Below are 132,389 nucleotides of genomic sequence, written 5' to 3'. Positions count from 1 at the left end.
CATAAATATCTTGCTTAGTCCGTCTGAATTTTCTCCAGCAGGAAGACGTTGATTCGAGAGCCTGGCAGACTCTACCTGCAAAGGCGCTGTGTGCTCTTCCGCCCTCCTTCTCCGTCCTTCTGCGCCTCTGCGCTCCCGCACGTGGGGGCAGGACTGGGCCGCGACCCCGGGCGCCCGGGAGCGCGCCCTGGTCAGCCCCCGGCTCGCACGCCAGCGGTGACCCGGTTCTCTGTGCGTGCGGAGCCCGGAGGAGGGACTTAGGTTCTCGTCCGCCCCTGAGTTGCAGTATCCAGAGCATCATCTGGTTTCCAACTCGCTTTCTTCTCCGCACTACCTGGGAAGCCTTGGGATGCGCCGGGTGTCGGGCGTCCTGCATCCCAAGGGTCGCTAGCTGCCACCAGAGCGCATCTGGGCTGGGACTTCGTGCCCCCACTGACACACGTGCCTGAGGAGGCTCCGCCGTGGGAGGAGCCCGCCCCGGGTGTCCCCAAAGCCAGAAACTGCTCCCCCCCCCCCCCCCCCCCCCCCCCGCCCTTCTCACCTGGTGCTTTGTGACCTTGAAGCTGCTCTCCCCTGTGACTGAAAACGAAACGCCCAAGGCCCTGAGATACAAGCGCCCTGCACTCCGGTCCTTCCTCCACGCTGACCCTTGCAGCAGCTAGGGACCCCTCCTAAGAAAGGAACGAGTGTGTGGATGAGAAAAGAAATCAGCCCGTGTGACTTACCTGGCGCCATTGAGAGTCCTGTCCTCTTGTAACCGGCAGCATCAGCAAGGCCACTGCCTAATTCAAGAAAACTAACCACTGGTGATTTGTTTCTGGGGGAGCCGGTGTTGTAGGGAATCCTTCATTATTACCCTTACCTGTTGAACTGGACTTTCTAACCAGCAAAGGAGGGGCAGGCCCAGAACCTCAGGAATGTAGGGCTGTCCCTACAGTGCTGGGATGAACCAGACTGAACTCAGCAGGCCCCAAAGGGACGGGCAGCCTGGGTTCTGTACCCACAAGCGCAGTGCTGTAGCTTCGCTCCTACAGCGGGTTGTAAACAAAACTTCTGTCCAGAGCGTCTCTGAGCAAGAGAAGGTAATAGGGGGGAAATCAGGGCATTGAAACATCCAGAAAACAGACAGCTTTGGAAGAGGGTGACTCACCTCCCTTGTGCCTCTTGCCCAGGGGCGGGCGTGGTCACCTTGCATCTTCTGGGACCACTGGTGACTTCACAGCCCGCCGTCTCAGGGCTTCATCCAGGGTGAACTTCCCGTGAGGACACCCTCCATCAGGCAGGTGTCCGCCCCCCTACTGCTCCCTCAGGGCATTCTCCAGCCCTGCCTTTCCCAGTGAACTCCTCCACAGATTACTCCCATGTCAAAATTCCGTGTTTGATCCTGTGGGGTTCCTTGCACACGCGCCATGACCAACCTCCTACGTTCCCAAGGCTCAGATCATCAGGAGGCTTCTAAACCTGCCCCCAGACCCACAGCTCACTCCACAGTTCCTACGGATCCTCCCTGCTCACTGGGTCCTCCCCATGAATGAGTCCCTCACAGAGCTCTTCCAGTTCCCTCTCCAGGCCACAGCCTAGGCCGCTATGCTACCCTCCTCCTCCTCTCCCTCCTCCTCCCTCCTCCTTTCCCTCCTCTCCCTCCTCCTCCCCCTCCCTCCTCCTTCCCCTCTTGCACCTCCTGCTCCTCCCCATCCCCCCTTCTCTCCTTCTACCTTCCCTTCTTCCTCCCCCTCCCCTTCCTCCTCCCCCGCCCCCCCCTCCTTCTCTACCTCTCCCTCCTCCTCCTCCTCCTCCTTCTCCTCCTCCTCCTCCTCCCCCTCCTCTTCCTCCTCCACAGGCTTGGTCTCTGTGCCCACAGCTACAGCTCCTGCTTGGCCTTGTTTGCAGCAGCCTCCTGACTGATTACTGGGCCCCAGTTTTTCCAGGGACTTCCAGGATGCTTATTCTCAAAACCCTCTGCAATTGTAACTCCTGTGCTGGACGGCCTCTCCCGGGTTCCTCGTTGCCTACACTACAGAGCGTGGCCCACAGCAGCTCTGTCTCAGCTGGCTTGCCTTCCACTCTTCTCCAGCCGCGCTGAATTCCCCACACTGCTCCCTGTGTGTGCAAGGCTTACCCTGGGCTGTGCAGGGCCTCCCTGCTCCCCGCCAGCAAAGCTCCCCACTGTGCTTGGTCCTTTCTGGGAAGCTTTCCTGAGCTCTCCCAGAACTGGTTGCTTGAGAACACCGTGCAGAATCAAAACTCAGCAAAGATGCACTGAGCTAACACATACACGAGGTCAGCCCTGGTGCGTGTGGTGAGAGCCTGGCACTGAGGTGTCCCCCCAGGGGGCTAGTCAGTGAGTTTGCATACCCCGCGGTCACTCGCACCCCAAGCTGTCCCTGCTCAGGCTCCAGGATCTCGGATTCACAAGCCGCAAGGACTCGTGCTCTGTGGTGGCTGGCATTGACCCCATGGAGGAGACAGGGCACCCAGCTCGGGGCTGCAGTGCCCAGCCCCACCGCTCGGGTCAGGGCACAGCAGCAGCAGGTGGGGAAACCCCACCACAGTGGGTCCCATGGGAATTTATCTCCGTGCTGAAGGTCATGGGCAGAGCACAGCTCCTGGTGCCCTCAGTCAGGAGAGCTGTGCGGGGGACACCTCTCAGCAGTCATGCCTGTCCCCCAGAGCAGCTGGGCCTGGGAAGGCCGCAAAGGCACCATGGGGCAAGGTTGACCCGATACGGAGAAGATGTTTATGGATCTGACGGTGGCATCATGCGTAAGGGTGCTTTGGGAGAGAGGAAACAAACACGTGGTCCGTGCGTCCCCTTCCAGTGAGGACAGGGGGCCCTGAGTGGGCTGCGGGCAGGAGCCGGGCCCGGGACAGGCATGCTGGGGTGGCCACAGGCCGTTGTCGCTGGCACCGACCTTGGTTAGGTGTTAGAGTATGCACTTGTTTTTCTCTTTGATTTATGTACCTACATGGAATTCACTTGTGTTAAACATATAGTTCAGTGAATTGTAGAAACCAGAGCTGTGGGACGCCTGGGGGGGCTCAGTCGGTTGAGTGTCCGACTCTTGGCATCAGGTCAGGTCATGATCTCTCTGTTCCTGATTTCCAGCCCCATGCTGCAGGCAGAGCCTGCTTGGGATTTTCTTCCTCCCTCTCTCTCTGTCCTTCCCCTGCTCCGCCTGCTTGCGTGCTCTCTCTCTTTCTCTCTCTCAAAATAAATAAATAAAAAAAAGAGAGAAATCAGAGCTGTGCAGATCCCGCCACAATCTAAGATTAGAACTTTCTCTTGGCTCCAAAAAGGACCTTGTGCCTGTTTTTAGTAACTCCCTGTTCCCGTCCCAAAACTGCATTTTCAAATGTGAAGTTAAAAATTGACTGAGGGGCACCTGGGTGGCTCAGTTGGTTAAGAGTCAGACTTTGGCTCGGGTCATGATCTCATGGTTCATGGGTTCAAGCCCCACATCAGGCTCTGTGCTGACAGTGTGGAGCCCACTTTGGATCCTCTGTCCCCTTCTCTCTGCCCCTCCCCTGCGTGCTCTCTCTGTCTCTGTGTCCAAAAAAAAAAAAAAAAAAACACATTAAAAAAAGGAAATATTTGAAAATTATTAAAAACAAGTTAAATCTGCTATACTCACAAAGATACTAACATGGTTTCTAAGCTAAAGAGTTATGTTTTAAAATGACAACTTTTTTTTTTTTTAATTTTTTTTTCAACGTTTTTATTTATTTTTGGGACAGACAGAGACAGAGCATGAACGGGGGAGGGGCAGAGAGAGAGGGAGACACAGAATCGGAAACAGGCTCCAAGCCATCAGCCCAGAGACTGACGCGGGGCTCCGAACTCACGGGACCGTGAGATCGTGACCTGGCTGAAGTCGGACGCTTAACCGACTGCGCCACCCAGGCGCCCCTAAATGACAACTTTAATAAATGAGATATCAGCTGTAAGGTAAAACAAAATAACCCCGAGTCCTTTTCCTACATAAAGAAGCCCCAAGGTCCCAAATCGCCAGACAGGGGCCCCGGGGACTCTGCTCTTCCCGTCCCTTCAGGCTCAGGCCAGTCACCTCAGGGGCCTCTCCGCAGCCCCCAAGTTCACGTTCTTCATCGACTGCCTGCCGGAAGACTAGGAAGGGGAGAGAAGGAAGAGGCCAGAAGGCTGGGAGTGACGACCCACCAGTCAGGCTGTTCTCGGCGGCTTCCCCAGGAGCCCGCCCAGCTGCTTGCACCCTGGTGCAGGAATCCGGGAAGATGAATGTGTGGGTCCGGGCACGCTGCCACCCCTCCCCCCCCCCCCCCCCCCCGCCTCCTGCTGGTGAGGAGGGAGCAGGAGCAACGCTTTGGGTAGCTGGCCGGCCGGCGGCAGAAGGGGACACAGGCCGGGAAGTAGCAGGCTATCAGAGCCGGGAAAGCAGCACCCGCCGCTGGGGGAGACGCCCCAGCCCATGACCGCCCCGGCGGGAGGTGGGGCGGGGCGGGGGTGGGGGGGGTGTGGGGGGGTGGGGAATGCAGCTGCTGCCTCCGCCTCCAGAATCGTCAACACGATGGCGGGGCGGGGGCGGTCCATCTGCCAGTGGAGCCCGGATCACGCAGATCTCTGGAGGCTGCTGCTGTCTGGAGTGTGCACACAGCCTCCCCTGGGACTCGCCAGGTGGGAAATGTCCCCGGCACAGAAAGGGGCGCAGTACCTGAAGCAGGGCAACGAGGCCCAGTTCCTTCAGAATTCTGGGGACTGTCAGGGCCCCCCAGCCCCGTGAAGCTGCTGTTTTCCCCAAGGGCAGAGAAAGCTCAGGGAGGATGAGAAATTTCCTGAAGACTGCAGAGCCAGCCAAAGATAGAGCCAGGGTGGACGCCCATTCTCCCTGACTCTCTGCTCGGTGCTCATCAGCAGGGCTTGGCTTGAAATTAAAACAAACAAAAAAACCGTGGTGGGGCGTCTGGGTGGCTCAGTAGGTTAAGAGACTTCAGCTCGGGTCATAATCTCCCAGTTCAGGAGTTCGAGCCCCGTGTCAGGTTCTGTGCTGACAGCTCGGAGCCTGGAGCTGCTTCAGATTCTGTGTCTCCCTCTCTGTCTCTGTCCTTCCATCGCTCACACTGTCTCTCTCAAAAGTAAATAAACATTACAAAAAAAATTTTTTTTAATAAATACAATTAAAAAAATTTATCAAGGATTTCGAGACAGGGACAGCAGAGTGTTAAAGCAAATGCAAGTCCTCTCTGAGAACCCCTGGGCCACACACACTGGCACTGCCTTTGGCGACAACCTGTCAGTCCCCGGGGGGGGGGCTCCAGACACACATAGCTCAGCTCTCTTCCAAGAGCCGTCACTAAGTACTCATAAGGAAGACGGTGGGGGGTCCAGGGGACCAAGGAGCTCCCTGAGGCACCGGTGCTCAGGGCCTGCCAGAGTCTGAGGGAAGACCCGGGCCCTGAGAGACCCTCCAGGACAGGGGCTTCCCAGTAAGATCCCAGGAGTGACCGTGCATCTGCTGCGGGGAGCCGTGAGTGGGGCCCCGGCCTGAGGCTACCAGAGCCTGAGACTGGAGCAGGAGGCCTGGCAGAAACCAGCCAGGCGGGCCTCACACCAGGTAGCACCTGGGATTCGACCGAGAGCCAAGTCCACGCAGAAGCTCAGGTCCCAGATACTCGTGGTGCTCTGGGGGCAGGGGGGCACCAAGGGAAACATGGGGTGTGTCGATTGCCAGCTGGTGGCCCTCTACCATTCGGGGAGATGAAAGAGAACAGAGGGCCACCGGCCAGCACAGGGCCACCTGGCCTGCTGCAGCAGACCCCGACCCACTCAGATGCCACCCTGCCCCACTCCACCCAGAGGAAGGTATGATCCTTCTGCCCGCAGGCCACACAGCCGAGCCCAGAACCAACAGCCAGCACCGGAAGGGGCAGGCTGTCCTGGGCACATGGCCGCTGACCTGTCACACAATGCCTGGCATTCAGTCACGAATCTGTCCCACCTTCCTCCTGCCTCCTGCCTGGAACTTACCCCATCACTTGTCCCGGGGCCCTGGCTGCCAGTTCACCTTGCAGACCTTGGGATGTGTCAGCCTCTGTATTCATGCGAGTTAATTCCTTGTGATAAATATCTTTATATTAATTCTATTAATTCCTTTATGTGTGTGTGTCTTTTATTGGCTCTATTTCTTTGGAGAACTTTAATACAGACACCCCAAAAAAGCAAGCTGATGTGGCCCATCGTCCAGGGAGGCGACAGTCGATAGAAGCAGACCCAGGCATGGCCTGCAGCAGTATGGGAAGACAGTCTTTAATCCCGGGGAGCATGTGATAGGGTGTAGTGCTAAGGGTGGACAGCATGCGTGAAGACATGGGGGTTTCAGCGGAAAGAGAGAACAATAAAGAAGACCTGAGCAGAGCTGCCGCAAAGGGAAATTATGAAATTAGAAGGAAATAGGACATTGGAGATGAAGGCCTCTTGTAAGGACAGAGAGTGGACTGGACTCACAGAGGGAGGTCCTGGCGGGTTTGAGGGCAGCTGTGGACTGGACGTCTGTCCCTCTCAACAAGTCATGTGTTGAAGCCCTTAGCCCCAGGGTGACTCTGTTGGAGATGGGGTCTCCACGGAAGTAACTCAGGTTGAATGAGGTCACGAGGGCAGGCCCCGATCACATAGGACTATGCCCTCCTCACGTCTGGCTCTCCCTCGCTCAGCGCACACACGAAGGAAAGACTGCGGGACCGAGAAGGAAGCTTCCTGAGGGTCAAGAAGAGAGGCCTCACCAGAAAGCAGATCAGCCGGAAGCTCGACCTTGGACGTCCAGCCTCCAGAACCATGAGAAAATACACATTTGCTGTTGAACCACCCAAATTGTGATGTTTTGTTGTGGATGCCCAAGTCGACTAAGACAACAGGGCAAAAGAAATGATCCAATCAGATATATGAAGATAAAGAAAAATCAGGAGAAATAAAGCAGCAGCCAGCACTGCAGATGTGTGAGACGGTGTCTGACTGTGCGACCTGCCTGCAACTAGCATTTCCTGAAGGTCAACTGATCCCAGAAATCCCAAAATGGATTTAAAAACAAACAAAGAGGGGCGTCTGGGTGGCTCAGTCAGCTGGGTATCTGACTTCTGCTCAGGTCATGATTTCACGGTTTGTGAGTTCAAGCCCCACGTCAGGCTCTGCGCTGACAGCTCAGAGCCCAGAGCCTGCTTTGCATTCTGTGGCTCCCTCTCTCTGCACCTCCCCTGCACACTCTCTCTCTCTCTCTCTCTCTCTCTCTTTCTCAGAAATAAATAAATGTTAAAAGACATGCATTAAAAATTTTTTTTTGAAATGGTCAGTAAAACCCGTGAATGGCCTTAAAATTCTGAATACTATTAAAAAAATAAGACATTTAAAAGAACCAGATATAAAGTATGAGGTGTTATTTTTTATAATCTCGGAGAAGAGAGGCGGCCAGGAGACGCGGACTAGATTCATAGGTCAGTAATAATAAAATTAAAAACTACTCCAGCCAAAGGCTATAAACAAGGTTAAGATAAGCAAGATTCAGGCACAGACAGAAGGTCAATATCTGTAATATTTGAAGTGTTCTTTTAACTAGAAAAAGACACTAGAGAAGAAAACCAAAAAAGGAACATTTGGAATGAAAAACGGGATGCGGCCCACCGATCATCAAAGAAACATAAAGCATGACATAAGACCGTCCATGGTGTCTGCTCTGGCAGAGATGGAAAAGGAAATTATGCCAGGCTTCTCTCTAGGCTTGAGTTGGACACACGGAATACGCAGCTGTTTGTACGTCATACCTCAGTAGAGTGCCTTAATAAAAGAGAGAGAGAAAGAACGAGAGGGAGGAAGAAGGACAGGAAGACAGCCTGGGTCTGGCAGGGAAGTGGTGGGGGAGAGCGTGGGGAGGCGGGAAGGTCATCCCATCGCTAGACCTGTGGCCCGGCCCGTGTCCAAGCCCCAGGCAAGGCGGGTGGGCCTGGACAGCTCATCCGGGGCCGCAGCTGCTGGGACGCAGTTGGGGGGGTGGGGGGCACAGGCATGGGAGGCCTCCTCCGACCGTGAGGTCGCCAGGGAGCCACGTTCCATCAGAGTCGAGCTGCTGGCTTGTGTGGACAGTGGACGGCTGTGCCGGGTGAGCACCCGCTCCCGTCAGTGCCCCGACGCCCTCGGGGGCCCCCTCACCGCACTGCCCGTGCCAGGAAATGTGATGGCATTTGGTTTAGACCAAATTTGGTTTAGGCCCGGCCAGCATGGGCCTCCCCAGAGCTTTCCCACGGACATGGGGTTGGAGGCTCCCTTTCTGGCAGCCGTGCTGGGAGGCAGCCCTCACTCCTCCCTTCGCGGGGGCGTCCATGGGCCGTGTCCCTGCCCCAGGACCACTTTTCAAGTCTTGGCTCAGCACCCCCTCCCCCAGCAGCTGTCCCTCTGGCCCCTCGTCTTGCTCTGGCTCTGCCGGGACTTCATACACAAACTCTGGAGCCCAGGACAAAATGAATACTTGGGGCCGCTTCTTGTGAAGTTATGAAGAGTTTCAAGACAGGGACGGTGCTTCTGAGCACAGGTCTTGTGTGACTCTGCAGTGGCCTGACCTGAAGCCACCACTCGCCATGCAAGTGCAGCTAGAGGTGCAGCCAAGACCCAGTGGGGCCATCGGAGTCCCCGAGCTGCCTCTCTGCAGGGTCCTCTCTCGACCTGACCCCAGGCCCTGCTGCTGGGGCAGGGTTTCCTCAGTCCCGGGGCCCTGCTCTCTGTGGGTCTGCTTTCCTGGCCTGGTCTGGCTGGTGCCACGGGGAATGTGGGACGTGCCCCAGGCCCCTTGCTTCTCCCAGAGACCACGGCCCGACTGTCTGGCGGCTGAGAGCTGTTGTCTCTTGCGTCCAGTGCTGATGCTGACGGGATGGGGTGAGGGGAGTGAGTTCTTCTGCGGTGACTAAACCAGAAGTCCAAGGTTGTTTTTTAAAGATGTGTGTATCTGGGTGCCTGGGTGGCTCAGCGGGTTAAGCATCCAACTCTTGATGTCAGCTCAGGTCATGATCTCACAGTTCATGGGTTTGAGCCCTGTGTTGGGCTCTTTGCTGACAGTGTGGAGCCTGCTTGGGATTCTCTATCTCTTTCTGCCCCCCCCCCCCAATAAATGAATAGACTTAAAAAAAATAAATGAATAAACTTAAAAAATATGTATCAACCAGCCAAAAATCGTGTGCCTATCAGCAGAAACCAGTCCCGGCTGAGTTAGGCCGATCTGGTCACGCTCATGCACAGTGGAGGGCTGGGGCCACAGGCTCAGAAAACGGGCAGGAACTAGGAGCCTACATGGCCCCAGCATCCGGAAGGATGCTGCCCAGTGCCTTGGTGCTCCAACTGGCCCTGCGGCTGTGGCAGCCCAGGCCTCACCCGCTGGGGGACCTGTGTGGGCAGGGCATACATGTGCTTACAGGAGTCCTGCCTGCTTCCCACCCATTTAGGCCATTTTGTTTGTTTTAAAGTCAACGACGGGGTGCCTGGGTGGCTCAGTCAGTTAAGCGTCTGACTTCAGCTCAGGTCATGGTCTCGCAGTTTGTGGGTTCAAGCCCCGTGTGGGGCTCTATGCTGACAGCTCAGAGCCTGGAGGCTGCTTCAGATTCTGTGTCTCCCTCTCTCTCTGCCCCTCCCTTGCTCATGCTCTGTCAAAAATGAATAAATGTTAAAAAAAAATAAAAATAAAGTCAATGACAATGATTAAGAATTTGTATCTGATATTTAAAAAAAATTTTTTTTTTCAACGTTTATTTATTTTTGGGACAGAGAGAGACAGAGCATGAACAGGGGAGGGGCAGAGAGAGAGGGAGACACAGAATCGGAAACAGGCTCCAGGCTCTGAGCCATCAGCCCAGAGCCTGTGACGCGGGGCTCGAACTCACGGACCGCGAGATCGTGACCTGGCTGAAGTCGGACGCTTAACCGACTGCGCCACCCAGGCGCCCCTGTATCTGATATTTAAAAATAATACATAAAACACCAAATTTTTAACAGACTTTGTGAATAGACATTTTTAGAACGGTTGTAGGTTTACAGCAAAACTGAGTGGAAGCTTCGTACAGAGATTTCCCCCCACGTCCCCCACATCCCCCCACCATCACCACCCCCACAATTCGGTGTCCTGGTTACAACCGACAAGCCCACGCTGATGCGTCATCACCCGAAGTCCACGTTTGATGTGAGGACTCCCTCCTGCTGTTGGGCATTCTCCGGGTTTGGACAAGTGTCCCGCATGTACCCACTGTTGTCGTGTCACACGGGGCTAAACCCTGCACTCTGCCTGTTCATTGCTCCCCGCAAAACCCTGGCAACCAGCAACCTCCGTACTGTCTCCGTACTTGTGTCTTTTCCGGAAGGTCAGAGAATTGGGACCAGTGTGTAGCCCTGGCTTCCTTCACTGGGCAATAAGGTTTACGTTTCCTCCGCATCTCTCCATGGCTCAAAGGCTCATTTCTTTCTAGCGCCGAGTAATACTCCACTGTGTGACTGGACCGCTGTGTAGTATCCGTTCACCTGCTGAGGGACACTCCTCAGCAATCCTGGTTGCTCCCAGGTCGTGGCAGCTATGAGTGAGGCTGCTGTGACACCGGTGTGTGGGCTTCTGTGTGGACACAAGTTTTGAGCTCCTTTGGGGAAAATACCAAGGAGCTCGCTAGCCGGACTGTATGGTGAGAATATGTTCAGTTTTACAACACCCCCCCCCCAACTGTCCTGCAAAGCGGCTGCACCATTTTGTATTCCCACCACCACTGGGTGAGCCCTCCGGCTGCTCTATTATTTCTTTCACCACGCGTGTGTGTTTGCAGCACAGAAGCAGCCTTTCCTGCCCACGCAGGGAGCTCTGGGGACTATGGCCCCCGTGGCTGACCGCCGGCTCTTCTTACTTTGGGCTCCCATGGGGAGGGTCAAAGGGCACAGAGGCGGATGGCCAGTCGCTGGCGAGATGGCTGGAAACCAGGGGCCTCCGGCTCTGTGGTCTTGGGCAGCCTCGGTCAGGATAAGGTTTGGCTTTGAGACAGAAGCCACCACAAGCCAGGCTCAGACTGCACGGCTGCCAACCTGCGCACACGAGTGAAGGCCCCGGGGTCTGGGTGCCGCGTCCTGCCCGCTCAGGAGAGAGGAGCAGCGTCCTGCAGGCCGGGTGTGGGAAGCTGGTTCAGTCCAGCCGGAGAGCAGAGCGGCTGCTCCTGAGGCGGGGGGAGGTACCCCCATCACGTTGTTGGAGGGGCTCCTAGCGTAGGCCTGTGCTGGGACCCCGGCCATCAGGGCTCACCCTGCCCTCAATCCTCATCGGAGCACATGCTCGCTGGACACCTGCCGGCCAGCCCACAGTGCACCTGCAGGGCACAGGGCCTCAGCCGGGACAGCGGCAGGCTGGTTGGAGAGACGCAAGCGGGCGACAGTAGGGGTGCTGGGTGCTTAGCCGGCCATGGGGTGGGGGGGCTCGTTCCGGGCACCGGGGCCTCGTCCCTGCTTAATCTCTCGGACAAACATTGCTGGCTTGAGGATAAATCGCGACACAGAAGTTGGTCCTCGCCCCCATGGAGCTCACGGTCTGGAGGGTGGACACTTAAAAACCAAGGCTTGTCTGACCAGGAGCATTCAGGCAAGCTCTAGACGTCCCTTCTAGGGGACAGGACACACAGGGCAAAGCACTGAGTGTTGCCAGGACCATATGTACAGGTGAACGTGGGGCTTTCTGTGAGGCAACTGGCCCAAATTGTTCAGAAAATCAGCGTGAGGGAAAAAAGCCAAGGGCTCTTCTCTCTTAGAGGGAGCAGAGACACAGCCACCAGTCGCAAAATGTGAGCCTTGACAGAGTCTTGGTTGGTAAAAGTTATAAAAGGCATTGGGACACTGAAATGTGATGGAGGACGCGGTGGGACTGGATGTGCTCAAGTAAGGGAACATTTTTGTTTCTCCAAGATGCAAGCTGAGGTGTTTAGAGACCAAAGGTCCATCTGCAACTGACTTTCCAAAGTTGGCAACAACTGTGTGCACATAAAAAACACAGCTACACGAAAAGATGGTGGGAGGAAAGAGGCGGCAAAATGCTCAGTCCGCAAACCCGAGGGTTGTGCAGACGCTCCCTGTGCTGTTTAACTTTGCAAAGATGGAAGTGTTTTTGAATAAAACATCAGGGGGCGTCTGGGGTGCTCAGTCGGTTAAAGCATCTGACTTTGGCTCAGGTCATGATCTTGTGGTTCATGGGTTCGAGCCCCACGTCGGGCTCTGTGCTGACAGCTCAGAGCCTGGGGTCTGCTTCTGGTTCTGCGTCTCCCTCTCTCTGCCCCTCCCCTGCTCACTCTCTCTCTCATTCTCAAAAATAAATAAATAAAATAAAGTAAAATAAATTAAAAAAATTTGTGAATAAAACATGTGGGAATGATCACTACCAAGTTGTCTGTGATCAGCTGCACGGAGGCCACGGAAGCAGCCATGGAGAGAGCAGTGGCCACAGCAGGCGCCCCGACTTGTTCTGGAGGAGGGCCCCCTGGGGCAGGGGCAGGTCAGGCGAAGCCTGGATTTGGGAGGAGAAGCCTGTGTGTCTCTGGCAGGTGGCCTGTGACAGGTCAGCAGGGGCCGTGGTACTTCTGGTACCTGTTCCCTGTGGTGGGGAGCACTCCTGACCCTACCCTGGCCTCGACCCCTAGCCAGCCAGCCAGAGCCCCCCCACTGCAAAGCAGGTGGCTGAAGCCTTGGTGGGGTGTCGGCGAGAGCAGGCAGGGCTTGGAAAGGCAGGTCTCTTGCTCCCTGGCAGCCGCTGCTCTGGAGAATGAGGCCCTCAACGGGGGCAGGCCGTTCCGGGGCTGTGCCTGCCAGAGTCCGGCTGTCCCCAAGGCACTGGGTGGCCCTTTCAGGATGGCTAGCTTCCATCCTTCCCTTCCAAGCTGGTCCCAGTCACTCGCAGCCTGAGCCGTGGCGAACGTATACGGAAAGGGCACAAGTGGAGGGGGCCTGGCTGGAGGTGTGGAGGCGGGAGTGGTGTCAGCTCGTCCCCCACACCCGTCACAGACAAGGAGGTGCCAGCCTGGGTGGCCAGCAGCTAATGAGGGGGCGCAGCCCCGTGATCCCACTGACAGGCTCAAGACCATGCTAAGTCATTGTCTGCTGACAGACGCAGAGTAGTGGTGGGTGGCCGCACAACAGGGACAGTGACGGTGCGTCACCTCACATGAGCCCACTGCACTTAGCATCTGGGCAATTCATAGACACCAACTTTAAAAACTGGATTGGGAAAAAAAAACAAAACAAAACTGGATTGGGCAAGTGGCCAGTGATTCCTAACCTCAAATGTAAACTAAAACAAGTGATCCTGTCCAGGGACCCTCCCTCCAAAAGGGGCCTGGTGTCCCGGCTTGTGTCATGATGCCCATCCTGGTCCCCGTGGCTGGCCCAGCTTGGGAGGGGGTGAGGCAGGGGCCGTGCTGCAGGGAAGGGGCTCCTGAGGCTAAAGATGGGGGATTCCTCGATGTCAGGTAAACGAACCCGAGCTGCATGGGGTCCCAGCTTGTGTGTGTGTGCTTGGAGGGCAGGTTGACCAGGGGCTCCGCGACCATGCTAGAGTGTGCACTCTGTGGTCCCCTCGCCTCCCGGGACCTGCACACTGGGTTGTCTGTCTTCTCTCTGTGACGGTGGCCCCAGTTTCTGGCCCTATTGCTGACCTTAGTCACTCGGTCAGACTCCAGGTCGGATCATTCTGTCGCTTCTTAGAGATGTGCGTTTACCTGGTCTCCTCTGCATGGGCCTTGATTTCCTCCTCTCTGCGGCTTTGGACTGTTTCCCTAGTTCCTTCAGGTGCAGAGTTGGGGTGTTGAGAGCTGTTGGCAGCTAGAAAATTCCCTCCTGTCGCTGCTTTCACTGTTGCCTCTTAATGCCTGCTTGGCTGCAAAGTATCTTGTAATTCGGCTCCGTACTCCTCTGCGCCTTGGACCGTAGCGGTTGTTTGACCTCCACGCTCGTTACTGTTCCATAGGTTACGGTGTCCCACCTGAATGCTGTTGGTAACACGCAGCCTTGTCCCGCTGGGCTCAGAGAAGGTACCTCGTAGGATTTCTGTCTCTTTAATTTATGGAGACTTGTCCCGTGGCCTCAGGCAAGGGGTGTCCCCCCGGGCATTTGAGAAGAGCTGGTGGGTGGTGGTCAGTGCTCTGAGTCCCGCCGGCTTGTTTTCATATTGCACACATGGCAGACATGAGGACATGATGAAGCACGAGGACAGCTGCCACTCACCTGGAGGTCATCTCCGGTACCCCCCATGGTGAAGCACGTCGGTGTGCCCTCGCTGTCCCCCGGAACTATAGCGCATACATAGGAATCCCGTGAAAGGTAGATTTGGTGTTGTGCTTTACTAAAATGGCACGTCCTATGTGAATGATCGCACTTTGCTGTCACCCCACGTTGTTCGAGAGGAGTCCCCACGTGGCCCCGCCCATCCCTTGGGAGGACTGCCTCAGCTCAGGTCTAGGGTTCTCCGTTCCACCTAGAAGCACCCAGAACACGCTGACGGTGCACGGATGTCCAGCGAGACCACACCCCACATGGCACCCTGCTCTGCCCCCCCTCCCCCAGGGGAACAGCACTCTGGACGGGCCCCTCGTCCCCTGCCATGCTGGGTGGCACTTCCCATTCCCTCAGCAAGGAACAGGCTGCAGGCAGACACTAAGGCTCACACCTGGGGTCCCGAGATGTCAACGGCTAAAGCCACCTGGGGCTGGGACACCTTCCACCCGAGCTTTCAGCACCCCACCACAGGGTTCAGACCTGCTGTACAGGAAGACCCTCGGGGCCAGGAGGAAAGGGCCACCCACAGCTGGCAGACGGAGGGCCTGCAGGACCCGGGAGCCCAGGACCACCCTCCATGAGCCGCCTGGGGCTGGTGTCTAAGGCCCCTCCCGAGGCCCCTGGCTCCCTACCCCAGGCACGTCCACGCACAGTGACATGGTGGCAGATGTGTCTCCTGGCCCTGGTGACACCTCACAAAATAGTTCTCCAGCTGAGGCCAACTTGGAAAATTCCAGAGACCAGGAAATTTACCGTGAGGCAGGAACAGCCGGGTCTTGGCTTGGAATGGAGCCCTGCCCATGTGAGGAACACGGGCAGGGCACAAAGGAGGGACTGGCCAGGCCCACCTTGAAGGAGTCCTTTAATAGAGACTGGCAGACAGGGGACACGACTGGCCCCCCTCCCCCACCCGGCCTGGCCCTGGGGTGGACGTGGGAGAGGCAGTTTTAAAAAACACAGCGGGACCAATTCTTCACGTTCACGGAAAAGGGGTACTCGGGCAGCCCGCTGGAGTCTGTACACAGAGCTGGGTCTGGGCACCCACCCCCGGGAGACCGAAGCTCACGGCCATCTGCCCCGCTGTCTGCACCCAGGAGGGGCAGGAGCCCGCGGGGTCCCCGGCTGCTTGCCCAGAGCTCTTAGTGTTTCTACACTATGTACATTGTTGTGCTTTGGACCTCCTACCCCATGGCCCTGGAACTGAGGCTTCGGGTGGGAAGACGGACCCGCTCCCACTGCGAGCTCAGGCTCAGGACAGGGCTGCCCTGCTCCTCGCCAGGGAGCCACAGGGTCACTGCAACAGAAGGGTCAACGCTGGACAAGATGCAGGCTGGTGGGAGCAGGCAGGGTTGGGTCCGGGGGCGAGGTTGGGGACACAGGTGTGTATGGACGGGGCCCAGCTGGGGTCGGGGGCAGCAGGTGGTGGATGGGGTGGGGCTGAGCTGGGCGGGGGCGGGGTGTCTGAGGTCCCCTCCCACCCAGCGCAGCTGCCTCCACGGTCCGAGGGGGGTGGTGGGCAGGTGGCTGGGGCAGGGTGTGGTGGCATCTGCGGGTGTGTCCCCGCCAGCTGGGCGGGGGCGACAGGATCAGTTGTTCTCGAAGAGAGAGAGAAGGTCGTCATTGCTGTTTGTGGGGAGGTCAGGTGGGCCAAGGTAGGACAGCAGTTCTTCGGGGTTGGTCAGTTCTGGGAGCAGCTGGGGACAAAGCAAAGCCATCAGCAGCTTTGGCCTCAGGCCCACCACACCCCTGCAGGGGACCCTGTGCCTGAGCCCCTCAGCCTGCACGGGCCTCTCCCTGCCGAAGGCTGCTCTTTGACCAGGAATCACTCCATACAAGTTGTCCAAGGACAACCTGGGACACAGAGTGTCTGCCCCAGGGGGCATGCATGGGGCCATGTGGGGACCCCGATGTGAACAGAGCAAATGCAAGAAGTGGGGTTTCCAGTGTCTGGGATATTCTGCTTTGAGCTGCTCTAATTTTCTCCCACTGAACTTCAGAGTGTTCGGTTTATTAGAGAGAAAGACCGTTACCTGCAGTGCACGCACTGAGTTTGGCTCACGCGACACCTGTGGGTCAGCTCAAACCACACCGAGGCCAGTGTGGTCCTCTGCAAGCCCAATCTTCTTGGGGACTCTACACAGGTTCCTGTAGCCAACTGCCTGGACAGAGTCATCCCGCGGCTACTCAGGTACCTGACACTCATCATCAAAAGAGCTGACGCTATCTGACCAGCTGTCCTGGCTTCGAGGTCACTAGGGCGTCAGTGTCCTCCCTTCTATGAAGCATGTGGACCCTGGGGACGACGGACACACCGTCCCCAGCCCCAGCTCCCATGCGCTCCCTGGCATGGGCCTGTACTCACGTCCGGGCTGGTTCCGGGGCCTCCCCCCCCCGCCCCAGAACATGGGGGGCCCCATCACGCCTGTGGCAGTGCTGAAGGCCAACTCGCCGATGGGGCCTGAGCTCACTGGGCCCAGGGGCTGCCGGGATGCTGGGGGAGGGTTTGGATGGTGCAGCTGGGGCCCTGGGGCACCTCCAAGGCTGGGGGCGAGCAGCCCTGGAGCCCCTGGGTTGTGTGCAGGGTCCAGGTGACCCGCTGGCGGCATCTGGAGAAGGAGAGAAGAACCAGGTAGAACAGCTCCTGGCCCCCTGGAGCTGGCCCTCCGCCCCACAGCTTGCACTGACCTGGCCTGGGAGGCAGGGAACAGACTTCTCAGGTGTCAGGAGGCTGCTAGGAATGTCGGACTGGTAGGAGCTGGGGGGTGGCCCTGGGGTGAACTCAGGAAGGGCCGGGGTGCTGGGCGTGGCAGGCGGGAAGGACTCAGGGAAGGTCCCGGGTCCCAGGAAGCTGGAACCTGAGAGCAGAGCCCATGTTGGGTGAGGCCTGGGAGCTGGCACTGGGGAGAAGCCGGGGGTTGAGGGGGGCTGGCGGTCCAGGCTCCCAGTGCTTTCCGCAGGTAGCTCTGGGTTTTACAGAAAAGAGCATTTCCTTTCATCACAGGGGAGCGGGCCTCACCCAGCCACACCCACACATGGGGTCAGGTGGGGCCGGGCCCCCAGCTGGCCAGCAGAGAGCCTCCGTTCCCAAATGCCGGGTCCCCCTGCCCGTCCCCATGGCGTGGCCACACCTACCCCACCAGGTCCCCAGGAGGCCCCCCCAGGCACAGGGCCCGCAGCAGACTGGTCTGGAGAGAGCAAATCACTGGCCCGTGGCACTCACCCTGGCCGGGGTAGTCACCAGGGGCTGGGGCCGGGGCCGAGGGGGGCTGCAGGGGGGCGAAGGGGGCGGCGGCGGGGCCCAGGGCTGCTATCATCTCCATCACGCTGGGCATGAGCATGTGTGCGGGGCTCACGGTGCGACAGCGCTTCAGCACTGGCCCATCCGGCTCTTCCTTGACGTGAACGTCGGGCTTTACGGGCACCGGCTTCCAGCTGCACGTGGGGTCGATGGTGATCTCCTCGTAGTCAGAACTGGGCAGGGACACGTGGCTGGTCACCAGCTGTCCTTGCCGTCTCTCTCGGCCCCTGGCCCGCTTCTAAGCAGACCTCCACTCCAATGCCTGTAGCCGCACGGCCCATCACACAGGCCCCGTGGGCGGCCGGGCCCGGTTGGATGTGGGTTCCATCTGCGGCCGGAATCAGCCCGCCCCGTGGCCGAGCTGTCATAGGGCCACCGGCGGCGGAACGGCACGAAGACACTTACTTCTGAATGTGAACGAGGACGCCCAGCACATACTGGTCCACCTGCAGGCCCTCCAGCAGCGCTGTCTTGCTGTAGGAAACCAAAGGCATGTGGCTCAGGGGCCTAGCCCGACCTCGCCCCGGCACACTTCTCGGCTCTCTCACCCTGCTTGAGGCCACATGGCATGAAGTGACCCCGCATGCGATGACCCCGTGTACACGGACCCCACGTAAAGCTATTCTATGAGATGATCTCAGAGATGACCTCGCACAAAGCGACTGTGTGCGTGAGACTTGTGCCCTGAGCCGCACTGTCCTCGTCTGCTCTGTGACCCCCTAAACCTGGGGTTTTGTTGGTCCCCATGCCTGGGATCCCAGGAGGACTGTCTGGGAGACACTCACTTGCACACAGGGCACCGCCAGGTCCCCCGCTCACAGTTGAGCTGCAGGTAGGACTCCAGGTCGAAACACTGCGGGGAGCAGGAGAGATGGCTTCTCACGCGGGTGCCGGGGGCAACCGGGCCGCACTTTGCGATTGAGCCTTGTGGTTTCGGGCTGAGTTACGTGAATGTTGAGAAGCCACGTGGGCCAGGCTTGCCCGGGGCACCATGCTAAGTGCTTGGCCCTGGGGGCAGCCGGGAGAGCACAGCCCTTATGGGACTAGAATGCCTTGTGGCCAAAGAATAGGGTATCTGTGCTGGCAAAGACCCGCCTCCGGGACACGGTGCTGAAGGGAAACTAGGGCCGGGGTCTGTGCATGCTGCTCCTGGCCAGGGCAGGAAGACCCCACCCGCCACCCTGACGCCTCTTGAGATGTGACACGAGAACGCAGGAAACCATGGGGTGCGCTCCAAGAAACCAATGCCTGGTCTGGGGAGCACGTGGGGGACGGTCTGGTGAGTGTGTGGGGGCTGGTCTGGGAAGCACGTGGGGGAGCCGGCTACCCGCCTGCTGGCTGGTCACCTGCTGGTGGAGGGTCCGCGGGAAACCGCTGCACGTCACAAGTTCTGGACCACCCACCTGTATGTGGCGACAGTCATGGCCTCGGGCGGGGAGCTGGATCCTGCGGAATGTGATGGGGCACCTGAGGGACACCTTGATGGCTGTCTGCTCCACCCCGTCCTCACCGTTGGGCCCAGGGGTGCCGGGGACGGTGCCGCTGCTGAAGTTGCGTTTTACTGGCGTGCATGGGGAGAGGACTCGAGTGAGGGGCCGCCAGCTGGGCCGGCCGCTGCCCCTACCCCCCGAGTCCCCAGCCCCGGCAGATGTGGGGGTGTGCCATGTGGTGGCTGGTCACCGGGCGGCCACTCACTCTTGGTGATACAGTGCTCCGCGGGCAGGAGGCGCTTCCTGAGGAGGCCCTGCAGCACCGAGCGGACGGACGGCCGGTGCACCAGCTGCAGCACGAACAGGTGGGACTGCGGGAGGTGAGGAGGGTCAGGGGCGCGGCCCACACCCCCACATCCCGCACTAGCTGTCTGTCTGCGGCCTGTCAGAGCACCAACCCCCAAGAGCCCCCCTGCATGCCCTGCAAACTGCACCTCGGTGTCTGTGCAGGGCCTGGGCCTGCCTGGAGTCCCCAGCCGGGGAGGGTTCAGGTCAGCCTCCCCCTGGGGAAGGACAGGCCGCCGTCTTGTAGGAGTAAGCGATGAGCGCCAGGCCCCGGTGAGCAGGCCTCACCAGGGAGGGAGGGAGGTCCCCTCTCTCGGCAGGGGCTGGGGTCGGGGGCAAGCCACAGCCAGGCCCCTGCAGGCCCAGGAGGCACTCACGCAGCAGCAGGCTGTGACTGTGATCTGGATGGTGTTGCGGCCCGGCTGGCCACACGTGCTTCAGGTACAGCGGCTTGTGGGAAGTCTTGTTGTCGCCGCGCTCGATGGTGAGCGGGGTGGCGTTGACGCTGACCTGCACCGACGCGGCCAGTGGTGTGGTCTGCCGGTCCTCATGGTGATAGCACTTGAACTGCAGCTCCAGGTCTGGCCTGCGAGGGGTGGGCCGCTGAGCAGGGGATGCAGGGCGGGGCTCGGTACAGAGCCACAGTGGGGATGGGGCAAGAGGGCGGGGCCCTAGAAAGGGGCCGTTGGGTGGGACCACTGAGAAGCCTCAGGAAGCCGGAGGGGGCTGCGCGCAGCTAGGCAGGGCCACAGGGCGGGGCGGGACCTCTGGGAAGGGGGCTGCAGGGCGGGGTCACACTGTGTGGCGGAGCCGGGCTCCAGGCCGCTGAGATGTGGCTGAGGCGCAGGGTTTCATGGAGTGGGGCGTGGGTGGGAGGGAATATCTTGGGGTGGGACCTCACCGTGGGGCGGAGGCACTGAACAGGGGTCTCTAGGCGGGGCCACACTGGGGGCGGGGCCTCCGGAGGGGTGGGGCCTCTGAGAAGGGTCAGGCGCTGGAGGGGGCTGCGCAGCTAGGCGGGGCCGCAGGGCCCGCTCACCTCAGCATCAAGGTCTTGTAGACAGAGTCCCGGAGCTGGAACGCGTGGTTGCTCACAGCCAGGTTGTGCTGCAGGCGGAAGGGCTCCAGCACTACCCCGTCCCGCACCGGGAAGGTCAGCCGCAGCTCGTCACCCGGGCCGCTGCCTGCGACACGCTGCTATGAGCCGGCCACCCCTGTGGCAGGGCCCCGGGTTGGGGGGGGGGGGGGGGGGGGGCAGGTCCCCTCATCCTCCTGCTCCGGCTGGTGTGGGCAGCATCTCCCCCGGGGTCCTGGGCCCGGCCATCACCCCCAACGGGAATAGGATCTTGGTTCTGTCCTGGTTCTCCCGCTGTTCTGTCCTGCCTCAGTCACCTGGCCCCATGTCCCCTAAGTTATGACTAGAGAACGTGCCCCAAACCCAGAAAAGAGGGTGCTCCTGTGCTTTCAGAAGGGGTGCGAGGCTAAGAAAGTGTGAACGGACCCACCTGCCATCATCCTAGCGCTTGAGCTAGGGTTCTAGGACCCCAGCTTCTGTGTGGTGGTCTCCCCAGAGTATGGGTCTCTTAACCAGGAGTGGACCCTCAGGAGGCCCATAAATCCCCTGAAATTATACACAGAACTTGTGTGGGGGGGGTATTTTCTAGGGAGGAGATCAACACCTTGAACGGATGTGCAGAGTTCTAGGAGCACAAAATGAAACTGAGGGCCCCCCACCCCCACATTCCCTGCAGAACTCTGGGGTCCTGGGACCCCCGCCCAACCGTCTTAAGAGCAGGTGACACTCACTAGGGGGTGATGGGTGCAAGGAGCTCACGCTGGGCTTGAGGTCCGGCAGGAAAGGCGATTTGACCTCCTGGCTGGTGGACATGTAGGGGACGCTGCTGCCGGGGGTCATGGGTGGCGTGGGGCTCCCAGGCAGTGGGGAGCTGGGGTAGCCAGGGATGGAACGGGTGGGCTGTGGGGTTGAGCAAACAGTCAAGGTGGGATGGTGGGGGGTGGAGTTTGTTCTCGAAGCACCCGCTGGGACCAGTCACAACAGAAACGGGCAGGGGTATCCGGCTGGCCACCCGCACTTCCTCCTGCTTGGGTGCCCTCTGTCCACGTGCCCACCCTGAGAGCCGCCCACCCATGTGCCCGTACCCCACTCAGGCCGGGCTGGCTGTAGCTGATGCTTCCCCCGTTGAAGTTGGCACCCTGCCCGTTGAACTGCTCTGTGGGCTGTAGGGAAAACACGGTGTGCGCCCGGGGCCCCAGCCTGCCCACCGCCGGGCCCCTGAACCTGACTCAAGGAGTGGGCTGGGGGCAGGGAGCCCACCACACACATGGCACTAGCCTGTCTTCTCTGTACACTTTTGAAGTTTACCATGTGATCTGCAGGGAGCACATATCGTTGTGTAATTAAAAAAAAATTGCTACTATAGAGAACAAGATGACCCCATGTGTCAGAGGGGTTTTGGGAGAGCCACAGAGAGGCTGAAAAAACCCCCCCCCCCCCCCCAGGCCTTGCTGGGCTTCTCCATGGTGAGTGGAGGGAGTGGAGACACTTTTCCACAATGAAATTCAAGTGACTTGGGGGCCTGCCTACTGCTCCCTACACCCAATTTCCAACAAGATACATGAATTTCAGAGGGTTCTTTCAGAGCTGGATCCCTGCCCTGGTCAGGAACCCTGTGAAGCTCCTGGCTTCTTGGTCACCCTGAGTGCACAGGGCCCAGCAGGAGGAGGCCCGGAGGAGCCATGCCTACCTTGTAGTGCAGTCCTGCTGGGCCAGAGGCGGACAGGGACTGGCCCACACCCTGCTGAAGGGGCAGCCGGTGCCCAGGGTAGGAGGACGGGGCAGGGGGTGGCCCGGCACCGGACGTGTACTGGGTGGCACTGGGTCCGTACTGGCTTCCTGGCAGGTACTGCTGTCCTGGATAAACCTGAAAGAGGCACCATGCCAGGGGAACAGGTGTCAGGGAAGCCAGGTCCCAGGGAGGATGTGGTGCCCGCTCCATGAGGCGTGGCCGCTTCTCTCACACAGATGCCCAACCTCACCATGGGTCTGGGTGGAGCTCAGGATGAGGGAGGAATGGACACTCACCTCGCTGGAGTAGGCTCTCTTGACCCCCTGTCGGGGCAGTGGCTGGGCCTGGGGAGGCCAGGGTACCCGTGCTGGGGCAGGCGCTGCCCTGCATAGAGGGGTGCCATGCCTGCTGCCCGGGTGGGGTTCATGCCCATGGGGTTCATGCCAGAGGGGCCCAGCAGCCCTCCCACGCTGGTGGGGTTCATGCTGCCAGGGACACTGGGCCCCCGGGGACCTCCGTGCTGCAGGAACTGGCTGTTAAAGCCTGCCCGGCCCCCATCTGGGAGAAAAGAGAGGAGCCATTCAGTACCCCCACCACTGTGGGTGCTGCCCAGTTGCCCCCTGCACCCCCTCAACCCCCCTCGTCTCTCTGTGTGCACATCCCCAGTCCCCAACCCCAGCTGCCCGACTGGTCCCTGCCTTCCAGACCAGCACATGTGGGCTGCACAGGAGGAGCGGCTGGGCCTCACCGCTCCGTACTGGCTCAGCTCCTGGCTCTGCTTCTCCTGGAGGGCAGCCACGGTGGCCGTGGCGGTGGCCGTGGCGGTGGCCGCAGCAGCAGCCACTGCAGCTGCTGCTGCCGCCTGAGTAAAATCGGTGGAGGGTCGTGTGGCATGTGAGGGCAGACCCAGGCCCCCTGGCCCCCCCGGGCCGCCCGCATACCTGTGAGAGACACAGATGGCTTGGCTCAGAAGTGCTTCCCTGCCTGTCGCCCGGGGGGCCACATAGCACCTGCCGGGGCCCCCCTTCTTGTCTAGATGCTCCAGCGTCAGCCGTGGGAGCCCGCAAGAGCATCACACTCACAACAGTCAACAGACTGGTTCACATGGTCCCAGGCACCTGCCAAACCAGAAGCTTTGCACCTGGAGGACTCCCAGCACACCTCACAGGTCAGGGGTCCTGCTTACCCAGCCGTGAAGCCAGGGCCCCCTGGGTAGCCCCCGCGGCCATACACTCCTTGCTGCACGAAGCCCTTGTTGGCAGCGCCCTCGCCAAACGCCTGCTGTCCGAGGCACTGTGCAGAGTTCAGGGCAGGGCCACCACCTGCCACACCAGGCATTACAGAGCTGCCGGGGGGGCTCCCTGCAGGGCCCATGGGGTTCCCCAAAACCTGCGAGGAAGCAAGAATTGCCAATGGGAATCATCCAAACAACTCACTTCCTGCAGTTGCTCTAAAGGGCTACAAAGGAGAGGCCTGCCAGTGAGGGGCTGGGGGCAGAGGTGAGGGAGGAAGGAGGGGAAGAGAGGAGGGGTGCAGAGGCCCAAAGACGGGGGAAGAAGTCTCACACAACATGTGGTGGGGGGACTCGTCTACAAGGATGGGGCAGACTCGGGGAGCCCAACCCCATTTCTGTCTAAGGTCTAGGGGGGCCCTGGCAGCTCTCGGGGGTGGTCCCACTGCAGGCTCACCTGACTCTGTGCCGCGTTGCCGACGCCCCACACGGTCGTGACGACAGACAGCGACCCTGCTGGCTGAGTGGCGCTCTGCTGCCAAGGCACCGGCTCATAAGCAAATGGACCATCACTGCAAGTAGACAGGTGGGTGGGGAGGCCCAGGTCAGGAGGCCACGGGTGTCGAGACCCCTGGCTGGGGAGGCTGGCAACTGGGGGCGGAGAGGTCCTGCCCTGCCACCCCGCCCGTAACCGAGGCCTGAGAAGGGAGGGCGGCAGGAGACCCACTCACCCGTGCGGTGTGGGGGGCAGGGCGGGTTTTACGGGGTGCATGGGGTTCATTGGCCTCGGGCAGCCTAAAGGCCGGGTCTGCGGGTGGCAGGAAGTAGTCCTCACAGCTGTTTACGTGGGACTCGGCTGGTCTGGCTGTGGGGACAGAGGAGGACGTCAGTGGAGATGCAGTGGCCGGGGGCTGTCGGTGGGGTGCCGGGAACCCCCAGCACCAGGCCCCCTTGCTCTGCTCTGACTGATGGAGGGCCGGGCAACAGCGGGGTCTGAGGGCCACTGTGGGGGTGGGGGCAGCCTCAGCCTGAATTGCCCACCCTGACAAACCTCTGTCCTCTGCACCCCTAAAGCCAGCCTGGAAGCCAGCATTAACCCTTTCAGGCCAGGCCCTGCTACTCACAGACCCTGAAATAGAGCAGGCTTTCTGACCCAGATCCTTTTCACACGCCCCTCCCTCAAGAAGGCCTGGATATCCATTAAAGTCAGGGAACTCCCAGGACCCAAGTGCCAGAATCCCCCAGGTAGGCCCCAGGGTGGAGGCCAAGGCCAGAGCCAGCAGAGAAGAACAGAGGAGGACCAGCTGCTGGCCACCTTCTGCTCAGGCTCTGAGACTTGCCCACTCTGGGGAGAGGGCTCTGCTAAACAGGGCTGAGCAAGGTCAGCCAGCTGCCGGCTTCACCCTGGCCTGGGGAAGGGAGTACAGGTCACCTGCGTGCTCCTGGCTGACAGCCCCTCGAGGGCTGACGTGGGCACAGGGCCAGGCGGACCTGACCCCCCACGGGCCACGGTGACACCCACTGAGAGGTCCCGAAAGGGGAGGGACGCACACACGGAGCAATGGGCAGGGGGTTGGTGCGAGCCCAAGGGCATGTCAAGGGGCCAAGGGGAACACGGCGGCAGTGGCTGGCAAACTTTCTTGGCACCCATGTGCCCATGCAGGGGGCGTCCTCCTACTGTGTGAGGCTCACCGCCCCCTCCAACTGCTGTCTCAGAAAAATGAGGGAGGGAGGGCCAGGCACTCACATCCTCCAACACCCCCAAAAGCAAGCCCAAGCCCTTGTTGGCACCCCCAGGGGCATGCTGCACACCTACGTCTGCCTGACCCAGCCACAGAGGCGCACTGGCTGTGGTTCTCAGGGGTCCCTGGGAATCTCGGGTGGGGGGACTCTGCCCTCCTGGTGTCCAGGTTCTGTCCTGGAGCACCAGTGCCTTTTAGGGGCTGCAAGCCCCCCCCCCCCCCAACATGCACACGTGCCACCCTGGACAAGCTAATGTGTGGTGGCTCAACCCAGACACCCCAGCACTCACAGCACCTCCCTCTAGCCTAGGAGTGAGAAAGTTGCCCCAGAACCCACCCAAGCCCGTGACTCACATTCCTGAGTGCTGACCAGGGACCTCAAAGTTACCATGTCGTCTGTAAATAGTCCTGGAGGTGCGTGTGGGGGGACCCTCATCAGGGACCCAGAGCAGGGAAGGGGTACAGTGGGAACTGTGACACGGGTGGTTCTGCCTTTGGCCCTTCGTGCCACTGAGCACTGAGGTAAGTGGGTCCCGGAGCCGCAGCAGAGCCGGGGCTGGGGCAGAACAGTTGGCAGGTCTGCCTCCTACCTGGCTCTGCTCCCCCTCTGAACGCTGTTCTCCCTTCCCACCCAGACCAGGTCCCACTCTGGAAACAGAGGCCAGAAAATGCAGAAGTCAGTGGGTCCAGAAGGCTGTGGCCCCAGGAATCTGGGTAGACACAGGCCTGCGAGCCAGGATCACCCAGCCAGGCTGGTGTCCTCGGTCCCTACCGTCCAACTCCAGGACGGTGATGCGGCCACCGTGGATATGGATGGGTGGACCTGCCAACCAATGGACCAGACCGCAGAGGGCACAGACCAGGCACCGGAGGAAACCAGCATTGCAACGCGGGGCTCCCACAAGCGAAACCAAAAGTTCTAAACTTCACATCTTGTGCAAAAATTAACTTGAAATGGGCCATGGATGTAAATGAACAACAGAAAATGACAAAACCTTTGGAGAAACTCTTCGGGACCTGGAACCAAGAAAAGAGCCCTTAGATGTGACACCAGTGCAGTCCTCACAAGGGAGAGGGGGAGTCATCTCAGAAAGGCCCTGCTGATGTAGAGCGACAGGTATGCCCGCAAGTCGCATCTCTGACGAAGGACTAGTATCTAGGATATATAAAGAATTCTCAAAACTCAAAAGAAAATAAACACCCCAGATAGAAAATGGGCAGAGGACACAAAGAGACATTTTAGCGAGGAGGTCGTCCGGACGGCATGCCGGCTCAGGAAGAGACAGACATCCGACGTCATGGCCACCGGGGACGTGCAAACTAACACCACACGGAGGCATCGCTATGCACCTATCAGAGTGGCTACAACAGTGACACCACCAAGTGCTGGGGCTGGGGGGACTGGATCTCCTACCCACGGCGGGTAGGACTGGAAAATGGCGCGGCCACTCTGGAAAACAGTCTGGCAGTGTCTTGTGAAAGTCGGCACACAGCTACCGGGCAACTGGGCAACCGCACTCCTCTTCGAGACATGCAAGCTGAGGTTCACAGAAAACTATGCGCGTGTCTACACCAGCTTCCTCCTAGCAGCTCAAGAACGGCCACCCAGACGCCCTTCGGGTGAAGTTAGCCAGCCGTGGGGCGTCCACAGCCCACGGGCATGAAAAGGAAGAGCGAGCAGGAATCCCCAGAGGATCGAGCCGTGGAAAAAGCCAGTCCCCGAAGGTTACACGCGGTATGATTCCCTTTATGTAACGTTCCTGAAATGATGAAATCACAGAAGCGAGGAGCAGAGCCCAGCTGCCAGGTGGGGAGGAGGGAAGCAGGTGCGAACAGAAGAAGGTGCGGAAGGAGAGATGTGCATCTGGCCCGTATTCCCGGAGCATCCCGGTGTGACGTGCCCGTCGTCTGGTGAGACGTCACCGCCAGGGGAGCCGGGAAAAGGATACAAGAGTGATTTCTCACAGCTGCACGTGAATCCGGAATTCTCTCAGAATACAAGTTGACTTGAAAAACCACCACCACCACCCGTGGTCTCCACAGAGAAGCCCCCGGCAATGCTCCCTTAGCCTAGGCTGGTTGGGCTGGCCGGGCCCACTCAGCTGTCCCAGAAGCAGGGGGGAGACCAGCCCCCTGCCCGGTGCAGAGCCCCAAGACTGCAAGTGCTCCACTCTGCTCTGGGCCTCCTGTCTGGCACATCACACTCACCTGGAGGGCGGGGGCCGGAAGACTCCTGTTTCTAAAGAGCTTGTGGGTCAGGGTCAGGCTGCTGCTGACGCAGGGACCCCAGTCTGAGAGCCCCGGAGATCCGGGAAGGAGGGGGCAGGGCAGGGGCCCCAGGAGGCCTCCTACATCACCCCCGAGACTTCTCTGCCACGGAGGAGACCACAGACGGTTCCAGTTCCCCCTAAGCCTCCTGCACGCCTGGGTGCTTGGGTGTATGTGTGACTTCCTGCCAAACTGAGTCTGCTCTCCTCCCTGAGAAGACCCAGACTCTCCGAGTAGGGCACCCCACAACCCGCTGCTCCCCACAAATGGACAGGTGCCCTCTGAGTGCAGACCCTCCTCCCACTTCCTGGCCTTGAAGGCAGAGCCAGGAAAACCGGTGCGGGCCCATGGGGCTTGTGCCCCAGTGCCAGCTGGAAGCCGGGACCCCTTGGCAGAACTGCCCTGGTTCTGGTTCTGTGCCCCATCTTTCTCCAGAAAACTCACCACTCAGGCCCCCTGCCCCAGGGCCTCAGAGCAGCTGCGCCCAGGCTCCTGCGTGCCAACCAAAGGCAGACGTTAATGTGGGTCAACCTCTTCCACTCCACCCTGTCCAGGCCGCCTGGTCACCCAGGGGCAGCACGCCCCATGACAAGCCACCTGACCCTAGGAGGACAGGCCTACTCCACGGTCACAGAGCAGGGAGCCCATGGTTCTAGGGCGAGTCCCCAACCGGAGGGACACCAGGGTCAAATGGGCTCAGAGGAGGTAGAAATGACGGCTCCAGTGAGCGCGACGGCACAAGGTGGGGACTCAGGTGTTCTGGTGTCTGCAGGTCCTACCGCTCTACATGTGAGGCCCCAACACTGACCAGCTAACTAGAGTCGTCCGAACACCCAGGAAGGAGCATTTGTGAATGGCCCAGACACCGGACACATCAGAGACCAGCTACAGGGTTTCACTACTCTGAGCCTCGGTTTACAATGTGTAAAATGGGTATGTGGTAGCCACCCCAGGACTGAGGAAAGAGGAAGACACATGACTGCATTTATGCCAGCAGCCCTGACTGCTGTAGTGGAGGCAGCCACCAGTGGACACGCCATGGGGAAGCCTGGCTGCCCTTGGAGTCCTCCCCAGGCACACCCTGCCTGTCCTTCATCATCTCCTCCTCCTCCTCCTCCTCCTCCTCCCTCCCCCCCCCCCCCCCCGACTTCTATTCCCAGCCAGTAACCAGCCCCTGGGCATGGCAGGTCCTCAAGGCCAGTATCCCACCAGGTGAGGCTAAGACCCCGCACGGATCCTGGCACCTCCCTTGAGCCTGGAGAGGCCCCCGCTGCTAGCAAGCCAGGGTCTGGTTGGTGAGTCTGTGCTCACTCTCTACATCCACCACCGGCTTACAGATCAAGTCACGTGTTCTGTGTAGGTCCCTGCGAAATCTTGAGATAAAACAAACGACTTACAGACGTGGCCATAGATGTTCTGCAACTATCAGGAAGAGAACAGGGCAGGGAGGAAGCAAGTGTGGGGGGGTAGGAGGGAGTAAAGGGGAGCAGGGCTGTGGGGAAGGGGACCGGGGCAGGGAGGAAGCAGGTCATGAGGGGGAGAAAGGAGGATGGCTGGGAGCAGCTCAGAGGGGGAAAGCGGAGGAGGAAGGGAGCAGGTCGGGGGAGCAATACACCCTCCCGCCTCAGCTTCGTGCGTCCCGTTTGGAAAGGGGTGTCCCCACGGAAGCCGCGGCCGGAGGCTGAAAGGTCGGCCAGTGTCGCCGGCCCGAAGCAGACCTGCGTGGGTCCCACGTCGCTGGACGGTGGGCGCGCACGGCCCAAGACAAGCCCGGAAGGCGAGCCCGCCGGCCAGAGCGCGGGGCGGAGGCGGCGGAGCCAGGTGGGGCGAGGGCCGGGGGTCACCCTCCCCGCTCAGGAGGTCGCCGGGGCCGCGCACACCCGTCGGGCGCTCGGCCGGCTACCAGCCCCAACAAAGGCTCAGGTGAGGGTCTCCCGGCGCGCACGGGGTCGCTGGGCCCAAAACCGCGACGCGCACCCGGCAGGTGCGGCAGGTGGGCGCCGGGGCCGCCCCCAGCGCGGCCGGAGCCCCGGGGCAGAGGCTACGCAGCGCCGGGCCCGGGGCGCCGCACCTGCCCACCGCGCGCACCTGCCGCACCTGCCGCCCCCGCCGCCCGCACCTGCCCGCCCGGCCCGCTCACCTCCGCCCGGCCCGGCCCGGCCCCTCGCCGCCGCGGCCCCCGGCCCGCGCCGCTCCATGCGCTCAGCCCGCCCTCCGCGCCGCCCGCCGCCCCGGGGCCGCGGCCGCCACCACCCGCGCCATCGCGCCGCCGCCCGCTCCGAGGGCACAATGGAGCCGCCGCGCCGCTCATGCATATGCATGACGCCGCGCGCCGGCCCCGCCCCCCCAGGCCAGAGCAGTGGAGCCCCGAGCCGGCGCTCGGGCGGGGCTGCCGCGGGCCTGCGCGGGCCGAGGTGGCTGACCGAGTCGGGCCCAGCCGGGAGCGGGCGGGCAGCGCGGGCGGCGGGGGACCACGACCGGCGACCCGCGCTCCCTCCACACCTTTCCGAACGCCGCGCCTGCGGAGCCTCCAAAGCTTCCTGCTCGCTGTCCGCCGGGGCGTGGCCAGATGGAGGGGCGGGGCCTGATGGAGTGGATGGGCCCCGGCGGCGGCGGGGACGCCTGATGGGCGGGGCCTGTCAGGGGGGTGTCAGAGCCTGGCTAGGGGGCGGGGCCTGGTGGAGGTGGCCCGGCGGAGGGGCGGGGTCCAGCCGGAGGGGCGGGGCCTTGCAGAGTGAAGTGTCAGAACCAGACTGGAGGGCGGGGCCTGGTGGAGAGGGCACAGCGGAATGGAGAGCGCTGCCGATAGGCGGGGCCTGTCAGAGGGGAGGGGTCCGGCAGGGGAGGCGGGGCCTGGTAGAGGGGGTTCAGAACCGGGCTGGGGTCGGGGCCTTGCTGAGAGCCGGGCCAGTCAGATGGGGGGGCAGGGCTGAGGGCGGGGCCTGGGCCTGTCAGAAGCGGGGTATCATAGCCTGGCTAGGGGGCGGGGCCTGGTGGAGGGGGCCGGTGGAGGGGCGGGGCCTGGCTGGGGGCAGGGCCTGTCTTGAAGGGCGGAGGCGGGAGGTGAACGGGGTCTCTTCAGGGGCGGGGCCTGGAGGGAAAGAGGGCCCGCCCACGCTGGACGGGTCGCTGTAGCGCTTTAGCCAATGAAGCGCCTTCTCTGATCTGCCTCTGATCTGATCTGATCTACCTTCCAAGTACTGTTCTCACTCTTTCAGTTGTCCGCTTTTTCCTATCCTTGCTTTAGGGACACCTCGTTCTCCTGAGTACTCATAATTAATCTTTTTTTATCGGGGGAGGGCCAGAGAGAGAGGGAGACACGGAATCCGAAGCAGGCTCCACGCTCCGAGCTGTCAGCACAGAGCCCGACGCGGGGCTCGAACTGCCACACCGCAAGATCATGACCTGAGCCAAAGCCGAACACTCAACCGACTGAGCCACCCAGGTGCCCCTCATCTTAGCTATTTTAAAAAGTATTTTTGAACAATTACTATGCACTGGGCAGTTCTTTATTTTAAAGTTTTAATTTATTTTGAGAGAGAGAGGAGCACAAGCAGAGAGGGGCAGAGAAGGAGGGAGAGAGAGAGTCTCAAGCAGGCTCTGCACTCCCAGCCAGAGCCTGTCATGGGTGGGGCTCGAACTCACAAACCGTGAGATCATGACCTGAGCCAAAACCAACAGTCAGATGCTTAACTAACTTATCCAGTCGGGTGCCCCAGAATTTCCTTCCTCTTTAAGACTGATAATATTTCATTGTATGGATGTTTGGCAATTTGTTTATTCATCCTTTGGTGGATGTACCATGGCTTTTAACGTTCTTCCTTCTAGACTGTCTGAACCCTGTGCTGTTTTTCTTCTTCTATTTATTTAAAAACAATTTTTTTTGTTAACGTTTATTCATTTTTGAGAGAGAGACAGAGTGCGAGTGGGAGAGGGGCAGAGAGAGAGGGAGACACAGAACCAAAAGCAGGCCCCCCCCTGGTGTGGGGTTCGAACCCACGAGCCATGAGATCATGATCCGAGCCGAAGTCAGACGCTCAACTGACTGAGCCATCCAGGCGCCCCTTTCTTCTTCTTCTTTTAAATGTTTATTTGTTTTGAGAGAGAGAGAGAGTGTGGGCCAGCAGGTGAGGGGCAAAGAGAGAGGGACAGAGAAAGAACCCCACGTGGACTCCGTGCTGTCAGCACAGAGCTGGGTGTGGGGCTCGATCTCAAGAACATGAAGTCATGACCTGAGCCCAAATCAAGAGTAAGATGCCCGACCACCTGAGCTGCCCAGGCACCCTGGTGCTCTGTTTCTTCAGAGAACCATTTGTCAAATGGTGGATCTATTTTGTGCCAGGCACTCATCTGGGCTCTGAACACTGGTCTGTCGACAGTGACCATGACAGCAAGGACTCTCCAGCCCCAATAGAGGGGACAAAAAGAAGCAGGTGACTCACCAAGTAACAATGTGTCCTTCAGGGAGAGAGGAAGAAAAATAAGGCCAGAGCAGGGGATGGGGAGTGCGATAGAATGGGGGAAGATTCTATGGAGAGTTGGCCCACATGAAGGGGGAGGCAGGCGCCAAGGGACCTGACCCTCTTCTGCCTCCAGGAGGCCATGGGTTTGGGGGAGCTGCAGGCAGGTGTCTGGAGGAGGCCAGAAGGGCTGTACCAGGCCTCTGGGGCTGAGACTGGCATCTCTGTCATCTCCCCAGGGCAACAGCCGCCCCCCTCATCCTGGGAGATGCCATTTGGTGGCCACTCCCTTCTACATCGTGTTTTCATCTCTGACCATATGAACTGTTAAAAGAGTCTTCCTTATTTGCTGGGAAAAATATACCCTCCCCAAACTTTTCTTCTGTGACTGCATAAAATGACAGTCCTCACTTTGGTATGTGACAGCTCTTCAGGGATTAGAAGAAACTTCTCATTGCCCCTGAATCTTGGGCTGGAGGACACATGTAACAGATCCCTTAAGTGTTTCAGAGCCAATACAACAGGCCACTCCCTCCAGGCCACGCCCTCCCTCCACTCCCTCCACTGGGCAATGCCCTTTTTAAATGTGACACCAAGTGGGGGACACAATACTCTAAGTGTGGCCTAAAGCTACATTTGCTTTTTAACTTGGGCCCTCGGTCTTTATGAATGGCTGCTAAACACACATAGCTTCACCTGTTCTTGACTTGCAAAACTGACTTTGAAAAGAAAAAACCTACCACTTCTTTGCATACGAGTATTTTATTCTGATTGTAGAAAATACAGAGGAACTTTTTTTTTAATGTTTATTTTTGAGAGACAGAGCGCAAACGGGGGAGGGGCAGAGAGAGAGGGAGACAGAATCCGAAGCAGGTTCCAGGCTCTGAGCTGTCAGCACAGAGCCTGACGTGGGGCTCGAACTCACAGAGCGTGAGATCATGACCTGAGCCCAAGTCAGACACTTAACCAATTGAGCCACTCAGGTGCTCCTAGAGGAACTTTCATAATAAATCGAAACCTTTCACCATCCAAATGTTCAGCGTTAATCCCTGTTGATTTTTTGGTCTATTTTCTCTCAGATGGTTCTCCACATATCTGAGCACACGTGTGACTTTGCAGCCTTATTTTTCACTCCATCAACAGAAATGTTTCCCTTCTATAAATGTTTGAGCCTCCTAAAATTAATGCGAAGGTTTGTGCGCGAGGATGTTGCACACAGGCAATTCCTGTAATATTGGACAACTGGATTCAAGCTGAGTTCGACCTTTCAAAACTTTTTACTGAGCTCCTGCTACTTGCCAGACATTGTTCTCAGCTGAAAATACATCAGCAAGCGAGCCCAGGAAAACGTGCGGTGGCCAAGCGTCCATCTGTAAGCCTGGAGTCATGCTCATTAAGTACAGTACCCCCGCAGGCTGCAATTTAGGGAGCGCCCAAATCAGCTGTTGGAGCTGTTTAATTGTATGAGAAGACATTCACAATTCAATCTGCTAAGTAAAAAACCAGGATACATGGGGCGCCTGGGTGGCGCAGTCGGTTAAGCGTCCGACTTCAGCCAGGTCACGATCTCGCGGTCCGTGAGTTCGAGCCCCGCGTCGGGCTCTGGCCTGATGGCTCCGAGCCTGGAGCCTGTTTCCGATTCTGTGTCTCCCTCTCTCTCTGCCCCTCCCCCGTTCATGCTCTGTCTCTCTCTGTCCCAAAATAAATAAAAAACGTTGAAAAAAAAATTAAAAAAAAAAAAACAAAACCAGGATACAAAGTTGTGTATGATGACAGCATAGTTTCTTAAAACCGTTCATGGAGCAGAAGATCTTCCCCAGGTGTAGAAAAGTACTTTGCAATAAAGATGTGGCTCAAACACCCCCTTAACCAAATGAGTGACCAAGTCCGCAAGGCTGGGCGCGGGGCCGCTGACATCCGTGTGACTCGCGACCAGAAATGTTTAACCTGAACCTAATCATGACAAGGCCACGCAGGGGTCAGCCCCCAGCGCTGGTCTGACTAGGAAAACTCCAGAAAATCGGCCTGGGGAAATGGCCGGCAGAGGCCCCGGGGCCGGGACCCTCGCCGCGACCTTGGGTGGGTGGGGAAGGCATGCGGTGACGCTGGGGCTCCCTGGGCGCGGGCTACAGGCGGGAAGGAAGGGGCTTGGCTGAGGACGGCCCTGGGGGACCCCGGCGGGACCTGGGGACCGGAGGCCGGCCTAGAGGCCCCGGTGAGACCCGCCGAGAGGTGTGCAGCCGGAAGTGGAGGCACGTGGCAGAACCGTGGCGGGGCGCGGGGGCAGGAGAGACACAGGCAGGAAGTGGATGGAGGGCGTGTTTGTAAGTGGTGCGCGCACTCCTCAAACCGCGGATGCTGTAGCTGGCTGCCTCCGCCCAGGGCAGGGAACCCAGAGCCTCGGGGCACGCTGGGCCGCGCACAGCGGCTTCCGGGAGTCCCGGCAGACCGGTGGGGTGACGGCAGGGGCTGCCGAGGTGGGCGGTGGCGCAGGACGGCGGTGTCTCCCAGGGACTCGGAGACGGGGACAGGGGACCGAACTTTTTCTCAAGGGTGTCCTTGGCCGCTGGCGAGGAGCTGCAGGCCATGCTGGGTGACCGGTCCTGGCGCCGGCACGGCAGGGTCACTGCGACGCGGCAGGTCGGCGCTCAGGGACTGCTCCCGGGGCACCGTCCTGTTTTCTTCTTGCAAGGGGTGCTGGCGAGGAAACCCGCCCAGGCCCCACCCAGGCCTCCCGGCCCCCATCCCCAGACCCTGCCCACCCCACACCCCGTTCCACTCCACCCAGACCCCGCCTGACCTCGGACCCGGCCCAGGCCCCACCCCAGGCATCCCCAGACCCCACCCCACCCAGACCCCACCCAATCCCCAGGCCCTACCCCACCCCAGAGCTCACCTCACTCCAGACCCCATCCAAGCCTCACCCCAGGCCTCAGGGTCCCCGCCCCAGACCCCGCCCCACCCCGCCCCTGCTCCACCCCACCCAGACCCCGCCCCACCCAGGCCTCACCCCGGGCCTCGGGGTTGGGCCCCCATCCCGACTCCACCCCACCCCAGACTCCACCCCAGCCTCAGGCCCCGCCCCACCCGAGGCACCCTGGCCTCACCCCAGACCCCACCCCCAGGCTTAGCAAATTGTATTAGTTTTTAAATTTTTTGTCATAAAAGTAATACATATTCATGTAAAAATTAAAAATAAGCAAATAGAATAAATTTTACTGCAACTTCGTCTCCCCGAACAAAAATTATTTTTGGTGTACCTCCTTCCTGTATTCCATGTGTAAACTCTCTCGGGCAGCAGCAGAGACCACACGCACTTGTTCCCTACCCAGAGCTGGGCCTGACTCCGCCTCCTCCTGGGTCCCTGGGGTCACCCGCCTCCACCTCCACCTACCTGCCCCAGCGTTCCTGTGTCTCAGCGGGGGCTGCCCCGTTGGCACAGGCAGGGTCTCCTGGGGGCTCCTGTGACCCATGACCAGCAAGACTCTCACTGTTACTGTTTGCTTCCCAAGCCCCTGACCCTTGGGGTCCGGCAAGGGGTGGACATCTGGAAGGTGAGGACAAAAGTCAGCTGCGTCCCTGTCTCTGCCGGCCACGGAGGCTCCCACGCCCACAGGGCAACACTCCAGCCCTGAGCCTCAGTGGGGGCGGGTGGGCAGCAGAGAGAAGGGCAGTGTCCACACTGTGTCCCCCAAGAGCCTGTGACACAGGACGCACCCCCACCAAGGTAACACCTCTGGTGGCATCCACATCCTCCCGAAGCGTCTGCTCCTGGGCTCTTCAAACCTGTCTCCATTCGCACATGCAGCCTGGCACCCGCCCCCTCTGCCTCTGTTTTCCTTCCCCACCATTGTCTACAGTGTACCTGTTCTTGGTCAATTCACCCAGCTCTGCCAGACATAGACCACTGTCCCCAGCTTCCTGCACGCTCTCCAGAGGGCCTGCTCGGGATTTCAGGAGCTAATCGAACTAACAGGGGACACAACCCGCGTCCCTGTCCAGCTGCACCTGCTACTGACCCAGTCCTCTCTTCCCTGGGGGTTGCTGCTTGCAGTGGGCAGATTAGTGGTCCCCAAAGACATGTCCATGTCCTCATCCCCAGAGTTTGTGGACATCACTTCTTAGGACAAGAGGTGTGACCAAGGACTGGGAAAGGATTAGCCAGGTGGTCCTGAGAGGGTCAGGGAGAGACAAGGCGACTTTAGAGACAGACCCACAAACGGCGATGCAGCCATGGGCAGAGACGGGAGGTATGCGGCCAGCAGCCAAGGAAGTTGGAGGTTCCAGGAAGGGTGCTACCCCAGAGCTCCAGAGGGAGTGTGGCCCCGCACACTCTGATTTCAGACTTCGGCCTCCAGACTGGGGAGAATGAACTGCTGTGATTTGGGGCCCCTGGTTTGTGGTCCTCTGTTAGGGTGTCTGCGGGGCCCGCTTCCTCTGTCTCCTCCCCTGCATCAGGTCCCTCAGCGCCTCCCACCAAAAACCGGGGACTGCCAGCCCTCGGGGACCTGTCTCCCTGCAGCCACCCCACTTTCTCCAGACTTGCTGTCCCCCACCGTCCCCGGGCAGTGGCAAGCCTGGGCTCAGTCCTCAGGGCTGCCCTCTTCGGTGACATGTGTGGCCCTGGAGCTTTGTCTTTCACGAATCTCCTGCCACCCTCGTTTGTCTCTTTTTGATTCCGGCCTCGGCATGTGCACAGGTGGTACTCCGGATCCTGCCCCAGGCCCACTGATCCCACTCCTCTGGCAGGTCCTCCCCCACAGCCACCACCGTCCAAACTCCAGTTCTCAACATCATTTTAGTGGAGATACTGTTCAGCCACTTGAAGTATACAATTTGGTGGCACTATGTGTATTCGGAATAGTGCCGCCATCGGCACAAGTTGAGGACATCTGCATCCTCCGGGGAGAAATCCCGCTCCCGGGCGCTCACTCCCCAAGCCTCCCCCAGCCGTCTACTTTCTGTTCCCTTGAATTTGACTGCTCTGGACATTTCCTACCTACGGTATCACATGGCATGCGGTCTTTCCTATCTGGCCGCCTCACTTACTGTTCCTGGGTTCGGCCGCGCTGTTGCAAGACCGCACTCCTGTTTGAGGCCGAGGACTGCTTGTCACGTGGATGGACAGGCCTTTGTACCCATCAGTTAAGGGGCATTTGGATTGTTTCTGCCTTTTGGCTATTATGAGTAATGCATATACACGTTTCTGTGTGGACATGTTGTGGGTCATACGAGAACTCTAGGTTTAGCACCTGAGGCGCCACTGGATTGTCTTCCACAGTATCTTACGTTCCCACCAGTGCACGAGGGGTCCAGTTTTTCCACATCCTGTGTCTTACTCACTATAGTCATACTAGTGAATGTGAAGTGGCATCTCATTGTGTTTTTTTTTCTTTGTAATTTTTTTAAATGTTTTATTTATTTTTGAGAGAGAGAGAGAGAGAGAGAGAGAGAGAGAGAGAGAGAGACAGAGCATGAGTGGGGGAGGAACAGAGAGAGAGGGAGACACAGAATCTGAAACAGGCTCCAGGCTCTGAGCTGTCAGCACAGAGCCCGACGCAGGGCTCAAACTCAGACCATGAGCTCATGAACTAAGCTGAAGCTGGACGCTCAACCGACTGAGCCACCCAGGCGCCCCTCATTGTGTGTATGTGTGTGTTTTTTTAAAATAACCTCTATGCCCAATATGGGGCTCAAACTCATGACCCCTGAGACCAAGAGTCACAAGCTCTTCCAACGGTGCCAGCCAGGCGCCCCCTATTGTGGTTTTGACTTGCGTTTCCCTGATGACTAATGATGTTGAACATCTTTAATGTGCCCATTACCTATTTCTATACTTTAATTAGTTGCCTTATCGAGTTGTAGGAATACTTTATATATTCTAGACACAAGTCCTTTATCAGATAGATGATGTGTAAATATTTTCTTTCACTCTGAGTTGCCTTTTTACTTTCTTGATGGTGTCTATTGACTTACAATTTTTAACGTTTATTTATTTATTTTTTTGGGGGGACAGAGAGAGAGCATGAACGGGGGAGGGGCAGAGAGAGAGGGAGACACAGAATCGGAAACAGGCTCCAGGCTCTGAGCCATCAGCCCAGAGCCTGACGCGGGGCTCGAACTCACGGACCGCGAGATCGTGACCTGGCTGAAGTCGGACGCTTAACCGACTGCGCCACCCAGGCGCCCCGACTTACAATTTTTAAAATGATGTCTAATATATATTTGTTATTTATGCTTTTTGTATCATATATAAAAAACCCATTGCCTACTTCAGGGTCACAAAGGTTTATACTAACGTTTTCTTCTAACAGTTGATAACTTTAGCTCTTACATTTATGTCTCTTTTTTTAAAAAATATTCACTTACTGGGGCGCCTGGGTGGCTCAGTCGGTTAAGCGTCCGACTTCGGCTCAGGTCATGATCTTACGGTCTGTGAGTTCAAGCCCCATGTCGGGCTCTGTGCTGACAGCTTGGAGCCTGGAGCCTGCTTCGGATTCTGTGTCTCCCTCTCTCTGCCCCTCCCCTGCTCATGCTCTGTCTCTCTCTGTCTCAAAAATAAATAAAAAAAAAAACATAAAAAAAATTAAAAATATTTAGTTATTTATTTATTTAGAGAATGAGCAGGGCGGGGGCGGGGGGCAGAGAGAGAGGGAGACAGAGAGAATCTCAAGCAGGATCCACACTGTCAGCTCGATGCAGAGCTGGAACTCACAAACCATGAGATCATGACATGACCTGAGCTGAAGTCGGATGCTTAACCAACTGAGCCACCCAGGCGCCCTGGTTGTTTATTTACTTTTGAGAGAGAGAGAGGGAGACCGTGAGCAGGGGAGGGGCAGAGAGAGAGGGGAGCAGAGGATCTAAAGTGGGCTCTGCACTGATAGAGAGCCTGATGTGGGGCTCGGTCTCATGAACTTCATATTTAAGAAGACAATAGATGCTAACGCCAAAGTGAAAGAAATGTTAGAATTATCTAACAGAGATTTTAAAGCCTCTGTCATGAACATGCTTCAACACACACTTATGAACACTCTTAGAACAAATTTAAGAAACAGCCTCAATAAATAGAAAGTATGAAGAAGAGCCAAGTGGAAAATTTACAAGTACAAACACCATAACTGAAATTTAAAAACTCAATGGGTGGGCTTGCCGGCAGAATGGAGAGGGCAGAGGATGGCACAGCTGGAAGGAAGAACAACAGAAATGAACCCAGTCTGAACAACAGAGAGAAACTGACTGGAAAAACGAAACAAAACCGAGCTCAGGGACTTGTGGGACAAGAACAAAGGATCTAACGTTTGTTTTTATCAGCGTCCTGGAAGGAGAGGAGAAAGAGGGCAGCTGGAAGAGCACCTAAAGAAATAGTGTCTGAAAACACTCCAAATATGACGAAAGGCAAACACATACAGCTTCGAGAAGGTGAGCAAGTCCTAGAGTGGATAAACCCAAAGAGACCTATGCTGAGATATATCATAAGCAAACTTCTAAAAACTAAAGACTGAGAAACACTGTTCCATGCAGCAGGACAATTAATGTGACAGGATTTCTCATTGGAAACCAGGGAAGCCAGAAGGAAGTGACACATTTCCAAACACTAAAAGAAAAGAACTGCAAAAGCAGCAAAAATATCCTCAAGGAATGAAGAGGCAGCCAATACATTCTCAGATGTAGGGAAAGTAAGAGATTTATCAGCGGCAGACCTACCCTAAAAGAATAGCTGAAACACGTTCTCTAAACAGAAGGGAAATGATAAAAGAAAGCACGTCTGACCATCAGAAAGGAAAAAACAACACAGAGAGCAAACCATGTTTTTAAGTAAAATAGAACTAGGTCTTCTAAATTGTGTTTGGTGGTTGAAGCGGAACTTATAACACTGTCTGATGTGGTTCTAAATGTACACAAAGGAAATATTTAGGGCGATTATATTTTAAGTGGAAAGGGTAAAGGGATGTACAGGGAACTACATTTTCTAAAAAAAAATTTTTTTACCATTTTAATTTATTTTTGAGAGAGAGAGAGAGAGCACAAGTGGGGGAGGGACAGAGAGAGAGAGAGGAAGACACAGAATCCAAAGCAGGCTCCAGGCTCTGAGCTGTCAGCACAGAGCTCGACGTGGGGCTCGAACCCACAAACTGTGAGATCATGACCTGAGCTGAAGTCGGACGCTCAACCGACTAGCCACCCAGGCACCCCGGGAAATACATTTTCTGCACTTTACTTGAACTGTTAAAATGATGACTCCAATAGACTGTGACAAGTAATGTACACATTATGTCATACCTACAGCAACCACTAAGAAGCTATACCATAGACAAATATCAGTGGTCAAAAACACCACAGATAAATAAAAATGGAATTATAAAAAACATGGTAGTTCACAGAAAGGCAAGAAAAAAAGGATAGAAATTAAAAACAGGAAGAACAAACAGAAATTAAAAATAACATGGCATACTTAAGCTCTGACATAGTAACAATTACACTAAATGTAAATGGTCTGAATATACCAATTAAAAGATAAAGATTGGAAGAATGGATAAATATTACATGCTGTCTACCAGACTCTCACTTAAAAAATAACTTATAAGCAGGTTGAAAGTAAAAGAATGGAAAAAGATAAAGATATGCATATAACTGGAGATATTAAGCAAAGAAAAGCAGAGGTGGCTCTATTATCATCAGATAAAGTAGACTTCAGAGTAGAGAGAATTAATGGAGTCATAATGAAAAAAGGGCCAATCTACCGAGAAGACACAGCAATCCTAAATATCCATGTACCAAACAACAAAGCTACAAAATAAGTGAACAAAAAACTAAGAACGAAAGAAGAAAATGAGAAACCACAGCTGTACTTGAAGATTTCACCATCTCTCTCTCAACAACTATGGAAAACTAGAGAGAAAATCCATCATGATGTAGAAGGAGTCAACAACCATCAACCAACAGGATCTAATAGACATTGACGAGACACTTTGCCCAATGCACATTCTTTCCAAGTGCCAATGGAACACACACCAAGATGGACCATATCATGGGCCATAAAACAAATCTCAGTGAATTTGACACAACTGAAGTCATATAGAGTGCCTTTCTCTAGGGACAATGGAATCAACGCAATCAATAACAGAAAGAGAACAGGAAGCAACACATGTTTTAGAGAGGGAGTCTCAAGGGAAAACTTTTTCAATGTACCAAATTCAATGAAAATGAAAAAATACAACATATCAAAATTTGCGAGCCACAGCTAACAGCAGTGCTGACAGGGAAATCTATGGAAGTAAATGCATTAATTAGAGATGAAGAAAAGTCTCAATTTAATAACCTACACTCTCACCCAAGAACCTAGAAAAAGAAGAGCAAGATAAACCCAAAGCAAGTAGAGGAATAAATAATAAAGACTATAAATCAGTGAACCAGAAACAGAAAAGCTAAGCAGAGAAAATTAATGAAACAAAAATCTGGTTTCTTGAAAAGATCAATAATGTTGACCAATCCCTAGCAAGACTGGTAAAGAACGCAGAACACACTCAAAGAAGCTATAGATTGATAGCTGCATAGAGAATAGAATCCTCATGGAAGAGCGTCCGTAACAAAATATTATCAATGTATAAAAGACATCACACATCGTGACCAAGCAGAGGTTCATCCAGGGATCCAAGGACAGTTCAATGTTCAAAAACCAACCAACATGACAGACTAATGAAGGAAAATCACATGATTGTGACCATCACTGTCGGTAAAGCATTTGACAGAATTCAACACCATTTAGGATAAAAACTCCCAGAAAAATAAAAACAGAGGGGAACTTCCTAACCAGATAAAGAAGTCTACAAAGCACCTGTGGCTAAGATCATACTTAATGCTGAAAGACTGAGCTCTTTCTCCCTGACTGAAAGCAAAGCAAGCCATCTGCCGTCACGGCCCTCGTCCAGCATGGTGACGTGACTCCGGCCTGTGCGACAAGGCAAGAAAAGGGAATAAAAACCACGTCTATTGGAAAGGAAGAAATAAATGTCCCTATTTGGGGCTGCCAAACCCCATTCTTAAGGCTAATCGTGATCTGGAGCCAAGGAGGCAGCAGGAAATCTGAACCCCCTCGTACCCAAGGCGAAGAAGGTCCCAGCGCGGAGGGGAGAGCACAGCCCTAGAGACTCCCTCAGGTGGCCACAGCCGACCAGGGAGACGGCAGGAACACCCTGGGGCCGTGTGTCCAAGCCAAGGGCCACCAAAGGCAGGGGGACCCTGGGCTGGGGAGACGGGGCCTCTGCCTGCCCATCTGACCCCAGCAGACGGGGGGACGGGGAGAGGGAGGGCTTGAGGCCGGGTGGTTATCCCAGGCACACAGGGGCTAACACGCTGGGGCAGTGAAAGGGGGGCCCTGGGCGCAGCGGGTCACAAGGGACACATTTCCTTACACTGTGAGCGAGCTCTGGGGTACAGCGCGCAGCACAGTGGTTGTAGTTAATGCGTATTTCAAAGTTTCTAAGGGAGTAAGTTTGAAAAGTTCTCGTCGTAAGAAAAACTAATTGTAAGTATGTATGGTACAGATGCTAGTAACATGGAACCACGTTATACACCTGGACTATAACAGCATGTATCAATTACCTCTCAATTAAGAAAAGGGCCCTGATGGGGCGCCTGGGGGGCTCAGTCAGTTGAGTGTCCAACTTCAGCTCAGGTCATGATCTTGTGATTTGTGGGTTTGAGCCCCGCGTGAGGCTCTGTGCTGACAGCTCGGAGCCTGGAGCCTGCTTCCGATTCTGTGTCTCCCTCTCGTTCTCCTTTCCCGCTCACACTGTCTCTTGCTTTCTCAAAAGTAAATAAACATTAAAAGAAAGAAAAGGAAAAGGACCCTGAGGTGATGAAGTCGTCAGGGCTGGGAGATGGGGGGTTATGTGACATGGGCTCTGAAGGGACAGTGGGAGCTTGAGGTGGGGGTGTGGGCAGTGTGGCCCCAGACCATTTTCTATCGTTCTGCTGGGTCTGGGCCCAACTGAATACTAGCTGACGGTGGGGGGTGGGGGAGGGCGGAGCTCACTGCCCCACCTAATTTAGGGCAGAAATAGGTTCCACATTGATTCCAATTCCCTCTATTTCCACTGGAGAAGTTGGGTGGGCACCTCACCCCATACCTGCCTAAGATCGGTCAGGCGTCAGCCGCACCTGGGCCACCCCCCCCCCCCCCCAACCTCCTCCTTGCCCAGGTCACCTGTCCTGGGGCTGCAGCCCCCTCGGGTCCAGGCCCCCCAGCACAGCAAGGTTTCAAGCTGGTGCGGGTGTCCGAAGGGCCTCTCTGTCCAGAAACACCCCTCAGCAGGTGCATGCTCACACTCGCCCTCCCCAAAGCCCTGTCGGAGCAGGCAGGATGCTCTTCTTTCGCGCAGAGGTAGGGGCGACCGAAGGGTGAGCAGACAGCTGCCCAGCGAGGTCTAAGCAGCGCCTTGTCAAAGCGCCCCCCAGCGGCTCTCGCTCTACGCGCCAACCACAAGGTGGTGGCATCGAGAGGCGACATTCCTTCACCGCAGGCCTCCCAGGCTGCAGCAAGTGGAGAGGGGACCCCAGGGAAGGGAAGGGGCTCCTGCCTCTCATTTTTTGCCTCCTTTAACCCTGATCCACCCTGCCGACTCCATCAGATGCAGCGCCCTGCTGGTCCTGTTGTCCTGACCCCACACCCAGCTCTGCCTGTGTGTGGCCAGTCACACCAGGGCTGGAGGACCCACGGCCAAGCCACAAGGAGCACACGGGACAACACGAAGAGATTCCAAGAGGCTTCAAGAACAAGGGACCCAAGTGTGTCCTAGAAGATGGGGTGGCCATTAGCCCGTGTCCACACTCAGGCCTTTCCCTCAGCTCGCTCAGTGCTGGAACCTGCTGACCCCCCAGGAGGCAGAGGATGGTGTGCTGTGAGCCCAAGATGGTGGGGCTCTTGTCAAGAGGGGACACCAGGCCCCGGGCGTTCTGCACGCGTGGCTGGTTCCCCTGCAGAGGTTGTCCAGGGGCACAAACTCGTCGGGGAGCAGGCTGACCAGCCCGGGGTCTAAGGAGGGACCACTGGGCACAATCTGTACCTGTGACACAGGGCCATGCAGTGAGAGGCTGCTTCTGTGGCAGGATGGGGGTGGGGGGGGTGGGTGGGTAACAGAACCACACACAGACGGCCTGAGGGTAACTTCGTTTATGGGTCAAGCCAAATGCAATGCAAAGTTGGTTTTGTTTTTGTTTTTTTAACCAAAATAAATAAATCAGATTTGTCCCTGTGATGGGTGAGGGGAGCCGCCCCTGGCCCCGGACCTCCTGTACCCCCTGACCGGCTACGGCATGGCCCAGACAAGACCGCTTCCGTCTCCACAGCATTAGTGTCGGGAGAAGCGGGACACGAGGGTGGGCTGAGGGGGCGGGTGTGTGTGCAGGGGGCAGGCAGTGGCCACGCCCTGGCCTGGCCCTGAGCCCCACATCCTGTGGCCTGGGAGTGGCCTGGCCCCAGGTGGGTGCAGTGTGCACAGGCCCCACGAGTGGCCCAGGCCCCTCTCGAGGGCCAGAAGTGGATGCCGCAGAGAGCGGACCCGCCCTCTCTGTGCCAGGCCAGATGCAGGCCACCTCCCGCCCGCAGCCCCACCCAGCGCCTCGGTTCACCACGCAGTGGGGGCCCCAGTGGAGCCTGCCCTCTCCCGCCGCTCTGGGGGTTGGGGTGGGTGGTGTGAGGCTGGGCCTGCAGTGCGAGAGGGCCGGGGCACGGCAGACCCTCCTGGGACATCCGCAAGGGCCCCTCTCCACGTGGGATGCTCAGCCGGACAGAAGTCATGGTGCCTGGGGGCATCTGGCCTGGGGGGTGGCCAAGCACTGGGGGGTATAGCAGCCTAATGTTAAGCGGGACAGGGTGTGCGGTGCGGTGGACAGCAGAGGTGCGGACAGCGCTGAGGCACTATTCTTTAGTGGAGAAGCGAGGGGCGGCCATGGTGTGGAGGGTGGCGGCTCAGGCGGCCTGAGCAGCGTCTACGAGAAGTTCTTGAAGGCGTCCAGGTCGAAGGCCGTGTCCAGGAGGCGCTGCAGCTCTGTCAGGTGGGTCTTCTTGTTGCCAGTGGCTGGAGCCGCGGCTGGATCCCGGCCAGCGTACCTGCGGGGGGGAGGGGGGGTACCGTGGGGGCACAGTGAGCCCAGAGCCTCAGCCCCCGCTGAGCCAGCTCCCAGGCCCCGCCCCCATTGCCCCCAAGGCAGTCAGTTTCCAGGGCCGCCCCCAGCCCCTGCTCACCACACTGGCTTGGCACGGCTGATGGTGGTGCGCAGCCGCGGCTTCACGTAGTCGTAGTAGCCCTGGTTCTTGTGCTCCTCCTGGCACCAGGCCAGCTCAGCGTTGGGGTACTTGCGCACCTCCTGCAGCAGCAGGTCGAAGGGGAACGGGGACAACTGTGGAATGAGGGGTTCCCGTCAGAGGGGATGGGGCCTCGGGCAAGGAGGGATGCTGGCCCCCACCGCAGTGCCATCTGCCCCCACCTGTTCAATCCTGGTGATGGCCACCTGCTCGGCCATGCCCCGGGCCTTCCGCTCGCGGGTGAGGTCATAGTACACCTTGCCGGTGCAGAAGAGAAGTCTCCGGACGTTTGCTGGGTTCTGAGCCGCCAGGCCGTCTTCTGGGATCACCCGCTGGAAGTGGGTTCCTACAAGAGAATCCCCACGGCCGGGGGTCCTCTCAGGACCTGGCTGAGGGCACCCAGGGCCCGCTGCTGCTGCTCGTGCAGGAGCCGGGCCCCCGGGGCAGCCACGCGAGAACACCAGCTCTGAACACCAGCTCTGAACGAGCACCAGCCTGGGGGAGGGGGCCCTGGAATCCCTCCGGACCCAGAGCGCCTTGAGAAGCACATCGTGTGCAGTGCATAGTAGGCAAGGCCAGACCCAGACAGCAAGCAACACCGGTTCCTTCCTCCCAACAGGAGGGCAACGAACTCTGCTCACTCGGCTCAGATTCCCCACGAGGTACAAACACCGAACCTTCTGCATAGCTGGAACACATACTCAGCTTTCCAGCGCTGGCCCGGCCAGGAGAACCAGACTGCCCTCTGGAAGGGGCATCCAGAAAAGGGTCTTACTTAGTGATACACACATGACACATGCACAATCGTGCTACAGGAGCTTTGCCTGTGGAATATAGGCCAGATACAAAAAGCCCACCACGAGCACCAGACTTGGGGGTGACAGAGCTCTTCCTCTAAGATCAGGAAGAAGACAGGGACGCCCACGGCCACCACTCCTGCCCAACCTCATGCTGGAAGTCTCAGCCAGACCAGTGAGGGGAGAAAGGAAAATGAGAGGCCTCTGAACTGGGAAAGGAAAAGGTAAAACAATCGGTGTGTAGATGGCCAAAACCCTAGAGATTAGAATAAACCAGCCCAGCAAAGTTGCAGGATAAAAACGTCCATACTCAGTGCTCAGTTGCATTTCTGCAGACTAACAACGACTAATCCAAACATGAACCAGAAAGCCCATGTGCACCAGCATCGACGGGATAACCGGAGACGGTGAGGACTTGGGATAAAAACTGTAAGGTGCTGCTGAAAAGCACTGAAGACACAAGTGAACAAAGACGCGTGTCCTGGGGGGTCAGGCTTATTGCTATTCCGTAGTGACGTACCTGATGCTGGATTAGTAACCTCCACACACCAAGAACCACAATTCAAGAAGGCAAACAGCCTAACTCAAACTCAGGTGAAACCACACACAGATGCTTGTCCAAAGCGGACGCCCAGATAGCCAGCAGATGTGCGTGAGGGGGCTCAGCATCACTGTCACACAAGTGTAGAGACGAGCTCTGGCGGGCTGAACGTGAGATGGCGTGGCCGCCGTGGACAACAGTTCCTCAAAATCCCACGAACAGAATTACGTGGGTCCCCGCCTCAGGGATGCGCCCGAGTGAGTGGAAAGCAGACTCCAGAAGAGGCGTCTGTACACCCACGTCCACGGAAGTGTCACTCTCAACTGCTCGAACGTGGGAGCAACACCATGTGCACCAAAGGATGAACAGTCCACTTGAGCGGACCGCCCAGACAGGGTAGGTCAACAGCCACAGGGCGGAAACGGTCCCAGCACCTGCTCTGTGACGCCTGTGGGGCAGGACGGGAGCACAAATGGCCAGACACAGGAGGACATGAGCTGCACGGCTGCACCTGCGTGCAGGGCCCCTACCGGGTGACCCAGGCACAGCAGCAGGGTGGTAGCCACTGGGTCTGGGGGTTCAAACAGACTGGGGAGGCTTCACCTCGACTGAAGATGAAGGCAGCTGCCCGGCCCAGGGGCCTGGGGTCTCTGTGGGTCTCATGGCAGGCCCCCCTCCTCAGAGTGGGGGAGATCTTAGCTGACTTGCTCTGCCACCTCTGAAGGAGGCCTGGGGCGCCCAGGCAAAGGCTGCAGACGGGGGCGGGGGCACAACACCCAAGCGCAAACTCTGGCTTCTGGGCCGTCGCGTTCACTGGTGTGTGTGCAACGACCGCAGGAGACCATCACCACCCTACCCCCGGCACACCCACCTGAGAGCATCTCGTCGAAGCTGGTTCTGGCCTCGGGATGCCGCAGCAGGGACTTGGGGGTAAAGATGATGAGCTGGAATGGAGGAGCACAGGCCCATGATGGGTCAGGCCCCATGGGGTCCAGAGGGAGGCCCACTGTGTGGCCAGGAGCCCCGCATCCACTCTCCCAGCTGCGCTGAGTGCCGGCACCCTGGCCCTGGGCCCCCAGCCTCTCCCCGGGGTCCCCACCCACAGCCAGGCTCTGTGGACTGTGGGTCCTTCACACCCACTTCCCCTTTAACGCCCCGCACAGGAGCCCGCTCACTGGGACCCTGCCTGGTGTAGCACCCACTATCCCCCACCCACAGGTCCATCCCCCTGCTGGGCAGGGGCCCTGGACTCCTGAGGCCCGGCCTCTGGACAGGGATGCCCTGACTGACCGGCTTCCGGAAGGGCAGGAGGATCTGCCGCCGCAGCACATGGAAGAAGTTGCCGGGCGTGGAGCAGTTGACGACGATCCAGTTGCAGTCGTACAGCTGGTTTATGTCGAAGTTGGCCTCCTCCAGGTTCTGCAGCATGAAGGAGAGGCCCCAGCCCTGCCTCAGGCACCATGGCTGCCCTGGGAGGGTGCGCGCACAAGGGGACCCCACCAGGAGCTCTGGCAGCAGCCACACGCTCTCGTTGAGGTTCTGTGTCCTGTTCCCTCCCTCCCTCCCTCCGTCAGTCCTGAAATTGCCAGAACTTTCCTCTACAGCATCTGCCTGAACCCATCTGTGCACAGCTGCTCCTTGCAGGCCCCCGAGGCAGCACCCACAGCAGCAGGACAGAGCCTCTCACTCCGGGGTGGGGGTGGGGGGAGGGTGCTCTACTCACTGGTAGGACGTCCGGGTCGTCATTGCACATCTGCAGGAACCGCTCTGGCCGGGCAGAGGAATGTTCTGGACCCTGGAACCAGACACACAAGTTACAGGCAGAAGGTGTATTTGCAATGTCTCTTCCTTAACGGACTTGGGTCATTTCTGGTCTGAAAAACACCAACTTCCATCGACCTGCTGGCATTTCGACCCCTTTCCTGCCCCCAGAGCATGGAGGGGTGCTTCTGTGTCAGGACAGGGCCCACAGCCTGGCTCCACACGGCTCCTCCCGTGGGGCCTCGGCAGTGAGGACAGTCCTAGGCGCAGGGCGGGGACAGGGAGGTGGCAGGGCGTTTGAGCCGGTGTGACCCGCATTGGCACCCCTGCTTCCCTCCAGAGGTGGAGTGGGACCTACCACCTGCCCTGGGGGGCGGGGGGAAGCAGACCGCACCCTGGGCGGGACTCACCATGCCCTCCATGCCGTGGGGCAGCAGCAGCACGATGCCGTTCTGCCGCACCCACTTGGCCTGTCCTGGGCAGATGAACTGGTCGATGATGCACTGGGCTGTGTTGTGGAAGTCACCAAACTGTGCCTCCCAGAGGACCAGGGCGTTGGGACTGGCCATGGCAAAACCCAGCTCGAAGCCTGCAGAGCGCGGAGGAGGAGGGTGGAGGGAGGAGAGTGGACCTGAGCCTACAGGCAGGCGGGCAGGGGCAGCAAGGGCTGGGCCTGACGGACGTGGCACTCACCCAGGACCCCGTACTCAGACAGCGAGCTGTTGCACACGGTGTAGGGAGCCTGGTTGGGCCAGAGGTGGTTCATGGGGATGCAGGTCTTCTTGTCCACGTTCTGGTCATGGAGCACGTGGTGGCGGTGGCTGGGGTAGAACAGCACAGGGTAGACGAGGGAGTTGCAGGGCGTTGGACCGACGAGGAGACCCAGGCAGTAACCCGTTCTCAGCCGAAGTGCCCCCATCGGAGCAGGGAAGGGGTGTGTCTGGGCCAACAACGGGACTGCATGGCTGCTTCCCAGCAGTGATTTTCTTCTCAGGATAAACGCCAGGGCCCTCCCCTTCTGTCCCCTGCACTTCACTGGGGCCACGAGATCACGCAGTTACCTAAAGGTGCCTCGCTCCACATCCTGGCCGCTCAGTCGGATGTGGATACCCTCCTTCAGGAGGGAGCCGAAAGCCATGTACTCCGCCAGGGCCCAGTCCACGGTCCTGTTCTTCACCAGCTCCCCGCGTGTCTTCAGGATGCGGCTCAGCCCTGTAGAGACGAGGCTCACCAGCTGCCCGTCACACCCCCTCGTGATGAGAGCCTGTGGTGTCTCCTCTGGCCCAGCCCCTGGGGTCCTGACTCCCCTCCCGGGGGCAGAGGCTTCCTCACCTCCATGAATGGTGAAGTTCTCCACGGGCACGGAACTGGCCACGTTCCCGATATGCGTCAGAATGTCCTCTGTCAGGCCCGTGGGCGGGCAGGTCATGCTCCTCGGCTGCCCGTCCAGGGTGAAGAAGCCTATGATGGGAGGCCCAGCTGACGCACAGCCACCACCGTCCCGGAACCAAACTGTGGGCCCTGGGGGCGCTGTGGGGGTGGGTGAGGGGCGCATGGTGACGTCCCCGCTGCTCACCAGGCCAGGGGGAGTCCAGCCAGTGCTTGATGTGCAGGATCTTCTCGTCCTTGGACCTGGTGAAGGCCTCCTCGCAGATCTTGTCGTACTTGGAGATCTCCTCCTGGAGGGCGGGGCACAGCACAGCTGTTGGGGGCGCTGCGCAACAGGCTCCAGGGTCCCCGTGTGCACAACCACTCAGAGACCAGCGAGGAGCTGCCGTCCTTTTCTATGCCCAGCACCTTCTTCTCCAAGTCTGGGGAGCCCCCACCCCCACCCCACTGGCTTCCTTGCAAACTGGCTCAGTTCATAGGACTCCTAGCACCACTGGGAGAGGGGAGGCCTGCAGCACCACCCCATCGCCAGCCCTGACCTCCACACGGCCACCAAGGCCAGCCCTTCCTGCCTCTGTGCCCTGAGCATAGGCACGGGCCCCTCTTAACCTGTCAGGAGTGACCAGATCCACAACAGGCCCTTTACCTGCCCCCGCCCGCCCCTGGGCTCTTAGGACCCACCTCTTTTGTGAGCTCCCTGCAGCCGCAGGACAGTCAAGAAGTGACAGTTGTAAATATTGCACACGCTCTCACTTGGGGCCTCTGGCTGGCCGCACCTCATACTCACCTCGTACTCAGGCTGGTTGACCACGCCCTGGGACACCAGCAACTCCGCGTACTTCTGCAGCACTGGTTTCTGCTTGCGGATCTGCTTGTACATGAGCGGCTGCGTGAACATGGGCTCGTCCATCTCGTTGTGGCCATTGCGCCGGTAGCACACCTGGACACAGCCCAAGATGCCAGCGTCAGAGACACACAAGCACCTGCCCCCAACTCCTGTGTGATGCCTCAGTGCACCTCCTCTAGAATTAGGGTCTATGTCTCCTTCACACCAGAGTTGCTCTGTCACAGGAGATGGAACAAGAGCGACCTGGGGACACCCTGGGATGAGACCCCAGCTACTTTCTTTCCTGGGCATGGCTCACCCAGACTGGAGCCTCGGGAGCTCTGGGGAGGGGCAGCAAGGCGAATCTGCGCCAGGGAGCCTGGCCCTTCTCTCCCTGGCGCAGACGGGGGTGGCTCACCAGGTCCACCACCACGTCCTTGTGGAATGTGCTCCTCCACTCGGCTGCCACCTTGCACACGTACATGACGGCCTCTGGGTCGTCCGCGTTCACGTGGAAAATGGGGGCATTCACGACGCGGGCCACGTCAGTGGGGTAGGGTGAGGAGCGGGCCATGCGCGGGTCTGTGGTGAAGCCGATCTGCAAGGGACACCCAGGCAGGGTGGGCAGAGCGCCACCAGCTGGCGGCCACCCGGCTGCACCAGCCCCACCAGGTCCCCAAGTACCTGTTTAGGGTTACTTATTTATTTGTAAATTTACATCATTATTTTTTTAATGTTTACTCATTTCTGAGAGAGAGAGAGAGAGAGAGAGAGAGCGAGCATGCGCGCGCGAGGGAGCGGGGGAGGGGCAGAGAGACAGGGAGATACAGAATCCGAAGCAGGATCCAGGCTCCGAGTTGTCAGCACAGAGCCCGACCTGGAGCTCAAACTCACAAGCTGTGAGATCATGACCTGAGCCGAAGTCAGACACTCAACTGACTGAGCCCCCCAGGTGCCCCTAGGTCTTTAAAAAATTTTTTTGTTTCTTATTCTATGAACAAAATTAATACATGTTCAATATACAGAGTTTGGAAAACAGTATAAAAAAATGAAAAGTTAAACAAAGTTGTGTATCTTTCCACCAGCCAGTGGAAATATCTTGATGTTTTTCTTTGCATATGTACACATGTAACCTATGTTTAAAATTCTGAATGCTATTCTCTAACAGCCTATAATAACTAACCCTAACCATACCGTAACCCCCACTTTTCCTCCTGAAGCATTCAGGGTTGAGTTGTAGAATCCCCATTTCCTAAAACAGGGACATGCCCTCACTAGCCTGAGCAGTTCCATGTCCCAAATACGTAACCTGACCCACGGTGTCCACACACACTGTGCCTGATGACCCACCTTTCTGCCCCTGGTCCAGCGTCCAATCCAGCACATCACCCCGTGCCAGTCTTGTCTCCCTTCATCTGGAAGGCTCCCCACCTCCTCGGTTTTCCAAGGCACTGGCATTTGTCTATGTTGGTGGCCTGTGGTCAATCCGCTGTTGCTGGACACATTCTTACACAGGGTTGGTCCAGCAACATGGACTTCATGTGCGAACTCTCCCAGCAGGGAGAACTGAGGCACAGGGCGAGCACTGTGGACATTTCCGAACAGCAGTAAACTGCTCTTCAAAAGTGTGAGCATGCGTGTCTGTGCCCCATGCTCCTGCCAGCACAAACAAGTGCCCTGTGCTTCCTCTCACTGCACAGGGACTCTTTCTCTAAGACATCAGATGTTCTAACGTTTATACGGCACTGCCTCCTATGGCTCTGCCAAAAGTTATGCAAAGGCTTCTATCGTCAGGCATATAGCTTATTTCGCACTCTTGTACCAACATGGTTTTGACACACACAGAAAAATATTTAGCTCCCGAAGGCTTCCTCAGGAGAGAATTTTAGAAGGTTGAACCTGAGGCACGTTCTTAGCAAGACAAGGGCCAGGACGGCAGCCACTTCTCCTGCTACAGATCTTACCGACCCCATGCACGCCATCAACTGTGGCATCAGAATCAGTGAAGAGATTAAAGAAAACCCTTGCTAAACTGAATAGTGATCACAGCATGCGTGCCGTCTCTAGCGCCTCACAGGAAGGAAACTGCTCTGGAAGGTTAAGACCTCAGGCCCTCGGCTGCCCCCCACCCCAATGTCCGCCAGTTACCAGCTTCTGTGTCTTTAAGCACATACGGATGTGGGCACACACACGTGTGTGTGGAGACGGTGTGCTCTGTGGGTGTGCACGCACACAGACGTAGGGAGATAGGTGTTTACACACAATATCTTTCTGCACGTAACAGATCTTGTAGGTCATTTCAACAGTGTATGAAACGGTTGAAACAGTTTCACTGCGTGGTATTAATCACTTCGATAACTTAGGTCAGTGCTTATTCGTGGGCCAGGCACTATTCTGAGCATTTCATGTATATTAATTTTCATGCGTTCATTCACGTAAGCCATATGACACACATGTGGGTACACCATAAATTATGTAACCAGCTCCCCATTGATCTAGGGATGGAAATTTTCATGTCTGGTCTTGTTGCATTAGCGATGTCTTTAAAGACATCGTGAGGGCACCAGTGGGAAGATCCCACTGACTGGAACTGCTGGTGTGAGAGCCAGAGACCCTGAGGTCAGCCCTGGCTGGAGCCCTGTCTCCCTCAGCCCTGCGGCTGGTCCCCAGCTGGAACAGAGCTGGTTGCTGAAGTTCTTCCTGTCACTCCACCGAGACCTGATTTCTGGTTGTTAGCACCCATGGTGCCGACTCTGCTGTCACATTCTTTCTGTGTGAATCATTCGCTCACAGGAAGGGAGCCCTCATGCTTCCTGGGCCTTCTATCTTCTGGGCTACACGGGCCCAGCTTCCTGGGAGGGTAGTTTCCAGACACCACCATCCTAGGACACTCTCCCCTGGATCCGGCCTCAGGCAGGTGCAACCAGGATGCTTAGCTTTCTGTCACAAGAAGTCTGACACACCAAAGGCCTACCTGTACCGTTTTTGTGTAACGTGATTCTTAAATCGGAATGTTATTAAATGTTTCTATTGCAGAGAAGGAGGGTTTCACCCCAGTGATTTAAGAAACCAGGAAGAGAGGCTACATTAAATCCAAAGCAAATAGAAGGAAAGGAACAACAAAGAGCAGAAATCAATGAACTAGAAAAACAGGAAAACACAGAAAATGCAATGAAGCCAAAGCTGTCCCTTTGGAAACAACAACCAATCTACAGCCACAGCAATTGAAAACAAAAAGAGAAAAGACACGAATTATCAATATCAGGAATGAGATAAGGGATTCCAGGACAGATGCTAATAACAGAACATCACAAACTCTAAGGACACAAATTGTAATTGTACGACTTACATGAAAGAAATTACCATAGCTCACTCAAGAACAAACAGACCTGAAGAGTCTTATGTATACTAAAGAAACGGAATTTATACTTAAAAGAAATGTTCTCATAGGGACTTGCACTTCTGGAAGATGAAGGAGGTGAACCTTTCCCTATTCTTCCTACCAAGGACAACGAAAGCCCCAGGACATTATCTGTAGAGTAAACATAAAACTCTGAAGGTAGACAGAAGTCAGACTAGCCAGGGACCATAGGGCCTGAGGAGTGACTCAGTGACAGGTCCCAGGACGTCTCCTCCTATACCCTGGGCTGGGTGCTGGAGCAGGTTGCTCGGCAACGCCAGCAGGGGGCGCCTGGGTGGCTCAGTTGGGTAAGTGTCAGCCTTCTTGGTTTTGGCTCAGGTATGATCTGACGGTTCATGGGTTCGAGCCCCTCGCTGGGCTCTGTGTTGGCAGTGCAGAGCGTGCTTGGGATCCTCTCTCTCTTTCACTCTCTGCTCCTCCCTTGCTTGTACGGTCTCTTGTCTCTCAAAATAAATAAACTAACACCAGCAGGCACAGGCAGGAAAGCCAGAGGACCAAGACACTATTAGACAATCATCACCCTGCTGCAGCCAGCCCACAGAAAACACCGTGGCCCTTCCCCACCACCACCCAAGATGCCTAGGAGGTGAGCCTCACAGAAGATTTAAGTAAGATCGGAGTCTCACAACACAATGCTCAAAACATCCCAATGTCATTTGAAAACCAGTGGAATGTTACACCAACACCTGGGAAAACCTCATGGAGTGAGAGAAAGCAATCGGCAGTCAGCACCACAATGACACACGTTAGAATCACCTCACAAAGACATCACAAAAGATGTCAGGAAAACACTTTGATGAAATTACGAACATGCCTGGCACGCGTGAAAAAAATAAAAGCTCTCAGCAAAGACACAGGAGACATAAAGAGAACTAAGTGGAAGTTTAGAACTGAAAAGTAAAGGAAATTGGGGGAAAACACTGAATGGAGGTCTGTATAGTGGAACAGGGCAGAGAGGAAAGAATCAGTGACCTTGGGATCACCCCAAATCTCAAGAAATAGAGACTGAAGGGCACCATGAACAAAGCCTCAGGAAATGTGGGGTCTAACAACGTGTCTGACGTTGGTGCCGCTGGAGACCCAGAAAGAAGGGGTGGGGCTTAATAAATGTCTGAAGTAAGAGACACTGTCTGCAGAAATAAATATAAAAGAGGGGGTAAGAGAGATCTGTCCTCTGGAAACTGAGGACATTCTGATGAAAGAAACTGATTACGACACAAATAGATATACCATGCTCATGGATTGGCAAAATAAATATTAAAATGCCCAAACTGCCCAAAGCCACCTACAAATTTAATTCAATCCCTATAGAAATACCAGTGGCATTTTTCACAGAAATAGAGCAACCAATCTTAAAATTTATATGGAACTACAAGACCACGAAGAGCCAAAACAGTACTGAGAAGGAAGAACCAAGCTAGAGGTGCCACATTTCCTGATTTCAAATGATACTACAAAGTGTAATGATCAAAACAGTGGTCCTGTCATAAAAACAGACACATAGACCAATGACAGAATGGAGAGCCCAGAAATAAACCCACACCTCTATGGTCAATTAAGTTATGACAAAGGAGCCAAAAATATACAATGAGGAAAGGACAGTCTTTTTAACAAACGGCATTGGGAAAACTGGACGGCTACACGCAAAAGAATGAAACCAGACCACATTCTTCCATCACACACAAAATAAACTCAAAACAAAGACTTGAATGTAAGGCCTGAAAACCATAAAACTCCTGGAAGAAAACATAGGCTGCAAGCTCTTGGATGTTAGTCTTAGTGACTTTTTGGAAATGACACCAAAAGCAAAGAAAACAAAAGCAAAAATCAACAAGTGGGGCTCTATCAAACTAAAAGTTTCTGCACAGCGAAGGAAACCATTACCACAATGAGAAGGCAGCCATGGAATGGGAGAAAATATTTGCAAACTGTATATCAAATTGTATATATGGGATTCATACTCCAAATACATTAAGAACTGATACAACTCAGCAAAAAACAATCCAATTAAAAAACAGGCAGAAGATCTAAACAGATATTTCCCCAAAGAAGACATCCAGATGCCAACAGACACATGAAAACATGCTCCATATCACTCATCATCAGGGAAATACAAATCAAAACCACAATGAGATACCACCTCACACCTGTCTGAATGGCGAAAATCAACAACTCAGGAAGCAACAGGTGTTGGCGAGGATGCAGAGAAAGGGGAGCCCTCATTCACTGCTGGTGGGAACGCAGACTGGTGCAGTCACTCCGGAAAACAGTACAGAGGTTCCTCAGAAAGTTAACAATGGAACTACCTTATGACCCAGTAATTCCACTTCTGGGTATTTATCTGAAGAAAACAAAATCACTAATTCAAAAAGATACATGCACCCCTATGTTTACTGCAGATTTATTTACAATAGCCAAGACACATAAATAATCCAGGTAGCCATCAACGGATGAATGGATAAAGAAGATATAATATATATACAATGGAAAATTATTAGGAAATCAAAGAAGGAGGGGCGCCTGGGTGGCTCTGTCGGTTAAGCGTCCCACTTTGGCTCAGGTCATGATCTCGAGGTTCATGAATTTGAGCTCTGCATCAGGCTCTGTGCTGTCAGCACAGAGCCTGCTTCCTATCCTCTGATCCTCTGCCCATCCTCGTCTCTCTGCCCTTCCCCTCCTTCTCTCAAAAATAAATAAACATAAAAAAAAAACCCAAAAACAAATCAAAGAAAGAAATCTTGTCATCTGTGACAACACGCATGGACCTTGAGGGCATTTCGCTAAGTGAAATAAGTTGAAGGCAAATACTGTATGAACTCCTTTGTATGCGAAATTTAAAACCAAACCCAAACTCATAGAGAACGTTTTGGTGGTTGCCAGACGTGGGAGTGGGGAGGAGCATGGGTAAAAGGAGTGAAGGTGGTTTGGAAAAAAAGATACAATGTTTGAAAATTCCCCAAATTTGTCAAAAGATACAAATCTACAGATTCAAGCAGCTGAATGATGCCAAGTCACGTGGGTGGGGGAAAGACGGTCTTCTTCACAGGTGGTGAGGTGTAAGGCAAGCCCCCCCTCCTTGCCTCACACCCAAAAGTTAACTCCAGGGGGTCACAGACATAAGAGCTTAGAGGGAAACAAAGGAGGAAAAGTACAAAACGTTTGTTCGGGCTTCAAAAAACAACTCAAGAAAGTGAAAAAGCCATAAAGAGGAAACATTTGCAAATCATTTATCTGATAAAGGGCTTGTATCCACAATATATGAAGAATTCTCACAACTCATAACAAAGAATCCAATTTACAAATGGGCAGAAAATCTTTGTGGATATTTCTCCAAAGATCTACAAATGGCCAATAAACACATGTGAAAATGCTCAACATCGTCAGTCATTAGGGAAATGCAAAAACCAGTTCACACCCTCTTTGATGGCTGAGACAGAAGGGAGACAGTAAGAAGTGTGAGAGAAGACCCGGGAAAGTGGGAGCCCTCAGACACTGCAGACATGGGGGGAATGGCGGCCTCCTGGGAAAACAGTCTGTGGGGTCCTCCAGAGGGTACTCAGAGCTACCATGTGACCCCACAACCCCGCTCCTGGTACGCACCACACAGAAGCCTGCACCCAGAGCAGCGTTATGTGTATCAGCCAGGAGGTACGAACGGTCCAAATGTCCGTCAACAGACACGTGGGTGGACAGCACTTGACAAAGCCACAGGATAGCCATCCATGGCCATCACAAGGATGAAGTCCTGACTATGATGTGGCTAATGGCTGTGTAGGCCTGGGGAGCACGGGGGGCAAGCATGTGACAGCTAAGAGACACAGAGTTTCTTCAGACGACGTGATGCTCTACAAGAGTGAGGACACCAGAAGCCACTGTCCGTTGTGGGGATCCCAGCTCAGTAAAGCTGCTGAGACAGAGAAAACGTGGAGCAAAGCCCCAACAGGGTAGACGGGAAGAAATCAGGTGCCATGCAATCAAGCCCTGAACGCAAAGACAAGGGAAAGGCCTTCCCATGGCCAACACTCCGGGCCACCAAGCCTCCTGCCGGCAAATTCCACTCAGTGTTTACAGAGGAAGTTAACACCCACTCTACACAGGCTTTTCCAGAAAACAGAAGACGAGGGAGAAGTTCCCAGCTTACTTTATGAGGCCAGTGCTACCCTGGACAGCCAGACCAGGCTGACACGGCCAGAACACCACAGAGCCACGTGGTGTGTGAGCGGACACAAGAGTCCCACGCTCAGAGTGGATTCACTGTCTGCAAACCAGTTGACCATCTTCAGAGACGCAGAAAAGCATCTGCTAAGAAACACCAGCCCCTTGTGATAAATACTGCCTACAAACTGGGAACTGCCTGCAAAGGCACGGACAGAAAACCTACTGCAAGCACCACACTTAGCGGCCAAGACTGAGCACTTTTGTCCTAAATGGGGAACAAGGAAGGGACGTCTTCCCTCCCCCCTCCATGCTCTGCTTACATCCTGGCCGCACAACAGGAAAGAGAAACACGAGGTGTTTATGTATGTAGGTTGGACATGAAGAAACAAAACTGTCGCCAAGACAGGACTGTTAATACAGAAATTCCAAACTATCACAAAAAAATTAGTAAAAGCGAGTTTAATAAAGTTGTGGGATAAAAAACGCAAAACTGAACTCTATTTCTATATCCTAGTAACACCTGGATATTAAAGTGTTTAAAAAGTACCTTTTATGATAGCCCCCAAACAGTGAAATATTTAGGTGTCTCACAAAACACGTGCAGGATCTATACTTGGAGGATTACAAAATACCTAGGCAGAAATTAAAAAGAATCAAAATAATGGAGAGATTTACGTATTCTTAGATCAGAAGGCTCAATGTTGTTGCAGCTGTGGCCCCTCCCTAGCGGACATACCTGCCAGCGCACTTCTAATCACAATAACAGAGCTTTGTGGAAACCGACAAGCCGCTTCTACAGTTTGGATGAAAAGGCTACCAACTTAGAAAAGCCAGAACAATGTGAAGAAGGAAGAAATCCGGAGGACTCCCACGGCGGCCTCCAGACACACAGCAGAGCTACGTCATCAACGCGGTGTCAGCAGAAGGGACACATGCACATCAGTAGAAAAGAACAGAGGCAGAACACACCTGCAGTCACGTGGTCAATTCATTTGACAGTCCTTTCCACAGACTGTACCGGAACAAGTGGATATCTACACCCACCTTGAAACTCCAAATACATCACAGACTACACCCTATAGAAAAGATGAAACTGTAAAACTTCCAGATGGGGGAAAATCTTCGTGACCTCGGCAAGGCAAAGTTTCTTTAGATCTGACATCAAAAACATGATCCAGGGGCGCCTGGGTGGCTCAGTCAGTTGAGCGTCGGACTTTGGCTCAGGTCATGCTTTCACAGTTCATGGATTTGAGCCCAGCGTCAGCTCTGTGCTTTTGGTGCAGGGTCCTTGGTCCCCCCTCCCCTTCCCCTGCTTGCGCCCTCTCTCTCAAAAGTAAACAAACATTAAAAAAAAAAAAAAAAAAGAAAAAAGACAATGCATTGTCCACATTCTTATAAAAAGACATGTATTTTTATAATCAGAAAAGAGCAACTATGCTAAAAAACTGACACACGCCACCCTAGGTAAGACTAATATGAGCACAAGGGCCCTTGGGAGGGTCTGACCACAAACCCGATGCTGTGGCCTCAGTGGTCTCTGCCACCAAGATGCAGAGGCTGCCTGGAGCCCGGGTTACCTGGTTGTTGACGACCACGTGGACGGTGCCGTGAGTTGTGTAGGACGGCAGGTCGCTCAGATGGAAGGTCTCATACACGATGCCCTGGCCGGCGAAGGCAGCATCTCCATGCAGAAGGATGGACATGACCTATACACGTGCAGAGAACACCCCAAATCTGACAGAGCCCCGACCACCATGTCCACAAGGCACCCCAGAGACAGTCACTTGTCTGCTTTCCCAAAAATAATGTTTTAAAAAAAAAATTTTTTTAAACGTTTATTTTCGAGAGACAGAGACAGAGCCTGAGCACGGGAGGGGCAGAAAGAGAGAAGGAGACACAGAATCCAAAGCAGGCACCAGGCTCTGAGCTGTCAGCACAGAGCCTGACGTGGGGCTGGAACTCACGAACCGAACCGTGAGATCATGACCTTAGCCAGTCAGTGGCTCAAATGACTGAGCCACCCAGGCACTCCTCAAAGTAACGTGTTTTGAGACCATTTCAGACTTAGAAGAAGTGGCAGAACACAAGATCCCCTAGACTCCTGCCAGTGTGTCTGCCCTGCATCTGCATACCTGTCACAGAGCCCACGGACCCCATGCTGAGCACAGCAGGTGGGACCCTCCACCAGGGCAGCAATGCAGGCCAGGCCTCGACCAGGAGCAGCCCATTGCCCCTCCTGTGTCCACAGCCCAGACAGGCCCGGGGTTCTGGGGTGCTTCATGAACAGGCTCAGGAATGGCGCCCTCTGTGCCAGGACACCTCAGCTGTGTCCCCCATTCACCCAGCCGTGTCCCCCGTTCATCCAACTGTGTCCCCCATTCACTCAGCATTTACCCTGTGTTGTGAGAACGGCCTCTGTGAGGACCTCAGTACCCCGCTCCTCATCAAACTCTGCCCGGCTGTGGTCACTCCAGCATGTGTTTGCTGGGGTTCCAGAAGAGCCTTCCCTTCTCACCCTTTACGTGTGCTACTGCAGGTTCAGGAAGCCCTAGTCCGTCTGGGAAGCACCATGGGCTCACAGAGCCCTAGTCTGTCCAGGAGACTGTAAATGATTAGTGTGATAGTGACTCCGTGGCGCACACCATCCCAGATTTGGCATGGGAGCCCTGTGCCGTCTGGATGGGCTCTGTGGCTCCCGCGCCTCCTGCTCTCTGGCCGGGCGAGGTTCAGCCTCACGCTGCGTGGCCCCCGCACAGCCTGGAACCACATTTCTCTGGGAGCCCGCGTCCTTGAGCAAAGCACGGGATCCAAGATTAGTATTTGCGCACAAGGGTGTCTCCTGGTGTCCGTGTCTCTGGCAGGATGGCAACACTGCCCCGCGCCCTCCTCCCTGCATGTCTGTGAGCACCTCTTGCACCATGAGACACTGTTCCTGCCGCCTCGACATATCCCCAGCGCCCCTGCTCCTGACAACCTCCCGTGTGTCTGTCCTCAGTGGCAGGAAGGGAAGGTCTGCGACGTCCTTCTTGGGGACGAAATCTAGATCTATTAAACAGAACCCTGCGTGTCCTGCCTCCGGATGCTCACGAGGACAGGGGAATGGCGGACATGGTGCTAGGTTTGTGCAGGGGCCTGCTTGGTGCAGCTGGGGGGAAGGTCATGGGAGCCCTCCTCCCGTTGTGCTGTCTCCCCTGAACTGGTAAAGCCACACGGCTGTCCCAGAGGCTCCTTCGGCGTGGTGCTGCTTGCTGACGCCACAGGTGCCCAGCGTTCCTGGTGCCTGACAGCCCCCGGTGTCCCACACGGACCCTGACAGGAGCGGGTCTCAGGGCAGCCACCCCTTTACACCAGGGGCCGCTTTCCCACAAACACCTAAAGGGCCAATAGGGCCAGACTCTGCCTTGGTCACGCCTACAGAGGTTACATGACTGTTCCTAAACGCCGAGTGACGTGGTGTAACAGACCCCAGCCCGGCATCCTCAGTGGAACAGAAACTGCAGACGGTGGGGTCTAGGTTCACGGCTGAGGCGGGTGCGGGCTCACTCCTGGGCAGCAGCGCTCCCCAAGACCGGAGCCTCTCCTGGCCGCACATTGCACGGCAGGACCTATCAGTGCCGTCGCCTGGAGCACGTTAGCTGTGCCTGACAGCTTTTGCCGGTTTCCTCCCTCTCTAGGATGCTCCCAGCACTCCCACTGAGTGCTGCTTTGGGGACAAACGAGGACACCACATGGAGCTTCCTGCCATCTCGCTCCCTGCTCGGCTCCCAACGCCCCAGCGAGTGTCCTAGTCCAGGACAACGGAAATGCTGGAGGCAATGGTCATGCTGGCCTCCTCCCCATCCCTCCCCGGCCACCCTGTTCTTGCCGGTCCCAGGGGCTGCATGGGGTCCCTTTCCACCTGGAGTGTGTACGGCACCGCCCAGGCCCCTAAGCCCCTGGGTGTGGCCTTCACATCCTGCCCCTTGTCTGCAGGGCATCCGTCAGCGCAGGAACCACTTTCTGTTGCCAATGCCTGGCCCAGACCCATCGCTGCTAACAGTGTCTCTTGTCACCCTCTGCGTGTGGTACTAGTGAACCTATGGGATTTTGAATCACGAAACCCGGTAAACGAATGCTCGGCTCCACCTGTAATGAGCTTGACTCGTGCAAAGGTTGCCCTGGGCCAGCGGCCCCCTCTGCCCTCAGTGCCCTCGACAGGCCTCTACCCTAGCCCGTCTTCATCTCCAGAGAAGGTCCTTTTTTGGAAGACCAGCTTCACCACAGATGTGATGGCAGCAGCGGCCCCTCCAGCCCAGCCCTGTGCTCACCACCTGGGAGGGAGCACTCTGAAGGCAGGCCTGGGTCACCATATACAGGTCCCTTGAGGTCCACCCAGAATACTTTGTTAAATGCCAGAAACTCGAGGTCTGAGATACGACTGGGCCTGTGAGCCCGTCCTGGCCGGCCCCCCATGGCCTTACCTTCTTGCCCTCTGTGTCCCCACAGTAAAACTGCTCGGCCTTGGTCTTGCCCATCACCACGGGGTCTGCGGCCTCGAGGTGGGAGGGGTTGGCCACCAGTGACAGGGTGATGTTCCTGTCGGTCACGCGGTTGATGCGCCGGTGGTACATGCCCAGATGGTACTTCACGTCCCCGGAACCCTGACACACAAACAGCAGTCTTGGCTCTTGGAGGGAGGGGCTCAGGCTGCTGTGCTACATCCAGTCCTAGGACTCCCAACCTGCAAAGGTTCTTCCCAGGACGGCTCCCGCCCACGGCACCGGGAGGAGGTCCCCTGCCAAGGGGCACATCCTGGACCCCCAGCAGGAGGCCTGGGGGTTGTTGCTGGGCCTCTGACCTGTGGCCGTCCCTCTTTTCTCAGAGAGGACGGCCCCGGGCACATCCTCTGTGAGTGGGGTGGAGTGGGGTGGAGCCCCCACCCCTGGAGGCCGTCCTGAGAAACACATGGAGCGGGGATCCCATGTGGGCTGAGCTGCGCCAGACGTTTCTGGGAGAAAGTGGGGGCCTCACCTCATCGGCAGCCTCCAGCTTTGAATCGAACTGGCAGAAGATCTGCTCCAGCTCCTTCCTGATGACATTGGCAAGCACGTTCAGCCGCCCCCTGGGACACAGAGACCGGTGAGCAGGGATCAGCTGCTCTGGGCACCTCAGGCCACGGTGTGGCAGGAGGCAGGAAGGCGGAAAACAGGCCGCTGCCCATGGGGAACGCTCCACTAGCCCCTTCGGCTGCGGCCCCACATGGTCGGGGATGGGGGAGGCTCATGGGGACGGTCACCGGGGCGGGCACCTGTGGGGCATCCCCATGATCACGTAGTCCACTCCATTCTCACTGGACTTGTCGATGATGGTCTTGAGTGCAGGAATCAGCACCTCGCACCCCTCCAGACCAAAGCGCTTCTCGGACGACCACTTTCGCTGCAGGAAATCCTCAAACCTGGACAGGGACCGAGTCACCCCGAAGAGCCAGGTCACCTGGGCCAGTGCGGCTCGCAGGGCCTGCAGCCCCGCCTCCTGCAGCGACCCCCTGCCCTGAGCGCAGCCCCCACCTGGTAGACCGCACGAGCCTGGCCAGCAAGGTCCGCTTCTCCTCGTTGGTGAACTGCATGATCCCCGGTGTCTCAAACTTCTGCCGGATCCACTGGCACTGCTCCAGGTCATTGATGAACATGAACTCCACCCCGATGTGCTGACAGTACGCCATCTGCTTCACACACACAGATCCCATCAAGGCTGCTTGCCCAGGGCCGTTGGCCGCCCACCCAGCCAGGAGGCCAGAACAGATGCAGCAGAGCCGGCTGTGACCCAGGGCAGAGACCAGGGTGGCGCCAGGCCTGGGTCCACGGCCCCCTCTCGCTGCCAGTGTGGCCGCGAGGTGCTTCCTTGGGGTCATGCTGTGCCCACTAAGCAGGGAGGGGCAGCGAGAACCATGGGGCCACAGTGCTTCCCTTTGTGGCAGGAGGACGGAGGCACCTGCCAGGGGACCGGACGACTCTGGGAAGATAGCCTCCCTGAGCCCAAGGTCAGACTGTGCCTGGTGCCAAAAGAAAGAAGGGACCACACTGTTGGTAGGTGATGGAGCTCAATGGCCACCTAAGATTTGCAGGTGCTTAGGTTTTAAATTCAACTTTTAATGACTGCCTCCTCCTGGGAAGGCCGGGTCCTACAGCAGCGTGCTTGCACACATTGCAAAGCAAAGGGCCCTGAACAGAGCGAATGCATCCCATCCACGGTGCAGATGTTGCCAATGGGAGGGAGGCCGTGTGTCCTGTGGGAAGCATGGGCTCCCTGGACAGGAAATGGTGGGGGGACACAGGAAGGCCAGGAGGGCCCAGCCTCAGGGTGGGGGGCCTGGGCCCGGGCCCGTCTGTATCCTCCACCAGTTCAGGGTGAGAGCAAACCCCAAATCAACACGTGAGCTAAGAAGAAAGCACCTGGTGTGGCAACAGGGCGATTTTATGAACCCCAAAACGTCTCCAACAGCCACACCGTCCAAGCACTCAGTACCAGGTTCTGTCTGTGCCCCATCGGTTTTTACAACAGATACGGAGCCTACTGGCACAGGGCAGGGCGGGGACATGCCCCAGGCCCTTTGATCCTGTCATCTGGAAGAGTGGGCATCTCTGCACACCGCTCCATGATTGTGAAACAAAGGAAGGTTTGCCCTGAACTCAAAATAACAGCCAAGCACTACAACACGCCATCATGCTAGCCAGGGAGAGGACGACCTGTCTGGGGATGAAGAGAAGCGAGCTGGGGAGGGCCTTGGTGCTTCGGATCGGTTCATCAGCCAGGTCAATGAGGGTGTCTCAGTGATAACAGAGGGTGCAAGAAGTCCGGGGCTGGGGCTGCTGGGCCGCCCTCCTGACTGCACGTTAGCACTGAGCTTCACGGTGCCCAGGCTGACCCACAGAACATGTAACACAGCCCAGAGTGCCTCTGAACATGAACCCTCCTCCCTCAGCCTCAAAAAGGTCTTCCTGGGGTCTCAATACAATCTTCAAGGCCCAGAGAGAGGGGGAGTGAGATGGAGGGGAGGTCAGGAGTTAAGAAGGGGGGGAAGGGGAGAACAGGAAGGGAAAGGGGAAGGAAGGAGGGAAAGGGGAAGAGGAAAGATGGAGAGGAAAGCAGAAGGGGGAAAGGGGACAGGAGAGGGAAGAGGGAGGGAAGTCTTTTCCTCCTCTGCCTTCTTGTCCTTTTTCTCTTCTTTCCCTCCTCTCCTTTGAGGAGCTTGGGGAGAGAGGAAGGAAGAACGAGGGCTAGAGGGTAAAGGAGGGAGAACAAAGGCTAAGAACGAGGGCACCAGGGAAGAGGAGGGGACGAGGTGAGGCATGAGAGGAGGACGAGGGTCAAGAAGGGGGCCGGGAGAGGAGAAGGGAGGAGAAGGAAGACGGGGGCAGGGGAGGGGAGGGGGAAGGAGGAGGCAGGGAAGCTCTGGGCACAGGTGGGAAGAGGGCAATGACAGGTGCCCCTGACACCTGCTCACACCTGGGGCATAATTTCCCTGATGGGAACACTTAAAGATCAAAGGAAGATTCAGGCAGAAACTAGAAATGAGTGAGGTCCAGTGTGGGTTGAGCTACCTAACTGGGACACGGGTTACTGGGACCTTGACGCAGTTTTGTTTTTCCCGTTCCTGGCTCCATCCCCAGGAGAAACAGCAGTGAGTTTCAGGGGTGGTTCTCAGCCTCTCTCCCTAGGAACAGGTGCCAAGCGGCCCTGGCTGCAAGCAGATCGTATCGCCCTGGGGCCCCGGGCCTGGCCTGTGGTTCTGGCAGTGCATGTGCGCCAGCAACCTAGTGTGGACAGGCGTGCATGAACGTCCGCACCACCGGCAGGCAGGCAGGTCTGCCCAAATGCCTGGCCACCATGAGCACGGCACTGGGGTGGGGATGTGAGCACCCTGGGGTTGGGACATGCTATGGTCAAGGTCCCACACCTTAAGAGTGGGCTCCTGGGCTGAAAGAGAGCCGTGGGGCTCTGCTCCCTTCCCAACGCCGGGGTCAGGGCCACTGGGACTCCAGCCTGAGGAGGTCAAGCACAGGGCTCTGAACATCTCCACTGTGCTCTGGCAGGGGAGGAGGGCTGAGCTCCCCACTGGAGACCATCTCTGTGAAGGGAAGGAGGGGCAGATGCACAGCATGAGCTCCTGTGCCGACTGGTCCAGTCCCTGCCTTCCGGAGAAACTGTCAGCTCTGAGATGGCTGAGGTGCCTGCAGGCAGGGGTGCGGCGTGCACAGGCTCATCTGGAGGAGGACAGGTCTACAAGGGGTGCTGTTTCTGGGGTCTAGACCAGGAGAGTGCCTGGGTCAGGAATGTCCCAGAGAAACACAACATGAGCACACATGGAATTAAAATTTTTCTAATAGCGCTGAATGAGTCCTCAGACCATGTAGTGAAGTATCAACACGTCAGGTCTTTAATACTAAAAGGTTACTCAGATCCTCTGTACACTTCCAGTACTCAACCGCCACAGGTGGCTGCTGGCCGCGTGTGCACAGAGTGGGTCTATACACTGCAGTCAAGGTGCACACGGAGGAAGAGGAGGGACCAAAAGTCCATTGCCTTGGCCAATCCTGCCCAACCCTCCCTGATGTCCACCTTCCCTCACACTTCCCCATGCTCACCTGTCCCCCATGCCCAAGCCCATCCCTGATGCCTTGCCTCGCCCCAATTTCCGACCCTCTCCCTGCAACCTGCTCACCCCTACACCCATGCCCCCCCTCATCTGAGGTCTACCCTTCCCCCCCTCCTCTCCACCTGTCCCTGTCCCTCACACTGATCCCCCAATAGCCCAACCCTTCCCTGATTACCTGCCCCGCCCCAATGTCCACCCCTCCCTAGCCATGCCCATGGTCCCTCCCCCAATGCCCACCCTCCCTGAGCAGGTCTACCATTCCACCCCCTCTCATCCCCCTTCCCTGTGCTCACCTGCTCCCCCATGCCCACCCCCTCCCTGATGCTGCCCTGCCCCAACGTCCACCCATCCCTGCATGCTCACCCCTCCCCATGCCCACCCTCCCTGATGTCTACCCCTCCCCCCCCTTCCCTCCCACACTCACCTGTCCCCCATGCCCACCCCTCCCTGATGCCCACCCCTCCCCCATGTCCACACCCTTCATGCCTGGCACCAGGTCACCAAGTTTCTACATTTTACCCCACAGCCTAGAAGTGACGAAGACCAAACTGAGGTGCTGATGCCATAGGCCACTTGTCACAAGTTAGACAATGTCACCAATAGACACTCAGACCTTTCTAGGCCACCGTAGCCACATGTGGTACCACTGAAAGGAGCATTTTGATCAGACCCCACCGGCAGGAGTTGGGTCCCCATCGTCACACCTGAGTCACAGGGCTGGGGCTCTGGCTCAGTGGATGGAGGTATCAGTGGTGGTTCTAGGGCCCAGCCTGGAGACCCGCTGCCAGGTGTCCTTCAGCTGGGGATTCCAGGAACGCCAGGTGCCACCCGTGATTCAGAGCATGCGTGCCAGGCAGCACCCCAGAAGGCTGCACAAACCCGCGGGGAGCCCACTGCAGGGTAGTTTTTTTCTCAGTCTGTCTGAATGGGCAGTGTCTGCATATGGAGCCTCCCCCCACCCTGTGTAGACCGTGGGGCTGGACACCAGCAGCCAACAGCAGAGCCCTGTGTAGTCCCAGTGTGTGTGTGTGTGTGTGTGTGTGTGTGTGTGTGTGTGTGTGTGTGTGTAGCGCCCAGCCAACAGCAGAGCCCTGTGTAGTCCCAGAGTGTGTGTGTGTGTGTGTGTGTGTGTGTGTGTGTGTAGCGCCCAGCAGGCTGTGAGGCCCAGCCCCAGAAAGGAGAAGGAAAAGAAGAAAACCACAGAAGGACCCTGTCTGGGGTGGGGACCTGCCGGGTGGCCTGGGGCTCGTTCCCAACGGGGCCCAGAAGGTGGAACTCGTGCTCTGGGGGACCTCACACTCCTGAAGCAAGCCACTGAGCTTGCGATGCACAGAAATGCTTTTTCTCTTCTATGGTTGATTGTAAAAATAAAAGGCATGAATCTTTATCTACAAAACAGCAAAAATGCTCCCCATTACCTTACATTAAAAAACAAACAAACAGAAAACAAGACAAACAACTGCCTCATCTGGAGGCCCTCCCCCCACCCCCTGCCTGCCCCCACCCTATCTGGAAGCCCCTGTCTGTTCAGGTTTGCAGCAGGTGCACTGGGTTTCTGTGGACACACCCTGTGCCCCCTCACCTCCAGCCGCCGGATGATCTCCCGCAGAGGAAGCGCCGACTCCTGTCCCCCGATGAACGTGGTCGTGGGCAGGTGGAAGACCTTGTCCAAGTCAGACTCATCCAGCCCGTAGAATCCTGCATGGTGAGGAGAGAGGGGCACAGCCACACGGGGGCCATAGTTTATGGAAAGGGGAAGGGACTCCCCAGGGGAGAGAAAAGAGAAGAGCAAAGTCATAAAAACCTCTGATGTATATGAAAATAAGTAATGTCTTATAGCTAGGAACACAAACTTTAGCAACAAACAGCTGTAAACATTACTGGTGTGGTAGTTAAACAGGAAAAATGTCCATATTATGTGTGTACTAGTCCAGTGAACCAGTTTTTCATAATTTTTTTTAAAAAAAAATTTTTTTTTTCAATGTTTATTTATTTTTGGGACAGAGAGAGACAGAGCATGAACGGGGGAGGGGCAGAGTGAGAGGGAGACACAGAATCGGAAACAGGCTCCAGGCTCCAAGCCATCAGCCCGGAGCCTGACGCGGGGCTCGAACTCACGGACCGCGAGATCGTGACCTGGCTGAAGTCGGACGCTTAACCGACTGCGCCACCCAGGCGCCCCCAGTTTTTCATAATTTAGGAAGCACTGTACTTCAAGGTCCCAAGGACATAAATTTTGACTTAGAAAGGCACTGGGTAAGTTAATCAGAAAGCAAAAGAGAAGCAGTTAAGGGAGGAATTCAGGTAGACACTGAAGAACTGGTGTAGAATAGGGCTAGGACCTTGTGTGCGGAGGTGGCGGGCGGGGCTGGGGGGGCTGGGGGACCGGGGGACTGAGGCGTGAGGGCATGGGCCGCGGCCGCCCTGGATGAAGGTGTCCCTCCCTTCTAGGAACCGCACATCTGCACCCATCCTGCAAGTGGAAGTGCACAGGTGCCCCCAGTACCACACCAGCAAGGACCTGCTGACTAACCACTAGTATTTTCTACGTTGCCAACCACACAAGGCGCCTCTGTATCTGAAAGTGTATTTCAAACTGACAAAAACGTGAAGGGAGGGCTCTTTCTCAGGCATGACGTGCTTGTTTCGTGTCAAGGTAAGTGTCACGGGAGGAGACCTGGCAGACTGTCGGGTGACACAGCAGGCAGGGTCACTTCACACCAGCATCCCAGATGCCAGGACAGACAGGGAAGCTCTACACCAGTGCGCCGCGGTCTCTGTCACCTGGCTGTGCAAGGTCAGACTGTGTCCTGGTTTCTGCCTACCCGAGTGGCAACAAGACGCGATGGCCCAGTGTAGGACTCAGGCAGTTGCCGGCAAATACAGTTGTGTGTCTGAACTGCTGGGAGGTTTGTAAAATTGTATATTTCCAGGCCCCATCCCCAGAGCTGACTCACTGGCGGCACATGGGCCAGGAGTCCCCCGGTGTTCCCATTCAAGCTGCCATGGGAACCACAGCCTTTATGTCTTTAGCAATTCTGCACACGTTTTGTAAGTCTTCAAAGCAAATTCTGTTTTTCAAACACTTTTTGCTGGCTTTTTCACGTGGGGGTAGCAATGGCAGCAGTGGTGTGGGTGACCCCATGCGTCCGTGTCCTGCCGCTATTCTACCAAGAATGAGGACAGGCCATCGCATAGGTCCAGGGAGGCTCTGGGCGTTCACAGTCCAGCGCGTGGCAGTCACGGGGGGCAGCCAAAGTCATTTGGGTGCAGGGAGAGGGGCATTCTCCCTAGCTGATGAAAACACCAGGCGTGGCTACTCTCGGGAACATTCTGACCCGGAGACCCTCAGCCTGCCATGACCTTTCAGCATAAAGTGCCCCTGGCCTCAGCACGGCTCTTTGCCTCCATCATCTTATCTGAACACTCTGGGGCTGTCCCAGTGAGCCTCTGCACGGCCAGCCCTGCTTCACGTGAGAAACGGAACCTCAGACACCTGTTTCCAGGAAGGTGGAGCAGACATCTTCGTATCTCTTCCCCACTAACCGCAACTAGAACCCAGACATCCTGCATAAAATGTAAGACAATGTCAAAGGGTGGAGAAGAAGGCTGACCAGCCAGTGAGGTCCCCGGATTTGCTTCTGGGCTCCCATACCCCAGATGTGGGGCAAAGAACCAGAGATCTGTGAACTCCTGCAAATGCAGACAAAAAAAAGCCCCAATCAGAGCCACTCTAAAGGGTCGGGAGAGGGGCAGCCGAGCAGGACAGAGAGCTTTGACAATGACGGCTCTATTCTACCCAAGCACACAGACCACACCCTTGCCAGGCTGCCATGCATGCCAATCTCTGGCCCCGTCCCAAGGCTTCAGGCCCAGGATGGAGCTCAGGTTTCACTCCCTCCGGGAGGTTGTGCACAAGCCCACTTCCCCATCCTAGTGTCAGCGGGGTCTGTGGGGACCGGGATGCGCACCCCAAGCTGGCAGTGAGGAGGCGGCCCCTCCCTGCCGCAGCAGTGTGCAGACGGGCCCTGCTGTCACAGAGCTCCGAGTGAGACTCCAAGTCTGGTAACACCCGCACGTCCTGGTCTCAATAAAAGAATCTGTCACAACAAGAACACTGCAGACTGAATGAAGAAAGACAAGCAACAGACACCAGCAGCCGGTGGCACGGACGCTGGGGATTACCTGGCGGGGGCTCCCTAGGAGCCGTCCTCAGACGACTTTGGTGAGCAATGAGAATGTGACAGAGACAGTGGGGAACCAAGTCTCTGCAAAGACTGGGGACGCCAAGAAGGACCAGATGGGAAATTCTGAAACTGCAAAATGCAATAGCCCTGAGTTAAAGCTGGCAGATAGGCTCAGGGGCAGAATTAGGGTCACAGGACTGGGGACCTTGAAAACAGAATAGTAGAAATGAAGTAATGTGAAAGAGAGAGAGAAAGCAGACTGGGGAATGAACGAAGAAAGCCTCAGAGACACGTGACATAAAACAAGAGACTGTGTTGTGCCCATGAATCCCAGAAGGGGAGGAGGGAGAGGGAAGCTGAAAAAAGGGACTTGGAAAATAATGGCTGAAATGCCCCAAACATGGCCACAGACTTCAACCCACAGATTCAAGACGTGGTACGAACTCACACAAGAAACCCAAGTACGACCACGCCAAAACACGGCATAAACTTCTCAAAATTAAAGATGAAGAAAGAGTCTCGAAAGTAGCAGTTGTCCAGGACACCTCACCTGAGGGAAAAACCACTTGCATGACTGAGGGTTTTGCATCAGGAACAAGGGGGCAGAGTGGGGTCCACACACTTTTCCAGAGCATGAGGAAAGAGTTGTCTCCCTAGAACCCCATGTGCCGGGTTTAACACGCTTTAGGAACGAAGGGGAAATGGAGATATCCTCAGTTACAGGGAATGAAGAGAGTCTGTCACCTAAGGAATGGCTATTGGAAGTGCTCTACAAAGAAAGGAGGTGATGTCAAAAGGGCTCTTAAACACTAGGAGGAAGTCAGGACATGGAAGGCAAAACACAGGCAAACAAACCAGATTTCCTTCTCCTCCTGGGTCTTCTAAGTTTGGTTTGATGTGATGCCAAACCTCTGACCTGCCTGATGTGGTTCTAAATGTAGGCAGAGTAAGTATTCAAGACAATTTTACTTTAAATGGGGAAGCTAAAGGGACGTACAGGGAGGTGCACTTTCTACACTTCACTTGAACTTGTAACACGGCGACACCAGTAGGTTATGGTAAGTTCTATATATATAATATCATACCTAGACAACCACAAAAAAGGCAGAAAAAAACTACTAAAAACATGTAAATATGACCAAAAATACTATATATAAATAAAAGTGAAATTTTAAAATGTAGGCTTGGGGTACCTGGCTGGCTCAGTTAGAAGAACATATGACTCTTGATCTCGGAGTTGTGAGTTTGAGGTCTATATTGGGTGTAGAGATTACTAAAAAACGTAAGTAAACGTTAATAAATAAATAAATAAAATATAGGCTTAAAAATCCATATGAAGTCAGGAAAAAGAGCCAAGAAATGAAAAAGAAGACAACAGAAAAGAAAGAATAGGAAGTTAGACTTAAGCTCTAGCATAACAATAATTACATTAAATATAAATGACCTAAATACACCAATTAGAAGACAGAGATTGGCAGAAGACAGAGATTGGCAGAGTGGATTAAAAATCAAACAAACAAAAAAACAGGACCCAACTATATGCTTGTCTAAGAAATCCACTTTGACTATAATCTTACAGGCAGATTAAAAGTAAAAGGATGAAAAAAGATATATCATGTAAACCCAAGCAACAGCAGAAGTGGCTCTATTATTACCAGCTAAATTAGACATCACAACAAAGAAAGTTAATAGACACAGAGGGAGCATGACATAACTATAGGTCAATCCACCTAGAAGATACAGCAATCCTAATTGCACATGCACTCAACAGTGGAGCTACAAAATATATGCACCAAAAACTGAGGACCAAAAGGAGAAACAGAAACTCACAACTATAGTTGGAGACTTCAACTCTTCTCTCTCAGTAATTCATTGAAAAAGTAAATAGACAAGGATGTAGAAGGACTCAACAACTATCGACCAACAGGATCTAATGGGCACTGACAGGACATTTCACCTATCAGTAGCAGAACACACGTTCTAAGTGCCCATGGAACTCAAGACAGACAACACCCTGGGCCATAAAAAATCCTCAACAAATTTAGCGGAATTGAACAGAGTGCACCCTCTAACCACAAATGAGTCAAATTAGAAATCAGTAACAAAAAGACAAAAGGAATGTCTCCAAATTATTGAAAATGAAACAACATGACCCTAAATAATCCACAGAGCACAGAAGAAGTATTAAAGGGTATCAATACAATGACCTGAATGGAAAAGAAATACAACATATCAAAATGTGTGGGACAGCTAAATTTACAGTAGTAAACACACACATTAAAAAGAGAAAAAGTCTTAAGTCAGTAATATAAGCTCTAACCACAAGAACCTAGAAAAGGAAGGGGGAAACCCCACACAGAAAGCAGAAGGAAATAAAGATAAAAGCAGAAATCAATTGAAATCAACTGAAATTGAAAATAGCAAACAACAGAGAAGAATCAGTGCAACAAGGAGCTGGTTCTTTGAAAAGATCAATAGCACTGACAAACCTTTAATAAGACTAACAAAGAAAAAGACAGAAATTACCAATATCAAGAATAAAAGCGGCTATCAATACAGACCCTGCAGAAATAAAAAAGATACTTAGGGAATACTACAAACAACTCTATACATGTACAACGTATACTTGACAACTCATATGAAATGAACCAGTTCTAGAACAATACAAACTGCATTACTCACCTGATATGAAACAGATAATTTGCAATATCTCTACCACTATTAAGGATATTGAATTCATAAATAAAAAGTTTCTGAAAAAGAAATCTCCAAACCCGATGTTTTTTTTTGAGAATTCTAGAAAATGTTTAAGCACTTTTAAAAAATGTTTATTTTTGAGAGAGAGGGGAGAGAGAATCCCAATCAGGTTCCGTGCTGTCAGTGCAGAGCCTGATATGGGGCTTGATTCCACGAACTGGGAGATCATGCATGACCTGAGCTGAAATCAAGAGTCAGATGCTTAACCCACTGGGCCACCCAGGTGCCCCTCTACCGAATGTTTAAAAAAGAATGAACACCAATATATGTAATCTCTTCCAAAACAGAAAACAGAAAAGAAAAGAAAAAAAAAACACCTCATTTTATGAGGCTAGAATTACCCTGACACAAAGAGCAGACAAAGACAGCTGAAAAAGAAAATTACAGACGAATCTCCCTCATTAATATAAATACAAGAAATGCACAGTTGTAGGAATATGTATAAAAAATTATAACCAAGACAAGTTTGTTCTAGCAATGCATGCTGGGTTCAATATTTGAAAATCAATCAATGTAATCTACCATACTCTCAGGTTAAAGAAGAAAAATCATATGATTATATCAACAGATACAGAAAATTTTCACTCTTCCTCATAAATAACAATAAGCAAAAATAGGAATAGAAAGGAACTTCCTCAACTTGATAAAGAGCATCTACAAAAAAATCCGTGGCTAATATTATACTTGGTGATGAAAGACTGAAGGCTTTCCCCCTAAGACCAGAAACAAGGCAAATATGTACATTCTCAGCACTCTTACTCAACACAGTGCTCTAAGTTCTAGCTAGGGCAATTAGGCATGAAAAGGAAATAAAAGACACACGGATTGGGAAGGAAGAAATAATTGTTCCTATTGTCAGGTGACATGATTATCTACACAGAAAATCCTAAATACTCTACAAAAAAAAAAAAAAAAAAAAAAAGGCCTAGAATAAGTGAGCTCAGAAAGGCCACAGGATACAACATAAATGCAAAAATCAATTCCATTTCTAGATATTGGTAATGATATGTAGACACTAACATTAACAAGAAAAAAAGTCTTGGGTATAAATCTAACACAACACATACAGAACTGGTAAGCTGAAAACTACAAAAAGCTGACGAAAGAAATCAAAAAAGATCTACATAAACAGAGAGGCATACAACGTTCATGGACTGGGAGGCAATGGAGTAAAGACAGAAAATCTCTTTAACCAAGCTGTAGGTTTAGCACCATCGTTACCAAAATGTCAGCAAGTCGCTCTGTAAACGCAGACAAGCCTTTTTTCAGATTTAAATGTAAAATGCAAACCTAGAAAAACCACTAGAAAAATACACAGGAGACAATCTTCAGGTTCGTAGGCTTGGCAACGAAAGCACAATCCATCAAAGGGAAAACTGACAAACAGACCTCATCAGAATTTAAAATTTTGCCTCTCAAAAGACTCTATGAGCCAAAGAATGGGAACCACGTGAAGGTCCCTTAATGAGTAAGGAGTGGACACAACGGTGGGAGCCCACGGCAAGGGGTGCCGCTCAGCAAGGAGGGACAAGCTGGAGTGACAGAGCAGCCTGGATCAAACCCAGAAAAATCACGTTGACTGAAAAATACCAAATCCAAAATGCGACGTATTATGACTGCATTTGCATAACACCCTGAAATGATGAATCACAGAAATGGAGACCAGGGTGGTGGCTGCCAGGGGTTCCACGGGGTGGGATGGAGGGGAAGCAGGTGGGGCTGAGAAGGGCAGCAGGAAGGACCCGAGGTGACGTGTGGCCACACCGGCACGGGGGACCCCTGTGAACTCTTAGAGCTGCTGTGAATCTACAGCGATCTCACAAGTGCAATCAGGATGAGAGTCACAGCTATGAGACGATGGAGGAAAAAGAGACCCTCTGAGCGCCAGCTGGCGTGGGTAAGACTGGCCACTGGTGGGGGGTGGGGGGGATGACGACAGGCAGATGGCCCCCAGCACCTCACTCTGGATTCCTCAAAGGCGCTTTGCCCAGAAGCACAGGTCACTGAGGATTCCTTACTCGATGAAGTACGTGTTTACAGTACTTCAGGTGTCCTTCACACACGGGAAGATCAAAGAGAGATCTTGTCCAAAACGCCCGGGAAGCAGAATCTGAAAGAATCCAGAGCCCCGTGGAAGGCACAGCACGGAAGGTGGTGGGAAGGAGGAGCCGACATGCACAACACCGTGTGGCGTCAGGCCCCGCCGGCCCCGGCAGGAGCCACAGGCCACCTGCACCGGACAAGCCCAGCGAAGCAGCGGCCACACACTCTAGGAGGTGAAAATGGACAGGGACAGAGACGACACAGAAGTGGCTTCCCCTGCTGGGTGACAGCCGAATGACGGGACAATCAACAGTCAACTTTCCCCAAATGGCATGCTGGGAAAAGTTGCACATCCTGCTGAAATGAAGTCCTCGGCTCAAGAAAGGGGAGAGGCTCGTTGTTTTCCTACCTCCTACGGTTAGCATTCGGAGTCGTTCCTTGAAAACTGCAAGGTCTGAGAGGCAGAGTGAGGTGGCATGGGTGAGCGCAGGAGGAAAAAGACAGCAAGAGTTAGTTGAGGACCCAGACACCCCAACCCTGCACCGTCACCACGGTCACGGGGAGCACAGACACCGTCACACAGACAGACACCAAAAGGGAACAGGATGGGGCTTGGGGGCTGAGAGCTGCTGGGGTAAGTGTGGAAACCGCTCAGGAAGAGCAGGAGTGAGGGGATCCTGAGGGAGGGATGCGGGCCAGCCACCGCAGTAGCGGCAAGACATTCTCCCGACCCGTCCCGTCCTGTCTGGAAGAAGCGGCTGACACAGGCCTCTCCTGGGACGTCAGACCCACCCAACCCAGCTGGCTTTGGGAACAGAAAAGGAGAAGGCCTAATGTCTAGCATACCGTCCTCAGAATCGGGAGCACCAGGCAACAGACCAGACTTACACCTCCAGACTCTGATGGGTCCTAGAGGACACATGCAGGTCCTCGGTCCCCCCCTTGGCTAGACGGCAGAGCTGGGGGGGAGCCCGGCTGCAGAGAACCACCCAGGGGGCCTACACATGGCTTCTGCTGCAAGCTTTTCAGTGCCCGTACCGTTCCTGGCGCTTTCCGGGCCACTGGCGAAAACCCACACGTTTGTCTGGACGCACAGAGCACTTTTCTGACCCTGGTCACCCAGCAGGGGGCATGAGCCTGGGGAGGTTCGTGGCAGCGGGGCACCCAGGCCTGACTGATGGTCACTGCAGCTGGTCCCTGCCCTGGGAGTGCAGAAGGCGGCCAGTGGATGCCGTCTTGGGGGCTGAGAGTGAAAACTCTGAGGCAGGGCAGGCAGGGACCCCTGCTCTGGGTGGTAAGCCCCCCTCCCCACCCACAGGGACAGCAGCACCCAGCAAAGACCGCAGAGCCGGTGGCTCTTAAGACAACAGATCGTCGAGTTCTGCACAGAAGTGCGGATACTCGGCTTGAGGCAAGAATAAAGAATCTTCATTTTTCTCCTTCTATCCTCAGAATTAAGACACAGGGCCACACCAGGCGACCACCCCCACCCAACAGGGAAATGTAGGGGGCCACATCTGTTAACAATCTACAGGCAACACACGAAATGTCCTGAAATGTTTACATTTGTTCACTCTGTACTGGTTACGTGGACGTGTTCAGTTTCATCTGTACTTCTTTGTCTTTTTAAAATAAAACGTGAACAAAGACACCAGCTGAAGGCGAGTGGAGCGGCAGCGGCATTCTGGTTGTCATTTACAGAAAGTGCATGGGGGCCCTAGCTATCCACACGCGACACCACGCTGGACGTGGAGAGGCTGGGATTCGGCCACGGTGCCCTGCGGCGTCCAGCAGGACACCTCTGCAGGGCACGGCCCCTGTGGCCCTGGCTTGACTCCAGCCTGATTCCCAGTTCTTCACTCGGGTGTCTGGTGGCTCCGCACGCCACACATGGCAGTCCCTAAACGTTAAGTGAATTGTTCTCTGTTGCTCTGAAATTAGGAAAGTTGACTAAAAAATCAACTCTATTTTAGTTATTCTCCCCGGCCATCAAGGGAGCACAACTGGCCCTGGGGGATGTGGAGTGGTGGAGCAGGTGGGGAGGACCAAGAGGACCAGGAGGATGGGCAGAGAGGCCCCATTCCTGGAGCAGGTGGGGAGGACCAGGAGGACGGGCAGGGAAGCCCCATTGCTAGAGCAGGTGGGGAGGACCAGGAGGAACAGGAGTATGGGCAGGGAGGCCCCATCGCTGGAGCAGGTGGGGAGGACCAGGAGGATGGGCAGAGAGGCCCCATTACTGGAGCAGGTGGGGAGGACCAGGAGGACCAGGAAGATGGGCAGGGTGGCCCTGTCCCCCACTAATGCACTCAAGCATCAATGCTGCCGTGATCTTGCACTTCTGACTTGGCTTTGTAACTGCAGACACACCTCGCGTTGTTGGACTTCACAGACAGGATCGGTCTAACAAATTTTAGAAGTTGACACATTTGTGGCAACCTTGCACCGGCAAGTCTATGGGCCCTGTTTGTCCAACCGTATTTGTGCACTCCGTCTCTGTGTCACATGGTGATTCTCACCGTTTCAAACTTTCCACTGTGACTGTGGTCTGGATGTGAGGAAGGCCGGACGGCACTTTTCAGCATAAAGTATTCCGAACTAAGGTGTGCACGTGGCCTTTACCCACAGTGCTCTACTGCACACTCACAGTGTGAATGCTTCTGTGCAAACGCGCAGGGAGCCAAAGCGCTCACGGGGCAGGCTTCAGCGTCACACCAGTTTTCCTGTGCAGGTCTGGAGCTGAGCTCGAGGGGTCTCCAGCCACGCCCCCCCCGCCCCACCCCAGCCCTGCACTGAACTCAAATGTGAACAATGGTGGCAAACAGGAGCAGCACCGTGAGGTTCTTCCCTGCTCTTTATAGATTTTGTCTCGGGCCCCCTTTAATTGTGTTTAAATCTCACACCATGGTAAACCACCTCTCCGAGGGTGCCCCAGACCATGCGAGGGTGACTCGGCTCCTTCCCCACCCAAAGGAAGGAAGTGAGGGCTGCGGGCACAGAACACCAGCCCCAAGGCAGAACCGCACACAGGCGAGGCAACGTGGCTGCGTCCACAGTCTGTAGCGAAGATGGCAATGCCCAGACTCCACAGGACTCTCTGTCTAGACCTTTCCATCCGTCACACCCTGATCCATCTTTCCCACCAAGCAGAAGAGGCCTCACTAGGAAACCCAATCCTGTATGCACCCCCCACAGCCTCCCCTGGGGTTCAAGGTGGAGCGTGTGCCGGGGCCTCTCAGGTCAGCGCTCCCGACTCTCCTCCACAGACGTGGGGTTGACAGTACAACCTGACACAAATGAAGATGCATTACTGGGGCCCACCTGGGACACCTGGCTCCCCACAAAAGGTGGGAAAAGGTGCCCCGTTCCCAGTAATCACCTACCCAACTGTGGCCTCATTCAGAAACTGTACCAACATTAGTGTAAATTTAAAATCGTAGTTAAAATAATCATGTCCTCAACGTTCCTGCCACACTGGCGGTGTTCTGTGTGCGCTACATCCGACATAACCCTGGAGCCCTGGCTGTCCAGGAGCACTGCTGGCCACAGAGCCTGCTGGGACGGGTATGAGCCTGGCTACTGGTATCTGTTTATTCAGGTGCTGGAAGGCACGAGATGGTAGGGTACAGACCCTAGGCCAGCATTTCCCCTTCTCAATACTGGCCAAGGGGCAAGAGCTTCGTGGAAACTATTTCACATAATCCACTTTCTTTAAAATAAAAAACAACTCCGAGTGGACACGAGCCATGCCGGCACTGCACACGAGTTCAGCACGGGACACCGCGTGCTGTCTGCCTCCGGAGCCCACGCCTGCCCAGCGCTGTGCCCCCTCCCACGTGATTCTTCAGCAGAACGTGCTCTCAAACGTGTGTGGAGCGAGCTTCTCCCCAGCCTCGGTTTCCCCATAAGAGAATGGACAAATTGTGCTCACCTCCACAAGGAGAGGTCAGCCTGGAGGAGGTGCGAGAGGGTCCCAGGCCCAGGGAAGCTGCCGCGTGACTGGGTGGTGCGTCCCCAAGACCTCCACATGGAATGTGCAGGCCACCCTACTCAGGCCGTGGCTCTGGGCTCCCTCACCACTACTGACTCCGGTGTGACCCCAGGCTGCCTGCCCCCTCAGTTGCTCTCATTGTGACCACAAGGTCTGACAGCTACTTACGTCAGAAGACTGCTAAGCACCGCACTAGCTCACACTCCCACGGAGCTCAGGAAGCTCCAGGCAGCATTCTAACGAGTTTATCTAATTCTGCAACAGCCTCACGGATGAGGAGACGGAGGTGCACAGCCGCTCCCACCAAGGGGGCTGGTGCTGAGGCCAGGCCCGTAGCCCAGAGGAGACCATGGGCACGTTAGCGCCCGTGCCTGGGTCCATGAGCAGCGGTCAGGATGGACTGGCTGTTTTCCTGAAGACCTGCACGTGCCAAACTGACATTCCTGCAGATTTATTTCCAGTGTTTGCACCTGCAGACCCGCTATTTCCAGTGTTTGCACGTAAAGCAAGAACTCAGCACAACTATTCCATGCTGACGCTCAACTTCACACAAGCACAAATGCCCAGGGACACTATTCTAAGATGGAATGTTAAGGGGAGGCCACAGCAGCCCAGAAAGAACTGGAAAGCATGATGTAAGCCCTGCCCTGACCCCCGCCTCTGCCCCGGGCCAGTGCTGTGAACAGATACTGAAGAGTCCACAGGCTTCCCACCCTGCACAGATCAGTCGGGGGACTTGTAAGCATCCTGTGCTAGAGCCCGCAGGATGCAGCTCGGTCCTGGCCTGACCAGCCTCACATGGGGCAGAGCAGAGCTGTGTGCCCCCCTCCCTGCAGTGCTAATGAGAGCCCATAACCAGCAGGAAAGGTCCACTTTAATACCAAGCACCCTGCCAGCACGGATGCCCCCAGATGGGATGCGGTGTCAGGTGGGAGATGGCAGCCCCCACCTCCTGTGTCTGGGAACACTAGCCTCCCAGGCCCTCACTGGTCTCTGGGGGAGAGGCCCCAGGCCCCCAGCTGGCCCCGGGCGGCTCGCCTGCCTTCCACACCTGGAGGGGACTCCCTGGGGAGGACTGGAGGCGCCAGCCAGGGCTTCAGGACAGGCAAGCATTGGTAGAGTGGGGCCTGAGTGCTTGCAGGGTGGAGAGGAAAGGGAGGAAGCCCGGTACCCCCAGCAGCGTTTCTCCAGTGGAGACGGCAGCGATTCGGTCTGAAACCTAGCCTACAGGGTGCCGGGACACTACGGTGCGGGAGACCGTTATTCGAGGAGGTGGGTTCCGTGCCCCCGATAGGGCAGCGTTAGGCAGGTAGGCAATCGTCAGTTTTAGTAGCATGCACGGTGTGTCTGTGGACACCTGGCCATTTCGAGATCAGTCATGTCTCAGCACAGGTTAGTGGCACAGTGACCGAGAGCAGATTAACTGGAGGAAGCAGCTGCAGGGTGAACCCAGTGCCCTGTGCTGCGCGGTGGCAAAGGAAGGGTGGGGACGCGTGACAGCAAGTGCCCGAGCGCCACACACACGCCTCCCTGCACGCCGGGACACCTTCCAAAGTTTCCTCGGTGTGATCACCAGCATTTACGGATTGACAGCCAGCGCACAGCACGGACCCGCCCGCTACAGGCAGCCATGTCTCGTGCCCAAGAGCACAGCGCGTGCCCACGGCCCCGAGAAGAGTCCCTGGAGGGGTGGAGGCCACACTGCACCGGGATCTGGACACCCAGCCAGCACAGCTGGCCTCCGGCATGTCTTCTGACCTGCCTGCCCAGCGAGGCCATCTTTTCCTCTGTGCCACAAACCTTTTCTGCCCCAAATTTTACTCTCCAATTTTGAGACCCAGACAATTGAGCTCACACTGTCTGGCTGAAAAGCTGGGATAAACGTAACTCGTCCCAAACGCACTAAATATTGAGTGATCAGAACGAAGGAAACTTCAGAGTCTCTCCCTGGCGCCTGAAGACACCCTGGCCGCCACAGATGTGACACCGGGCGGCGGCGCGGCGCTGGCCGCCCCCAGACCCTCACCAAGTTTGTCTGTGGATGAGATAATGTCAGCGGGCACGGAGGAGTCCAGGTCGGCATCCAAAATTCCCAGGGGGTCCAGCTGCGCTACATGGTGCCCTCGTATCTACGAGCGGGCCAGCGAGGGAGGGGTCACACACAAGAGGACAGGAGAAAAAAAAGAGGGAAGGGGTAAAAAAAAGTAAAATTACATTAAAATTAGCGTTTACAGACGCATTCTCACCCACGTTTGAAGACACAGTTACCGGAGCACCATCAAAATTTACACAACTAATGCCGAGAGGATCAAGCTTTGCAATGTGGTGACCCCTGACCTGGAAGCAATAACACAGGCAGGCGTTAGCAGGACCCGGGCTGTGGGGGATGTTACACCTGGTCCAACCTGAACCCAAAACAACAAGATTAGTTGTCATCATGAAGCACACTTGTGCTCACGGATGAACCTGGCGGTTCAGAGATCAGTTTTGGGGAGCCCTGCTGCCCCCTGGGTAAGTGGAGCGGGACATGCTGGGTGCTCACTCCCACGTGAAGCCACACAGTTCAGCACCTCTGCACCCTGAGAGGGGATGAGCAGGTGCTGGCCCAGAGTTGGGGGGGGCAGTGGCCACTGGGGGTCTGCCCTACACCTAGCTGGGCCCGCCGAGAGGCACAGGGCCTTCCCATCTGATCCCAACTGCCCAAGGAGCAAGAGAAGGAAGAAAATCCCTCCCAGTTTTAAGTCTTGACTGTTTCGCCCACGATTGTGTGCTAGCTCTTTGCGAAGGGGCGGCTGCTGGAGGGACACGGGACCAGGTGACATTACTAAGGCTGCAGGAGGCAGGCGACAGTCAGAAGCCACCCAATATGCCTCTTTCAACTGAACAATGCTGGAGAGCATTGCTGGCCACTGGCTTAGAGTTTCTCCGTCTGCTCGCCAGGACCCACTACCCTCCCCCGTGCCACCTGCCCCAGCCGTGCTGTCTCTTGGAGACAGAACACGGATGAGGAGACTGCAGCAAGCCCAGGTGCCAAGGACTCCCAGAGGGACACCCTGGGTGCTTAGGGACCTCGGGAGGGACACCCTGGGTGTCTAGGGACCCCCGGAGGGACACCCCAGGCCTGACTTCTCCTCCTATCCTTCTCGGGGCTACCCTCAGAACAGGTGCTCAGGTTTGAATTCTGGGCTCTTCCCCGTCAGGTGAAGAAATGTCAGGGGAGCCCCACTTGCCCTGACACTCCCTTCAGTGGTGCTGATCACCAACTGGAACATTCCTGGACACTGCTCCACCCTCACGTGTCTGCGGGCTCAGTTTCTGTCCCTGCGGGTTCGTTTTCTCTTGTCGTATCCGGACACTGGCGACTGAGAAGGGGCACACCCCTCCTGATCACTGCTCCCTCCCGGTGGCTAGGACCCCGCCCCACCCCCCAGCTATGACCTTCTTTCCCTGCCCACAAGCTCTTCTTGCCAACTTATGGGAAGAAATGAGGAGCTGTTCACATATGCAAACAGGGTCAAACTGTCCTGGCTCCTTCCGTCTTGGCACATCTCAGGTGTGCTCCCCAGGCCCCCAGGCAGGGAGGGTGTGTCTCAGGGTTGGTGGGGTGCTAGTTATAGGACAGTTCACGCAGAGCGCCCGGTGTCACAGATGTGCCACCGCCCGGCCGGCGCCCTACCTGGTAGGCTCTGATGAGCGACTGCACTGCCAGGTGGTCCTCCACCAGCTTGTCCACGTTGGGCTGGGCTTCCACCAGGGGCTGCACTCTGGCCACGGCGGACAGCGAGCCTGGGCTCAGGGGGAGCGGGCTCTGGTAGGCGGTGCCTGGGGGCGCTCCGGCATTGGTGTTTCGGAAAAAAATGTCCCATGACTAAAGACAAACAAAGAACTCACGTTATCCTGATCACTTAGGACATAGGACTCATCTTTAGCCCAAAGGAGCTCTGTTTTTGTCAGGCAAGTCCCATCCTGGGGGGGCTGATGTGCTCCTCCGCTGGACGGCCTGATCCCAGGCCTGAAGTACGGGGCCTTGCTCCCAGCATCCCCACAGGACACCCCTCCTCACCCCCACCCGCAGAGGACTTGAGGCTGCCCTGCCATCAAAACCCCAAAGGCTCAACGTCGCCCAGCAATGCCACACCCCAGTGACATGCCGAGTGTCTCTATGGCAGGCTGCCCGGGGGGCAGGTGAACGCAGGCCTTCCCACCCCATCTGCCCCCAGTCCGGTTATCGCGAAGACCAGAGCTCCTGGCCCCTGGCCTGCAGCTCTACAGCTGTCCCCACGAGACCACTTGAGGGGGAAGGGGCATCCTAAGTGTGTCTCCAAACCCCAGAGACTGGGCACAGCCTTGGGGGCCCAGGCTGGCTTTGCTCATGCTCGTGTCCCCAGGTGCAAAATGGAACCAGGGCCTGTAAGGAGCCGGGAGCTTGTATCGGGCGGCCTGCCGGGCTCCCTCACCGGACCCTAGACAAACAGTCTCGTTGGTAATTCAGGAGGGCGACTCTGGAGCTAAGGGCCCAGGGAGCGAGCTCAGAGAGGGGACCTGGTGTGTTGGCCCTGACATCCTGGTGAGCCTCCTGACTTGCTGGGCTCGGTTTATCTGTGAGCGGAAGACACAAGTACTTCTCACAGGTCTGCTGTAAAGATCAACTCACGCGGGGAAAGACGCTCACACGTGACCTGCAGGCAGTTTCCTCCAGGCCCATGTGAGCCACCTCATCTACTTCTTCCTCCTACATTTGCTTATCCCGTGTTTGGATTATCCAATTTCTGATCTGTGTAGATACCACGAACTAGAATAATTTATCATCTCATGCGAAGGTATGAGGCTTAAAGTAAATATTTTAGAGGTCAGGGAGATGAAAACTCAGTAAAATTCCTGTGGAGAAAAAGAACACTATTGAAAAGTGGCAAATTCAGAAACACGAGAACACTGTCTTTCCTGTCGGCCACACACACTCCAGTTTCCAAGATTCTTCCGTCAGTAAGCTCTGATTTAGACTCGTGGAAAGTCTGGACAGGAGGAATGTCGCTGGACTTTTGTGCTCGTCCGCCCAGGAAGAGCTACCAGGACCATTTCCGGAGTGGCTTGGCCGGGGCTCAGTGGGCAGCAAGTGGGTCTGCTGAGGACACTGGTCCTCGCCATCTTCTGGCTTTCTCAGAAGGGCTCTTCAGTGCTGTTCAGGGCACAGACCTACTGAGTCCATGGCCCCTCAGTGGCCGCTCACAAGCTCATCACCGGTGTTACCGGCTCACTGTGCTGGCCCAGAGCACCGCCTCCTGCAGGACAGTCTGGCTTCTCCCTACAGCCACTTTTGAGGGAGCTTTGCAGAATGTTTAAACCATTCTACAATAAGAACATATTCCTTTTGTATTCAGAAAAATTGGTTTTTAGGGGCACCTGGGTGGCTCAGTAGGTTAAGTGTCTGACTCTTGACTTCGGCTCAGGTAATGATCTCAGGGTTCGTGGGTTCAAGCCCCACATCGGGCTCTGTGCTGACAGTGTGGAGCCTGCTTGGGGTTTTCTCACTCTCTCTCTCAAAATAAACACACTTAAAATAAAAAAATTAATTAAAAAAAAATCAAACCAGAAACAAGATGACCGTCCAACACTGAGTTGTATACTTTATGTGATTTAGAACTCAGTAACAATTCTAAAACGCTTTAACTGTTTTTACCTTTCTGGTTAAGCTGGAGTGTGCCACCTGACGGTGGGAGGGAAGTGTGGCTCTCTGGGGGCACCTGCCTTAACACCGACACAAAAGCACCTTGTGGCATGAAACCTGAGGCCAGACACCCTGTGCAATCCAGGACTCAGAGGCCCAGGGCCACCCCCCTCCCCCTTCAAACATCGTCCTACTATGCTGGCCCTTCTGACACATGTCCATCAGAGAAGGCAGCTGCCTTAGTCTCTGGAGGGAAAGAGAGGCCACCTCAGTGTGGACTCCTTGGGGAAGATGAGGCTGCCCTCCCCACCCTCTCATCCCCGCTGCTTGGCACCCACTTGATTCCTTACAAGGACACCCCCCCCCCAACTTCTCACCTCGTGGAGCTCTGCCAGCAGGTCTCAGGGAGCCCCTGCATTTGGGGAGTGGCTGTGGCCCAGGGCTCTCCTTGACCTGAAAAAAGCCCCCTGCCTGAGACGGCAGCAGCAGCCAGGCAAGAACCACCAGCACGCAGCCCTGAGCAGCGGGGACCCAGGTTGGCGGGCAACCCCAAGTACACGGCCCTGCTCACCCGTCCTCCCCCCCCCCCCCCGCCTGCCAAGCAGATGACGAAATGAAAGGCCTCTCCAGCAGACACCGAGGGCACAGCTGGGAGACAAGGGCTGTGGGGGCCCGTCCAGCCCGGGCCCTGAGAAAGGGGGCGATCGCCATCATCGGGCCTCCTCTCTCTGACCTTCTTTTGTGCTCAGAATACAACTCCAGGTGACTTTCAACTGGCCGAGGACAAACGTATGGCCACGATCCCTGCTCGCGCTGGAGGCGGTCAGAAGAAACTGGTTGGTGGCAGTCCTGCAGAAAGCAGGGAGCCAGCACCCACTCCCCTGGTGCTCACCCCCAACACCCGGCCAGGCTGGGCACCTGCCCTCATGTGACCCGCCCAAGGACAGCAGCCCGGGAGGCCATGCACACCTGCAAACCCGCTGCCGCGCTGCCACTCATGTTGGTCAGACCTCAGAAAAGTCTGCCTGAAAGTGGAGGGCGCGTCTTGTCCCTCTAGTGCTTTCTGTTCCCTTAGGAGCCTCTTTCTCTCTGTCTCTCTCACCTCTGCCCGCCTGTTCCAGACTGGGGCCCCTTGCCACCACCTGGACAGAGAGTTTCCTATCTGACAACCACAGCCCTCACACGCACACACCTGGATGGCAGGTTTTACAGACCTGTGCGCGGACAGGTGACCACAAGGCTGCAGCACTGCTCAGGGGCGCCCCTCCCCTCCTTGAGGAGGAAGCTTCCAGAAGAGGACGCCTGTGCCTGCCCACAGGCTCCTTGAGCCTGAAGGTATGAGGCTGATGTGCCATCAAGGCAGGTGGCCCCAAGCTCTTGTCAAGAAAAACCCTGTCCATGTTGGCCACCTCAGTGAAGTTCTCTTTTTCTCTGAGCCAGACTCATCCCTAACGATCGCGTGCTCTTGTGTGGATGCCCCAGTCCACGGCGCAGGGACTTGTGCCTCCAGCAGTCACTCGGGTGACCCAGCAAGGAGTGAGGAGAAAGCACAGGTCTCTGAACACCTCGAGAAACAAGCCGAGCCGAACTGGCTTCTGTCTGCGGTCTGGAGAGTGGCCTCCGGTGGCCAGTAATGGATACCCAGTCCTCTGCCCACCGCTGGAGGAAGTGGTAGTCTGAGGGGGATACGAAAAGGTGCCAGCTTCTCCTCCTGCCAGGACCAGAGGGTTCCCATGACCTTCTCCCTGCACGTGAACACTCTTCCCAAAGGCACACGGGACGCACACACAAGGTGAGCACTTTACTCCAAAGTCTGGTCCCATGGTCACACCAAGGCAGCCTCATGCAGTGTCCCGGAAGCCTGGGGCCAGGGGGATGACTGTGGGAAGCCCTCCCTTCTCTCCGGAGCAGCAGGAACAGGTGCAGAGGTGAGAAGAGATGGTGTTTGGGGGATGGCTGGTATGAGGAGCCCAAGGAGAGGACCCAAGGGACCTGCCAGAGACAAGACCAGAGAAAGGGCTGGAGCCAGCAGAGGCTGCGTGGGAAGGGGGCATAGCCATCAGCGGAGCTGTGGGGCTGAGACCACCACCAAAACATGGTACATTCTGAATGTAAACGAGTGGAATATTCTGGTCAAAATGAACCCATAATTCTTAAATTTTAGGTAATTGAAGCTCTGTCCCAAAAGCCATGGCACTCGCATTCCCCCAATTTCCCATAGACCTGCCAGGCGCTCCCTGCAGTCCCAACGTTCTGAGAGCCAAGCAGAGGAAGCCCGTGCAAGGCTGCAAACAGGTCCCTGTTCCTCTGCAATGTCCCCGGGCTTTGCACACAGTAGGTGCTCAACTGAGATAAATCAGGTTCAGACTCCTTCACAGGCTGAGTCCAGCAAGTGTGCTGTTTAGCTGTGGTACCAGGTGGGGGGTCAGGTGAGGTGCCAAGTGGGGGGTTAGATGGGGGGTCAGGTGTGGTGCCAGGTGAGTGCCAGGTGGGAGGTTAGATGGCGGTCAGGTGAGGTGCCAGGTGGGGGGTCAGGTGAGGTGCCAGGTGGGGGAGTCAGCTGTAGACACCTGCAGCCTCCAGAGTCCAGAGGCCCCACCTCAGCTCAGAGAAAGTGCTGGCACTGGTCAGCATAGGACTGCTCACCAGCAACATGGGTGTGAGCAGGTCAGTGAGCCAAGTGGACTCTGCCCTAAATTATTCAGTCAGCAGATCACAAGCGCCTCTGGGCCTACTTCCCGGCTGTGGAGTTCATGCCAGAGGCCATTCAAGAAGCTTTGGTCTCGGAAGGGTGGCACACGTGCTACCTGGCGCCCTTCTGCTGTTGGGAAGGAAGGCCCCCACAGCGTGTGACCGAAGGGCCCTGTGGCGACAAGCCTGTCTCAGGGAAGCGGCTTGAGCAGTGTGTGTGCCCAACGCCTCGCCTGCAAGTGTGAGGAGCATGTCTGGCACTTTCACACCTGCTCATGCTTTGAAAAGCAGCAGGATACTTGGATTTGTTGCAGAAGCTGTTGATCAACACTGACCACGGGCGCGACTGATGCTGATTCTGGACACCAAATTGTACGCCTCTGGGTTCTAGGGTGACCAGACCGTTTCCCCTTTTCCAAAGTCCCCTTCAGACGCTGCCCCACCAGGGGGCGCCATGCGCCTGCACACCAAACCCTGGTCTGGCACATGTTGTCACCTGACGCCACCACCACCCTCTGCTGGCATCCTGCCAAGGACCCTGCTGTAAAGCCAGCTTGGGGAGTGTGGGTGAGGCAGCCTCTGGCCACCTCGGAACGGACCGAACCCTAGGCTCAAAGGCCACCACGAGGCTGATGATCTAGTGACCCACAGTCATTGGGGTTGGACCCAGCACATTCACAGACAACCGCGTTACTGAGTTCCAACGTTAACAATGTTTAGCTGCTACAAACATGAAACTTGGGGCATTAAGTTACCAGCGGTCATCCTGAAACAAGGATTTGGCTCCTTCAGGCTAATCCCTACAGACATGCAGCAGCAGCTCCCCAAGCTAAGGGTGGCACTGGGGCCAGCAGGTGCTGCTCCCAGGCTCCTGTCCTCCCCAGCCCCCTGCACACGGGCTCTGTGGGCTCAGGAAGTGTGCTGGTGGCCCTGTGTTATTTCCTAAGCATCCAGGTGACTGTGCATGGCAGCCCAGCCATGGCGTGGGTGTACACGCAAAGGCTGCCCTGGACGGTTCCCACACCCACCTTGAAGTGCTCTATCTGTGCCAAACACTGGGTCCCGGCCTTCCTCGAATACACCGTGTATGCCTGCCCTCCAGTGGGGCTCTGACCCCTCCATCCACGGACACTGTGTCTGGAAGGCAAGGACTGACCACGCACTGGGGTCGGGAACTGCCTTGCCACCGTGGAACACTTCATACTAGAAGCAGCTAAAAACTGGGGGTTCTGCTTGGGACTTCCTTGGTTACAGAGACTGAAAGAATTTACGTGCAGTCAGAGCACAGCACGGGGGAGGGAACATCTCTGGGCAGGCTCTGCCACCATCTCTCCAGAGGGCGCACGAGCAAAATGCCAGCAACCACCCAAGACCAGCCAAGGACAGTGGCCTCTGCTCTGCCCGTGGACTCCGCAGACGGTGACGGGCCTCTGCCTGAGGGACTAAAGGCGGCAGTCCCTCCAGACAGTGACGGTGGGTCCTCCTAGGCCTGCAGCACGTCCCCTCGTGGGCTCTGAGTCCCGGGCTCACTTCCAACCCCTGAGAGCCCGAGGATCTTCAGACCCCTCGGGGCTTCGCTCATCACAGCCCACCCAGGAGAGGTGGCACCTGGCCTGGGCACAAAGGGCCCTGCAGGGTCCCAACAGCCGCCCCCCGCTGTCCTTGGGCTGATGTACGCATAAGGGAAGGCGCTACTCCTGCTTCTCACTCTTCACACATGCTCACTTTGTCCTTGGACTGAACCATGCAGGTAGAAAGCCCCTTGAATACCAAGGTCAGGGAAAGCACTCCACCTGTTTGGTTAACTTAATACACAAAGCCACTACGGCTGAGGCTCGCAGCCTCCCTCACCAAAATCCCACAAAGCGCTCCAAGGACCTTCAACATAGGTGTCCCCCCCGCCCCTGGGGGCCAGCCCACGGTTCTCCAAGCACAGCCCGGGATGGTTCAAAACCACAGAGCGAGCAGGCACATGTCACCATGAATTGGGGGCTGTGTTTTTCCCTGCTGATCTGGTTCACTCACAGAAAACGACAGGACTGTGTTTTATGAGCGTGGAAGAGGCAGAGCTATCCAGGCCAGAAGGGGGGCACGACCGAGCCCCGAGAGGTGGGACCGAGTCTGGAGACTCCACCTCGGGTGAGGTGACCGAGCTGGACCAGAGCTGTCATTACACTTGGAGCCGACCCAGGAATGGCATAAGAAACAGATGCGGTTATGAAAAGAGGAAGACGGCATTTAGGAAGTGGGCCGAGGCCACCGGTGGGGGAAGCAAGCTCCGAGGCTGTGGGGGGCCCAGCGAGCACAGGTCTGGCGGGTCTCCCGCCAGCACCAGGGCTGACATCGTTCTGTGTGTGGGTGGGCACGTGCCTCCGTGCACAAATGGGGCCTGGCAAAGGCTCAGGGGCTCCCAATGCCTGCCTGTCTGACACATAAATGGGGCAATCTGCCTTTCTGCCTCTATGCGTTTCTGAGACATAAACGAAAGATGCTGCCATCTGACTTGTCCCCAGAATGTCTGAGACCCCATGAGGGAGGCTTCGCAGGCTGACATCACAAGCCCCGGCTGGGGGTTCCTAGGGGGTCAGGCGGTGAGCTGTGCCTGGGAAGGTGTGGAGGACTGGAGGGGACAGTGGGGGAGGCCGCAGCAGGGGGCACAGAGGGGCTGGGGGCCCCTGCAGCCCGTACGGGCGCCGTCGGGGCCAGCCACTGACCTGGGCACCAGCAGCATGAGGGGCTTGTGACTCCAAATTGCTCAATTACTTGACCAATTTCCATAATTAGACATTTCAAAATAGAAGTGTTCTTTAAAAACAGGGGTATGACAACCAACCGTAAGTTGGCCAGTTGGCAGCTGGCTGAGGCTGAGGATTAGGTGTTAGAGAATTATCTTGTTAACTTTGTTAGGTGTGGTTAGGAAGACATCCCTGTGTTGGTTAGAGCTGTGTGGAAATGACTCAGGTCTGGATCTGCCTTCAGACTCTCCCAGCCACCCCCGCCCCCGCCCCCGCCCCCAAGAAACCAACCAGCACAAATGAGTGGGGAAGGAAGAGGTTTAAGGCCTAGCAAACTGTAGAGTGCCGTTGAAGGTGGATGTGGGTCTCCTCACAGAGGCTCACTTCGTACTCTTCTCTCTACAGGAAATGTTACAGAAGTAATCAGAAAGCTAAGTGCAGTAGGGCAGGGAGGGGAGATGCTAAGCTTGTGCTGTTCCTGCCGAATACGAACAAGTTCTGTGCCAACAGAGGAGGGGACAGAAGCAGCCCTCAGGACAAGGAGGCCGCACCCCACAACAACGCACAAGTGGGGGATCAGAGGCACTCAGTCTAAACCTGAAAATCTAATCGTCATTTCTCCCTGAACCATGGGTTCTAAAACACGAGAACAAATGAGGCATTCTTAATGTAGTCAATTATTTCTGAGGACTTCTGTAGTCGCTGATGCCTCTAAAATCTGGTGAAAGTTCCAGATTGTGTCTCTGCAACAGCACGTACACAGGTGTGGGGCCTCCAAGGAAACCTGGAGAAGTGATCAATTCCACAGGGTAGGGATGGTGGACGAGGACACACCCACTGACGTGCACCCCCTGAAGAACCCTGGCAACAGAAACTAGCATGTAAAATCGGACCCGGGGATGATAGCCTGTGCGTACTCTCTCATTAAACTGAAAAGTCCCTTTCTGGCGTCCTCCATGTCTCTGTGGCATCTTCATGTGGTGATTGCTCTGGCCTGCAGAGTCCAAGGGCCATGCCCCTCCTGAATTCCCCCCAAAACCGCGGCCCCATGGCACCTGTGCCTGTCAGTGGACCTGTCGGTGTGCTGTCCTTCCCAGGATGGACGGGCACCATGGCCGCCCCTTCCCGGCCTGAGAACCTCTGAGGGGCTTCCTTGAAACCATGTGGTAAAAACACTTTCCAAGAACAGGTGGGGTGCAGAGGACTTTGAGGGCAGTGGAAACACTGGGATACCATGGGAAACCATGACAGAGATACATGTCACTTGGCACCTGTCCCAACCCTCAGAACACATACCACCACGAGGGGCCTTTGGGCGAAGAAGATGTGTCAGCGTGGGTTCCCCAGCCTGATAAATGTCGTAACCCCAGCATGTGTGCCGATGGTAGGGGAGACCGGGCATGGGGGCCGGGGGTACATGGGGAATCCCTATACCTGACCCTCAATTTTTCTGCTGAACCAAAAGCTGGTCTAAAGAGTAAATCCCAGGGGTCCACAGGGCCTCAGCTGGCCTAAGACTAGTCCTGTTACTGGTGATGATGAGTGGGAATGAAATCAGGGGGCTCCCCGACAGCCCAGACTGCACACACTACTTCTTGGATTCTCAAAAAAGTCCTTAAAAAAAAACCCCAAAACCAGTAATAATCAAAGTCGCCTGGGTGGCTCAGTCGGTTGAGTGTCCGACTTCGGCTCAGGTCATGATCTTGTGGTTGGTGAGTTCAAGCCCCGTGTCAGGCTCTGTGCTGACAGCTCAGAGCCTGGAGCCTGTTTCGGATTCTGTTTCTCTTTCTCTGTGCCCCTCCCCTGCTCACGCTATCAAAAATAAAGATTAAAAAGGATTTTGGAAAAAAAACCCCAGTAATAATAGTCATAATGATATTAACTCAAACTACTGACAACAACAGCAAACCTAATAGAAAAAAAATTTTTTTCAAGGAAAACTGGCCCCATTTAGGCGTCATGGTCTACAATCAGATCCCCATAAAAACCTTCTCAAGAAGCTTCCGGCAGGAGCCGTGGTGCTGTGTCAGCCCCACTTGTCTGTGCTCTGTGCCGGAGCCACGGTGCGCTTCCTAACTGCAACGCAGTCCGAGGCCAGGCACTGGTGTGGACGCTCCTGAGCCTGGGCCCGTCAACACACATACAAGACGTGGCTAGTTCCACGAAGAGGTTGTGTTTGGGGAAAGGAAGGCAGAGGGACAGGCTGGGGCATCAGACGACTGTCCGACCTGACCCCTCCAGAGTGCACTGTGCACACTTGCCTGCAGAGTGCCTGCCAGCCGGCCAGGTACGGCCATTCCTACAGCGCACTTGTGGGCAGTCTTTGTCTGCAGGCCAGGGAACACCTACTCTCACAGGAAACCAGGCTTCACCTTGTTCAGGGAGCCAGTGGCCTCCAGGTTGGTAGGGAATGACCGGCTGGGTGCCCTGAGCAGTGAGGTCAGACCAGGAGGGCATTAGCAACGAAACAGGGCCGGCGGCTCTGGCAGTCACATGAACGTATCCAAGCTTACACACCACTACCATTTCAGGGTAAAGCGGATTCTCGGGGGCCTGATGGAAGCAGGCTGCCTTCTGATGATGAGACCCTAAGATTCACAAGTGAGGAAGGGGCGAGGCCGGCAGCACATGGCAGCCAGGCTCCGTCGGGCGCTTCCTCTGCACAGGCCCTGAGCACCTCACACGCACTGTCTCCGCCAAACCTCCCCTGGCCTGCGTCGGGGCATGACGGCAACCTGTGGACCCACCACCCTCTGGTTCCTACCGTGGGGCCGCCGCCCAATGTGAACACAAGAAATGGGTGTCAGAACCAGTCAAGTTTAGAGGCCAGGCCTGCCCTGTGGGCAGACTCATGCACACGGGTGACCGGGAGGACGTGCCTCACAGGCAACAGAAGTACATCAGAAAGAAGCCTGCAGGGAATTCACTTCCAGATACAGGAGGAAAAACACGGCATGCTAACTGGAAATGCCATTTGCGCAGAAACCAATGTGATGATTCTGAGGTGCTCCTGGCATGATGGGTCTGGGGAGCATCCAACAGGGTCGCCGCTCTGGCCACGGCCTGTCTCCGCTGTCTGTGTCCTGCAGCGTCCTCGGGGAGATGCTGGAGGTGGAGCACGTCCTTCTCACACCCTCGCAGGGCAGATGGGCCTTCTGTTCCCGGAAGCAAGTCTCAAGTGCGCGGCTTGTCAAGGGGAGGGAAGCGCTCCTCCGGTGGCATGGCGGTCGTGGTTGGGCTGATGTGGAGGACTCCGGTCGGTGGGGCTCCCAGCCGCCTGCCTTCCCAAGGGCTCCTCAGCACACTGACACTTACCTGGATGCCCAGCCGATGGCAGGCCGAGACACCAAACACACGAAGACGTCTGCTCGGAGAGCCTTACCTTGTGTACGCTTTTGGGGTTTTCCAGCCACGCATAGTACATTTCCTCCACATAGTTGGAGCTAGTCCCGCTGAGGAAGGGCTCAGCAGCAACGGGGGCGGTATAGCCCCGAACCTGCCCGAACGTCCTAGCTGCGGCCGGTCTGTTTTGTGAAAACGTCCTCACAGTCTGGGAGGCCGTCAACGGCCTCAACTTAGCAGCACAAGTCCTTAAGTGAAACATTCTCGTCCCGAAGCCTCTCGCGAGCGTCTGCACAAGAAAGGGAAGAGAAGTCAGAAAGTGTTTTAGTGAACAAGGCCACCAGGAAAGACTGGCGGACACACCAGGGACCCTGTGGCCCTCCCCAGTGCCCAGGCCCGCACTTGACATGACACTGAGGGGGAGACGCAGCTTCGGTCTCATAGGAGGGAAACGAAGCAACGATCGACATGTGATACTTGTCAAGTCTGTGCATCGTGTGACACAATCACAGAAAAGGCAACAAGGATTATTCAATGGGATTAGATCAGGATTAATTACAAAGCGAGAAAGACATTTTCTTTTTTTGTTAAAAAATTTGTTTAGTGTTTATTTTTGAGAGAGAGAGAGACAGACAGAGAGAGTGTGAGTGGGGTAGGGTAGAGAGAGAGGGAGACACAGAATCTGGAGCAGGCTCTGGGCTCTGAGCTGTCAGCACAGAGCCTGACATGGGGCTCGAACTCACGGACTGTGAGATCATGACCTGAGCCAAAGTCGGACGCTCAACTGACTGAGCCACCCAGGTGCCCTGAGAAAAACATTTTCTAATCTATCCTGGAACTACTGAGCACCTGCTGGACCCAGAGTGCTCTGGAAAGTACAGAGAAACTAGAAAAACACTGTGTTCACCCTCAAATAATTTATCTTGAGGCAGAAGAGAAAACAATCATAAAAGAATCAGTAGAAGGAAAAACGGAGGTGGAAAAGTGTGGAAGGGGCCCAGAGGAAGAGCAAGAATTGTCTGATGAAAGACAGGGAGGGTGGGGTGAGCCGGGCAGGACCACACAGAGGATCCTGACACCCCACACGCAGCAAGGCCATGTTTCACAAGCACTGGGTGGGGGGGAGGCAAGGGGGTTCTGCCAGGGGAGTGAGTGGCTCTAACAAAGGTTCAAAAGGAAAGTACGCACAGCCATGGTTAAAGAGATGTCTACCTGCCCTGTGCTGCTAGACGGTCAGCAATGAGACGCGACAGGACTCCACGAACCCCACAAACCCCCTAGAAGCCAGGTGCCAGCTCCTCTACTTATGGACTGCCTTTCTGAGTTTCAGTTTCTTTCTTGAAAGAAAGTCCCCAAGGTCACAGGGCCGTCAACAGCAGAGCCAGGATGCAAACCCTGTCTTCCTGTTCTGCCTGGCCCTTCAGTGGCTGGAGAGGAAGGGAGAGGCCGGGGCGGGAGGGCAGGGACTCCGGGAGGGAGGGGGGAGAGGGGGCCACTTACTTGCTTCTGATCTGAGTGGACCTTGTGCTTGGCAGTCATAGTGCTTGATGGTCATAATTTTACTAAGCTTAACATGTATACCTGTCCAACACAGCCACACTACAAAAGAAGTGGCTATATCCACCAGACCATGCGAGAGACAGACTGTTCCCAGGGTACCCTGAACCACTTGCAGCCGTGTCTAAGAACCCTGCGTGTCTGAGGGCAGGGGCCCTATGCCGTCCTCCTCCCAAGAATCCTAGCTGCCCAGGGGCACCTCTATTCAGAGCCCGGGGACCCCAGGAGGGCGGGACGCAAGGCTCACCGCAGACCCCCGCCCAGGGCTGCCCTGTGTGCTGCTGGCCTAACACATCACTCACGCCAGAGCCTCAAAGTAGGTGCCCTGGCTGGAGTCACGTACCACCCCCCACCTACTGGAGGGAGATCCAAGCTCTGAAATGTGCTGAGAATTCCCCAGAAATACATGTTGAGTAAACTACCCTCTGTACTGTTTACAAGAACTCTTCCTCTTGGCCCCAACACAATCAGAGTACACATAAGGCCTGTGATGGAGAGGGCACCCAGCTGGCTCTGTGGCTTGGAAGAGACAGGTCAGCAAAAGGAAAAAGCAGGGGGGGTGCCTGGCTGGCTAAGCCAGTGGAGCATGTGACTCTTGATCTCAGGGTTGAGAGTTTAAGCCCCACGTTGAGTATAGGTATTAATTAATTCAAAAAAAAAAAAAAAAAAGGAAAAAGCAGAACATGTGCTCTGAAAACCAACAACAAATGAAAACTTGCCCATTGAAAATTAAAGATGGACGGGGGTGCGTGGGTGGCTCAGTCAGTTAAGCATCCGACTCTTGATCTCAGCTCAGGTCATGATCTCACAGTTTGTGGGATTGAGCCCTCTGTTGGGCTCTGTGCTGATAGACAGCGTGGAGCCTGCTTGGGATTCTCTCTCTCTCTGCCCCTCCCCCACTCATGTGCTCTCTCTGTAAAATAATTTAAAAAAAAAAATTTAAAGATAGACAGGCCATGTATTTTGAACATGGCCCCAGAATGCAATCGTAGCCTGTGTTTTGTTTTCACTCAAGTCGCACGTTCCACATTCAGCCGGTGGGTCTCCCGGCCCCTCACCCCTCGCTCATTCACAAACATGTCAAGGCAGACCAGCACCTTCACACACAGTGACGGCAGAAAGCATGCCTGCTGCTCTGGACATCAGTCTTCTTTCTCTTATTTACGTCCAGAGGAAAGTGCTCATGTCTCCCCTCTGGTGTTGCTGCCCTCTGGACCTCCAGAACCACACAACCGTCTCTGAGTCGGGCTCTCCTCCAGGAACACAGCAGTCTCACCTCCATTCACTGTCATCATTCAGCTGCCGTGGTGCCCAATTATACAAGGACCACATTGACAATCACAAAACCACTCGTTTCTTCTGTTCCACCCAAAGTTGTCCTTCCAATCCCACGTGCAAATGAACCGTGTTCTCTAGCTGTCTGCAGTCACAGAGTCTGCTGCCCAGCGCAATGACCGGGACAGATCGCAAGCATCAAACTTCCCTCGAGATGACTCATCACAAAGACTGTCTGTCAGCATATCGCTCAGGACCCCTTACCTCCACCCCAGGGTAACCAGGAGCAGCTGTTCTCTGTCCACTATCAGATGGATCCAGAGCAGACCCTGGGGTTACATTCAGACTTTGGAAGAATCAGTTTCCGTCCTTCCAATTCCAAAGTCAACTGTAAGAATAGCGTGTTCTTTGCTAAAGACATTCAATTGTTCAAAGAGTTTCATGAAACCTTTGGGCTGTCCCAGAAGTCCAAGTGTTCTGACTTTCATTTGGATGAGTCTTTCTATTTCACAAAGGTGCCAAAAAATTCTATGGGGAAAAAGTAGTCTTTTCAACCAATGGTGTTGGGACAAGTGGGGTTCCACAAATAAAAGAACAAAATTGGGCCCTATCTCACACCATATCCAAAATTAACTCAAAATGGATCAAAGACCCAAATGGAAGAACTAAAAAACTGTAAGACCCTTGGAAGTTTCATAATTTCCAAGTTAAAATGGAGTAAATCTTTGTGGCCTTGAGTCAAGTAATGGATTATTAGTTAGGATACCAAAAGTACAAACAAATGAAAAAACAGATAAATTGGACTTCATCAAAATAAAAGCCACGGTTTGTTGTCACAGGACACCAACAAGAGAGAGGAAACACAAACAGAATAGGAAAACGTATGTACAAATCATATGATTATGTACAGAATACGTGAAAAAAAACCCCTCTTTTTAAAAATGTTTATTTATTTTTGAGAGAGAGAGAGACAGACAGAATGTGAGTGCAGGAGGGGCAGAGAGAGAGAGGGAGACACAGAATCTGAAGCGGGCTCCAGGCTCTGAGCTGTCAGCACAGAGTCTGATACGAACCCACAGACCATGAGATCATGACTTGAGCCGAAGTCAGATGCTTAACCTCCTGAGCTGCCCAGGCGACCCCCAAAAAACACCTCTTGTAATTCAATAGTAAAGGGAAATATAACTAAATCAAAAATCTAACAAAGGATATGAACAATTTTCCAAAGAAGATATACAAATAGCCAATAAGCACATTAAAAGTTGTTCGAAATCATCATTCATTAGGAAACTTCACATCAAAAACTGTAAGAGACCACTTCACGCAAGGAGACTAGGTACAATTAGAGAGAAAATCAGTGTTGAAGACGTGGAGGAACTGGAGCCCCCTGCACTGCTAGTGGGAACAGAAGCTGGTGTAGATGTCGTGGAAAACAGTTTGGCAGGTCCTCAAAGAGTTAAACAGAAAGTCACCATATGACTCAGCAATTCCACTCCTATATACATAATGGAGAGAAACGAAAACATATGTGTACACAAACATTTGTATGTGAGTGTTCACGGTGGCATTATTCATACTAGCCCCAAAATGTAATAGAGTGGGCAATAAAAAGGAAGGAAATACCGTTATGTGCTGCAACACAGACAAACTTCGAGAATGTGAAGAAAATCATCCACAGAAAACATACTGTGTGATTTCACTCCTATAAAACGTTCAGAAAGCCTGCGGGTGGCTGCCCAGGGCTGGGGGCCGGCGGGTGGGGCCGAGTGCACACATGGCTGCTGATGGGTGTGCAGTTTTTTAGTTTGGGGGGGTGGTGCGATGAAGATGCTCCATGACTAGATTATACTGATGGTTACACAACCTTCTAACATACTGGAGAATTCCCCATCGTAAAACTTCAACGGGTGAATTGTATGGTATATGAATTGTGCCAAAAGTTGTTTCAAAAAGAACTATGTCTGGGGCGCCTGGGTGGCTCAGTCAGTAAGCGTCCGACTTCAGCTCGGGTCATGATCTTGTGGTTCATGAGTTCGAGCCCCGCGTCGGGCTCTGTGCTGACAGCTCAGAGCCTGGAGCCTGCTTCAGATTCTGGGTCTCCCTCTCTCTTTGCTCCTCCCCCACTCACACTCTGTCTCTCTCTCAAAATAAACATTAAAAAAATATTAAAAAAAAAAGAACTATGTCTAAGAAAAAATAAAAGTGAGTCTACCAGTATCAAAGTGACACTACTTGTGACCCATAATTTCAAGACGTAGGTCTAAACCTGTCCCCTTGAAAAAACAACATTTAAGATAAACACAAACCAAAGCAAACTTTGTTTTTAAGGGTTCAATCTACTGCTCCTCAGAACCTACATGCTGATGTTAGACAGGACTTTATCTGTGCCTGGACCTTCCCCAGCTGGGCATACACTTTACCCAAGGCCACCTCCCCGTACACAGAGTGGAGAGATAAACTGACTCCTGATGCCTATCAGGGTCACGTCAGCTGGGCAGGGGTGCAATTAGAGAGGCAAGGTCTAACAAGCACAGGCTGGGCAGTTCCTCAGGAAAGGAGTCCCAGGAAAGGAGCACGCGATCACGATGTGATCGTTCCCTGTGTGTGTTACCGGACAGCAGTTTTAAAAGCATAACAACTTATCTTGAAAACGTCCCCCATTCTCTTCTGTTACGGTTTTGGATGCAGGAAGATTCAGGTAACGAATCAAGAAGACAACGCATGCTACGTGCCTGCACGGCCACCTTTACCGTACTTCCTGCAGCTGGACACAGACAGAAACGTGCACAGAGAGCACAGATATCAACTGTCCCCTCGCTGGCAGACAATCTCAAAGAACTCAAGTCTTTTACTTGGGAAGCCTCGTCCAGCAACAAACTGAAGGACAGGGAGGTAGTGAGGACCACTTTTCAGTGCAAAGGACTCTTGTCGGTACCAGGTAGAAACGATGGTCAGCCCACAGGACACACGGGCAAAGTGACCACGTTGCTGTGCAAGCCTCAGGCACATCGCAGGCTCTGCATTTAGGCTCTTCTGCCATCAGGTGTGCTCCCTGGCATCGCTTTTTGTGATTATGATGCAGAAGTGAAAATACTTTTGCACACTTTAAAAGTGTTCTATGACTAAAGAATTACGACTTAACGGCAGGAAAAAGACCAACTCATCTCTCTTAAAAACCAAGTTCCCAAGGTGCAAGGTTCCCAGATTACCATGGAGTGGGCAACTGACCAGGTTGCTGGGAGAGACTTCCACCTCCGAGGTCAGAACCCCCACCAGGTGTCGGGGCGCCTTCACCCAGACTGCCACTGTGCAGTGCTCTGGGGTGCGGCCAAGCAGGCATCCTTCAATGACCAGAGTATAAATGATTAAGTATTTATTAAAGCAAGGCTATTTGTCAATATTTATTAAACATTTTAAAGGCACATAAAGGACTTGTTTCTCACTAAATGCACCTAAAGAAATAAGACGTTACACTTAAACCCAACAAAACAGGAGTGGAAAGGGATCTGGGGGCTCGAAAAGATACAGCATCAAGTCCTCAACTTTCTTTCTGCCTCACCTATCCCAGACTAGGTGCTGAAGAAGCTGGCAATCCAGAAATGCCGACCGATAGAAACAGAAGCCCCTGCTCTCTCTGATCAAAGGACAGACATTTCTAGACAATAACTGCTCTACTGCAGCCTGCAGCTAACCCCACAGAAAACACTGTGGCCCACCACTACCCCAACTGATGGTGTCAGAGAAGATCCGGGGCTTCCATCCCCACCGGATGACTCCCAGCAGGTCCATGGAGGCCAGGAAGGAGCCTGCAGTCCACCTGTGCCCTCAGCAACAGGGCAGCACCCCTCCTTTCCCACGCAGGGTTGAATCACAAAGGCCTACTGGGGAACGTTCACCCACACAGCAATAACAAGGAGTCTCTCCCTGCAGACACCAAGGAGGCTGGGTGGGGAGCCTGGATTCCACCCTTGCCCAGCAGTAATGAGGCAGCACCCACTGACGCCCAACAGTGTCAGCAGAAGCCTGTGTTCAGACATTTAAGATCCAGAGTCTCACATACAGAACACCCAAAATGTCCAAAATTTAACCAAAGATCACTCATCACATCAAAAAGCAGGGTGATCTCAACCAAAACAAAAAAGAACAATCTATAGACACCAAGAAAACAGACCTGTTAGAAATATCTGGCAAAGACTTTAAAGGAGCCCAGCCTCAAAACACTTCCTTGAGCAACTATGAACAAGTTTGAAAACAAAAACAAAACAAAAAAAAAAAAAAAAAAAAAAAATTAAAAGCCTCAACAAAGAAAGAGAAGACATAAAGAAGAACCAAATGGAAATTCAGAACTCAAAAATAACCAAAATAAAAAAATCTGATGGGTTAAATTGCAGAATGAAAGGGACAGAAGAAACTCAGAGAACATGAAGAAAGAACAAAAAAAAGTACTCAGGTTGAACAGTAAATACAGACTGAAAGAAAAATGAACAGCATCTCAGTGACATGTAGGACTATCATACAAGATTTAATGATGAATGTGAATGCCATCATATTAATGATGACATGAAAATGTCATCAGAATCTCAAGAGAAAAAGAAAAAGGGAGGGGTGGAAGGAGTATTCAAAGAAATAATGGCAAAAATTTCTCAAATTTGGCAAAAGACAACCACCTAAAGATTTGAGAAGCTGGGTGAACCCCAAAAAGAATAAACCCAAAGAAATCCACTGTAAGACACACTATAATCAAACTTGATTAAAAAAATTTTTTTTAGTGTTTATTTTTGACAGAGAGAGAGAGAGAGAGAGAGAGAGAGACAGAGCATGAATGGGGGAGGGGCAGAGAGAGAGGGAGACACAGAATCTGAAGCGGGCTCCAGGCTCTGAGTTGTCAGCACAGAGCCCGACGTGGGGCTTGAACTCACAGACTGCGAGATCATGACCTGAGCCGAAGTCAGACGCTCAACCGACTGAGCCACCCAGTCGCCCCCCCAAAATTTTTTAATGTTTATTCTTGAAAGAGAGAGGGAGAGAGAGAGAGAGAGAGAGAGGGAGGCAGAGAGACAGACACAGAATCAGAAGCAGGCTCCAGGCTGAGCTGTCAGTACAGAGCCTGACATGAGGCTCGAACTCACTAACTGTGAGATTATGACCTGAGCTGAAGTCGGACGCTTAACCCAGGCGCCCCCCTAATCAAACTTGAAAACTACAAACAATTTGAACAGCGTATTTCTCACCAGAAACTATGGAGGCCAAGAGAAAGTGGCACAATTCGTTTCAAGTGCTGAAGGAAAATCATTGTCAACCCAGAATTCTATGTCCAGTGAGAATATTCTTCAGGAATGAAAAGGGAATCAAGACATTCTCAGATGATGAAAAACTAAGAGACGATAGGCAGACCTACCTAAGTGAATGGCTAAATGAAATTCTCTAAACAGAAATGAAATGATAAAATGAGGAATCCTCCTTTAACAAGACTATCTAACATCTAAGTGGTTAGGTCAGCTGACCAGAGCCTCATGCCTGCTTTTTTATCCAATCTTAAAATCTCCACCTTTTAATTACCTAATGAATCACGTTTTAGAACATTTACATTTGATGTGATTTTTGTTATGGTTTAGGTTAAATCTATCATCTTGTTTTTTGTTTTTTATTTGTTCTATTTGTTCTCGTTTTCTTTTTCTGTTTTCTTTTGTGTTAAGTATGTTTTATCATTCCATTTTATCTCTCTTGTTGGCTTAGTGTATCTCTTTGCCTGTCAGTGATTGCTAGTACAGTATCCTAAACTACACATACACATATGTACAGATGTACAGAAAGATCTACACCATACTATATAAAAAAAAAAGAATCCTCCAACATCATGAAATAACAAAGAATAACATATGGGTAAATATAATTTCTTTCTCCTCTTGAATCTTCTAATTCTGTATAATGGATGAAGCAAAAATTGCAATATGTCTGATGTGATTCTAAACATACGTAGAGGTAATACTTGAGACAATTTTAAATGAGGGAGGACAAAGATATGTAAATGGAGGCACGCATTCTACACTTCACTCAAACTGATAAAATGGTAACACCAACAGACTGTGATAAATTGTGTACATATAATACCGTGCCAATCACTAAGAAGGCCATATAAAGAGACATTCTCAAAATCAGCGTTTATCAGTAAAAGAATTTTGACATGTGTTCAAATAATCTGCAAGAAGTCAGGAAAAAGAAAGCAGAGAAACAAAAAATAAAGAAGATTAAAAAAATGACAGGCTCGGGGCACCTGGGTGGCTCAGTTGGTTGAGCGTCCTACTTGGCCTCAGGTCATGACCTCACAGTCTGTGAGTTCAAGCCCTGTCTCGGGCTCTGGGCTGACAGCTCAGAGCCTAGAGCCTGCTTCGGATTCTGTGTCTCCCTCTCTCTCTGCCCCTTCCCCACTCATGCTCTCTCTCTCTGTCAAAAATAAATAAACATTAAAAAAAAATGACAAGCTCAACTCCTAATATACCAACAATTACATAAAACGATCTAATTACAGCAATTAGAAGACACTGATTGGCAAAGTGAATAAAACAGGATCCACCTATATGCATGTCTACAAGAAACTCAACTCAAACAAAATTATATAGAATTGAAAGCAAAGAGATGAAAAATTACGTACCATGCAAATGTTAATCAAAGGAAAGCAAAAGTGCTATGTTGTCAAAGTAGACATCAGAGCCAAGAAAATCTGGAGACAGAGACATTATACGATGATAACAGGCCAATCTACTAAGAAGATACTGCATGCATCAAACAACGTAAGGGTAAAACATGTGAATCAAACTACTAAAAAGATGACAAACCCACAATTATAATTGGAGACTTCCAACTTCCAATGCCCTCTTTCAACAAGAGGTAGAACAGCTAGACATTAGATCACAAGTATATAGAGGAATTTGGCAGAAGTACAAACTACCACAATTAACCCAATATAAAATGATTTTACAACCCCACAACTATTGAAGAAATGTAATGTATAATTAAAAATCTTAAAAAAGTAATTTTCTGGCCTAGATGGTTTCACTGGGGAATCCTACCAAATGTTCAGAGATTAATTAATTCCAATCCTACACAATCTCCTCCAGATAATATGAGAAACCAATTCATTTTATGAAACTGATATTTCCCTGAAACCAAACCCAAAGACAGTACAAAAAAAAAATGCTTCAAAGTAATATTCCTCATGAGTACAGATGAAAAAGAAAATCCTTAACAAAATTCAGCAAATAGAATCAAGGAATGTATAAACACAATTATACTCCATGACCTAGCAGGGCTCATTCCAGGAATGTAAGGTTGGTTCCATATTCAGAAAAACAACATAATCTATCATACTGACAAGCTAGAAAAGAAAAATCACAGGAGGGGCACCTGAGGGGCTCAGTCGGTTAAGCGTCCAACTCCGGTTCAGGGTCATGATCTCACAGTTTGTGGGTTTGAGCCCCACGTCAGGCTCTGTGCTGACAGCTTGGAGCCTGGAGCCTACTTCAGATTCTGTGTCTCCCTCTCTCCCTGCCCTTTCCCCATTCACACTCTGTCTCTCTCTCTCAAAAATAAAATAAACATTAAAAATTGTTTAAATCACGTGATCATAACAATAGACGCAGATAAAACATTTCACAAAATTCAACAGCTACTTATGATAAAAACCCTCAGAACGGTAGCAGAAGGGAATGTCAATTTGATACAGCACATCCACAAAAGCCTACAACTGACATTATACCTAACAGTGAAAGACTGAATACTTCTTTCTAAAGTTTTTTTTTAACGTTTATTTATTTTTTTGAGAAGAGACAGAGCATGAGCAGGGGAGGAGAAAGAGGGAGACAAAGAATCTGAAACAGGCTCCAGGCTCCGATCAGTCAGCACAGAGCCCGACGCAGGGCTCAAACTCATGGACTGCGAGATCATGACCTGAGTCGAAGTCAGATGCTTAACCGACTGAGCCACCCAGGCGCCCCTCTGAATACTTCTTTCTAAAACCGGGAGCAACACCGGCGAGGACGTCTATGCTTATGCCTGCTACTCAGCACAGTACTGAGAACGGCAGCCAGAACAAAAACGCAAAATAAGAAACTAAAAAGCATACAGATTAGAGATTAGGGAAGAATACTACATCTGTTTGCATATGGACATGGTTGTCTTGATATAAAATTTCCAGGAATCTACAAAATCACAGAACCAACAAGTGAATTTGGCAGGATCATAAAATACTAGACGAACATACAAAAATCATTAACATTTCTATATGCTCTTAACACAAGAAAACCAAAACTTTTTTTTTTTTTTTTTTTCAACGTTTATTTATTTTTGGGACAGAGAGAGACAGAGCATGAACGGGCGAGGGGCAGAGAGAGAGGGAGACACAGAATCGGAAACAGGCTCCAGGCTCTGAGCCATCAGCCCAGAGCCCGACGCGGGGCTCGAACTCCCGGACCGCGAGATCGTGACCTGGCTGAAGTCGGACGCTTAACCGACTGCGCCACCCAGGCGCCCCAAGAAAACCAAAACTTTTAAAAAAAGAAATATTAGGGGTGCCTGGGTGGCTCTATCAGTTTAGCATCCAAGTCTTGATTTTGCCTCAGGTTGTGGGATCAAGTCCCTCATCAGGCTCCAGGCTGAGCATGGAGCCTGAGATTCTTTCTCTCTCCTCCTCTGTCCCTCTCCCCCAATTCATATGCACATGTTCTCTCTCTAAAGAAAAAAAATAAATAAAATGTTAGAAAGGATTATTTAGTGTAAGTCTAACAAAACAGGTGCAGGACCTGTATGCTGAACACTACAAAACACTGATGAAAGAAATAAAAAAATCTAAATAAATGGAAAGACACACTGTTCATAGATGGGAACAATGAACACGGGAAAGATTTTGATCATCTCCAAACTGATATATAGACACAACACAATTCCTATCAAAATCCCAATCCACCTAATTTCAAGATTTATTATATAGCTACAGTAATCATAAACCATGAGGTATCGATGGACCAAAAGTCCAATGGGACAGAACAGACAACTCTGAAACAGACCCACATAAACACAACAAATTTCTGACAAAAATGCCAAAGCAATTCAACAGAAGAAGTCTTTTCAACAAATGGTATTGGTTGGCAACCAATGAATGGTATTCACAGGCAACCAACCCCACCTGAAAAATAAAACAAAAAAACACCTCAAACTAGACTTCACACCTTATATGGAAATTAATTCAAAATGAATCAGAGATTTAAATGCACAACACAAAACTATGGAACTTACAGAAAAGTACCTAAGAGAAACCCTTCAGGAACTAGAGCTAAGCAGAGTCCTTAATTTTGACACCAAAAGCATGATCCATAAAATGCAAAACTGATAAACTGGACTGCATCAAAATGAAAAACTTTTCCTCTGCAAAAGATCCTGTTAAGAAAATAAAAAGATAAGCTACAGATTAGGAGAAAAATATCTGCAAATCACGTGTCTAACAAAGGACTGGAGTATATAAGGAATTCTCAAAACTCAACATTACAAAAAAAAAAATCTATCATAAAATGGGTAAAAGACCCCAAAAAAGGCATAACTCAAGAAGATATACGGACGGCAAGGAAGCACATGGGAAAATGTATGATGTCACTAACCATCAGGGAAATGTAAATTAGAACCTCAATGACACATTACTACACGTCTATTAAAATGGCTAAAATAAAAAAACAGTATCATCCTGAAGTGCTGGCAAGGATGTGGAAAAAGTGGATCTCAAATACACTACTAGTGGGAAGGTAAAATGGTATAGCCACTTTGGAAAAACTTGGCTATTTCTTAAAACAGTAAAAACGCAAACACTCTATGTCCTAGTAATTGCACTCCTAGGCATTTGTCCCAGAGAAACAAAAACTTATGTTCACATGAAAACTTGCATATGAATGTTTATGGCAGCCGTATTCATAACTGCCAGAGAATGGAAACAACTCAGACGTCCTTTATTGCATGAGTCAACTGTGGTACATCCACAGCCTGAAAGGAACTACTGATCCAGGCGACAAGCTGCATGCACCTGCAGAGAATCATGAGTAGGAAAAAATCAATCCCAAAAGGCTACATACTGTGATTCTCTTTACATAACATGCTTTGTTTGCCAAAATCATAGAAATGGAGAGATTAGTAGTTGCCAGGAGCTAAGGACACAGAGGCAGGAGGGAACAGGTGTGGCTGTAAGAAGGCAACAGGAGGGATCCTTGTGACTACGGAAATAATCCATATCTTCACTGTTATCCGTGCCATTATCTGGCTGTGATATTATACTATAGTTGCTGCAAAATGTTATCACTCTAAGAACGGGATAAAGGAACACTGGGATCTCTCTGTACTATCTGTTGTAACTGCATGTAATATGTTTATGTGTACAATTCTCAAAACATATCTCAATAATTATACGGTTATCCCCAAATAAAAAACTATCTACAAATTTAAAAGGTAGACGGTACATTTTTTTTTTAATGGGGCAGTGAGACCAGTTAAAAGTAGATCTGATATGCACATAAGCACAGATACATGAACATATGATATACATGTGATATGCATTTAATAAATATGGCAAATATTTGCCATTTAATAAACTGTGCAAATTTAAATGAAACCAACAGAAATTCATGTTTCTGAAACTAGTTTTTTTTTTTTTTTAATTTACTAATTTTGAGAGAGAAAGCGTGCACACATGGGGGAAGAGCAGAGAGAGAACCCTAAGCAGCCTCCATGCCGTCAGTGCAGAATCTGACCTGGGGCTGGATCCCATGACTGTGAGATCACAATGTGGGCTGAAATCAAGAGTCGGATGCTTAACTAATTGAGCCACCCAGGTACCCCTGAAATTAGGTTTTAAAAGTAACTGAACTGTGATGGTTGCATAACTGTGAATACACTACAAATTGTTTGGTCATATACTTTAAATGAGTGAATTGCACGGTGCATGTGAACTGTGTCTCCATAGAGGTGTGTGTAAAAGAAAAAACTGAAATGTGGAAAGCACTCTTAATCATCAGGAAACTCTGATCTTTCTTCAACGTTCCACGATCCTCAGCTAATTGGCAAAGCTAGAATAGTATTGCATGTTCTCACATGAAGTGTGTCCTCACAAAAACACCGGTTTGACTATTGTAGCTCCCGCCACTGTGCAAACAAGGTTTCATTCCAGGCCACTTGTCCTGAAGCTGCTCAGAGCTGTCAGCCTGGCAGCAAGCGTCCAGTCCCTGCTTCACAGGACAGGACTGCAGAACGAGGCACGGAGGAGCACCAAGACAGACATCACACCTCTCCCCGCCATGCTGCAAGTTTTCTACTACATTCTGGTACAGCTTACACTTCTGTCAGGCAGCTTCGCAAAGGGGAGGCGGCACAGGACTAGCATGCTGCTCCAAGAAATGTGCATCACCTCAACACGGGCTATCAAACCTCCTGAAGAAGGATGAATACCAAGGGGTGCGGCAAGGAGATTCGCAGGGAATAGAATGGATGTGGTGGGGTGGTGATGCTGGGAGGTGTCACCCTGAGAGCACAGGGAGAAGGAGGGGTATTATGGAGTAATGAGTACAGGGTGTGCTGTAGGGTGATCTCCCCAGGGTGTTACCTTAGTTAGGAGTGCAGGGAGAAGGATGGGTGTGGTGGGTGGGGTGCTAAGGACAGAGGGGTACTGAGTACACGGGTGTTGAGGGCAGAGGAGTACTGAGTACACGGGGTGCTGTAGGGTGATCTCTCCAGGGTGTTACCTTAGGAGTGCAGGGAGGATGGGTGTGGCAGTGTGCTGAGGATGGAGGAGTACTGACTACACAGGGAGCTGAAGAAATTAAGGACTCAAGGGTGTCAACCCAGGAGCACAGGGAGAAAAATGGGTGTGGTGAGGTACTGCATAGGGCAAGTACTGAGTACAGGGTGCTTCAGGATGCTCTGCTCGACTGTCACCCCAGGGGCTCAGGGAAGATAGGTGAGACAGGGTACTGAGTACACAGGGTGCTGCAAACATCAAATATGCTCAGAGATCTCCTCAGGAGTGCAAAGACAATGGGTTTGGCGGGGTACTGAGCACATAGGGTGCTGGTCCACTCGAGGACATCATCCTAGCCGTGCAAGGAAGATGGGTGTGGTGGGGTACTAAGATGGGTCCTGACTATACAGGGTGCCGGGGGAAGTCTGCTCAAGGGCGTCTCCCCAGGAACAGGGGAGGATGGGTGTGGCGGGGTACTGAGTCCGGAGGAGGGTACTGAGCACGAGGGGGGCTGAGCAGGGTAAACACACTCTAGGGCGTCTCCCCAGCGGCGCCCGCAACCAGAACAGAGGCGGACCCCGCACAGGCTCTGGCGTGGAGCACGGGCCCGGCGCCCTCAAGCCGTCCCGTCAAGGGCGCGCCACCCTTCCGTCCGCGCAGAGGACAGAGACGGGAGGCTCCCTCGTGACGCCTCCTCGACCTTGGGGGTCACCCCGGCCTGGCGCCCGTTCCCTCACATCCGCCGCGCGTCCCGCCCCCCCGCCCGCCTCAGCCAATCGCGCGTCGCTCCGCGCCCCCCGCGACGCCCGCGCGCGCCCGCACCCGCCAATCTCTGCCTGTCAGGCGGCGCTCGCCGCGCCAATGGCCGTCACGCCCGTCCGTCAGGTCCCGTCCCGCCCACCTCCCTCCGTCAGCCCTGCTCCATCCGGCTTCACTCCCTGTCACCGCAGCGCCAGTGACAACGAGGACGCGGCGCCCTCGCCCTCTGCTGCAACCCCCGCCTCCTACCCAAGGGCGCGGGTCTTCTCGCATCGGGCCAGGCCCGGGGGCAGCGCGCGCTTACCTGTCCTCTGCTCAGCTCCACCCGAATGAGGCGCCGACACCCCACTCCGGGGCACCAAACTCTTGACCCCGCCCCGGCGTGTGGCGTCAGCACGCAGCCCCGCCCCTGGAGGAGAAGGCCCACCCCTGCCGCCTGGGCGTCATAGAGCCGCGCCGGAGATGCTGCAGCGCGTGCCAGTGGCTTGTGGTGGGCGGGGCGGGTTCGGGTGCTGCTGAGCGCTGGGTTTTGCGCGTGCCCAGTAGTGTCGCCGGCGGTGGGCTCCCTGCCTGGGTTGGCGTGGTCGGAGCGGAAGGAGACGGTTGGACGGCAGGCCTCGGCGCGTCGCGAGTGGATGTTGAGGCCGTCGTGGACGTGAAGGCTTCTCGCAGGGGCGGCGGGGCGCTGGACTCTGCTCTGCGCCCAGAAGCCTTCCGCGGGGTCGCGTCCTGGCAAGACAGGAAAAGTGCGTGCCCCTTCTCCCGAGCTGGAAGTCGCGCAGGGCTCCTCCTCGGAGGCCGCGGGCGGGGGACGTTGCCCGGTCTCGGAGCGGGATCCCGCGGACCTGCAGTACTGCTGAAGTGTGGCAGGGCGTGCAGACCCCCGGCTGGGAAGGTCAGCCCCTCGCAGCTCTGCGCGCTGACCGCTGCCAACGGGAAGCCTCCTCTCCCGGGCACGGGTCTGCACGTCCCTCCCCCACCCCCCTGTCCCCGTGTCCACAGGTCGCGGACCTTAGGCCCAACACTTTTGGAGGGCAGAAATAGAGAGCTAGAGTATAAACGGCTTTGACCATAGCCCTGTGCAGTACGTTACGTCCCCATCGCTCCGTTAGCTTATAACCGAAAGTCTAGGTCTCCTAATCCCCTTCACCTACTGTGCCTGCTCCCCACCCCCCTACACGGCTGGTAGCCAACAGCACCTTTCCTGTGCCTCGGTGATGTTGCACATCTTTTCAAGTGCCTGTTGGCTGGTTTTAGCTTTTATGTTTAGGTGGTTTATCCATTTTGAGTTAATTTTTGTGTTTGGTGTGTGGTAGGGGTCCAGCTTCTTATGAACTCAGGCTGTTCCAGCACCGGCTGTTGAAAAGAGGATTCTTTTCCGTTGAATGGACTTGGCACCCTTTTTGAAAATAAGTTGGCCATATAAATTGGGTTTGTTTCTGGACTCTTCAGTTCTATTCCGTGGGTCTGTCTTTTTGCCACGGCCACGTTGTTTTGATTACTGGAGCTTTGTAGTATTGGACTCCTTAAGTGTGAGTTCTCCAACTTTATTCCACTTTTTCAAGATTGTTTTGGCTATTTGGGACCCCTTCTAATTCCATATAAATTTAAGGATTTTCTACTTCTGCAAAAAAAAAAAAAAAAAAAAAAAAAAAACCCAAAAACTTGGAATTTTGATAGGGACTGTGCTGAATTGGTGGACCACTTTGGGTAGTACTGAGATCCTAACTCGATTAAGTCTTGCAGTCCATGGGCTCTTGCCATTTATTTGTGTTAATTTCCTTTAGCTATATTTTTAGTTTTCTTCTTAAAAATTTTTGTTAAATGTTTGTTTATTTTTGAGAGAGAGAGAGAGCATGAGCAGGGGAGGAACAGAGAGGAAGACAAAGAATCTGAAGAAGGCTCCAGGCTCCAAGCTGTCAGCACAGAGTGAACTCACTAACCCTGAGATCATGATCTGAGCTGATGTTGGGGGGTTAGCCGACTGAGCCACCCAGGTGCCCCTATTTTTAGTTTTCGTCTGCAAGCCTTTTTTACCTTGGTTATTTCTAGTGTGTGTGTGTTTGGATGCATTTGTAGGTGGACTTGCCATCTTAGCCCCCTTTCCTGGTTGTTCATTACTGGCATGTTGATTTTTGTGTACTGATACTGTGGCCTGCAGCTTCACTGAATTCATTATTAGCTGTGGTAACTTTCTCCTGGATTCTTTGGGATTTTTTTTCATACATAGGATCATGTCATCTGTGAACATACGTTTTCTTCCTTTCCAGCTTGCATGCCTTATGTTTCTTGTCTGATTGATCTGGCTGGAACACCCAGTACAATCTTGAATAGTAGCAGTGAAAGTGGGAATCCTTGTCTTGTTCTTGATCTTAGGGGGAGAGCTTTAAGTCTGTCATCATTGAAAATGGTGTTTGTTGTGGGATTTCTGCAGATGTCCTTTATCATGTTGAGGAAGTTCCTTTCTATTCCTAGTTCTGAGTGTTTTTGATAATGAAAGGGTGTTTGATTTTGTTAAATGCCTTTTCTGCATCAGTGGAGGCAATCATGTGTTTTTCTCCCTTTCATTTTATTACTGTGATTTATTACATTGGTTTTCTTATGTTGAACCACCCTCACCTTCATGGGATAAATCCTACTTAGTCGTGATGTATAATCCTCTTAATATGTTGGATTTGCTAGTATTTTGTTGAAGTGTTTTCATTTATATTCCTAAGTGAAGTCGGTCTAATTTTCTATTATTGTGGTATTTTCTCTGTTTCAGTGTAATGCTGGCCTCATGGAATGAGTTAGGAAATGTTCCCTCCTCAGTTTGTTGGGAGAGTTTAAGTAGGATTGGTGATAATTCTCTAAATATTTGGTAGAATTCAGCAGTGAGGCCATCTGGTCCTGGGCGTCTTCTTAATCTTGTGTGTTTCTAGGAGTTTCCTCTAAATCACCTTACTTGGTGTGACGTTGTTCAGTATTCTCTCCTTTTTATTTCTGAAAAGTCCTTGGAAATGTCTCTGCTTCCCGTTTCTGATTTTAGTGACTGAGGTCTTCTTTCTTTTTCTTTGTCAGTCTAACTAAAGTTTTGTCAATTTTGTTGATCTTTTCAAAGAACCGGCTTTTGCTTGCATTGACTATTGTTTTTCTATTCTCTGTTTTATCTCTATTTATTTATTTATTTATTTATTTATTTATTAAAAAAAATTTTTTTCAACGTTTTTTATTTATTTTTGGGACAGAGAGAGACAGAGCATGAATGGGGGAGGGGCAGAGAGAGAGGGAGACACAGAATCGGAAACAGGCTCCAGGCTCCGAGCCATCAGCCCAGAGCCCGACGCAGGGTCGAACTCACGGACCGCGAGATCGTGACCTGGCTGAAGTCGGACGCTTAACCGACTGCGCCACCCAGGCGCCCCTATTTATCTCTATTTAAATTTTTATTCTTTTTGCTAGCTTTGGGTTTAGTGTTTTTTGTTTTTTTGTTTTTCCTTCTTTAGTTTCTCAGCGTTAGCTTAGGCTCTTGATTTGATGTCTTTGGTTTTAGTTTTTTTTAATGTTTATTTATTTTTGAGGGGGGGGCAGGGGATCTGAAGCAGGCCCTGTGCTGACAGGCAAGAGCTTGATGCACTCAAGAGCTGTGAGGTCATGACCTGAGCCAAAGTGGGACTCTTAACCGACTGAGCCACCCAGGCGCCCCGCTTTGGTTTTAATGTAGACATTTACAGCTATAAATTTTTCCTCTGTGCACTGCCTTCACTGCATCCTCTGGCCTCTGCTCAGTGTGCTTTCTTATAAAGTATACTTCTGGCAGTGTTCAACAGGTGTTTATACCAGTCTGGCCCTAGGTTCTGGGCATTAGAGATGAACTCAGGAGAAAGGCAGGAACTGTGTTGTCACAGAGCTGACATTCTAGGACAAACCAACAAGCTAGCGATTGACAGCAGCTTAAGTCCATCAAATGGATTGAGGGTGGTGGTAGCTGCAGTTTAGTTTTTAAATTCTATTGTATTATATAGGGGACGTACTCCTATGGTTCAGAAATGAGTAAGATATTAAAAGGTCCAGTTTGCAAAGTCTCTCTTGCACCCTGTCACCATCCACTTCAATGCCTGCTGACCTGCCAGATCCCATCCCTGCCAGGGGTAGCTCTGTATTTGTTGGATTTATCATCTTGGGGTAGACACCAGAGGTGGAGGGAATCCAGGGGCTCGGGGAGTGGCCATTCAGCAACCCGGAAAGTATTTCTATATTTTGACCTGTACATCCATACCAGTGTGTATTGGCTGAATACTCGTGTTACTCTAAGTGACTACTAATGCTGGAATCTTCTATGGAGTCTTCCAGTGTTTTCCAGCCACTCCCTACTCTCTTTGGCACCTTGCTTTCCTAACTTAGGAATACATCACAGGTGTCTTTCTGTATCAGCTCATAGAGCACATCCTCGCTTTGCCAGTTGCAAAACTGTGAAGCGTGGTTTTGGTGGGGATGGCGCATCTCTGTTCCATGTGGCATTGGCCAGGGCAGCCGCCCTGGGACGGGAGTATCCCAACATGGCGTCCTCCCAGTGACTGGTGGCTGCTTGGGGTGCGCTGAGCCTCATGCCTCCTGGGTTCCCAGGGAGGGGAAGCAGGAGCCGCAAGGCCTCTGAGGAGGGCTCAGGCCCAGGGCCCACACAGCTTCCCTGCACTGCTGCACGCACTGAGTCTGCAGGACAAGCCACCGGCCAGTGGAGGTCCCTGTGGGCGGAGACGCGCTCCACCTCTTCACAGGCAGAGCGGTGTGCAGACATGGGGGTGGGCGTGGCGGGGAAGTTGGCACAGGTCACGGCAGATATGCTAGCACACGGGTCCCATGACGGCTTACACACCTTCTGTCATTGTGCATCTCTAGTTCTCTCCTTTCAGTAGTTTTCAAGTACGACCCCCCCCCCCGCCCCACATTTCTATCTCCTCTTGACTTCGGTTGTTAGAAGGTAGACATGGGGCGCCTGGGTGGCGCAGTCGGTTAAGCGTCCGACTTCAGCCAGGTCACGATCTCGCGGTCCGGGAGTTCGAGCCCCGCGTCGGGCTCTGGGCTGATGGCTCAGAGCCTGGAGCCTGTTTCCGATTCTGTGTCTCCCTCTCTCTCTGCCCCTCCCCCGTTCATGCTCTGTCTCTCTCTGTCCCAAAAATAAATAAACGTTGAAAAAAAAAAAATAAAAAAAAAAAAAAAGAAGGTAGACACCACTTGCTCCAGCTTCTGAACTTCCTTATTGTTTCCTCACACTGCCCTTGAACTCTTGAGTGTCCTGTGAACTGGAAGATAGGACAGAAGACCTGATTTAGATGAACCATTACTTACAACAACATTCTGATCCTTTGATCCATTGATGAGCCTGTGTTTGGCAGTGATCATTTGCTGCCTGGACAGGATGAAAATCTTAAAATAGGAATTAGATCAAGGTATTCTTCACTCAGAATCCCCTACAGGCTCTTGGTTCTTGTTTGCCAAAGTCCTTAAAGTGGCCTGACAGGCCCACCCGATTCTCCCACCCCCAGTTATGACCTCATTTTCTCATACCCCATCCCCCACACCTAATCCTCCTGCCACACTGGCCCCCTTAACCTTCTCACACCCCACACCAGCCTTGGGGCTCTTGCTCTTTCTTCAGGTATCCATGTGACCTGCCCCGAGGGCCTCTCTCACATGGCGCCTTCTTGGTGATCCTTCTTTGTCCACTCCATTGTACCCCACCCTGCCTCTAACCAGACACCTTCTACGTTGGTCTCCTGTGGCTGCCATAACCAGTCACCACAAACATGGTGGTTTAAAACAACAGAAATTGGGGCGCCTGGATGGCACAGTGGGTTAAGCATTCAATTTTTGATTTTGGCTCAGGTCCTGACCTCGCAGTTCGTGGGTTCCAGCCCTGCATTGAGCTCTGTGCTGACAATGCAGGTCCTCCTTGGGATTCTCTCTCTCCCTCTCTCTTTGCCCCTCCCCTGCTCATGTTCTCTCTCTCTCTCTCTCTCTCTCTCTCTCAAAAAAACAAAAAATAAATGAATGAATGAATGAAGCAAACTGGAAACTTACTCTCACGATTCCAGAGAGCAGAAGTCCAAAATCAAGATGTCAGCTGAGTTGTGCTCCCTCCAGAGGCTTTAGGACAGATTTTCTTGTTTCTCCCTCAGTTTCTGGTGGCTCCAGCCATTCCTTGGCTTGTGGCCACACCCCTGCAGCATCTGCCTTTGTGATCACACGTCTGCTTCCTTTTCTCTGTGTAGCTCTCTCTTTTTAAGTGTGCAGTTCAGTGACATAGTGTTGTCAAACCATTCTCCAAAACTTTTCATCTTGCAAATCAGAATCTGTCCATCAGACAACTCCCCATCCTCCCCTGCCCCCAGCCCCAGCACCCAGCATTCTTCTCTGTCTCTACTAATTTGACTACTTTAGATAGCCTCTTGTAAGTGGAATCATACAGCATCCATCTTTTGTGACAGGCTTACCTAACATAACGTCCTCAAGGTTCACCCATGTGGTAACATTGAAGAATTCTTCCTTTTTAAGGCTGAATGATATTTCATGGTGTGTATATACCATGTTTTCTCTCTCGTCTGCTTGTCTGTTGATGGACTTTTGGGTCGCCTCTACTCTTGGCCACTGTGAGCAGTGCTGCTGTGAGCCTGGGCGTGCCCAGTGCCTTTCCAAGATCCTGCCTTCATCACGTTTAGAGATCTACCCAGCAGGGGGATTGTTGGGTCATTGGGCAGTTCTGGTTTTAATTTCTTGAGGTACCTGCATATTATTTTCCATAGTGGTTGTACCATTCACAAAGCCACACAGAGCTCACAGGGGCTCTGATTTCTTCACATCCTCACCAACATTTATTTTGTTTTATAGCAGCCTTCCTATGGGTATGCGGGTATCTCTGTATCTTTTATAAAGACACTTGTCATTGGACTTAGGGCCCACATGAATAAGCATCAAGATCCTTAAGTACATTTGGAAAGACTCCCCAAGTAAGGTCACATTCATAGCTTCCAGGGATTCAAACACAGATGACATTCAGCCCCTGCATTCCTTAACAGCTTCCCTCCTTTATTTTTCCCCTTGACACTGACCTCCAGCTGACAGGCTATATGTTATTTATTGAAGGGCAATAATCAAAATAAATCCACAAGGACAAGGATTTTTGTTTTCACCATTGTGTCCCCAGGGCTTAGAATAGTGTGTCTCCAGGGGTGCCTGGGTGGCTCAGTGAGTGAAGCGTCCAACTTCAGCTCAGGTCATGATCTCATGGTTCATGGCTTTGAGCCCCACATTGGGCTCTGTGCTGAAGCTCAGAGCCTGGAGTCTGCTTGGTATTCTGTGTCTCCCTCTCTACCCTTCCCCAGCTCACACTGTCTCTCTCTCAAAAATAAACATAAAATTAAAAAAAAAAAAGGTAAGTGCGTCTGGCACAATTAGCTGCTCTTAGATATTGGTTGAGTGAGGGGGTAGCTAGTTTAGGTAAATGTTGGCAGAAATTGCCACACCACCTTTGAGGAGAAGTTTTTTGGGACTGGGGATTTAGATTTAGAATACCTAACTTAGATTTTCTCCTGTGGGTAATGCTGTCTCTTTAAGATTACCCATTACTTAGGACAAAGTTTAGGGTTTGTCTTTATGAAAAGAAAGCCCACAAGGGGTACCTGGGAGGCTCAATGCATTAAGCGTCTGACTCTTGATTTCAGCTCAGGTCACGATTTCACGGTTCAGTTCGTGAACTTGAGCCCCACATTAGGCTCTGCGCTGACAGGGAGGAGTCTGCTTGGGATTCTCTCCCTCTCTCTGCTCCTCCCTCGTGTGAGCACGTGTGCGCTCTCTCAAAATAAACTTTAAAAAATGCACAAAATTATAAATGTAAATTCCATTTCTCACTCAAAATCAAAAGCGAGGAACCCACTTAAGACTACTAGAACTGTGTTAAAAGGGCTTAGAGAAACTGGATATCTTATGAGGTGATTTGAGTATCTTTCAAAAGGAGTAGTGATTGTCATGAATGCACACATTTAGTTTTACTGAAAATCCTCCCAGGTTCTGGATTTAATGGTTTACAGGATGTAGCAGTGACAGACGCATGTCAAATGACATGTGAAGATGCAACCAGCCAAATCCACAATGTCCAACGATGCAGGTGCTTTAGTACATAAATGGCACCATCATCATCAACAGCAGAGACGGGAGGGGAGTTGTTACATATAAAAAGAGATTATCATGAATGCAGTGGGTTTACCTTGTTTGGATCCTGATTAAACAATCTCAAGTTTTCTGAGACAATGGGGAAACTTATCATACGCCAAGTATTAGAGGGCATTAAAGAATTGTGTTTAATTTTGTAAAGTCCTTGTCAGAGACACACCCTGAAGTACTGATGGGTGAAATAGATGTGATGTCTGGAAAAAATATACTTAATATACTTCAGGGGAAAAGTGCAGGAAAAAATGAAACAAAGGCCAAAAATTGATTTTTGCTGAAGGCAGGTGATGAGTATATGAATGTTGCCTGTAACTTATATGTTTATGTGTGTTTGGAAAGTATAAAAAATGTAGCACCCTCTGCTGTGATTGCATGTCCAGTAATGGTGTGCTTTGGTTTCCGTCTTCCTCTGCCCCGCAGAAGGCGGTGTTACTAGATGTAAACACGCCTTATGGCCCTGCTTGTTCTGAGTTTTTCTCATTCTCTAGCCCAGATTCTCGCCAGTTTGCACCAGCTCGTTCAACGAAAGGACAAGGGAGAGCCGCAACAGCAGGCAGGGAGAGTCCTGTAACCCGAAGCCTGGCCCGAGATTTGACCGGAGGTCAGACTGCCCAACGTGGCCAGAGTGTGTTCACTGTCCGTTCCATTAGACAGAAGTGAGCCACATACTATATTTAAAAACCTGGAGGTTTCATGCCAAACCCAAATTTCCAGGTTCAGAAGAAGAGAGATTTAAAAAGAGGCTTTGGGTCCTCCCCCACTAGAGCTGCCTGGGAGGCCCTGCCTTGCCGACCGCGTTCTTTAATCCCCAGGAGTGTTGCTGCCCAGCTCGGCAAAGACGGTATTGCAGGGTTTCTTTGTGTTTAGCAGGAAGGCGCTCAGCACAACCGCGCTAGGCCCCAGGTTTACCTCCCAGCGGCCCGACAGCCCGAATCCAGGTCACGCACGTCCCAAATCTTCACCTTGGGGACAGCGAGCAGTCCACAGGCTGAGAAAGCCTCGGGGCCTGCGGGGTGAGATGTGGCGACGGCCTCGTTTGTCGCCATCAGTCCCCGCACCCGCTCAGCCAGTGTCTCCGACGCAAGGGTCGGGAAACGTCGGCACAACCGCGGGTCACGTCAGAGCCCCACTAGCTCCAGCCGCCCCTACCCTTTCCCCCGCGCGGGACGGGGCCCCAGCTCCTTCCCCGGGGCCGGGCCCTCGGCCAGTGCTCGCGGCGCCCCCCACGCAGGCGGGACCCGACGCCAGGCGAAGAGTCGGGGAGCGAGCGAATCAGCGCGCGAGCGCTCCGACCCCGGCTGCGCAGCGTCTCTTGGAAGTGGGGCGCAGGAGCGCGCGTGCGCACAGGAGGGCGCGCTAAGTAGATGTCGAAGAGAGCAACATCTCCGGGGAAGCGGGAAGGGACCCCGGGCGTCCCCCGCATGCGCATTCTCCTCTTCGGCCGTGCTGCACGGCCTGGAAGACCCGCGGACCCGGACGGACGCAGGGCCGGCGTCACAGCGCAAGCGCACTTTGCGTCTGGCCCCGCTGCGGCGCCGGGACTGGGGCGCAGGCGCGCGCATGCGCGGCGGGCGGAGGGCGTTCGTTGGCAGGTGTCAGGGCGGGTGGCGGCGGGCGATGGGACGACCGGCGCTGCTGCTGCTCGCGCTGTGCGCAGCTGGCGCCCGGGGCCTCTACTTCCACATCGGCGAGACCGAGAAGCGCTGCTTCATCGAGGAGATCCCCGACGAGACCATGGTCATCGGTCAGGCGGGGCGAGGGAGGACAGGGCCCTGCGTGTCCCCCAGACGCGGTCACGGCGCCCCGCGGAGCGTGGGAGTCGCGCGGAGCAGGCGGGTCGTGACGGCTCTGTCTGCTCCGCAGGGAACTACCGCACCCAGATGTGGGACAAGCAGAAGGAAGTCTTTCTGCCCTCGACCCCGGGCCTGGGCATGCACGTGGAGGTGAAGGATCCCGAAGGCAAGGTAGGGCCCCCGCTGGCGGTGCTCAGGCTGGGGCAGGGGCGCTTTGCAGACTCCGTCGGGCTTCCTTCGCTAGAGCTGTCTGGGACGCGCGGAGCTCAGAGGACGTGAGCGTGCCCTGGGACTGGTGACAGTACAGGTAGGGGCTCTCTCTGTCCTGTTGCAGGTGGTGCTGTCCCGGCAGTATGGCTCGGAGGGCCGCTTCACCTTTACTTCCCACACTCCTGGTGACCACCAGATCTGCCTGCATTCCAACTCCACCAGGATGTCCCTCTTTGCTGGCGGCAGACTGGTAAGAGAATGTTCTCTTTGGCCACAGAATCTTGAGTTTGATTTTGTCAAGTTTTGAGTTCATGACCATTGTTTGTGACACTTTGTGACACAGTCACAGGAAGACAGACGCAGCACTCCTATCCCACAGCCAGGGACCAGAGGAGGTTCTGTAGCCTGGAACAGAGTCGGAGGCCCCCTGGGCTCAGACACTGTAACCTCAGAGGGTTTCTGACCTTAGGACCCTGGGGCGCTCACCCCGTGTCTTTGTAGCGTGTGCACCTAGACATCCAGGGTGGGGAGCATGCCAACAACTACCCCGAGATTGCCGCCAAGGATAAACTGACAGAACTGCAGCTCCGAGCTCGACAGCTGCTTGATCAGGTGGAGCAGATCCAGAAGGAGCAGGATTACCAGAGGGTAAGCACGCGACTGTACTGGGACATGGCTGCTGACCTTTGTACCCTCTGTGCCTACTGAAGTTTCTGCCTGGGGCCTCTCCTACTTGGGGGATCAGCTGACACGGGGGAGTATCGGTCTCCATAGCCGTCTTCAAGCTTTGTAGACCAAGCGAAGAGAGGACAGTCCCCAGTCTAGCAGTAGCTGTTGCCCGCCCAGCAGGGATGCTTGCGGAGGGCAGCATGCCACCCTGGGGCCACTGCCAGTGGGATCAGGGGCGGTATTTCAAAAGGCACTTGGTCCTGAAGTTCAATCCTGTGCAGGAGGGAGGAGCCTAACAATAGCCGGCGACGTTTCTCCTGTGCCTCTAACCCACCTCTGTTGTCTCGCGCAGTATCGTGAGGAGCGCTTCCGTCTTACCAGCGAGAGCACCAACCAGAGGGTCCTGTGGTGGTCAATTGCTCAGACGGTCATCCTCATCCTCACTGGAATCTGGCAGATGCGTCACCTCAAAAGCTTCTTTGAGGCCAAGAAGCTGGTGTAGTATCCTCTCCGTCCGATCCTCCCGTCACATCAATTTTTGGTACTTTCCCCACCTGATAACTTCTCCACCTGGATTTTGAGGGAAAAAAAATGAAAAAAGACCACAAGCCACATTGTTTCCATGGCAACAAAGCATTCACGTCAGCCACTTGTGCACACTGGTTCTCAAGGACCCAGGACGTTGGTCTGAGTTTCCAAAGGTCCATTTGGGGTCTGTTTGGAGTCGGAACTGACCCGGGACTTAGTCTTGGGTCTTTTATATCCAGGGATTCCCCCCCATCCTGGCACAAAAAGAGCAAGTGAAAAAGTGTCTGCTACCCCTTTAATTTCTCTCTTTCTATTTCTGCAGTAGGCAGCTGAAACGCCCGGCCAGGGGCGGCCCTGCCTCCCTATTCCCTTGTTAGTCCTGGGTTTGCTCAGTGGCTTTGTGAATGTAAATAAGGGGCAGAGGCCTCAGAGAATTGCAATGATTTTCTATATATTAGAACTATTTTTTGATAAATTATATATATTTTACTTCCTAGTTGAAGTGTTCCTGCCTGTGTTTGACTAGGTGAAAACACCCATGCAGCTTCCCCTACGCTGTTTCTCCGAACAGTTTTAAGGGCCGCAGCAGCTCACAGACATCATAGGTGCTCTCACGGCCTCCCCAGGCGGCCGGGCAGAGACTTCCCTGAGGCACCTGTGATTTCCATCACGCAGGGTCTCTGAGAGTGAGGCAGTCACAGAGCTAGCACCAGCGGGGCCCTCCTACCCTCTTCTTTTCACTTTGATTTAAGCCGTGGTAAATGTTTTTTTCGCAGGAGCCACGTTTGGTTCTTCACACAGATTTTTCCAGTGAAATAAAATGTGTTGTAGTAGCTGTGTTTGAAATGAAGTAAGAGGTGGTGAGCAGAGGGGAGGCACGAAAGGAAGTGGAAGAAAGGCCCTTGGCCTTGCTGGCTCCCGTGCTGTCCCACAGTGGGCTTCAGTGTGGCCTCATTCTGCAGGGGTTTGGCTGGATGGGTGTCCATGGGTGTGGGACGGACAGGGCAGTTGCTCAGCCACTCACAGAGGTCGGCCACGAAGGCCCATCAGCAGGGAATCGCGCAAGCAGATGAACTACCTGTTTCTTAGCCCCTGGAATCTTTTACAGATCTTAGTACACTGTCCCCCTGTTGTAGTAAACTTGCCCATTCTTGGCTTTTTCTTTCATGGTTTTATTACATGCATTTGTTCATTTAACATATTATTTGACCCACAGAACTAAATCTTTTTCTCTGCATCCCATACTATTCCACATTTGTTCATGTTTTTAATCATAAAAACACATGCAAGTTTGTTTTCTAGGCTTTGTCATTCAATATGTGTAAGTATATTTAAAATTAAGTGTTTCTCCTGTTTCTGATTCTGGATGGTTGTGTAACAGTCCAGTAAGTGAACTACTGTAACTGACTTCTCTAAAATTTCTTTAAATACTTAAAATTAGTTTTCAATTTTTAAAAAAATATTTACTTATTTTGGGGAGAGTGCCAGCAGGGGTGGAACAGGGAGAGGGACAGAGGATCCAAAGCGGGATCTGTACTGATAGGCTGACAGCAGCGAGCCCAGTGTCAGGCTATAACTTACAAACTGCGAGATCATGTCCTGAGCCAAAGTCAGGTGCTCAACCAACTGAGCCCCCCAGGTGCTCCTAGTTTAAAATTTTCCTAGGTGAGAACTAACACAGGGAAAAAGAGGTGGCCCTGGAACTTGTTAGCCACGCGGACCTCTGGCTTGGGGCGCCTGGGGACTAAGGGCTGTGGCCGGGACTGTGGCTGTTCTGCTGGAGCCCGGGCTGAGGGAGGGCAGAAGACTACAGCTAAGAACCAGAGCAGGCTTCCAGTCTGTCCACTACAGACACAGTCAAGTGGATCTTGGTTATGCCAGTAGGTCTGTGAGTTCTGGGTTTCTTCTGTGAGGTTTTGAAAGGAAGGGGCATGGACTACTGATGGGGCAGGTCAATGAAAGATGATGGGCCAGCAAGTGGTGGCTGTGGAGAGGAGGATCTTCGTGCTGGTGTGTGACATTCACATACCTTGTGGTCTATGAAAGGTTTTTTGTTTTTTGGGGTTTTTTTTTTAGAAAACAAGTTTGGCTAGATTCAGGGAAATCTGATTTATTCACAATACTACCCTGATTACATTCTGAAATTCTTCCTTTCTTAGTGTGACATCCTTAACCACAAAAAAACGGTAGGGGGAGAGGCCTGGTCTCCAGCTCTGGGCAAAGGAAAATGAAGGTTGCTATTAACTAGGGAGATTATTTTGGGTTATCTGGGTGAGTCCAGCAGCATCACAAGGTTCACTGAAAGTGGAGGCAAAAGACAGCCATGAGACGTGAGGACTCAACCCTCCATTGCTGGCGCTGAGGATGAAGGAAGTGGACCCCCAGACAAGCAGGGCAAAGCAAATAATTATTTGAGTCTGCAGAAGCAAATGCAGCGTTGCCAAAGTTATTTCAGCCTGGTGAGACCTCTTAAGAGTGAACTACAGGGGCGCCTGGGTGGCGCAGTCGGTTAAGCGTCCGACTTCAGCCAGGTCACGATCTCGCGCTCCGTGAGTTCCAGCCCCGCGTCAGGCTCTGGGCTGATGGCTCGGAGCCTGGAGCCTGTTTCAGATGCTGTGTCTCCCTCTCTCTCTGCCCCTCCCCCGTTCATGCTCTGTCTCTCTCTGTCCCAAAAATAAATAAAAAACGTTGAAAAAAAATTAAAAAAAAAAAAAAAAAAAAAAAGAGTGAACTACAGAACCACAGGACAATAGTTGTGTTGTTTTATGCTGCTAAGTTTATGCTGATTTGTTACAGCAGCAGTAGGGAATACAGGTGGCCACCGAGAATCCTTATTTTTTTTTTAAATTTTTTTTTTTCAACGTTTATTTATTTTTGGGACAGAGAGAGACAGAGCATGAACGGGGGAGGGGCAGAGAGAGAGGGAGACACAGAATCGGAAACAGGCTCCAGGCTCTGAGCCATCAGCCCAGAGCCTGACGCGGGGCTCGAACTCACGGACCGCGAGATCGTGACCTGGCTGAAGTCGGACGCTTAACCGACTGCGCCACCCAGGCGCCCCTGAGAATCCTTATTTTTAACCACGTTGTGCAGGTAACTGATGGGTAGCCACATTCGGGAACTTCAGGCCGGCCGACCTTCCTCTCTCTCATGCTAGTCGTTTTTCCAGCCCTCATCCCAGTACGGCCTAGGTGCTGCAGCCTGTCTGTCCTATGGAGTGCCTCGGGGCCCTGAGCCCTTGTGCTGGTGCATGCAGGGTCACCTGTTTTCTCTGCAAGCCGCCACCCCCTGCTCGGTTCCCACTGCAGCCTGGACTCCACGGACGCCGCAGGTGCCGAGAAGGTGGCCTCAAGCGCGGCGGCCCGGGGGCAGGCGAGGCGCACACACCGCGACCCGGGGGCGGCTTCGGGGGGCCCCCTCCCCGGCGGGGGGTGCACACAGGCAGGCCCCGACACTAGTCTCCCGGTGGAGGCAGTGCGGGCGGGACTCCTAGGGCGAGGCTGACAGAGGCAGCGCTAACTGAAGGTGGACCCACAGGCAACAACTGCGGACAGGAGGCGGGTCCGGGTCCTTGGTGGGCGGGCGGAGGCGGGCACCGAGAAAACCCCACCGGCGTCCACGCAGCCCCGCCTCCGTCGCCGGAACACCCGCCCGGCCGGGCCTGAGGATGAGGCTCCGCCTGCGACCCCGGACCCTGCGCACGGCCGCAGCTGCACAGCCCAGCCGGAACGCCGGAAGCCCAGCCGCAGCACTTCCGGGGGGTGTGGCCCATGCGCAGTTGCGCTCTGACTGCGGTGCGTTTGCGCTGGCGTCGCAGAGAGGCGGCATGGCGGACCCAGAGCTGCTGGGCTTCGAGCACATGGGTCTGGATCCCCGGCTCCTGCAGGTACCAGGGAGGGCTGAGGAGCCGGGCCGACGGGGCGGGGGCGGCCACAGCGCCGCGCGCCGCCTGAGCCGCGCCTCGTGTCTCCTAGGCCGTCGCCGACCTGGGCTGGTCGCGCCCCACGCTGATCCAGGAGAAGGCCATCCCGCTGGCCCTGGAGGGGAAGGACCTCCTAGCTCGGGCGCGCACGGGCTCGGGGAAGACGGCCGCTTACGCCATTCCGATGTTGCAGCTGCTGCTCCACAGGAAGGCGGTGGGTCGGGGCGGGAGCCCGGGGGGCGGGAGGGGCGAGCCTGGTGCTGGTCCGCGCACTGGGCTGCAACCGAGGTTGCCTGGCCCCGGCCCAGGCGCTGCCAGCGTTGTTCTTTGCGTAGAGATTGCATCACACTCCCTTCTCTGTGCCATGGAGAGCGGGTACCTTTCCCGGTTCTGCTTAACTCACGTGAACCTCTAGCGTTTAAGTAACTTTGTAACCGCAAAGTAAGTTGCCGTTCGTGAGGGTCGGCGCCTGCGGAAAGAGGATTCCGTTCTGAGAAGAATACAAGTGAGCGAGGGCTTGTTGAGGACACAGCCAGGTGGTTATGGGGAAGCCCCCTCGGTTGGGTCAGATTGCCCGGAAGAGACGGAGGAAAGGAAAGCAAAGCGTCCAATGGCTCTGCGGCTGCGGGCTGGCCCGCTGAAGTACGACGTTTGTGCTCTTGCAGACTGGCCCCGCGGTAGAGCAGGCTGTGAGAGGGCTCGTGCTGGTGCCCACCAAGGAGCTGGCGCGGCAGGCCCGGTCCATGGTTCAGCAGCTGGCGGCCTACTGCGCTCGGGACATCCGGGTGGCGGATGTCTCCGCTGCTGAAGACTCAGCCTCTCAGAGGTAGGTGAGAGCAGCAGGGCCGTGGAGGAATGAAGGGCATGGGCCTGGGGGGGGGGCTAAGGGGGGGGTTATGCAGTCATGAGGAGGAGCAGGAAGGGGTGAGGCCCCAGCTGCATTCTTCTCCCCCATACTGAGGTGTTGCCTGCCTGCAGAGCTGTGCTGATGGAGAAGCCCGATATAGTAGTGGGGACCCCGTCTCGCATCTTAAACCACTTGCAGCAAGACAGCTTGACCCTGCGAGACTCCCTGGAGCTGCTCGTGGTGGACGAGGCTGACCTTCTCTTCTCCTTTGGTTTTGAGGAGGAACTCAAGAGTCTGCTCTGGTAAGGAGGATGCGTGGGGTGGGAACAGGCTCCACGGCCTGGAGCAGGGGGCCGGAGCTTCACCTGCTACACTTGGTGGCTCGGAGCTGGAGTCTGACAGGTTCTGCTTTGTTCCAGTCACTTGCCCCGGATTTATCAGGCTTTTCTGATGTCAGCTACTTTCAACGAGGACGTGCAGGCCCTCAAGGAGCTGGTATTGCATAACCCGGTAAGGGCCCTGCAGTACCAGCTGGAGCCGCTGATGTGAAACTCCCTTCTCCAAGGAGCTCTTTGGTATCTCGGGTGGGACGGTTGTTAGGGCGTGAGCGTCTCTGGTTCTGAGGCGCTAGAGGCCGGTGGTTGTTAACACGCTGTCTGCTACAGACAACCACGCGGATGTCCACTGGGGTGGTTCAAGGTATGAGCAGGGACCCCCAAGGGTCAGAAAGGCTGCTTTGAGCAGCATGGCCGAAGCTCTCACCTTACGTGAGCTGGACTTTTCTGAAAGGTCACTGCCGTAGGGCTTTCCTCCTGAGGGCCATTCCTCATGTTGTGTTTCTCTGTCACGTGCCTCTAGCGCATCGTAGTCTTGTGTCCTCCACCCATACGACGGTTAGGGTGCGTTGAATTGTCATGGCGCCCAGATGAAGGGGACGCAGGGTGCCCTGGCTCACACTTTTGTGCCCTGGTTGGCCAGCAGCTTGCGGTAGCTGACCTGACTGCGGGCCGCGGGGCTGTCTTCCCGTAGGTTACTCTCAAGCTGCAGGAGTCCCAGCTGCCAGGGCCAGACCAGTTAAAGCAGTTTCAGGTGGTCTGTGAGACCGAGGAGGACAAGTTCCTGCTGCTGTACGCCCTGCTCAAGCTCTCGCTGATCCGGGGCAAGTCCCTGCTGTTTGTCAACACGCTGGAGAGGAGTTACAGGCTGCGCCTGTTCCTGGAGCAGTTTGGCATCCCCGCCTGCGTGCTCAACGGGGAGCTGCCACTGCGCTCCAGGTGGGCCACGCCACCCCCCAGCTGAGATGCGCCCGAGGGGGTTGGTGGGGGTGGGCGCGGCTGGCGTTCTCTCTTAAGCACAAAGTAGAGGCCTGGCTGTGGGCCTGACTGATCTTCGCTGACTTTCCCTGTCACAACTCCTGCCGTCGCTTTGTCTTCAGCTGAGGCTGTTGAGGCACGACGGTTGAGCAGGAACAGAGTTGGAGAGGAGGAAAGTGTCAGGGTGGTGGTTACAATGATGTCAGGGTGGGAGGGGGACTCCAGCTGCTTCCTGGGCCCAACGCTTCCTCTGCCCTCGGGCCACAGGTGCCACATCATCTCACAGTTCAACCAAGGCTTCTATGACTGTGTCATAGCGACCGACACCGAAGTTCTGGGAGCCCCGGTTAAGGGCAAGCGTCGAGGCAAGGGCCCCAAGGGAGACAGGTGAGTGCTGGTCTCTCTTCCCAGCCCCTGCAGGGAGTCTGGTGTTCAGGCCTGCGGGTCCACAGAAGAGGGGTGAAGGGTGTACCTGCATGCGCCCCAGGGCAGCGGTAGGGGCCAAACATGGCTTGTTGGTGGGCCGTCCTGTGCTGGGTGTGCGTCTGTGATGGGTGAGGAGTAGGTTCCCCAAGGGAACGTGAGCCTAACAGACTCCAGGTGTGGCTCTCGGATCGCTTTGTGACGCAGTGAGTCTGCCCCCCCCCCCCCGCGCTGAGGTCAGGGTGAAAGGTTTGGCCGCTGCCACTACCCCAGGTCCTGAAACAGTACCAATTCTAGGGTTTTAAACCCATTAGGGTTTTACGGTTTCTTATCAGGCTTTATTGAGAGATGTTGTGAATTAAGAGGCTTGAGAGGCTGGAGATCGCTGGTCTGGAGGGAGGAGGAGGTCAGTCTGACACTGGGATGTCTCCCCACAGGGCTTCTGATCCGGAGGCCGGCGTGGCCCGGGGCATAGACTTCCACCACGTGTGCGCTGTGCTCAACTTTGATCTGCCCCCTACCCCTGAAGCCTACATTCATCGGGCTGGCAGGTAGGAGAGCTGGGGCGTGGCGGGCAGGCAGTGGGCCTCGGGCTGGAGATTGATGCCGGGCCACGTGTCCTTGCAGGACGGCGCGCGCCAACAACCCAGGCATGGTTTTGACTTTCGTGCTGCCCGCTGAGCAGTCGCACCTGGACACGATCGAGGAGCTTCTCTGTGGAGGTGAGAGCCCAGCCCTCCTCTCCAGCCACACCTCAGACTCAGTGGTGGGGATGGCAGCGGGGACACCAGCGTGGGCAGTAGCACCCCTGCTCGGCCCTGCTCTGCTCGGCCCTGCCCTGCCCTGCCCCTCCCTCCTGCTCCACCTTCTCACACTCAGGGTGGCAGGTGGCATCCCCCACAAATGATTAAGCTGAGGTCCAGAGCTGTCGGGCAGGGGGTCAGAGTCACGTTTATTGTCTGATTCAAGGGGCAGAAGGGCCAAGGGAGGGGAGGGGGTTTGGAGAAAAGGGAGGGGGCTGGTGGTGTCCCAGGAGAGGACTTTGAGAGAGGAGGCTACGCGGGGTGTCCTTCCCTGACCCCCAGGTAGCCCAGCCGTGGTCTGGGCTCCTCTGTGTCTTCGAGGTTACCTTGCAGCAGTGTAGCTGGCATCTTTCCAGGCCGAGGGGCAGGCTGTGCAAGGGGCGTGGCTGGGGCTGCCCTCCAGCCAGGAGGTTCTGGAAGGAGGTCCGGGCAGGGCTTCTGTGGAGTCTCATTGCTGCCTGTGTTGGGGGTGCGGGAAAGACACCATTCACCACGTGGCATTAAGCCTGTGGGCTCGTGCAGAAGATGGGCTGGGGCACCGCTTGGCAGGCGTGCGAGGGGTGCGTTGTGCCCTGGCTTCTTCAGCTGGGACGCTGGTTTGTCACGGACGCTGAGTGTCCCAGCGTGGCCATTCCTGCTCAGAACGGAGCGTGGCTGCAGGTGGTGGTGTTCTGTGCTGCCCTTTGCCGTACTTTTGCTGCTCTTATGGCGAGAGTGGGTAGGTGGGCAGGTTGCGAGGCTGAGGATGTGTCTGGCACCCAGGGGATGATGGGTTGCCCCAGCCACAGTGTCCTGGAGCAGCTGTCGTGGGCCATCCACAAGACTCCGGTTTCTCACTGCACATGAACGTCACAGGGAAGCAGTGGGCTGGGCTCTGGGCTGTTTCGCCCCAGGGAGGGGTTACAAGGGGCTCTGAGCAGGTGACCCCCCGGTAGACCCACCCTGAACCTTCAGCCCAGGGGACCCTCTGTGCTGTTCTCTCCACAGAGAATGAGGCCCCTGTCCTGCTTCCCTACCAGTTCCGCATGGAGGAGATCGAGGCCTTCCGGTATCGCTGCAGGGTGAGTGGAACGTGGGGTGGGGGGAGGGGGGTCCGTTCCTCAGGGACCTGGGTCAGACCCCTGCTGCTGAATGCTGGGCACGAGGGAGGATTGGGCAGCCTCGCTGTCCTGACCTCTGGTGTGCACACCCAGGACGCCATGCGCTCAGTGACAAAACAGGCCATCCGAGAGGCAAGGTTGAAGGAGATCAAGGAGGAACTTCTGCATTCAGAGAGGCTCAAGGTGAGGGCCAGTGGGGGGGGGACTCGGTCTCTGTGGGGGACACATGTGGCTCTGAGCAGGGAGCACGTGGGGCGCAGCTGCTCACAGGAGGGCCTCAGAAGGAAGAGCGAGCCTGCTGTTTGCCCGTGTCCCCTGCAGACATACTTCGAAGACAACCCCCGGGACCTCCAGCTGCTGCGGCACGATCTGCCTTTGCACCCTGCTGTGGTGAAGCCCCACCTGGGCCATGTCCCTGACTACCTAGGTGAGCGCGTACCCCTGTGTGGGCGGGGGCAGGGACCCCACGCTGCAGGCACTGGCAGAGGCCGCACCCAGGCCCAGCAGCACCATCCCAGCCGCTGGTTATGCAGCAGGGCCAGTGTGGAAGGGGGTCATGGCAGGCGGTGAAGCGGGGGTGGGGGATTGGGGAACAGGCCTGTCTGAGCCTCATGGGGACCAGAGATGCCCAGGTTACCGTTATGTCAGGAACGGACCATGAGTTCAGCTTGTGGGGTACAGTCAAAGCCAAAATTCAACCAGGTGGTCCAAGTGTCTAGTTTTCTTTGTGCAGCCGTAATCCTGGTAAAGGTGTCCGGTGTGTGGTGTCTCTGGTAACAAGCACATGTATTTTTGTGCTGAACTTGCTGAAGACGGGTTAAGGGGGAAGGACCAGTAAGAGTTGGCCCTCTCAAGCCCGTGGGTGTGCAGGAGAGGCTTGGGCCAGCAGCACAGAAGGATTCAGAACACGGGAAGGTGCCACAGAGACTGGTGGAGCAGGTTCCCCAGGACTGACCTGGAGGGACTGGTGGGGGCCAGGTTCTCTAAAGACTGGAGGGACTGGTGGGGGCCGAATTCCCCAGGACTGATCTGGAGGGATTGGTGGGAGCCGAGTTCCCCAGGACTGACCTTTAGGGATTGGTGGGGGCCAGGTTCCCCAAGGACTGACCTGGAGACGTTGGTGAAAGCCAGGTTCCCCAAGGACTGACCTGGAGAGATTGGTGGGGGCCAGGTTCCCCAAGGACTGAACTGGAAGGACCGAATTCCCCAGGCCTGATCTGGAGGGACTGGTGGGGGCCAGGTTCTCCAAAGACTGGAGGGACTGGTGGGGGCCGAATTCCCCAGGACTGATCTGGAGGGATTGGTGGGGGCCAAGTTCCCCAGGACTGACCTTCAGGGATTGGTGGGGGCCGGGTTCCCCAAGGACTGACAAGGCATTCGTGGGGCCAGGTTCCCCAAGGACTGACCTGGAGGGATTGGTGGGGGCTAAGTTCCCCAAGCACTGACCTGGAGGGACTGGTGGCGGCCGGGTTCCCCAAAGACCTGGAGGGATTGGTGGAGGCTGGGTTCCCAAGGACTGACCTGGAGGGACTGGTGGGGGCTGGGTTCCCCAAAGACCTGGAGGGACTGGTGGGGGCCGGGCTCCCCAAGGACTGACTTGGAGAGATTGGTGGGGCCCGGGTTCCCAAGGACTGAACTGGAGGGATTGGTGGGGGCCAGGTTCCCCAGGACTGACCCGGAGGGATTGGTGGGGGCCAGGTTCCCCAAGGACTGACCTGGAGAGATTGGTGTGGTAGGGTTTCCCAGGACTGACCTGGAGGGATTGGTGGGGGCCGGGTTCCCCAGGACTGACCTGGAGGGACTGGTGGGGGCCGGGTTCCCCAGGACTGACCTGGAGGGACTGGTGGGGGCCAGGTCCCCAAGGACTGACCTGGAGAGACAGGGAGAAGGGGGTGAGGGAACCCTGTCCTGCATCCCACAGGAGCAAAGTCTTTGGTAAGAGTGTGTGGCGGGGAGCCTAGGGGGCCAGGTGAGGTGGGAGAGGGCGGCAGTGGGATGTGGAGGCCTGTGGGGATTGGGTGGGTGCCCTGCCAAGGTCAGGTGGTGGTGAGGTCAGAGGCCAAGGATCACAGCAGGTGGCAGCAGTGACCATGTGGCCTGGTGGGTGTAGGAAGGATGTGGGGGAAGGGCTCTGCTTGGGTATGAATTTGTAATAACAGACCACATGTGAAGAAGTTACACGTGGGCTTTTTTCCTGTTTCAGAAGTATCTTTTTTTGCCTTAAAAATGCATGTGATTTTATCTTTCTGCCACGTTCTTACCGCAACAAACAAACACTGTCGGGGAGGGACTTAACCTGTGTCTTTGCAATCTCGCCCCAGAACACAGCCACCCTCGCAGCCCTGGGCACGTGGCGGGAGGCAGCGGGGGCTCCTGGGCCCCTTGGACATAGGGGCAGATTGGAGCCAGCCCGCCGGTCACTGGGGGAGTGGGTGGGCAGGTGGGCTACGTGCAGGGGTGGTGGCAGCCATGGGGTCTATGTGTCTTTTAGTCCCTCCTGCTCTGCGTGGTCTCGTCCACCCTCCCAAGAAGCGGAAGAAGCTGGCCTCTAAGAAGGCCAAGGTCAAGGTAAGTTTTCTGGGTCCTTGGTGATGCTGCAGGGCTCTCCTACCTCGTTCCATTGTCCTAGGGGTGTGCGTGTCCCTTGCCCTTGGGAGGTGGGGGAAGGGCCCTGAGAACTCGGCCCATGCTCTTGGGCTGCGGGTTAGTCGTGGGGGCAGACACTCCCTGGGCTGCTTGCCAGCGGCTTCAAGAACACATGAGGGTCTGCTCTGCCCCTGCTGCCCACTCTGTCTAGCGGGGACCACGCCTCCCATCTCTCCCCGTCTGTCTCCGCTGAACCCAATTTCCTGGCTAACCTGTGACTTTGCCCCGCAGAAGGCACGGACCCGGAACCCACTGCGCAGCTTCAGGCACAGAGAGGAGAGACGTAGGCCCACCGCTGTGCCTCCCTGAGGCTGTGCGTGCAGCCTCTGGTCTTGGGGATGCGTTCTGGGGCTGAGCAGGGAGCGGAGGTCAGCTTCCCGCCCTGGATGGTCTGGATGGTGGGGCAGGCAGCGCCGTGGTGGTGCTGGTTTCTGGTGCCACCAGGCTGGCACTTTG

The 132,389-nt window shown here is 54.5% G+C and overlaps 4 protein-coding genes across 9 annotated transcripts in view; 2 read left to right on the top strand and 2 right to left on the bottom strand.

Moving 5' to 3' along the window:
• Nucleotides 1–15,131: 15,131 nt before the first annotated feature.
• ZMIZ2 (zinc finger MIZ-type containing 2) lies at nt 15,132–29,617 on the bottom strand. The gene is given in 23 exon segments (XM_030307607.1): nt 15,132–15,981; nt 16,507; nt 16,646–16,893; nt 16,973–17,142; nt 17,508–17,758; nt 17,991–18,059; nt 18,371–18,438; nt 18,989–19,146; nt 19,281–19,386; nt 19,738–19,785; nt 19,787–19,946; nt 20,400–20,544; nt 21,167–21,335; nt 21,521–21,598; nt 22,126–22,302; nt 22,464–22,522; nt 22,525–22,710; nt 22,713–22,725; nt 22,916–23,108; nt 23,354–23,556; nt 23,856–23,970; nt 24,130–24,263; nt 29,549–29,617. Coding segments are annotated over 22 exon segments (2,775 nt in total). The 5' UTR covers nt 24,180–24,263; nt 29,549–29,617; the 3' UTR covers nt 15,132–15,873.
• Nucleotides 29,618–44,027: 14,410 nt separating this feature from the next.
• Nucleotides 44,028–109,860, bottom strand: OGDH (oxoglutarate dehydrogenase). Of its 6 annotated transcripts, none has more exons than XM_030307604.1 (24): nt 109,779–109,860; nt 94,154–94,402; nt 83,357–83,548; nt 81,927–82,017; nt 76,102–76,146; nt 68,288–68,403; nt 63,617–63,771; nt 63,358–63,504; nt 63,081–63,171; nt 62,531–62,710; nt 59,648–59,776; nt 50,910–51,089; nt 50,453–50,605; nt 49,853–49,955; nt 49,609–49,737; nt 49,338–49,488; nt 48,970–49,097; nt 48,687–48,865; nt 48,239–48,310; nt 47,806–47,934; nt 47,387–47,459; nt 45,360–45,523; nt 45,118–45,272; nt 44,028–44,982 (listed from the first exon to the last, which is right to left on the bottom strand). In XM_030307604.1, exons 2-24 carry the CDS (start codon nt 94,373–94,375, stop codon nt 44,862–44,864), a joined length of 3,105 nt encoding a protein of 1,034 aa, XP_030163464.1. In that variant the 5' UTR covers nt 94,376–94,402; nt 109,779–109,860; the 3' UTR covers nt 44,028–44,861. The 6 variants fall into 6 exon arrangements, with proteins under 6 accessions (XP_030163464.1, XP_030163461.1, XP_030163463.1 ...); XM_030307601.1 differs by lacking the exon at nt 81,927–82,017 and adding an exon at nt 81,707–81,809; XM_030307603.1 differs by lacking the exons at nt 81,927–82,017; nt 109,779–109,860 and adding exons at nt 81,707–81,809; nt 96,390–96,411.
• A 9,402-nt stretch (nt 109,861–119,262) lies between these two features.
• On the top strand, nt 119,263–122,178 carry TMED4 (transmembrane p24 trafficking protein 4). The gene is made up of 5 exons (XM_030307600.1): nt 119,263–119,423; nt 119,543–119,643; nt 119,807–119,932; nt 120,184–120,330; nt 120,704–122,178. Exons 1-5 carry the CDS (start codon nt 119,297–119,299, stop codon nt 120,851–120,853), a joined length of 651 nt encoding a protein of 216 aa, XP_030163460.1. The 5' UTR covers nt 119,263–119,296; the 3' UTR covers nt 120,854–122,178.
• A 2,141-nt stretch (nt 122,179–124,319) lies between these two features.
• Nucleotides 124,320–132,389, top strand: part of DDX56 (DEAD-box helicase 56) — an 8,440-nt gene continuing 370 nt past the window's right edge. Inside the window, exons 1-14 of the mRNA XM_030307599.2 lie at nt 124,320–124,765; nt 124,854–125,015; nt 125,467–125,627; nt 125,780–125,950; nt 126,068–126,158; nt 126,678–126,922; nt 127,229–127,348; nt 127,822–127,935; nt 128,012–128,106; nt 129,175–129,248; nt 129,381–129,470; nt 129,609–129,714; nt 131,779–131,855; nt 132,165–132,389. The exon at nt 132,165–132,389 is cut by the window's right edge and continues 370 nt beyond it. Coding sequence (XP_030163459.1) covers nt 124,547–124,765; nt 124,854–125,015; nt 125,467–125,627; nt 125,780–125,950; nt 126,068–126,158; nt 126,678–126,922; nt 127,229–127,348; nt 127,822–127,935; nt 128,012–128,106; nt 129,175–129,248; nt 129,381–129,470; nt 129,609–129,714; nt 131,779–131,855; nt 132,165–132,242 — 1,803 coding nt within the window. The 5' untranslated portion in view covers nt 124,320–124,546 and the 3' untranslated portion in view covers nt 132,243–132,389. The remainder of the gene's footprint in view (nt 124,766–124,853; nt 125,016–125,466; nt 125,628–125,779; nt 125,951–126,067; nt 126,159–126,677; nt 126,923–127,228; nt 127,349–127,821; nt 127,936–128,011; nt 128,107–129,174; nt 129,249–129,380; nt 129,471–129,608; nt 129,715–131,778; nt 131,856–132,164) is intronic.

Source organism: Lynx canadensis, chromosome A2 (assembly GCF_007474595.2).
Source record: "Lynx canadensis isolate LIC74 chromosome A2, mLynCan4.pri.v2, whole genome shotgun sequence".
Taxonomy (NCBI): Eukaryota; Metazoa; Chordata; class Mammalia; order Carnivora; family Felidae; genus Lynx; species Lynx canadensis.
This window is presented reverse-complemented; position numbering and strand designations above follow the sequence as displayed.

Coding starts and splice junctions, on each gene's coding strand:
- OGDH (XM_030307601.1), bottom strand. CDS start 94,375: ATGTTTCACTTAAGGACTTGTGCTGCTAAGTTGAGGCCGTTGACGGCC. Junction 50,606..50,909: donor AGGACGTGGTGGTGGACCTG/GTGAGCCACCCC, acceptor GGCTGTGTCCAG/GTGTGCTACCGGCGCAATGG. Junction 49,956..50,452: donor TCAACCAGCCTGAGTACGAG/GTGAGTATGAGG, acceptor CCCGCCCTCCAG/GAGGAGATCTCCAAGTACGA.
- TMED4 (XM_030307600.1), top strand. CDS start 119,297: ATGGGACGACCGGCGCTGCTGCTGCTCGCGCTGTGCGCAGCTGGCGCC. Junction 119,424..119,542: donor CGACGAGACCATGGTCATCG/GTCAGGCGGGGC, acceptor TCTGCTCCGCAG/GGAACTACCGCACCCAGATG. Junction 119,644..119,806: donor TGAAGGATCCCGAAGGCAAG/GTAGGGCCCCCG, acceptor GTCCTGTTGCAG/GTGGTGCTGTCCCGGCAGTA.